The sequence below is a fragment of the Salmo salar genome, chromosome ssa04, assembly GCF_905237065.1.
Source record: "Salmo salar chromosome ssa04, Ssal_v3.1, whole genome shotgun sequence".
Lineage (NCBI taxonomy): Eukaryota > Metazoa > Chordata > Actinopteri > Salmoniformes > Salmonidae > Salmo > Salmo salar.
In genome coordinates this window covers 48,922,564-49,054,381 of record NC_059445.1, presented here as the reverse complement: position 1 = coordinate 49,054,381, position 131,818 = coordinate 48,922,564, and the positions used below count along the sequence as shown (strand labels likewise).

Here is a 131,818-nt window from a genome sequence, read left to right as displayed (position 1 = left end):
GTTTTTCATCGGATGATCATCCAAATTGGCATAATTGTAAGTGTTGGCTATCACTTGTTTTATATATTTATAAGGAAATGTTTACTTTATGAAAACTCGGATTGTTTTGTATTACTGTAACATATGTTCTGTTTTTCAGGCCAGATTTGTGAAAAGCACATGGGTCTTTGGGAAGACCATACGTCATGTCAGCCGATTCATGCAGTACTGCTCTGTTCATGTGTCAGTGCTGTCCCTAGTGTCATTTGCCCTAGACAGACATCAAGTAACTAACTTGCTGTATATGCTTACTTTCTTCTTTTACAAAAGAGCCACATGATTTTCACATGGAAAATCACTACCATGTCGGTAGATTACAATGATATTGTCACATCCTGACCAGTAAAAGGGGTTAATTATTATTAAGTAAAAGTAAAAAAAGTAAAAGGGGTTAATTGTCATTGTAGTTTGGTCAGGGCATGGCAGGGGGTGTTTGTTTTGTGTGTTTCGGGTTTTTTGATTTATGTTCTATATTTTCTATTTCTATGTTTAATTCTAGTTTTCTAATTCTATGTTGTGTTTTTTCAATGACCCCCAATTAGAGGCAGCTGGTTGTCGTTGTCTCTAATTGGAGACCATATTTAAGTGTGTTCGTTTTCACTTGTGTTTGTGGGTGGTTGTTTCCAGTATAGTCTGTGCACCTTACTGGACTGTTTTTCGTCGTCTGTTTATTTTGATTAAGTGTTTTCTTTAATAAATAAGAAGATGAGCACTTTACCCGCTGCGTTTTGGTCCACTCCATACGACGCCTATGACAGATATTCAGTGTTGATGACAAATGATAATGATGGGTGATAGCTCCATGTACTGGAGGGATTACTATGTGTTTTTGGAACACTTCACGTGATAATATTTTGTGATCACAACCTTTCCCATATTCATTCAAATTTTCACCTGAATATTTTTCATGAGATTTCACCGGTAGGATACACACAGTGTTTTTTCAACTTGCATATTTGATACACATTCTGTATGTTTATTTATACAGTAATTATTATTCAACATGTCCTCACTTACCAAAATCAACTATTGTATACTTTAGCAGCGCTTCCCTTCCTCCTGGGATTTGAACTCACAACGGCATTCCGATCTTCCTGCTTCGCCACCATGTCTTTTTCAATGAGCGATTTCACCCGTATTCCTACACTATGGACTTCAAAGTAGATTTCAGCTTTGTTGAAAACACACTCAAAACAAACTATTATATTATACTGATTCAGAAGTACCATTAAACCAAAAGAATAGGCCCAACCAACATTAGGCAACTATACCGAAAACTCTAACATTTCTGAAACAACTAAATGAAATCCATAAGAGAATAGTCATAATAACAGATAACAAAAATAACAGTGCAGATGGCAAACTTTTTGCTAAGTGCAGTGATGTATTATAAGTTATAAATGTGTGGAGGAATGCTATAGACTATGTGGCGCAGCAGAAAGAGCAGTATACCATAAATCCAGAGGTTACAAGTTCAAAACCCAGCTGGGGCTGTTTTAAAATGTTGGTACTAAGTGATCATATTGATTAAAATTACTTTAAAATCCCCATACCATTTCATTCCCTCACAAAAAACACTTTAAAATCGCATTTTCAATGATATAATGACTGATAATGAGTGGAAAACAGTACAAAACAATATATATATATAAAAAATAAAATCTGTGAAATTAAATGTATGCATTCACTACTGTAAGTCGCTCTGGATAAGAGCGTCTGCTAAATGACTAAAATGTAAATGTAAACTCAGCAAAAAAAGAAACATCCTCTCACTGTCAACTTTGTTTATTTTCAGCAAACTTAACATGTGTAAATATTTGTATGAACATAGCAAGATCCAACAACTGAGACCCAAACTGAACAAGTTCTACAGACATGTGACTAACAGAAATGGAATAATGTGTCCCTGAACAAAGGGGGGGGGGGTCAAAATCAAAAGTAACAGTCAGTATCTGGTGTGGCCACCAGCTGCGTTAAGTACTGCAGTGCATCTCCTCCTCATGGACTGCACCAGATTTGCCAGTTCTTGCTGTGAGATGTTACCCCACTCTTCCACCAAGGCACCTGCAAGTTCCCGGACATTTCTGGGGGGAATGACCCTAGCCCTCACCCTCCGATCCAACAGGTCCCAGACGTGCTCAAAGGTAATTGAGTTCCCCTGTCCTCGCTGGCCATGGCAGAACACTGACATTCCTGTCTTGCAGGAAATCACGCACAGAACGAGCAGTATGGCTGGTGCCATTGTCATGCTGGAGGGTCATGTCAGGATGAGCCAGCAGGAAGGGTACCACATGAGGGAGGAAGATGTCTTCCCTGTAACGCACAGCGTTGCAATTGCCTGCAATGACAACAAGGTCAGTCCGATGATGCTGTGACACACCGCCCCAGACCATGACGTACCCTCCACCTCCAAATCGATCCAGCTCCAGAGTACAGGCCTCGGTGTAACGCTCATTCCTTCGACGATAAACACGAATTCGACCATCACCCCTGGTGAGACAAAACCGCGACTCGTCGGTGAAAAGCACTTTTTGCCAGTCTTGTCTGGTCCTGCGACGGTGGGTTTGTGCCCATAGGCGATGTTGTTGCCGGTGATGTCTGGTGAGGACCTGCCTTACAACAGGCCTACAAGCCCTCAGTCCAGCCTCTATCAGCCTATTGCGGACAGTCTGAGCACTGATGGAAGGATTGTGCATTCCTGGTGTAACTCGGGCAGTTGTTGTTGCCATCCTGTACCTGTCCCGCAGGTGTGATGTTCGGATGTACCAATCCTGTGCAGGTGTTGCTACACGTGTTCTGCCACTGCGAGGACAATCAGCTGTCCGTCCTGTTTCCCTGTAGCGCTGTGTTAGGCGTCTCACAGTACGGACTAGAGGTCAACCGATTATGATTTTTCAACGCCGGTACCGATTATTGGAGGACCAAAAAAAAGTTGATACCGATTATTCGGCCGATTCTTTTAACATTTATTTTATTTATTTGTAATAATGACAATTACAACAATACTGAATTAACACTTATTTTAAGTTAATATAATACATCAATAAAATCAATTTAGCCTCAAATAAATAATGAAACATGTTCAATTTGGTTGAAATAATGCAAAAAACAAAGTGTTCTAGAAGAAAGTAAAAGTGCAATATGTGCCATGTAAGAAAGCAAACGTTTAAGTGCCTTGCTCAGAACATGGGAACATATGAAAGCTGGTGGTTCCTTTTAACATGAGTCTTCAATATTCCCAGGTAAGAAGTTTTAGGTTGTAGTTATTATAGGACTATTTCTCTCTATACGATTTGTATTTCATATACCTTTGACTATTGGACGTTCTTATAGGCACTTTAGTATTGCCAGTGTAACAGTATAGCTTCCATCCCTCTCCTCGCTCCTACCTGGGCTCGAACCAGGAACACATCGACAACAGCCACCCTCAAAGCAGCGTTACCCATGTAGAGCAAGGGAAACAACTACTCCAGGTCCCAGAGCGAGTGACGTTTGAAACGCTATTAGCGCGCACCCGCTAACTAGCTAGCCATTTGACATCGGTTACACCAGCCTAATCTTGGGAGTTGACAAGCTTGAAGTTATAAACAGCGCAATGCATTGCGAAGAGCTGCTGGCAAAACGCACAAAAGTGCTGTTTGAATGAATGCTTACGAGCCTGCTGGTGCCTACCACCGCTCAGTCAGACTGCTCTATCAAATCATAGACTTAATTATAATATAATAAACACACAGAAATACGAGCCTTAGGTCATTAATATGGTCGAATCCGGAAACTATCATCTCGAAAATAAAACGTTTTTTTTTCTTTCCCCAGGTGGTAAGAGTAGGCAACAAGACGTCGCCACACTGATCCTTAACACTGGGGCCCCTCAGGGGTGTGTACTTAGTCCGCCCCTGTACTCCCTGTTCACCCACAACTGCGTGGCCTAACAAGACTCAAACACCGCCATTAAGTTTGCTGACGACACAACAGCGGTAGGTCTGATCACCGACAACGATGAGACGGCCTATAGGGAGGAGGTCAGAGAACTGGCAGTGTGGTGCCAGGACAACTACCTCTCCCTCAATGTGATCAAGACAAAGGAGCTGATCGTGGACTACAGGAAAAGGCAGGCTGAACACGCCTCCATTCTCATCAACGGGGTTGTAGTGGAGAGGGTCAAGAGTTTCAAGTTCCTTGGTGTCCACATCACCAACAAACTATAATGGTCCAAACATACCAAGTCAGTCGTGAAGATGGCACGCCAAAACCTTTTCCCCCTCAGGAGACTGAAAAGATTTGGCATGGGCCCCCAGATCCTCAAAAGGTTCTACAGCTGCACCATAGAGAGCATCCTGCCCGGTTGCATGGTATAGCAACTGCTCGGCATCTGACCATAAGACGCTCCAAGCTTCCTGCCATCCAGGACCTATACAGTGGGGGAAAAAAGTATTTGATCCCCTGCTGATTTTGTACGTTTGCCCACTTACAAAGAAATTATCAGTCTATAATTTTAATAGTAGGTTTATTTGAACAGTGAGAGACAGAATAACAACAAAAAAATCCAGACAAACACATCAGAAATGTTATAAATTGATTTGCATTTTAATGAGGGAAATAAGTATTTGACCCCCTCTCAATCAGAAAGATTTCTGGCTCCCAGGTGTCTTTTATACAGGTAATGAGCTGAGATTAGGAGCACACTCTTAAAGGGAGGGCTCCTAACCGCAGCTTGTTACCTGTAAAAAAGACACCTGTCCACAGAAGCAATCAATCAGATTCCAAACTCTCCACCATGGCCAAGACCAAAGAGCTCTCCAAGGATGTTATTTCATCAAGAAAAATATTTTCTTTGATGTGGATAGTAATTACTATTTGGATTGTTATCAAGTGAATACAAATAATCTTATTTTATGGATTTTTTGGGGGCAGAATGTGAATGTATTTACAGTTTTGAGGGTATCATATAGTTTTGCTGAAAGTATTTGCTGTTTTGAAAAGGAATCTACATTTTGAAAATGGATTTACTGTTTGCATTACACTGTTTAAAACATATACATTGTTCAAATAAATGTTTTCAAGCAGCTGAGAAAAACTCATCTTACTCATGCCACCTGGTGAATAATATTGTGAACTACCTCACATTTGAATTTATCATATTTTCACTATGGTAGGGTCATTAAGTCCTACTCCAGTCTCCTTTCACCTCATTTATTTACTTAACAAAAGGCACATGTCAATAGATGGTGTAGGTATGACATGGCACAAGTGTGCGGGGTGGACCTTTGCTCTTTTGTCCTCTTTTGTTCCCACAAGTAAGGGTGAAGGCCCATTTATTTTTATTTAACTAGGCAAGCCAGTTAAGAACAAATTCTTATTTACAATGACAGCCTACCCCAGCCAAACCTTAACAATAATGGGCCAATTGTGTACCGCCCTATGGGACTCCCAATCACAGCCAGTTGTGATACAGCCTGGAATCGAATCAGGGTCTGCAGTAACACCTCTAGCACTGAGATGCAGTGCCTTAGACCACTGCGCCACTGGAGTCAATGACATTTGACCAACTCTTTTAATGGCACTATCCTTGAAATGTACAGTTGTCTAAAAAACACAATTTTGCTTCCAATTAATACATTTTTTTACCCTTAAATGTGTGTACATTACTGTATTTATACTTGAGATAATGGTTTTCAACAGCAAAAGGTTTCAACTCCAAAAATATCACACTTCTGACAAACATTGTTGTCAGAAGTGTGATGGCACCCATTAGGCCATTGGAGTGGCATGTACACGTGAAGGACTTGGTATAGAAAAGCTTGGGGCACATTCTCCCAAAAGAAGAGTAGTGACCTTAACGCAACCTCATCAAGAGGTTCGAACCTCTTGGTGTAATGGTTAAGGTGTTATCTTGGGTTAGCCCAAAATTTGCTACAATATTATGGGTTAAAGAGACAGAATAGTTTGAATATTTTTCATTGGAGCACCAACTAGAAATGTCATATCACAAATTAAGACAGCCTTATTTTTTATCATATAGCATGTTTCTCAATCTGAAATTAGATGGTCTTACTTGGAAGTCAGCTTTGTAGTAGTTTACAATTTGTACTGTAACAAAGAACACAAGATACTGTATATAAGCCATTGATATTAGCATGGTAAACAAATAATTATTTTGGTTGCAAATACAAATTGGTTGTCTCATTGACATGTCTGAAAACATGATATTTAATGTAATGCAAATAGAGAACATCAGAGGGCTGGATCAGCTTGTTTATGAGCATAATATAGCTTTATTTGACCAGACAGGAAATGCATAGTAACTATGTCATAAACATCATTTCAATTTAAAATAAATCAATATCCTGTCTCCTTCAGATGTACAATTATTGTACTTTTTCTTATTTTTGACTGTGGATTGTGATGTCTTCCGATCTATTTCTTGTAACTTGTATGCTATACTTGTTTTGAAAGTAAATTAACATTGCTGGGAAAAAACAATGTTTCATTTCATAACAAAAATATTTGATATTGTTAAACAATGTAGATACCTTGCTAGAATTAAGTTTAGTAGAAATGTCAGTAGTGTGGCATTAGTCCTGCTTTTCAATTTTGCCTTGCAGAAATACAGTAACTGGCCCTGTTTTTTGTTGAAATGTGTCTATGACCATATTCTTTATTATGTACAGTAAATGCGATTACTTACTGTTATCATCTGCTCCTGACAAACTACATCATAACAAAATAACCATGAATCTGAATGTAATTTTTATTTTGTTTATAAAAGTCCAAGACATGTATAAAAAGTAACACTAATATAACTTGATTAATTCAGTAGACAAATTAACACTGTTAGTACAGTACTTATGCAATTAAAATGTATCTTCTGACAACTTTTCAAATATGAATGCATAATTCTTCAGCATAGCATTTGCTGCATGACAAAATAATTGTAACGTACAGTGGCTTATATCACATTAATATTCACATACACTACATATGAAACCAGGTAAAAAATAAAATATAATCCATTCAGAATTAAAAACAAATATTTACACATCCCCACCCGAGAGTTTGAGCAATTTCGTTGTTCCAGGTAGGTTCTAGTTCAGTAGTACGCATACTGATTATGTCAGTCCTCTGGGCTGTGTTGGCAGAAGTGTTAGCATTAACAGTAAAATGTGCATCCTGTGACCTGGCGCTGAGTCTGGCTCTGCGTGGCATATTCACACAGCAGGAGCAGAGTGTCGAGCCGCTGCAGCAGGTAGAACGTGTGGAGCAGGTCTGGTACTGTTAGCAGAGTGCAGGAGGAAAGGTACCGAAAGACGTGATCAAACCCGCACAGGCCTTTGAGCAACTCATGAGGTACGCCCATCTTCAGCGCCACCTGCTGGTAGTTCTGTACTCCTGGGAATGTTGGGTCCAGCTTCAAAGCCAGAGAATCCACCAAGGCCTGTGGCAGCCTGCCTAGATGGACACCTGGACAGAAGATACACAGGCCAATTGGGAAATTATGGCATTAAAAAAAGCAGAGCTATGACACAGTACAGATCCCACTGCCCACCTACAACTGTTTAACCTCCCACCAGAGGTGAACTATTCTGTTATGCCGTTTCTACACTCAACATTTGAGAATGTCTCGTGGACAGTGACAGTGTGCAAATGTATTCTACTATTCTAACTTGCAACAGTAGTTGAGACTCTGACTGAGTTCCAAAATAATTCATACAAATGTATCTGAGAGCCTTCAAAAGGGGTCAGTTGCCCATCCCTGCTGTAAAGGGAAAAATGTTCTCTTCTTGAAAACTTTGCCAGTGGTGCCAAGTATGCAGCTAAGTCTCTTGGTACAATGATTGTCTATTTTTCCATGTGGCTTGTGAAACAGTAAGACAATGTATATTGGACTATACCTCTTGGCCAAGACAAAGAAAAGTTTTAAAACTAGCAAGACTTAATGAAAAACAACTTTTAAAAACTACTCCTGTTAGAAATGGCTACATTAAAATCCGGAATCATCCAGAACAAAATTGTGGTTCTGTGAATATGTATCTCTACTGAATCCCTAGCCACAACAACAACAACAGAACTTCACCTAATACAAATATGTGTATTCTGGTCTTTTGACAATCCCCAATGTTTCATTTTGTTTCTGTTGGATGTGCTCCAGCATTAAAATAGGCTTCAGATAGTCAACTGAAGAATATCCCACCTTGCATGATTCGGATACACTTCTTCAGCAGGCTCAGTGTTTCTTCCATCTACAAATAGAAATATTATGAGTACATTGTTGCTTTGTTCAGGGAAACATCCTCTAGTAAATGAGTGAAGCTGTAAACTTAATTTGGCACATCTAGCTAATTATGTGTGAAATGACAAGTGTGAAAAATATATTTAAAGGCATCCATTATCTTGCCTATACTAAGAGGATATCACAACTCATATTTTATGAGATCAGTGTGCGTGTGCCACACCTTAAAGAGTAAAATTAAAGGTGACATTTGCTTTTAACATTTGCTGTATGAGCATAAAAGACAGCTAAGTCTAGTGGCTGGTTACTCCAACTCTCTACTGCTGAGTATAAGGTCCTCTGTGTGAGAGGAACAGGTGACACAGCCCTGTCTATCCTAAGGGTAATTACCGCATTACTGCTGTAGCAGGGTTGATGATGGCTGCTCCAACAGCTGTCAGTTTGCTCCTCTCGGCAGGCAGATGGACTCCTCAGTTGTCTTCCTCCTGACCCGTCTCCGGAGGGGCCATCCTTAATCTCGGATATCGCAGTAATCCCCAGGCTCACAGAGCTACAGTCTGGGTCTGTGGCACTGTGGAGGGCTGCAGTGCTGTGGAAGTCTAGCTCAGTGCACTCCACTGGTACATGCCGATGGGGAGGGCTATCCTGCAGCTCAGAAGCATTGTAACCTTCACTGCTCTGCAGGGGCAGGAAAAAGGACCCTGCCTCAGACTCCCCACTGTCTACTGGACCCACAGGGGTCTCCATTGTGAGTGAGACATCACTGCTGATTGAGGATGGCTCAGAGGATATCTGAGAGACAAACCCAGAGGAGCAGTTACTGCAGGTGGAGTTACGCACCAGTGGCTGGGTCTCCAGCAGGTCGATTTGGTCCTGAGTTTTAAGGTCAGGGTTTAGTAGAATGAACCCCAGAGGGACACTCATGTCCACCTTGGACTGCAGTCTGGCCAACGTGTCTGCAGTGGTGGTAGAGTTATCACATGCACCTGTAAGACACGTCATCAGATGGTTACATTAGTACCCCAACAAACCCCAAATGAACCGTGCATTCGCAAATTTACTATAATATGAGTCAATTAGGGAATGTTTAACCCGTTGCACTAATGGAAGTTAGCCTATATGGATGAAATAATATGCCATTTAGCAGACAGTTTTATCCAAAGTGACTGACAGTCATACGTGCATACATTCTACATATGGGTGGTCCACAGAATCAGTGGTGTAAAGTACTTAAGTAAAAAATACTTTAACTTCTTTGGGATAGGGGGCAGTATTTTCACGGCCGGATAAAAAACATACCCGATTTAATCTGGTTACTACTCCTGCCCAGAAACTAGAATATGCATATAATTAGTAGATTTGGATAGAAAACACTAAAGTTTCTGAAACTGTTTGAATGGTGTCTGTGAGTATAACAGAACTCATATGGCAGGCCAAAACCTGAGAAGATTCCATACAGGAAGTGCCCTGTCTGACAATTTGTTGTCCTTCTGTTGCATCTCTATCGACATTACAGCATCTGTGCTGTAACGTGACACTTTCTAAGGCTTCCATTGGCTCTCTAAAGCCGCCAAAAAGTGGAATGGGTGTCTGCTGTCTCTGGGCAAAGTACAGCAGCAGAGTTTGTAAGTGGTCAGCCTGGGGACAGTGAGACAGATGCGCGTTCACGAGACTTCTCATTTTTTTTCTTTCAGCCTTTGAATGAATACAACGTTACCGGTTGGAATATTATCGCTATTTTACGAGAAAAATAGCATAAAAATTAATTTTAAACAGCGTTTGACATGCTTCTAAGTACGTTAATGGAATATTTTGAATTTTTTTGTCACGAAATGCACCCGCGCGTTACCCTTCGGATAGTGACCTGAACGCACGAACAAAACGGAGGTATTTGGATATAACTATGGATTATTTTGAACCAAAACAACATTTGTTGTTGAAGTAGAAGTCCTGGGTGTGCATTCTGACGAAGAACAGCAAAGGTAATCCAATTTTTCTAATAGTAATTCTGAGTTTAGTGAGTCCCAAACTTGGTGGGTGTCAAATTAGCTAGCCTGTGATGGCTGAGCTATGTACTCAGAATATTGCAAAATGTGCTTTTGCCGAAAAGCTATTTTAAAATCTGACATAGCGTTTGCATGAAGGAGTTCTGTATCTATAATTCTTAAAATAATGATGTATTTTGTCAACGTTTATCATGAGTAATTTAGTAAATTCACCGGAAGTTTTCGGTGGCTATATTAGTTCTGAACATCACATGCTAATGTAAAAAGCTGTTTTTTGATATAAATATGAACTTGATTGAACAAAACATGCATGTATTGTATAACATAATGTCCTAGGAGTGTCATCTAATGAAGATCAAAGGTTAGTGCTGCATTTAGCTGTGGTTTGGGTTTATGTGACATATATGCTTGCTTGGAAAATGGCTCTGTGATTATTTGTGTCTATGTACTCTCCTAACATAATCTAATGTTTTGCTTTCGCTGTAAAGCCTTTTTGAAATCGGACAATGTGGTTAGATTAACGAGAGTCTTATCTTTAAAATGGTGTAAAATAGTTGATTGTTTGAGAAAATTGAATTGTGGTATTTTAGTTGGTTTTGTATTTCGCGCCGTGCGATGCCATTGGCTGTTGGCTAGGGGTTCCGCAGGCGGAACGTCTGTCCTCAACAGGTTAACCCTTTCCACTCACAGCCCTTGTCATCCCGTATATGTGTTGAATATGGCAGATTTTGTCATTGATAAGCGCCTAAATTGGAATGCAGTGGCTGTACAGTAACATGCTATACATGACGTCAGACCTCAGGTTCTCCACTTCACAGCGCTGTGTGGGATCTTCTGTTAAAATAATTTAAATTTGGCTTTATGGGTCCCTTGTAGCTCAGTTGGTAGAGCATGGCGCTTGTAACGCCAAGGTAGTGGGTTTGATTCCGGGCAGTGGTGGAAAAAGTACCCAATTAGTAAAGTAAAGCACAAATACCAAAAAAAAAAAAACGACTTAAGTAGTACTTTAAAGCCCTTATTCATCATGTGTTATGTCTGTTGTAGCAATATATACACAAAACATTATGAACATCTGCTCTTTCCATGACATACAGTAGACTGACCAGGTGAAAGCTATGATCCATTATTGGTGTCACTTGTTAAATCAACTTTAATCAATGTAGCTGAAGGGGAGGAGACAAGTTGAAGAAGGATTTTTAAGCCTTGAGACAATTAAGACATGGATTGTTTATGTGTGCCATTCAAAGGGTGAATGGGCAAGACAAAATATTGAAGTGCCATTGAACGGGGTATGGCAGTAGGTGCCAGGTGCACCGGTTTGAGTCAAGAACTGCAACGCTACTGGGTTTTTCCTGTTCAACAGTTTCCCGTGTGTATCAAGAATGGTCCACTACCCAAAGGACATCCAGCCAACTTGACACAACTGAAGGTATTCCTAATGTTTGGTATACTCAGTGTAAATAATGTGCTGTTCAATACATCATGGTGGGTGCTGTTCTACTCTTATAGTTACCCGAGTCCTGGCTTTGCTGCTCCAGATTCAGCGTGACCACGTTCACTGGGGATGCTGCACACTCCATGTCACTCTGACTTGTGCTTTGAGGAGCCAGGCATCCTTTCAGAGAGAGAATATCATTCATGAGCTAGACGAGGCACAGTTTGAGGATTACCTGTACCCTGCATGTTACTATAAAAGCGATTCTAACAAACACATTGACAGAACCCACATTATTGCAGCTTCATCAGGAGTTGTGTGAACATCTCATGCAACAAACACTTCATTAAAGGAGATATTTGTGTGCAGATCATGAGATACCTTTAAATATTTTCTTTAGTAAGGTATGTCTGAAGTATATAAACAAGGCAGCGGAGAGGAAGATTGTCATGGTAACCAGGGCAAAAGAAATGGTGGTGATGACAGCAGCATTCTGGGCTGGGCCTTCTGGGCTCCAGACTTTTCCCACATCAACTCTTCTGCTTCCTGCAAAATAGAAGGATTGAGGTCGGTGCTGTGCAAGGTTGAGCACATGCTTACACACACAGCATTTATTTTATGTTTTACATTTCTGACTTTGATCCATTGGCAAATAATGACAGTAGCACTATTCTATTAATAGAATATTACAACAGTGTTGTAATTCTTGAATATCTCGTAACCCAAACAATGCATTCTCTACGGCAACAAATCTCAAAATAAAAACATGGGTAATTATGTTTCCAGTACATGGAGGAAATTTTGAAATATAACAGTAGGCCACACAACTGACTCATACAATAATGAGCGGTTCTGAAGTGTTTTTTCTTTCTCAGAGTCCTGGGCCAAGCTTTTCTGAGACTTACGGCTACACTGCTGCTCAGTGGTGGAGGAGGGACCACACGGCATGCATTCCAATTCCTGCAAGCCATCCATCCGTGTCTTACTGTAGAATCTGCAATTAGATCAAATTAAAGCAGAAAGAAAAGTTGGAAATAGTTGTATTTCAAGTAAACAAGCTAATAAAACTCAAAGTCCACATGTTCTGGATGGAAAGCTTTTATGACTTAAAAGCACAGCTACGTCTTAAGTAAAGATCTGTAGATACTATACGTAAGAATGCAATTAGATCATGTACAGGTACAAACCCTGGCAAGCACTCCCCACAGATAGCATTGCTCTTAGAGGTGCACAGTGACTTCTGGTGCCTGTTTATGCGTTTACACGACTGGCAGAATTTGCAGTTGTGGTAACCCCGGTCCTCTTTATAAGTCTTGACACTACAGGGGATGCAAGAAGCCGACCATCCACTTCCATAACCACAGTCCTGGCGGGAAATAAGAATCAAAATATACAGTGCACATTAGACCTGTTTACAGCTAAGGATTTCACTGAAGTAAATTTGTTAAGGAGACAGTTGCAAAACAGAAATATAAATTAATATGATGATTAGAGGTCTAGATTACAAAGTACATGACAGTTTCCGCTTCCAATGACCACATGGGGTTATTTTAGGTCATGGGTAAACCTCCATTGGTAAGATCTTCCCAGCTAGCAAATTTGGTTCCTTGGAAGTTGTGGGAACGTATGATTTCAGTTTCACATTGGTTGAGGTAAAATTAAATGTTTTTAAACGCCCCGAGACCAGAAGTGAACATTTAGCCTGTTCTGGGAATGTTTATTTTGAAGTTTTGAGAGTGTTTTACTCTGGTTCTTTGAACGTTTTATTAACGCTCTGAGAACAGAAATTCTAGGTTATTTTGAGTTATTTTTTTTATTCCTCAACTTTCACTGAATGTTTCAATAAACTTTTAATAACACTGCTATCTTATTTTGGGTACACTTTAACTGTAAGCACAGATAGGACACATGCAAATTAATTTCTTTAGGCATTAATCATGCAAACACATGTCTTTTTTTATTATGACAAGGCATCAGTGAGATTCAAACCTATAATCTTCTCTTCTCTATCCATGGAATTAGTCTTAGGCAACACCAGGATGGAGATAGCAAGCCATGTTTTTTTACCCTTACAAAGCTGTTCATTTTAGTCTATTCAAACAGACCCCATTTCTGAGGAAACAAGCACTCATTAAGATCAGGTGTGGCCAATTTGTGGGCGCGGCCAACACACCTTTACAATCTTAAAATAGAGGATAGAGAGTTTTGTTGATGCTGAGAATGGAATGTAAATGTTTTTAAATAACATTCTTAGAATGTTCTCTGAACAGTCTGTAATACCTACATGTTTCAAGCAGACCACCATAGTCCCTGTGCCCAAGAACAGCAAGGTAACCTGTCTGAATTACTATTGCCCTGTAGCACTCACATCTGTAGCCATGAAATACTTTGAAAGACTGGTCATGGCTCACATTAACACTATCATCCCAGACACACTAGACCCACTCCAATTCGCATACCACCCCAACAGATCCACAAATGACGTAACCTCTATTACACTCCACACTACCCTTTCCCACCTGGACAAAAAGGAACACCTACGTGAGAATGCTGTTCATTGACTACAGATCAGCATTCAACACCATAGCGCCATCAAAGCTCATCAATAAACTAAGAACCCTGGGACTAAACACCTCCCTCTGCAACTAGATCCTGGTTTTCCAGACGGGCCACCCCCAGGTGGGAGGGTAGGCAACAATACATCCGCCACGCTGACCCTCAACGCAGGGGCCCCTCAGTGGTGTGTGCTTAGTCCCCTCCTGTACTCTCTGTTCACCCACAACTGCGTGACCGCGCATAACTCCAACACCATCATTAAGTTTGCCGACGACACAACGGTGGTAGGCCTTATCACCTACGATGATCAGACAGCCTATAGGAAGGAGGTCAGACACCTGGCAGTGTGGTGCCAGGACAAAAACTTCTCCCTCAATATTACCAAGACAAAGGAGCTAATCGTGGACTACAGGAAACGGAGGGCTGTGCACGCCCCCATTCACATCAACAGGGCTGAAGTGTAGCAGGTCGAGAGCTTCAAGTTCCTCGGTGTCTACATCACTAAGGATCTATCATGATCCAAACACAACAACATAGTCGTGAAGAGGGCACGACAACGCCTCTTACCCCTCAGGAGGCTGAAAAGATGACTCCTTGTATATAGCCTCATTATTGTTGTTTTATTGTGTTACTGTTTTTTGTATAATTATTTTTGCTAATCTTTTCTTTCTTTTTAACTCTGCATTGTTGAGAAAGGGCTCATAAGTAAGCATTTCACGGTAAAGTCTACACCTGTTGTATTCGGTGCATGTGACAAATAAAATACGATTTGAACATTGCTAAACTTTTTCTTGTGGTTTTTATAGAAAGTTTTCTTAACGTTCTTGGAACAATTTGAGAACATGACTTTAAATGGAACCGTGAGGAAATCTGTAAGAAATGTTACGCTAAAGTACTGCAATTCCCACAGAAGAACATTGTTCCGTAACTTTCTCTGAACTATGAGACCATTCCCAATGTCAAACCTGTTGGAGAACGTTTCTAGAACATTAGCAAAATTGAAATTAAATGTAACCATGTTTGAACTTTTAGGAAACGTTCTGTTAAAGTAATGAAATACCAAGTAAATCTAGTTTTGTTGTCAAATTTCTTAATGTGCTGAGAATGTTCCAAAGCCAAGCAACTATCCTACACCATTTCCAGAAAGTTGTGGGAAGGTTGTATGCAACAACAACAAAAAAATACATAGGAGAACCATTCTCTCACCAAGCTCTAAGAAACATATGATTCTCAGAATGTTATCTTGTAGCTGGGTTAGCAGGCCTGCCAAGTGGACTTGTAAACTTGGAACAAAGTTCTCTTTCCAGTGGGATTATTTTAGAGTGAGAGATTGCCACAGACAAACCAAACTCTTTGTGGTTTCATAGTAATGTTAATTACAAATCCCAGTTCTGCAGTAATTTCTGTTGTTGCTCAGATGAGCTGATAGGCTACTGGACATGGCTGCAGTGGAAAGGAGATGAATCAGTGTCTGTGTAGCCAGCACCAGGCCTATCTATATTTTGACCTTTGTAAAAATCCAGTAATTTCTCTTTCAATATTCCTGTATAGTTTTATAATACCCACCTCTGACAGCTCTTGTCCTGGTCCACATTGAAGACAAGGGTGGCAGTCCCCATTCAAGTAGTACTGGGTTTCAGAACAATCCATGACAGCAATGTAACTAAAATAAAAATATGTATAATAGCTCAGTAGTTAGCCCATTTTGAAATCTTTATAATGAACAGTGATTAAAATGGAAACAAAATGAATATAATGCTGTTTCTCAGCCACTGCATTGAATATTGAATCAAATATATTGCTTGTGCACATGTTGAACCAATATCCTATCACTTGATGTCACTAAAGAACACAAAAAATGTAGACACAACACAACAAGAGGATATACTGTTACAGGCAAAGGATTTCTAAATCTTAAATCAGATAGAGATGATGGAGGGGTAAAAACCTAAATAATAATATTGAGAAAAAATACATGCTGAGGTTTTAGCATAACTTGTCCTCTACTTTAACTTACAACACTGCTACTAATATTGACGAAGAATTACTAAAATGTTTTATGAAATACCACAAAGCAAAAACACCACGGTTGGACAACTCAGACATTAGCAACTGGAAAGATGATTCATGACCAGCAGTGCGCACCGCATTACGAGCCAATAAGAATTTCCCACCCTGAGTATCACATCAAATGATTCAAAGTCAAAAAAAATATTACCTCAATCCATAAGTTTGGCGAAGATACTTAAGGGCACCTTTTTCTATCGTTTTCACGGGTCTATACTTGTGCACGCTATCGATAGTCTTTGCAGTGCCACTTCATCCGATCTGGACATGCCCTGACATGCCTCACGGGCTGCGCGTCTGGTTTCCAAAACCAGGATCAGTGCGCACTAATTAGGTAACTTCTGAAATTGTGCTTGCAATTATCGGATAAGGAATATGGCCCAGTACTTTTGTTATAGTGGTCCTGGATATTGGCTAATTACAGAGAATAAACACATGGTAGTAGACTGATTGTCTGTCTGCCTACAGTAGCCTATTTTTCTGTGTAGCCTCCATGTCTATGCCTGCCTGTTATGTCTGTCTGTGTAATAGCAATGTAATAAACTGCAATGTAGTAGGCCTATACTAATATGTGTAATAGATATGATTTCTGTAGGCTAGTAGTTTAAGAGCTGGCTCTGTGTAATCACTTATTTTACGCCTTCTACTTTAGTTTACTGTGTATTTAAATAATCAAAAATAATTCAATTAAATTGTTTTTGTGACAACAATTAATACATTTGCATTTTTATCTCTATTAGAGAATTATGGCAATTTTTTATTTTATTTTGATCTTGTTGTCACAGAACGAAAACTAAACCTACCATTTTTAAAAGAGGTTAAGATGTACTTTTCAGTAGGATCAAAACTGTTGTGACATACCCTTTCCTCATACATTTACAACAAAACACACCAGCATGTAGGCCAATTTGGGACAAAGTGTTTTACCTTTATCCAGAGTAGCCTAAACCTCTGTCAATGTTTGATACTTCTCTCAGTAGTGTACTTTCAATATGTGCCATCTCCATTGTTTACTACTACATTCTTCCATGCTGTGCCAGGCTGACCTGATTACTGCTTGTAACATATTATCTTTTTCCAAGCAAAGCACTGTTCAGGCTACATACTTATCATCACAAAGGACAGGGAGTTATCAAACATTAGAGTGTGGGTTGATTCATATTACATCAGCTTTCACACAGTTTTCATAAATCCCTCAAACTAACCTTTGGGGTACAGAGAATACATCAATATCCTCCTATTGTAAGAGGGAATCAACATGCTCAATCCTCTCATTTTACCTGTAGACTAAATCCTTTATTTTAAAGGTGCCAGACAATGTTGAAGTGACTCATATCACATACTGTAGCCCAGTTGATGTTTATCAGTTGTGGAGGGCAATGTGGAGAGGAGCAGAGCAGGTCAGAGTGGTGATGGAGGTGAACTGTGTTGGTGTAATGAGTAATCTTTACTTTAGACCTGAAGACTCCCGTCATCTCCTTAGAGCAGCAACTAGGCAGCGCAGTCAGCTAACACAACATTATGTAAGTCAAGTAGATAACCTTCTTTAAATATCGGGTCAGTTACACCACAGCTGCTAAAGAGTTTGGGTTCAATAGACATGACAAAATGTTTGTCTAAAAAGCCAACAAATTCCATTGTTTGACATAGACATGTCTGATTGTTGAATATGCCTTGCATAATCTTTCGTTTTTAGACATATCTTTTCAAGAAAGTTATGGGAAGCAAAGTTTTGTTTGTTGCCGATATGTATGTTTTAGCTGAAATTTAGTGTGTGAATGTATGCAACTTGTTTGATTATGTAAGTGATGTTACTTTCTACCACTGTATCCTACTATGGAAAGCAGCTCTTACCACTGTTTCAGAGTGTCTGCAATGTCTCCCTTTAACCCAGCCGGGAGACTGGCTCATTCACTGTGCTTCTCTTATTCTGAAGAAGCATTCAGACCAGCTAATAAATGGAGTGGCAGACTTTGTATAGTGTGGAATGTTATTTTGTAGCTAATTAGTTTATTTTGGTTTTCAAATATTGCTGTTGTTAATAATAAGCATTTTTCTTCCCAACTTCAACAATGTTTAAAATAATTTGACTCAAGATTTTAGTGGGGAAAACATTTTCTAAACACACAATTTTCTTTTGGTGTCAGGAAATACTTTAAGACAATATTTCTACAACCCAGACTGTCACCCAGTGCTCACCAACAAGTTTATGTCTAGTCTACTGTCATGTGGTGTTAAGAATGGATTATTTTATTTTGTTTCCCGCCAAAGGACATTCTTTTTGAATATATAAGTAAGTCGATTTCAAAGGACCATTCAAACCTGCTAACATGTTTTGTCTTAAGTGGTTTCAAGAGTGTAAACAGATCATTACATTACCGTAATTTCCGGACTATTAAGCGCACCTGAATATAAGCCGCACCCACTGAATTATTATTATTTATTTTTTTTGAACATAAATAAGCCGCACATGTCTATAAGCCGCAGGTGCCTACCGGTACATTGAAACAAATGAACTTTACACAGGCTTTAACGAAACACGGCTTGTAACAAAAATAAATAGGCTTTAACGAAACACGGCTTGTAACAAAAATAAATAGGCTTTAACGAAACACGGCTTGTAACAAAAACTTAGCAGTAAGCTTTAGTTGTCTTTTTGCACTGAGTCAATTCCTCACGCTGCTGTTTCCAACGTCTTATCATCGACTCATTAAGACCAAACTCCCGTGCAGCAACTCTATTTCCTTTTCCAACAGCCAGATCAATCGCCTTCAACTTGAAAGCTGCATCATATGTATTTCTCCGTGTCTTTGCCATGATGAGGGTGACAAAATGACTACCGTAATCAGAATGATGGGAAGTTTGAGAGCGCTCGATTTAATCTAAACAGTAAACAAAAAAGTTGTTTGACCTTAACCCGTTCGGCAATTTCATTGGTCTAATGAAAGCTTCATGCCGCCAAAAAACTGAGCACGTCACAGAATGTGTTTTTTTGTAGAAAAGAAATTTGAAAGCGGGAAAAATCCATATATTAGCCACATCATTGTTTAAGCCGCGAGGTTCAAAGCTGGGAAAAAAGTTGCGGCTATATCATCCCATATATTCCGAAGCCTAAACATCTTTCAGAAAATTACCCACAAAATGATTTAAGTTTATACAAGTAAGATAGGATGTGCTATTGTCTGATATACAGTATCAGTCAAAAGTTTGGACACACCTACTCATTCAAGGGTTTTTCTTTATTTTACCATTTTCTACATTGTAGAATAATAGTGAAGACTTTAAAACTATGAAATAACACATATGGAATCATGTTGTAACCAAAAAAGTGTTAAACAAATCAAAATATATTTTATATTTGATATTCTTCAAAGTAGCCAGTCCGTTAAGAACAAATTCTTATTTACAATGACGGCGGACACAGGCCAAACCTGGGCGACGCTGGGCCAATTGTGCGCCGCCCTATGGGACTCCCAATCACGGCCGGTTGTGATACAGCCTGGAATCGAATCAGGGTGTCTGTAGTGACACCTCAAGCAGTGAGATGCAGTGCCTTAGATCGCTGCGGCACTCGGGAGCTTCATGAAGTAGTCACCTGGAATGCATTTCAATTAACCGCTGTGCCTTGTTAAACGTTAATTTGTGGAATTTCTTTCCTGCTTAATGCGTTTGAGTCAATCAGTTGTGTTGTGTCAAGGTAAGGGTGGTATACAGAAGATAGCCCTATTTGATAAAAGACCAAGTCCATATTATGGCAAGAACAGCTCAAATAAACAAAGAGAAATGACAGTCCATCATTACTTTAAGACATGAAGGTCAGTCAATGCAGAACATTTCAAGAACTTTGAAAGTTTCTTCTGGTGCAGTCGCAAAATCCATCAAGCGCAATGATTTTACTGGCTCTCGTGAGGACCGCCACAAGAAAGGAAGACCCAGAGTTACCTCTGCTGCAGAGGATAAGTTCATTAGAGTTACCAGCCTCAGAAATTGCAGCCCAAGTAAATGCTTCACAGAGTTCAAGTAACAGACACATCTCAACATCAACTGTTCAGAGGAGACTGAATCAGGCCTTCATGTTCAAATTGCTGCAAAGAAACCACAACTAAAGGACACCAATAATAAGGAGACTTACTTGGACCAAGAAACACGAGCAATGGACATTAGACCAGTGGAAATCTGTCCTTTGGTCTGATGAGTCAAAATGTGAGATTTTTGGTTCCAACCGCCTTGTCTTTGTGAGACTAGGTGAACAGATGATCTCCGCATGTGTGGTTCCCACCATGAAGCATGGAGGAGGAGGTGTGATGGTTTTGGGGTGTTTTGCTGGTGAAACTGTTATTGATTTATTTAGAATTCAAGGCACAGTTAACCAGTATGGCTACCACAGCATTCTGCACCGATACGCCATCCCATCTGGTTTGCTCAACCTAATTAATCCTCAACCTAATTGAGATGGTTTGGGATGAGTTGGACCGCAGAGTGAAGGAAAAGCAGCCAACAAGTGCTCAGCATATGTTTGAACTCCTTCAAGACTGTTGCAAATGCATTCCAGGTGAAGCTGGTTGAGAGAAAGCCAAGTGTGCAAAGCTGTCATCAAGGCAAATGGTGGCTACTTTGAAGAATCTAAAATATATTTGGATTTGTTTAACACTTTTCTGGTTACTACATGATTCCATATGTTTTATTTCATAGTTTTGATGCCTTCACTATTATTCTACAATGTAAACAAAGTAAACAAAAACCCTTGAATGAGTAGGTATGTCCAAACTTTTGACTAGTACTGTACTTGTCCATCCTTATTACTTTAACAAAGAAAAGATGCCTTTGTTGTCTTCGTTTTGGTTGAATGAAGGGCCTTTTAGTGTCTGGACTGTCAGCAGACAGTGCATAATAAAGGGCACCAGTGTCTTTGAAATGTACTATAACAAGACATACAGGAATTTAACGTTACCCCTGGGTGGATTTATACTCCTTGGTTGCAGCATGCCTGTCACTGCAGAGTTAGTGGTTAATGTTGTACAAATCCATTAAATATATTGTCTACTTCATTTCTGCTTTTACCACATCAAATCTCTGAGATACTGTATGTGACTGACTGTAGATCATCCACTGGCACAGTGAACACTAACCAGAAGCTGTTGATAAATTCTCGTGTTCCATCTGACTGCATCTCCTTTATTCTCATAGGCCCATTGCAGACAATGATTGGCACAAGTGTATTTACACAAAAGGTCCACAGTTCTTACAAACCAGACATGTTTGACGTGGCTTGGCAGGAATGGCCAAAAGTTCAGTGGAATATCAGACTTCTTCTCTTTTGAAAGGAGTGGATGGTGGATGGCTACCGTACCGATGATGTTAATATTTAATCTGTGGGTAGCCTCAGAGTATGGCACAACACAACCACAGATTGACACCAGAAAATGCAGGGGGCCCCACTTGGAAAAATGATATTCCCTAGTTAATGTTGTGTGTTCATATTCAGTCAATTTTAGGTCCTGCAGGCTGTCTTGACACATAATAATGTCATGAAAGCACATTCTAATAGTGTAAGAGGTCCTTAGTTGACACTAAAATGTTGTATTCTATACCCATTTGAAGATTTAAAAAAGTTATTAATTTGTTTGATAAAATTACAGATTTTCTCAGGTGACCCCATTTCAATTTCAAGCGACCCCATGTTTGGAAACCACTGCTTACAGGAAGGGTGGCAGTAAGCCACTGGTTACCAATAGCTCAATGCACTGCCCTTTAACATTTCACAAACACAAGTTACCTCTGTTGCTGGCGCTGGTGACATGCATTACCAGAACCAAACTGAAGAGTTCTCAGTAGCCTCCATCATGGGTTGGTGGAGTATATTTTGCCTAAAACAATGGAATTACACTGTTCCTGCTTATAACAGGCTGAACTGAGCAAAATCGTTGACGTTCAGCAGAATCCTGCTTATCTTTTAAGAAGTTTATGAAGCCAAGCTTTTAATGATATCAGACAACAAATCCCAAATCCCAACGTCCCTTCGCCAAAAGCTACCTGCCAGGTGTTATGCAACATACAATCACAATCCTTTATGAGAGCAGTCACCAGAAATGTGCATTTGTTTATGAAAAGAAACAACAGAAATTGAGTAGGAAATGACATGTGAGTAATGGATAGTAAAGTGAATAGTTTTGGGGAAAAAAAGAGTAAGGTATCTCAAAATCATCAGCTCATGAACTGTAAATATTTGGTAATCTCGTAGTAAAAATAGATTGATTAAAATGTTTATCTATATTCAAACATACTAGTGGCTTGTTGACATTTTGTAAATATGTACAAAACCAGCATCACAGACAGATGTTGGCTTAGAAATTCTACCACATAGTTGGAAAATCCCAAACTAGGTGGAGCTTATTAAAAAGGAGTAGAGTATGGAAGCCTCGTAGTCTTATTACTCACAAATATTAGAATAGAAACAGGGGAAGAAAATACATTTAACGTGAGCTTTCTTCTGTCCTCTTTTTCAATGGTTATGTCTAAATAGCCTACAGGCATTTGGCCAACATCCTCTGTGGATCAGGTTGGATAATGTGGAATGCTGTACATGTATTACAGTATAACTCTGGTTAAGTCCAGTTAACTCTGAATATCTAGCTGTCACTTACTGTTTGTTTTATCTTTGATATTTCATAATATGTGAAGCCCTGATATTTTCCAGTAAACCTATTTCAGTGGTACGACTGTATGGAAAAACAATTTATTACTCTGTTCTCTGTTTGTAACCTTGAATTTTGAAAATAAAAAAAAAGACCGTAATGCTTTAGCCTTGGCATTTCTCCTCTTGGAAACCTTGCCTTTTTCCTCTCTCCCGCTCCCACACATTCACTCCTTTCCCTTCACCCCGTTTCAGCTGGCCAGCCTTACAGTGAAGAACAAAAATCACTGACACATGAGAAAATACATTACTCTTTTTCCTGTCAGATACATCATACTGAGCTAAATTGAGAGAAGTGAGATGAATCCATAAATACATTTAAAGGGTACAGAGAGAAGGCATTTCCGTTGACACACTGTTTTTGATTAAATGTGTGAGTAACAATGTCTTTATAGCCTATTAGTGTAGGGATCCACAGAAATCTAGATACTTCGCTGGAGCTGACATTCTAACCAGTGCATAAGTATGCCAGCGGAGCAAGACAAAGTGCAATTTAAATTCACTTTTTTACTACAGACAGTAACATATTTTGGATTGGGGAATAGAAAAGCGGTCAGTCTCAATGAGCATTTTTAGAAAGGAGGAAACCAGAGTGCTGTCACCTTATCTTCAACATGTGAATTGTGCTCCATAGTTCCCATGTTCCACTTGGATAGTTTCAAATATAAAACAACCACTGAAGCGGTGAAGTTTCTAGAAATGTATTTTGCCAATGAGAAAATGGTCACATGAGGTAAAAAGCACCAGTGATTTCTTTATGGAAATTACCACATGGTAATCCCTAAATACTATGATGTCAGAATTACCACATTCAGGTCCCTAAATACTATGTCAGAATTACCACATTCAGCATTCAGGTCCCCCCCCCACACACACACACACACACTTTCAAACTCACCACATACGGTGCTACTATTATCTATCCTGTTAACTAGTCACTTTACCACAGTATGTACTGTACAGTGCCTTTAGAAAGTATTCTTACCCTTTGACTTATTCCACATTTTGTTGTGTCACAGCCTGAATTCAAAATGTATTAAAATACAACAATATGTAATTTACGTACACTACCGTTCAAAAGTTTGGGGTCACTTAGAAATGTCCTTGTTTTTGAAAGAAAAGCAAAATGTTGTCCATTAAAATAACATCAAATGTATCAGAAATACTGTGTAGACATTGTTAATGTAGCCTTCATTTTTAATGGAATATCTACATAGGCGTACATAGACCCATTATCAGCAACCATCACTCCTGTGTTACAATGGCACGTTGTGTTAGCTAATCCAAGTTTATCATTTTAAAAGGCTAATTGATCCTTATGTTAGCACAGCTGAAAACTGTTGTGCTGATTAAAGAAGTAATACAACTGGCCTTTAAACTAGCTAAGTATCTGGAACATCAGCATTTGTTGGTTTGATTACAGGATCAAAATGGCCAGAAACAAATAACTTTCTACTGAAACTCATCAGTCTATTCTTGTTCTGAGAAAAATCTTTTGCAGTATTACTTTAGTGCCATGTTGCAAACAGGATGCATGCTTTGGAATATTTGTATTCTGTACAAGCTTCCTTCTTTTCACGCTGCCAACTAAGTTAGTATTGTGGAGTACCTACAATGTTGTTGAGCCATCCTCAGCTTTCTCCTGTCACAGCCATTATACTCTCTAACTGTTTTAAAGTCACCATTGGCTTTATGGGGAAATCACTGTATTGACTGGGTGTATTGATACACCATCCAAAGTGTAATTGATAACTTCAACAATGCTCAAAGGGATATTCAATGTCTATCAATAGGTGCCCTTCTTTGCAAGGCATGAAAACCTCCCTGGTCTTTGTGGTTGAATCTGTGTTTCAAATTCACTGCTCGACTGAGGACCTTACAGATGTTGTATGTGTGGGATGCATAGATGAGGAAGTCATAACAAAATCATGTTCAATACTATTATTGTACACAGAGTGAGTCCATGCAACGTATGTGACTTGTTACGCTCATTTTTACTCCTGAACATTTTTAGACTTGCCATAACATAAGGGGTTGGATACTTATTGACACAAGACATTTCAGCTTTTTTGAAAATCATTATTCCACTTTGACATTATGGGGTATTATGTGTAGGCCAGTGACAAAACAGTGACAAAACAGTCTAAATGTAATCCATTTTAAATTCAGGCTGTAACACAACAAAATGTAGAAAAAGTCCAGTCACTGTAGCTTCCTCAATTACCTCGTACCCCTGCATACCGACTCGGTACTTGTACGCCTGTGTATAACCATGTAATCTTTACTCTTTATTGTTGTCCGTTATTCACTGCGCATTTTTTCCTCGTGTAACTATTTCTTGATTTTTTTCATCTTTATCTTTAACTCTGCATTGTTGGAAAATGACCATAAAGTAAGCATTTCATTGTTAGTCTACGCCTGTTATTTATGAAGCATGTGACAAATAACATTTTATTTGATATTAACTTAACTTCAATGGTCTGTTTCATCTGGGTACTTAAGGGTGAGTATTTGTGGCAAAGTAGCCTATTATAAGTGAATCAAGAAATGGATGAACACCTTTGTCTCCAGTTAAGAGCAATAAATAACAGTTCCCTCCAGAAAAAGGCATTCATTTAGGTGTTAGAGTGACTGAATATTTAGGAAAATAAAGGTCAAAATGAAAAGTAAAATTTAAGTGAATGTGGGTGTCAAAATAGTGTCAAGTAGGTAGCTAGTGGGCCATTCCACCAATATAGTGCCTTTTGGGTAGAGTAATTTGGTAAAAAATAAATATATATTTATTTCACTTAATTTTTACATTTTGTCATAAAGAGCACATTCAACTTCACAAAAACACCTTTTCCTATTTCAAAAGGTTAAATGGAAGCTTGTTGAGTATAACAGCGAGGGACGATTGAATGCAAGCTTCACAATTTTATTTTTATTTTATTTATTTCACCTTTATTTAACCAGGTAGGCAAGTTGAGAACAAGTTCTCATTTACAATTGCGACCTGGCCAAGATAAAGCAAAGCAGTTCGACAACATACAAAAACACAGAGTTACACATGGAGTAAAACAACATACAATCAATGATGCAGTAGAAAAAAAAATAAGACTATATACAATGTGAGCAAATGATGTGAGATAAGGGAGGTAAAGGCAAAAAAAATGCCATGGTGGCAAATTAAATAAAGTATAGCAAGAAAAACACTGGAATGGTAGATTTGTAGTTTGAAGAAAGTTCAGAGATAAAATATAAATAATATGATGCAAAGGAGCAAAATAAATTAAATAAATAAATACAGTAGGGGAAGAGGTAGTATTTTGGGCTAAATTATAGATGGGCTATGTACAGGTGCAGTGATCTGTGAGCTGCTCTGACAGCTGGTGCTTAAAGCTAGTGAGGGAGATAAGTGTTTCCAGTTTCAGAGATTTTTGTAGTTCGTTCCAGTCATTGGCAGCAGAGAACTGGAAGGAGAGACGACCAAAGGAGGAGTTGGCTTTAGGGGTGACCAGAGAGATATACCTGCTGGAGCGTGTGCTACAGGTGGGTGCTGCTATGGTGACCAGTGAGCGGAGATAAGGGGGGGACTTTACCTAGCAGGGTCTTGTAGATGACCTGGAGCCAATGTGTTTGGCGACGATTATGAAGCGAAGGCCAGCCAACGAGAGCGTACAGGTCGCAGTGGTGGGTAGTATATGGGGCTTTGGTGACAAAACGGATGGCACTGTGATAGACTGCATCCAGCTTGTTGAGTAGGGTATTGGAAGCTATTTTGTAAATGACATCGCCGAAGTCGAGGATTGGTAGGATGGTCAGTTTTACGAGGGTATGTTTGGCAGCATGAGTGAAGGATGCTTTGTTGCGAAATAGGAAGCCAATTCGAGATTTCACTTTGGATTGGAGATGATTGATGTGAGTCTGGAAGGAGAGTTTACAGTCTAACCAGACACCTAGGTATTTGTAGTTGTCCACAAATTCTAAGTTAGAACCGTCCAGAGAAGTGATGCTGGACAGGCGGGCAGGTGCAGGCAGCGATCGGTTGAAGAGCATGCATTTAGTTTTACTTGTGTTTAGGAGCAGTTGGAGACCACGGAAGGAGAGTTGAATGGCATTGAAGCTCGTCTGGAGGGTTGTTAACACAGTGTCCAAAGAAGGGCCAGAAGTGTACAGAATGGTGTCGTCTGCGTAGAGGTGGATCAGAGATTCACCAGCAGCAAGAGCGACATCATTTATGTATACAGAGAAAAGAGTTGGCCCAAGAATTGAACCCTGTGGTACCCCCATAGAGACTGCCAGAGGTCCAGACAGTAGGCCCTCCGATTTGACACACTGAACTCTGTCAGAGAAGTAGTTGGTGAACCAGGCGACGCAATCGTTTGAGAAACCAAGGCTACTGAGTCTGCCGATGAGGATGTGGTGATTAACAGAGTCAAAAGCTTTGGCCAGGTCAATGAATACGGCAGCACAGTATTGTTTCTTATCGATGGCGGTTACGATGTCATTTAGGACCTTGAGCGTGGCTGAGGTGCACCCATGACCAGCTCTGAAACCAGATTGCATAGCGGAGAGGGTGCGGTGGGATTAGAAATGGTCGGTAATCTGTTTGTTGACTTGGCTTTCGAAGACCTTAGAAAGGCAGGGTAGGATGGATATAGGTCTGTAGCAATTTGGGTCAAGAGTGTCACCTCCTTTGAAGAGGGGGATGACAGCAGCTGCTTTCCAATCTATGGGAATCTCAGACGACACGAAAGAGAGGTTGAACAGGCTAGTAATAGGGGTTGCAATAATTTCGGCAGATAATTTTAGAAAGAAAGGGTCCAGATTGTCAAGCCCAGCTGATTTGTAGGGGTCCAGATTTTGCAGCTCTTTCAGAACATCAGCTGAATGGATTTGGGAGAAGGAGAAATGGGGGAGGCTTGGGCGAGTAGCTGTGGGGGGTGCAGTGCTGTTGAATGCAGTAGGGGTAGTTAGGTGGAAAGCATGGCCAGCCGTAGAAAAATGCTTATTGAAATTCTCAATTATAGTGGGCTTATCGGTGGTGACAGAGTTTCCTATCCTCAGTGCAGTGGGCAGTTGGGAGGAGGTGTTCTTATTCTCCATGGACTTTACAATGTCCCAGAACTTTTTAGAGTTGGAGTTGCACGAAGCGAATTTCTGTTTGAAAAAGCTAGCCTTGGCGTTTCTAACTGCCTGTGTGTATTGGTTTCTAACTTCCCTAAAAAGTTGCATATCACGGGGGCAGTTCGATGCTAATGCAGAACGCCACAGGATATTTTTGTGTTGGTTAAGGGCAGTCAGGTCTGGGGAGAACCAAGGGCTATATCTGTTCCTGGTTCTAAATTTCTTGAAAAGGGCATGCTTATTTAAGATGGAGAGGAAGGCATTTAAAAAAAATAACCAGGCATCCTCTACTGACGGGATGAGGTCAATATCCTTCCAGGATACCAGGGCCAGGTCGAATAGAAAGGCTTGCTCGTTGAAATGTTTCAGGGAGCGTTTGACAGTGATGAGTGGAGGTCGTTTGACCGCTGACCCATTACGGGTGCAGGCAATGAGGCAGTGATCGCTGAGATCTTGGTTGAAAACAGCAGAGGTGTATTTAGAGGGCACGTTGGTTAGGATGATATCTATGAGGGTGCCAGTGTTTGCGGCTTTGGGGTTGTACCTGGTGGGTTCATTAATAATTTGTGTGAGATTGAGGGCATCAAGCTTGGATTGTAGGATGGCTGGGGTGTTAAGCATGTCCCAGTTTAGGTCACCTAGTAGCACGAGCTCTGAAGATAGATGGGGGGCAATCAGTTCACATATGGTGTCCAGAGCACAACTAGGGGCCGAGGGGGGTCTATAGCAGGCGGCAACGGTGAGAGACTTGTTTTTGGATAGGTGGATTTTTAAAAGTAGAAGTTCAAATTGTTTGGGTACAGACCTGGATAGCAGGACAGAACTCTGCAGGCTATCTCTGCAGTAGATTGCAACACCGCCCCCTTTGGTCGTTCTATCTTGTCTGAAAACGTTGTAGTTAGGGATGAAGATTTCAGAGTTTTTGGTGGACTTCCTAAGCCAAGATTCAGACACAGCTAGGACATCCGGGTTGGCGGAGTGTGCTAAAGCAGTGAATAAAACAAACTTAGGGAGGAGGCTTCTAATGTTAACATGCATGAAACCAAGGTTATTACGGTTACAGAAGTCATCAAAAGAGAGCGCCTGGGGAGTAGGAGTGGAGCCAGGCACTGCAGGGCCTGGATTCACCTCTACATCCCCAGAGGAGCAGAGAAGAATAAGTATGAGGGTACGGCTAAAAGCTATAAGAATTGGTCGTCTGTGACGTCCAGAATAGAGAGAAAAAGGAGCAGGTTTCTGGGGGCGATAAAATAGCTTCAAGGTATAATGTACAGACAAAGGTATGGTGGGATGTGAGTACAGAGGAGGTAAACCTAGGCATTTAGTGATTATGAGAGAGATATTGTCTCTAGAAACATCATTGAAACCAGAAGATGTCATAGCATGTGTGGGTGGAGGAACTGAGAGGTTGGATAAGGTATAATGAGCAGGGCTAGAGGCTCTACAGTGAAATAAGCCAATAAACACTAACCAGAACAGCAATGGAGAATGCATATTGACATTAAGGAGAGGCATGCTTAGCCGAGTGATCAAAGGGTCCAGTGAGATTCAGACAGCTAGCCGGGCCATAGGTAGCAAGCTGGTGGAAGATGGGAGGGAGGTCTGTTTTTAGCCACCTCGTGCGTTTCCGTCTGTGGGTTAGTGGGGTTCCGTGTGGAAGGGGGACCAGTCCAAGTTGGCAAAATAGTTAGTTATAGTGGCCCAAGAAAAGTGTCCGATAGACCTATTCAGATCGCAGCCGAAAAGACAGCTAACGATTAGCGGGCCGCAGATGGGCGATCAGGTTACGTCGCGACGGAGGGGCCAGTTGGATAACTCCCTCGGGCAGATAACGTCGGTGGTCCAGTCGTGAAGACCCGATGGGGCTCCGCATCGGCAGTAAAACGGGTCAGGATAGGTGAGTTGTAGCCCAGGAGACACTTCAGCTGGCTAGCTCAGGAATAGCCCAGGAGTGGCTGACGGAACTCTTCAGCTGGCTAGCTCCGTAATAATGTGTGTTAATTCCGTGACCGACGTTGCCAATAGTCACTCAGGTAGCAGCTAGTTAGCTGCAAGATCCAGGTGTAAATGTCCAGAGCCTGCGGTAGAAATCGGGGAAAGGAGAGAGAATAGGTCCGGTGTGCTCTGGTCTGAGTCGCGCTGTACAAAAACTGGCGATAGCTTTTCGAGCTAATGGATAGCTGAGGACAGCTAACCATGGCTAGCTGAACTTCAACGTTAGCCAGTGAAAATGGCTAAACACTTGCTAGCTTCTGTTGTGGAATTCAGATGAGGTAAATAATACTTTCTTTTTTTAAATTGGTGAGGCGGGTTGCAGGAGAGTGCTTTGAGGTTGAGTTTTTAGAATTAAAAAAATATATATATAAAAAGATAAGTGAAGAAAAAAAATAATATGTAAATATATATATACACGGGACACGACAAGAGGAGGGTAGAGGACGTCTGAACTGCTACGCCATCTTGGAAAGATTAATTGTTAAAACATTTCTGATTTATCTATCTATTGGTAACAGGATTGACATGTTGTGCTTGACCCGTTTAGTTTTCCACCACAAAACACCAGACAATGGCCAAAAATATTAGAAGTAGCTCACCTGCTTTTATCCTATAATTTGACTCAGATGTTCAATGTTCCTTTTGGAAAAAATAATTTAAAAAGGAATAGTTTCACCATATTAAAACGAGACTTCAGTTAATGTAACAGGGTAGACAAATGTAAATGAATCACTAATCCTCAGAAATGACTTTGTCGAAGCAACAAAGTAACTAGGGCTTTACAATGATGGTGAAAACTTGAGGAAGTTGTTGGGTTAATGTTTAAAATCTTCCTACAAGTCGTAAAACACTCCCTAACACTTTATCGAGTCTTAATTCATATTAAACATCAGATTTATTGACTTTTCCATGTGGTCTATATTAAAGGGTACTTCCTTTAATATAATAGGCTTTTAAAATGAGATATTTAGTGCACAATTTCAACTTAACATTTTAAAGGGACACAAAAGACACTCTATTCGTGGAACAGCCCTAGTGTAAATCTGGCCATTTTGTTCCCTATTCTAAGTTGGTAAAAACGAATGTACTAATGCTCTAAGTGTGTACTAAGTATAAATAGAAATAGCTTGATTAGCAACAGAACTTGTGGCTCTGGTGCTGCAATGATCGAATTACAGATATGTCAAACCAATGTCTTGTCACCTGCTTCTTGATTGTACATCTTAGCCATTCACTTTTCAGTTGTGTGGTACAAGAGGAAGAAGGTTGTTGCCTCCAGAGGGTTTCCTTTTAAAAACAGAATTAAAAGTAAACCTAATATATTATCCAGCATGCTACTGGCAGCCTAATGAGCACAGACCTCAGTCACACATATTTGCTAGGAAACTGGACTGTCCCCATGGAGATGTGGTCAGAGAGTAAATAGGAGGAGGTGAGAGATGGGGGGGGTCCAAAATAGGGGAGGGTTGTGTAAAATAGGGGATGGTTGTCAAACTACCACACAAAAACATTCAAAGCTGCGTACATTTTTTATATGAATTGACAAGAACAAATAGGAATTGCTGATAGGCATTAGAGAGGACAGGAGCATCATTGCTCTTATATAAGAACAGTTGTTTAGGGACAATACAATTATCCTACATAGACTAGCCTACAACACCACAATGCAATGAATAATTGCATTATTGTTTTCAAGTGAGTACAACATTCTACTATTTGCGCTGTGAAAACAGCGCAAAAGCCCAGTGATTTGAATGTTTCATTCGATTTGGATCAGTTGTGGGTCTACTCTCAACAGTTTATAAGACCTAGGAAGGCACAGTAGCCTCTGATACTGAATACGCTGTCTGTTGCAGATCATCATTCTCCCAAGTCGTGGTATAATAATGTGGCCACATATGCTCCTGACAGGCCCAGTTATTCAAGAAAGATTAACACATGCTCTGCCTCCTCTCCAATCCGAACGGCTATTCCTCGGGCACCTAGAATCGAACGCTTCAATATAGCCTAAATATTTATCATTTATCTAATTAATTACTTTTTATATGTGGCATAAACACAGTCACAGTGCTTTAATCTGATTAGGCTAATTCAGTGCTTTACCTGGACTGAAATAGGTTTTGGTACTCATTTTGGGTGCCGGTACTGTTTATATTTAGGGGCAGGAGCTCCACAATACATTTTAGCTAATATTCTATAAGAGGAACAAGAGCTCAAGCAGTAGAACATTTGAAGTGCAGGTACTCAGCTCAGGTGAGCTCCTGCCCAAGTTAAGCACTGGGCTACTTCAAAAGTCACCTGTAGTAATGCGCAATATTCATCCCAAAATATAATTCCAGCATCCTCAAATTGGCTTGACATTAACCAGGTTTCCCCTCCAACCTTTTTATGCAAGTAAAGTAGCCTACATGTCTGATAAAAAATGTCACCACATCATGGGAAAGCATGCAGTTTATTCAGCTACAGATTAAATAAGTTGTGCACAGTGATGAGGTTGTGTAACGCCCTGGCCATAGAGGGTTTTTTGTTCTTTATTTTGGTTAGGCCAGGGTGTTACATTAGGTGGGCGTTCTATTTCCTTTTTCTATGTTTTTGTATTTCTTTGTTTTGGGCCGTGTGTGGCTCCCAATCAGGCACAGCTGAAGCTCGTTGTTGCTGATTGGGAGTCACACATAAGGAGCATGTTTTTCCTTTGGATTTTGTGGGTAATTGTTTCTGTTTAGATATTTTCCTAACAGGACTGTTTTGCTGTCGTGTTTTTGTTCAATTTTGTAGTGTTCTCTTTTGTTCTATTAAATTCCAAGATGAAAACTAACTCCGCTGCACCTTGGTCTACTCTCTCTTCAGACAGCCCTGACAGGTTGATGCTCCTTTCAAGCAATATCGAGGGTCTAATTCTGGTGACGCGATGATCGATGCTAGGCTGCCATTTGACAAATAAAAATACTCTTGCAGTTTTGTCCATAATAATCTTATCATGTAGTATCTGCAAGATGTTGGCTAGAGCACACGTGGCAATACCAGAGTGGGCATATTCGCTATACCTATGCAAAAAAAAAAAAAAAAAAGTGACAAAACCATCAGTAGGCCTAGAGTTGAAAATGTGATGGAAACCCATTTAATTTGTTTATTTTATTTGTTACATGGGAATAACCTCAAGTTAGTTTTATGTGTACTATGTATTTACGCACAGACTTTTATCTGCTACAAGTCAATTTGATGGAAACGACTCCGATGGGAAAACGTCCCATGGTTTCCCCTAGCTGGTAATTGCCAGGTGGCTGATAATTCTTTTTAAAGCAATGAAATTAAATTGTAGCGGGCCAAATTGTCCAGGAAAGGCTGTCTATCATAGCCTACACCCCAACTTTGCACTTCAGAACCATTCTCTCAAGTCTTGCATGCAGGTGTGCCTTGCATGCAGGTGTGCCTGCTTAGAAGAGCAACAGAGGAGCCTTGGCCAAGGTTGCCGTTGATTGTGATGATGGAGGCATTTTTCATTAAAGAAAAACAAAAGTTAGAGAAAAATAGTATGCTTATAATGAAAAGCCTGCAAGGGGAATTTAATATAAGTTTTAATATTGTAGTGGACTAAAATGAGAAGAATACAGGCTACCTTATTTAGTTTAAGATACTCTAGGTTACAAGTAGGTCTATCGAAAATAAACAACATTAGCCTATTTCTGTCATTTGTTGGGTATGGTAGGCACTTGCCTTTACTGGTAATTGCTGCAATATAGCCTGTATAAAACTTTTGAAGGTTTAAACCAGTTCATAACTGCTTTGTTTCATTCTGTTGAGGCATTTTCTTTGGCCAAATTAAGTTCCTGTGAGGACAGACACTGGGAGATGAGAAACAAGTACGGAGTGAATATTTAATAAATAACCGACATGAAACAAAACAAGGACAGTGTCGCGTTCTGACCTGTAAAGGTGTTATTTGTTAGTGTTTAGTTTGGTCAGGATGTGGCAGGGTGTATTTGTTTTATGTGGTTCAGGGTGGTTGTGTGTATGTGTCCATGTAGAGAGGGGTATTTGATTTATTAGTCCAGGGTTTTGGTTATTGTTCTATGTTAGTTTATTTCTATGTTCTGTCTAGTCATTTGTATTTCTATGTTTAGTTAATTGGTGTTGGGGCCTTCAGTTGGAGGCAGCTGTCTATCGTTGCCTCTCATTGAAGGTCCTATAATTAGGGGTGTGTTTGTATTGTGGATTGTGGGTAGTTGAATTCTGTTTTGTGCTTGTCACATGACAGAACTGTTAGTGTCGTTTCTGTTAATTGTATATGTGTTTATTTTGTTTCTCCTTCTTATATATTAAAAAGAGAAGATGAGTATACACTTCCCTGTTGCGTCTTGGTCCTCCACACACGACAATCGTTACAGAACTACCCACCACAACCGGACCAAGCAACAGAAGAGGAAGCAGCCAAGGAAGCAGGAGGACTACAGGGAATCGTGGTCATGGGAGGAAATCCTGGCGGGAGAAGGTCCGTGGCGAAGGAACGGTGAGGACCGGGAGAAGTACGTTGGCACGAGGCTAGCAAGGAAGCCTGAGAGGCAGCCCCAATAAATGTTTTTGGGGGGCACACGGGGTGGGTGGCTGGGCAAAGGATGCCCCTGAAGCCAACACCTCGTGCTTATTATGGGGAGCACATGGAGTGGAGAGCGCCGAAGTACGAAGAGGTACGCAAGATCTCGCCCATGCGCATGCACAGTCCGGTGCGTGTGATCTCAGCCCCAAGCAAAGGCCGTGCTAGAGTGGGCATCCAGCCTGGAAGGAGGATGCCAGCCCAATAAGTCTGGCCACCGGTACGCCTCCGAAGTCCAGGCTACAGGACACCTCCTCTACGCACGGCGACCATCAGGCCCCTGCATAGCCCAGTCCGCCCTGTACCAGCACCCCGAATGTACAGGGCTACTACTGCCATCCAGCCAGGATGGGTTGTGCAGAAGGTGAGCTCGAGACTTCCAGTACTCACCCAAGGCCCGGTGTATCCTATTCCTGCGCCACGCACAAGCCTACAGGTGCGTGTATCCAGTCTGGCTCTTCCGAAGCCAGCACCGCGCACCAGGCATCCCGAGCAGCAGCCTAGTCCAGCTCGACCTATCCCTGCTCCCCGCACAAGCCTACAGGTGCGTGTCTCTAGTCTGACTCCCCCGAAGCCAGCACCACGCACCAGGCTCCCAGTGCGGCAGCCTAGTCCAACTCGTCCTACTCTTGCCCCTAGCACTAGCCCTGAGGTACGTGGGCCTAGTCCGGCCTCCCCTACGCCAGCCCCACGTACCAGGCCTTCAGTGCATGCGCCTCGCCCAGATGGCACAGCGACAGCGTCTCGCCCAGAGTGCCCAGCGCCTAACCCAGAGTGCCCGACGACAGTGCCTCAGCCCGAGTGTCCGGCACCTATGCCCGAGAGAGAGTCGCCCTCCAGTCCGACGCAGCCAGAGTCGCCCGTAGCGAGGATCCGTCCCGCTCCAGAGCCACCTCCGTAGGGACTAGTATGCGGGAAGGCGGGAGCGTTGCAGAGGCATCATCGGTGACGGTGGCCGCCCTCCCTTCCCTCTCATATAAGCTGGGAATTTGGGGGGGGTACTGTCACGTTCTGACATGTAAAGGTGTTATTTGTTAGTGTTTAGTTTGGTCAGGACGTGGCAGGGGGTATTTGTTTTATGTGGTTCAGGGTGGTTGTGTGTGTGTGTGTATGTGTCCATGTAGAGAGGGGTATTTGATTTATTAGGGACCTTCAGTTGGAGGCAGTTGTCTATCGTTGCCTCTGATTGAAGGTCCTATAACTAGGGGTGTGTTTGTATTGTGGATTGTGGGTAGTTGTATTCTGTTTTGTGCTTGTCACCTGACAGAACTGTTAGTGTTGTTTCTGTTAATTGTATACGTGTTTATTTTGTTTCTCCTTCTTATATATTAAAAAGAGAAGATGAGTATACACTTCCCTGTTGCGTCTTGGTCCTCCACACACGACAATCGTTTAAGACAGCGTCTGGATTGGGGGAACAAAACGACATTAAATGCTAACACCGGGATCAAACTGAGGAATGGACAGATAAAGAGGAGGCAATTAATTAAGTGATGGAGTCCAGGTGAGTCCAATGAAGCGCTGATGCGTGTAACGACGGTGACAAGTGTGCGTAATGATGGGCAGCCTGGCAGGGGGAGCAGGAGTGATAGTTCCAACTGTAATACTGTGTTTGCCTCCTCATATTTTCCCTATAAACAATGGCTTGACATACTTTTGATATTACCCTAATAACGTTTAGAAGGTTTGGTGTGGGTATTGTTAAGCATAAGCTACTGCAAGCCAATGACATGAAGGTAGTGTGCACAGGTGCTCCAACTGACTTCGACAGTTGAACTTGAGGTGAGGAAGAATGTTTCAGAAATACCAGAGTTGCCCTAGCCCTCACCCTCCAATCCAACAGGTCCCAGATGTGCTCAATGGGATTGAGAGCCGGTCTCTTCGCTGGCCATGGCAGAACACTGACATTCCTGTCTTGCAGGAAATCACGCACAGAATGAGCAGTATGGCTGGTGGCATTGTCATGCTGGAGAGTCATGTCAGTATGAGCCTGCAGTAAGGGTACCACATGAGGGAGGAGGATGTCTTCCCTGTAACGCATAGCGTTGCGATTGCCTACAATGACAACAAGCTCAGTCAGATGATGCTGTGACACACTGCACCAGACCATGACGTACCCTCCACCTCCAAATCGATCCCGCTCCAGAGTACAGGCCTCGATGTAACACTCATTCCTTCGATGATGAACACGAATCCGACCATCACCCCTGGTGAGACAAAACTGCGACTCATCAGGGAAGAGCACTTTTTGCCAGTCCTATCTGGTCAAGCGACGGTGGGTTTGTGCCCATAGGCGACGTTGTTGCCGGTAGTGTCTGGTGAAGACCTGCCTTACAACAGGCCTACAAGCCCTCAGTACAGCCTCTCTCAGCCTATTGCGGACAGTCTGAACACTGATGGAAGGATTGTGCGTTCCTGGTGTAATTCGGACAGTTGTTGCCATCCTGTACCTGTCCCGCAGGTGTGATGTTCGGATGTACCGATCCTGTGCAGGTGTTGTTACACGTGGTTTGCCACTGCGAGGACGATCAGCTGTTCGTCCTGCCTCCCTGTAGCGCTGTCTTGGGCATCTCACAGTATGTACATTGCAATTTATTGCCCTGGCCACATCTGCAGTCCTCATGCCTCCTTGCTGCATGCCTAAGGCACATTCACGCAGATGAGCAGGGACCCTGGGCATCTTCTTTTGGTGTTTTTCAGAGTCAGTAGAAAGGCCTCTTTAGTGTCCAAAGTTTTCCTAACTGTGACCTTAATTGCCTGCCGTCTGTAAGCTGTTAGTGTTGTAACGACCGTTCCACAGGTGCATGTTCATTAATTGTTTATGGTTCATTGAACAAGCATGGAAAACAGTGTTTAAACCCTTTACAATGAAGACTTGAGAAGTTAATTAGATTTTTACGAATTCTCTTTGAAAGACAGGGTCCTGAAAAAGAGATGTTTCTTTTTTTTGCTGAGATATATATACACATATACAGTTGAAGTCGGAAGTTTACATACACTTCGGTTGGAGTCATTAAAACTCGTATTTTCAACCACTCCACAAATTTCTTGTTAACAAACTATAGTTTTGGCAAGTCGGTTAGGACATCTACTTTGTGCATGACACAAGTCATTTGTCCAACAATTGTTTACAGACAGATTATTTCACTGTATCACAATTCCAGTGGGTCAGAAGTTTACTTACAGTAAGTTGACTCTGCCTTTAAACAGCTTAAAAAATACCAGAAAATGATGTCATGGCTTTAGAAGCTTCTGATAGGCTAATTTACATAATTTGAGTCAATTGGAGGTGTACCTATGGATGTATTTCAAGGCCTACCTTCAAACTCAGTGCCTCTTTGCTTGAAATCATGGGAAAATCAAAATAAATCAGCCAAGACCTCAGAAAACAGAAAATTGTAGACCTCAAGAAGTCTGGTTCATCCTTGGGAGCAATTTCCAAACGCCTGAAGTACCACGTTCATCTGTACAAACAATAGTATGCAAGTATAAACACCATGGGACTACATAGCCGTCATACCGTTCAGGAAGGAGATGCGTTCTATCTCCTAAAGATGAACTTACTTTGGTGCGAAAAGTGCAAATCAATCCCAGAACAACAGCAAAGGTCCTTGTGAAGATGCTGGAGGAAACAGGTACAAAAGTATCTATATCCACAGTAAAACGAGTCCTATATCGACTTAACCTGAAAGGCCGCTCAGCAAGGAAGAAGCCACTGCTCAAAAACCGCCATGGGATAGATCGGCTCTGAAATGGGCAGATATGTACAATTGAAATTATATCAAATAGCATTGCTTACATAATTTGTTGCTTGCAACACAAATATAAATGCAACATGTAAAGTGTTGGTACCATGTTTCATGAGCTGAAATAAAAGATCCCAGAAATGCAAGCTTATTTTGTTCAAATTTGGTGCACAAATGTGTTTACATCCCCTCCTTTGCCAAAGATAATCCATCCACCTGACAGGTGTGGCATATCAAGAAGCTGATTAAACAGCATGATCATTACACAGGTGCACCTTGTGCTGGGGACAATAAAAGGCCACTCTAAAAAGTGCAGATATGTCTCAAGTTTTGAGGGAGCATGCAGTTGGCATGCTGACTGCAGGAATGTCCACCAGAGCTGCCAGAGAGTTGAATGTTAATTTCTCTACCAATATCGTCTTAGAGAATTTGGCAGTACGTCCAACCAGCCTCACAACTGCAGATCACGTGTAACCACGCTAGCCCAGGACCTCCACATCTGGCTTCTTCACCTGGTCTGAGACCAGCCACTCAGACAGCTGATAAAACGGTGGGTTTGCGCAACCGAAGAATTTCTGCACAAACTGTCAGAAACCGTCTCAGGGAAGCGCATCTGCGTGCTTGTCATTCTCACCAGGGTCTTGACCTGACGGCAGATCGGCATCGTAACCGACTTCAGTGGGCAAATGTTCACCTTCGATTGCTACTGGCAAGCTGGAGAAGTGTGATTTTCACAGATGAATCGCGATTTCAACTGTACTGGGCAGATGGCAGTTTGCTGATGTCAACAATGTGAACAGAGTGCCCCATGGTGGTGGTGGGTTATGATATTGTTAGGCAGAAGGTAAGGTAGGCAGAAGGTAATGCAATTACAATTGCATTTTATCGATGGCAATTTGAATGACAGAGATACTGTGACGAGATCCTGAGGCCCGTTGTCGTGCCATTCATCCGCCGCCATCGCCTCGTGTTTCAGCATGATAATGCACAGCCCCATGTCACAAGGATCTGTACACAATTCCTGAAAATGTCCCAGTTCTTCCATGGCCTGGATACTCAGACATGTCACCCATTGAGCATGTTTGGGATGCTCTGAATCGACGTGTACGAAAGTGTGTTCCAGTTCCCGCCAATATCCAGCAACTTCCCACAGCCATTGAAGAGGAGTGGGACACATTTCCACAGGCCACAATCAACAGCCTGATTAACTTTATGCGAAGGAGATGTGTCTCTCTGCATGAGGCAAATGGTGGTCAAATGGTGGACTGGTTTTCTGAGCCACAGCCCTACCTTTTTTAAAAAGGTATCCGTGACCAACAGATACATATCTGTATTCCCAGTCATGTGAAATCGATAGAAATTAATTTATTTTGATATACTGATTTCCTTATATGAACTGTAACTCAGCAAAATCTTAGAAATGATTGCATGTTGTGTTTATTTTTGTTTAGTGTACATGATGCCACCTTTACACTTACAGGGTAGGTACGGGTATGAAGGCTGTAAAATGAAGCTGTTTCTTTTACTAGGTAAATACCAAATACTTTCAAGTTTATTGCAGTGCAATATAATAAAGTAATCTACTTTTTTAAAGTGGAAACATTTCACAATTAAGACAAGCAGACAACTCAGAGAGAAGTGTATTGAATGAAAATCAACCAGAGGTAAGTAAAAACACATTTGTTTTCATGCACACTCATAATCATACAAGCTAGCACAACTGCATAAATTTTATTTGGAAAACCAACTTCCTGGTTACACACCATTAATTTAAATGGAGTGCTAATCCAATCATAAATAACGATCTTCTAATTCTAGTAAAAGTAAAAATGTTGACTAAATGACAACATGTAAATGTTCATATCATGATAATCAATGTGTACTCACAAATGACGCTATAAAGAGAATGATGTCTATGGATTGTGGTGAGCTTGTACATCTTCAGGGAGTGCGTAATCCGCCTCTACCATCATTCATATTAGCAAACGTGCAATCATTGGATAATAAAATGGTGGAGCTCTGATCAAGACTATCCTACCAACGGGACATTAAAAACTGTAATATCTTATGTTTCACGGAGTCGTGGCTGAACGACAACATGGATAACATACAGCTGCCTCTGCTAAGACAAGGGGTGGCGGTCTGTGTCTATTTGTAAATAACAGCTGGTGCACGAAATCCAATATTAAGGACGTCTCAAGGTTTTGCTCGCCTGAGGTAGAGTATCTCATGATAAGCTGTAGACCACACGATTTACCAAGAGAGTTTTCATCTATAATATTTGTAGCTGTCTACATACCACCAGAAACCATTGCTGGCACTAAGACCGCACACACTCAACAAGTTGTATAAGGCCATAAGCAAACAAGAAAATGCTCATCCAGAGGCGATACTCCTATTGGCCGGGGACACATCCTAGTGGCCGGGGACTTTAATGCAGGGAAACTTAAATCCGTTTTACCTCATTTCTACCAGCATGTTATATGTGCAACCAGAAGAAAAAAACTCTAGACCACCTTTACTCCACAAACCAAGATGTGTACAAAGCTCTCCCTCACCCTCCATTTGGCAAATCTGACCATAACTCTATCCTCCTGATTCCTGCTTACAAGCAAAAACTAAAGCAGGAAGTACCAGTGACTCGCTCAATACGGAAGTGGTCAGATGACACAGATGCTAAGCTACAGAACTGTTTTGCTAGCACAGACTGAAATACAGACTGAAATTCTCCCGATGGCATTGATGAGTACAACACAGTCACAGGCTTCATCAATAAGTGCATCGATGACGTCGTCCCTACAGTGACCGTATGTACATACCCCGATCAGAACCCATGGATTACAGGCAACATCCACACTGAGCTAAAGAGTAGAGCTACCGCTTTCAAGGAGCAGGATTCTAACCAATTTATATTTTAAAAAAATCTAAATGGCATGCTACAGACACTTTTTTAGCAATTTTACTTGGTTTTGAGAAATTTACCCCACTCGTGATACACTTCGACATTGCTCGTTCTGCAGTATGGTGGCTGCAGATGAAGGATAGCCATGACCTGCCCAGTGACTCAAGCCTACCAGACGAGCTAAATTACTTCTATGCTCCCTTAGAGGCAAACAATACTAAAGCATGCATGAGAACATCATCAGTTCCTGGACGACTGAGGTCCCGCTCTCCGTAGCCGATGTGAGCAAGACCTTTAAACAGGTCAACATTCACAAGGCCGCAGTGCCAGATGGATGGACATGTACTCCGAGCATGCGCTGACCAACTGGCAAGTGTCTTTAATGACATTTTCAACCTGTCCCTGACCCGAGTCTGTAATACCAACATTTCTCAAGCAGACCACCATAGTCCCTGTGCCCAAGAACACTAAGGTAACCTGCCTAAATGACTACCGACCCGAAGCACTCACGTCTGTCGCCATGAAGTGCATTAAAAGGCTGGTCATGGCTCAAATCAACACCATTATCCCAGAAATCCTAGACCCACTCCAATTTGCATACTGCCCCAACAGATCCACAGATGATGCAATCTCTATTGCACTCCACACTGCCCTTTCCCACCTGGACAAAAGGAACACCTATGTGAGAATGCTATTCATTGACTACAGCTCAGCGTTCAGCACCATAGCGCCCACAAAGCTAAGTACCCTGGGACTAAACACCTCCCTCTGCAACTGGATCCTGGACTTCCTGACGGGCCGCCCCTAGGTGGTAAGGGTAGGTAACAACACATCTGCCGCACTGATCCTCAACACGGGGGACCCTCAGGAGTGCGTATTCAGTCCCCTCCTGTACTCCGTGTTCACCCATGACTGCATGGCCAGGCACGACTCCAACACCGTCCTTAAGTTTTCCGACGACACAACAGTGGTAGGCCTGATCACCGACAACGATGAGGCAGCCTATAGGGACGAGGTCAGAGACCTGGCAGTGTGGTGCCAGAATAGCAACCTCTCCCTCAACATGATCAAGACAAACGAGATGATTGTGGACTCCAGGAAAAGGAGGACCGAGCACGACCCCATTCTGATTGTCGGGCGGTAGTGAAGCAGGTTGAGAGCTTCAAGTTCCTTGATGTCCATATCACCAACAAACTATCATAGTCCAAATACACCAAGACAGTTGTGAAGAGGGCACGACAATGCCTATTCTCCCTCAGAAGACTGAAAATATTTGGCATAGGTCCTAAAATCCTCAAAAAGTTCTACAGCTGCACCATCGAGAGCATCGGGACACACTACCATCCTTTTGACCACAAGACACTACAGAGGGGTAGTATGTACGGCCCAGTACATCACTGGGCCAAGCTTCCTGCCATTCAGGAACTCAATACCAGGCGGTGTCAAAGGAAGGCCCTAAAAATTGCCAAAGTCTCCAGCCATCCTAGTCATAGACTGCAAGTGGTACCGGAGCTCCAAGTCTAAGTTCAAAAGGGTTCTTAACAGCTTCTACTCCCAAAACCAAAAGACCAGTATTCACGCTAACCTGTTCCAACTGACAGGATGTAGAAGAGCGGGTGCCAACTAGACCGCAGTTAGACAGACACACACACAGAGAGTCAGAGAGAGAGCGAAAGAGAGAGAGAGCGAGAGCGCGAGCGAGACTGAGCCAATAAACTAACTGGCTAGTGTCTCCCATCAAACTAGATAATCTTCCAAAAACACTCCAAAAAGGCCAGTAACCTGAAACAGAGAAGGTTTTGTTTTCATAGATTCCAGCCACCTTAGTCATAGACTGCAAGCGGTACCGGAGTGCCAAGTCTAGGTCCAAAAGGGTTCTTAACAGCTTCTACTCCCAAGCCATAAGACTCCTGAACAGCTAATCAAATGGCTACCCGGACTATTTGCAGCCCCCACCCCCCCATTTTTACGCTGCTGCTACTCCGTTATTATCTATGCATTGTCACTTTACCTCAACCTACATACTTTACCTCAATTACCTCGACTAACCTGTATCCCCGCACATTGACTCTGTACCGGTACCCTCTGTATATGGCCTCGCTACTGTTATTTTATTGTTGCTCTTTAATAATTTGTTATTTTTCTGTTTACATTTTACTTTTTAATTTTTATTTATTTTAGTAAGTACTTAACACTTATTTTTCTAAAAACGGCATTGTTGGTTAAGGGCTTGTAAGTAAGCATTTCACTGTAAGGGGAAATTGTGACAAATTCCATGTCCTTGTTGGATAACAAGTAAACAACTCCCCTATCACAACATGATCAACATAAATGCATCTCTACCCCAATATAAACATGGTGTTTTTTGGCTGTCTACCATACAAGTCCCAACAGCCACTTCTTTTCTATTTTTCTTCATCATATAATGAAAAAATATATATATTTTATGATTTAGAAAATAAAGTAGCCACCTAAAAATCGGAATTTTTGAAAACAGAGGGAAAATCTCTTACATCTCTATACGGCAAAACGTTCAGTCAAAACAAAATGTACGCCAGGTCTACTCACTGGTGATACACAGAACACAAACATCTTATTGACTGCCCACCATTGAAAGACAGTCCACCACCAAGTTATCGTTACCATGAACGTGTCTGATTTCAAGGGGAAACTCCTGCAATATAAGACTCCAGTGAAGGAGTCACCTATTTGTGGAGCTTGTATTTTGCAGGAAAATGAGAGGGTTATGAGCAGTATAGACCACTAGAGGGGTAGAGACCCAACACATACACCTCAAAGTGCTATAGAGCCCATATTAAAGAAAGCCTTTCTTTCTCGATGGTGGAGTTGTGTTTATGATAGGAGGCCAACTTCTTCGAAAAGTACCCAACTGGATGTTCGAGCACCTGCTCCTCTTGATACCATTTGAAAGGAAACACTTTGAAGTTTGTGGAAATGTGAAATTAATGTAGGAGAATAGAACATATTAGATCTGGTAAAGATAATACAAACCAAAAAACATACGTTTTCTCAAAACAAATGTTTGCATCATCTTTGAAATGCAAGAGAAAGGCCAGACATTGATGTAGGATTCTAGGTGTAATTTATGGTGGCAGTGTGTGCAAAGTTTCAGACTGATCCAGTGAAGAATTACATCACTACACAATATTTTGTATCAAATCTGCCAGGAGTTTGGTCAAATGTGCAGAAATTGTCAATTTATACGTTTTCAAGTACATAACTATAAAGAACATACAAAAATGCTATGGTAATAAAACATTAAAGTTTACACTCTCCCAGGAATGTCATACATGATGGATCATTAGCTTTCCTACAGAACATACACTAACCATACACACATCTAGATGGCCAGGTGGGTTGGGTGTGGAGCCAGACACAGCAGTGGGGTCAAACTGTAGAACCCAGTTCCTACATTTGAATATAAAAATGGATTTTATCAAACAAAACTAAGCTACATTTTATCTCTGGGACCCGCAGGATGACAAATCAGAGCAAGAATACTGAATGTAAGTACATTATTTACCTTCAGATGTGAATATATCAAACCAGTTACCGTGATAAGTGTTTTGTTGTTGTGCACTATCCTCAAACAACAGCATGGTATTTTTTCACTGTAATAGCTACTGTAAATTGGACACTGCAGTTAGATGAACAATAATTTAAGCTTTCTGCCCATATAAGACATGTCTATGTCCTGGAAAATTGGCTGTTTACAACGTCATTCTAGTCACATTATCGCATATTGAGCAACAACTGTCCTGGTCATCTGTCCAATGTCATCTATGTACTGTACAAAGAGAACGGACGACGGAAATTGATGCACCGGTGCAGAGACTAAGAGTCTTTGTCTTCTGCTTCTTGAAAGTCAGGGCTCCAACGGAAATCATTTTGGGACTGGTCAAATATGTAAGCAGGGCAACAACCTGGGCAAAGTTTTTGCAAAATGCCTAGTAGGGTGAATTGCCTTTGAAGGCCATCCCAAAGAATCGGTTCAGCTCCTGGCGAGAAGTTGCACAAGAAGGTTATTGATGGCCTCTACTTTTGTCAGGACCGGTCTGACTTTTCCTTTCTCCCCCACTTTCCAGAGATGCTTCAATGTTGCTTGGCCGATTTCACTAATTGACAGGTTAACTGTCATGTTGGAAGAAGCAAATAGTTCAAACAGACTTCTAATGTTCTGGAGATGTCCTTGCCAGGTGGCGCTAAATACCACCACATCGTCCAAATACGCGTGTAGACCATGTAGTATGATGTGCATGAGCTTTTGAAATGTGGATCTGGCATTTCGTAAACCGAACGGAAGACGAAGGTAGGAAAACAAACCGTCAGGACTGACAAAAGCAGACAGCTCTTTGGCGTGCTCAGAGGGACCTGCCAATATCCCTTCAGCAGATCGAACTCGCTAATGTACTTAGCAGCACCAACATATCAGCACCAACATGGCTCACACAACTGTCGACCCTGGGCAAAGGGTACAAGTTTGACTTAGTAACGGCATCGAGTGTGCGAAAATCAGAACAAAATGCAAATACCCATCTGGCTTAGGTAATAATATACAGGGCAAACTCCACGGACTGTTGCCTTGTTGTGCAATGCCATGCTCAAGCATGAACTCGCAGAGTTTGCTCGATAGGCATGCTGTTCCCATGCGAATTCAAGATGGCTTTATGATTCTTTCACAATTTGCAGAACTGTTGTCTGTATCCCTCTGGGCCCAAACCCAAAGGATTGCAGCTTTAACAGTGTCATAATCTGAACTCTGATCATGAGACAAAGCAGAATACACTTTCTGAGCTTTTCCCACTAGAACACTTTGGAGGAACAGTGACCAGATATTTTGTGTCAATTTTAGGGACGTGGCAATCCGCTCAAGCAGAGCAAAATACATGTCCACCTCCTTTTCATTGAAAGGTAGTACAAGCCGGCTTTTCGACCAAGGTCGAACTCTGTTGAGGGTGCATCATGGCCGGAGTGCTTCCAGTTCTAGTGCTGCTTTGGTGGCCTCTAGTTTTACTGTTTTAAATTAAACTAATGGCCAGATCAAGCTCTAATTTCTGTTGCTCCAATCTGTTCCCACACTCTTTCCTTATGCTTGAGTTCTAATTTCTGTTATCATTTTGCATTTAGTTTTACCTCCCGCAGTTGCAGGTCTACGGGACTCACCCCACTGCCCGTAGCAACCTTTTCATCAGCCTCACTCTTTGACAGGATTCCCTTCACCAAAACAGTCTCAAGCAACTCTATTGCTTTTGACTGGGAAGGTGCAATACTGATGTCAAAGTGCTTAGCAATGTGGATCAGATTTGCCTTGGTACATCAGTCTAGTACTTCCCAATTGGGTTTTTCTTTAAATGCTTTCACTTCAAAGTCCATGGCTTTATTTACTCTGCAACTTTCCACTGCTTCGAAGTGACTTGAGCAACTAGCAAATGAGCCACTGACAACCAAAACAAAACAGCTAGGGTTTTAAAATGGGTTATTAAAGGCATCCATGGAGGGGTTCTACTGAATGCTGGCCAAGCAACTCCAGTTGGGTCTTAAAAGATCCACACCATGGATACCCACTGAATTTGCCTGATATCAGACAACATTAAAAAAAAAAAAAAATTTAGGATAGGGAGTGAAAACAAAAGTGAAGAAATCTCAAACAAGGGAAAACACAAATGTAAAGGCTCTGTTCAACAACCTAAAACAGAAACGCTAAACAGAGGTGTAGCTTTTTCAACATCTCTTTTTTCAACAGAAGCACAAGGCCAGCAGCCCTTAAATATCAGCTGTGCCTGCACAGGTGAAATACCTTCTGACTAACGAGGACAACAGGTGCAACACCTCCTGATCAACAAGGGTAAATCCAATCAATACGCCATACCCAAAGAGAACCAACCTTGAAATCAAAAACGAATAACCTTTTAATTCTATGAGCAATACATTTGACCCATATTTGCGCATCACGACATTGAAGGCTTTTTAAGAGATTGGGTCTTTGTACTCTCCCTCGGCTCCTGCTTCACATTCTTAAAATAAAGTGGAGGTCCTAACTGACGTAAGACAGGGAACTTTTACTAGGATTAAATGGCAGGAATTGCGAAAAACTGAGTTTAAATGTATTTGGCTAAGGTGTATGTAAACTTCCGACTTCAACTGTACATACATCACAACTTTATTTTAAGAATGTGAAATGTCAGAATTATAGTAGAGAAAATGATTTATTTCAGCTTTTATTTCTTTCATCACATTCCCAGTGGGTCAGAAGTTTACATACACTCAATTAGTATTCGGTAGCATTGCCTTTAAATTCTTGAACTTGGGTCAAACGTTTTGGGTAGCCTTACATTTACATTTACATTTAAGTCATTTAGCAGACGCTCTTATCCAGAGCGACTTACAAATTGGTGCATTCACCTTATGATATCCAGTGGAACAACCACTTTACAATAGTGCATCTAAATCTTTTAAGGGGGGTTAGAAGGATTACTTTATCCTATCCTAGGTATTCCTTAAAGAGGTGGGGTTTCAGGTGTCTCCGGAAGGTGGTGATTGACTCCGCTGTCCTGGCGTCGTGAGGGAGCTTGTTCCACCATTGGGGTGCCAGAGCAGCGAACAGTTTTGACTGGGCTGAGCGGGAACTGTGCTTCCTCAGAGGTAGGGGGGCCAGCAGGCCAGAGGTGGATGAACGCAGTGCCCTTGTTTGGGTGTAGGGCCTGATCAGAGCCTGAAGGTATGGAGGTGCCGTTCCCTTCACAGCTCCGTAGGCAATCACCATGGTCTTGTAGCGGATGCGAGCTTCAACTGGAAGCCAGTGGAGAGAGCGGAGGAGCGGGGTGACGTGAGAGAACTTGGGAAGGTTGAACACCAGACGGGCTGCGGCGTTCTGGATGAGTTGTAGGGGTTTAATGGCACAGGCAGGGAGCCCAGCCAACAGCGAGTTGCAGTAATCCAGACGGGAGATGACAAGTGCCTGGATTAGGACCTGCGCCGCTTCCTGTGTGAGGCAGGGTCGTACTCTGCGAATGTTGTAGAGCATGAACCTACAGGATCGGGTCACCGCCTTGATGTTAGTGGAGAACGACAGGGTGTTGTCCAGGATCACGCCAAGGTTCTTAGCACTCTGGGAGGAGGACACAAGGGAGTTGTCAACCGTGATGGCGAGATCATGGAACGGGCAGTCCTTCCCCGGGAGGAAGAGCAGCTCCGTCTTGCCGAGGTTCAGCTTGAGGTGGTGATCCGTCATCCACACTGATATGTCTGACAGACATGCAGAGATGCGATTCGCCGCCTGGTTATCAGAAGGGGGAAAGGAGAAGATTAATTGTGTGTCGTCTGCATAGCAATGATAGGAGAGACCATGTGAGGATATGACAGAGCCAAGTGACTTGGTGTATAGCGAGAATAGGAGAGGGCCTAGAACAGAGCCCTGGGGGACACCAGTGGTGAGAGCGCATGGTGCAGAGACAGATTCTCGCCACGCCACCTGGTAGGAGCGACCTGTCAGGTAGGATGCAATCCAAGCGTGGGCCGCGCCGGAGATGCCCAACCCGGAGAGGGTGGAGAGGAGGATCTGATGGTTCACAGTATCAAAGGCAGCAGATAGGTCTAGAAGGATGGAGCAGAGGAGAGAGAGTTAGCTTTAGCAGTGCGGAGAGCCTCCGTGACACAGAGAAGAGCAGTCTCAGTTGAATGCCCAGTCTTGAAACCTGACTGATTAGGATCAAGAAGGTCATTCTGAGAGAGATAGCAGGAGAGCTGGCCAAGGACGGCACGTTCAAGAGTTTTGGAGAGAAAAGAAAGAAGGGATACTGGTCTGTAGTTGTTGACATCGGAGGGATCGAGTGTAGGTTTTTTCAGAAGGGGTGCAACTCTCGCTCTCTTGAAGACGGAAGGGACGTAGCCAGCAGTCAAGGATGAGTTGATGAGCGAGGTGAGAAGGTCTACGGAAATGGTCTGGAGAAGAGAGGAGGGGATAGGGTCAAGTGGGCAGGTTGTTGGGCGGCCGGCCGTCACAAGACGCGAGATTTCATCTGGAGAGAGAGGGGAGAAAGAGGTCAAAGCACAAGGTAGGGCAGTGTGAGCAGGACCAGCGGTGTCGTTTGACTTAGCAAACGAGGATCGGATATCGTCAACCTTCTTTTCAAAATGGTTGACGAAGTCATCCGCAGAGAGGGAGGAGGGGGGGGATTCAGGAGGGAGGAGAAGGTAGCAAAGAGATTCCTAGGGTTAGAGGCAGATGCTTGGAATTTAGAGTGGTAGAAAGTGGCTTTAGCAGCAGAGACAGAAGAGGAGAATGTAGAGAGGAGGGAGTGAAAGGATGCCAGGTCCGCAGGGAGGCGAGTTTTCCTCCATTTCCGCTCGGCTGCCCGGAGCCCTGTTCTGTGAGCTCGTAGTGAGTCATCGAGCCACGGAGCAGGAGGGGAGGACCGAGCCGGCCTGGAGGATAGGGGACAGAGAAAATCAAAGGATGCAGAAAGGGAGGAGAGGAGGGTTGAGGAGGCAGAATCAGGAGATAGGTTGGAGAAGGTTTGAGCAGAGGGAAGAGATGATAGGATGGAAGAGGAGAGAGTAGCGGGAGAGAGAGAGCGAAGGTTGGGACGGCGCAATACCATCCGAGTAGGGGCAGAGTGAGAAGTGTTGGATGAGAGCAAGAGGGAAAAGGATACAAGGTAGTGGTCGGAGATTTGGAGGGGAGTTGCAATGAGATTAGTGGAAGAACAGCATCTAGTAAAGATGAGGTCAAGCGTATTGCCTGCCTTGTGAGTAGGGGGGAAGGTGAGAGGGTGAGGTCAAAAGAGGAGAGGAGTGGAAAGAAGGAGGCAGAGAGGAATGAGTCAAAGGTAGACGTGGGGAGGTTAAAGTCACCCAGAACTGTGAGAGGTGAGCCATCTTCAGGAAAGGAACTTATCAAGGCGTCAAGCTCATTGATGAACTCTCCAAGGGAACCTGGAGGGCGATAAATGATAAGGATGTTAAGCTTGAAAGGGCTGGTAACTGTGACAGCATGGAATTCAAATGAGGAGATAGACAGATGGGTCAGGGGAGAAAGAGAGAATGTCCACTTGGGAGAGATGAGGATTCCAGTGCCACCACCCCGCTGGCTCGATGCTCTAGGGGTATGCGAGAACACGTGGGCAGACGAAGAGAGAGCAGTAGGAGTAGCAGTGTTATCTGTGGTAATCCATGTTTCCGTCAGCGCCAGGAAGTCTAGGGACTGGAGGGTAGCATAGGCTGAGATGAACTCAGCCTTGTTGGCTGCAGACCGGCAGTTCCAGAGGCTGCCGGAGACCTGGAACTCCACGTGGGTCGTGCGCGCTGGGACCACCAGGTTAGAGTGGCAGCGGCCACGCGGTGTGAAGCGTTTGTATGGCCTGTGCAGAGGGGAGAGAACAGGGATAGACAGACACATAGTTGACAAGCTACAGAAGTGTTGTTTATTGTATTATTGTCTCTTGTGTCTTTAGAGAACTGTTTCACTTTGATATCCTTTTTCTTCTGTCCTGATTTTCTCTTTCTTTTCTTCTGTTAACTAGATATTCTTTGTTGTTCTTCGTTAGCTAGCTAGCTTCTTCCAAAAGAGTCCCTAGCAACTGCTTAGCAACTGGTAAACAATTCAGCTAGCTAAGATAACTACAATTTTATGAAAAATAGGCTTTTGAAAAATAACTATCTTCTTTGTTTGTTGCTTGTTTTTTCTCCTCTTCAGTCTTGCAGTTTTCTTTTGCTTTTTCCGATGTACTTCACTCTAAAAACCATGAAAATTTCAATATTTGTAGGAGCTCATTTTTCAGCTGCTGCTGCTCAAATTGGAGTTCCGGAACAGCCTTCTACAAGCTTCCCACAAAATTCCTCCTGACAGAGCTGGTGTAACTGAGTCAGGTTTGTAGGCCTCCTTGCTCGCACACACTTTTTCAGTTCTGCCCACAAAATAGAAGTCAGGGCTTTGTGATGACCACTCCAATACCTTGACTTTGTTGTTAGCCACAACTTTGGAAGTATGCTTAAGGTCATTGTCCATTTGGAAGACCCATTTGCGACCAAGCTTTAACTTCCTGACTGATGTCTTGAGATGTTGCTTCAATATATCCACATAATTTTCCACTCTCATGATGCCATCTATTTTGTGAAGTGCACCAGTCCCTCCTGCAGCAAAGCACCGCACAACATGATGCTGCCACCCCCGTGCTTCACGGTTGGGATGGTGTTCTTCAGCTTGCAAGCGTCCCCCTTTTTCCTCCAAACATAACAATGGTCATTATGGCCAAACAGTTCTGTTTTTGTTTCATCAGACTAGAGGACACTTCTCCAAAAAGTGCCATCTTTGTCCCCATGTGCAGTTGCAAACTGTAGTCAGGCTTTTTTATGGCGGTATTGAAGCAGTGGCTTCTTCCTTGCTGAGCAGACTTTCAGGTTATGTCAATATATGACTTAGGTTGGAGTCATTGAAACTTGTTTTTCAACCACCCCACAAATTAATTTTTAACAAACTATAGTTTTGGCAAGTTGGTTAGGACATCTACTTTGTGCATGACACAAGTCATTTTTCCAACAATTGTTTACCAGACAGATTATTTCACTTATAATTCACTGTATCAGAATTCCAGTGGGTCAGAAGTTTACATACACTAAGATGACTGTGCCTTTAAAGAGCTTAGAAAATAACATAAAATGATGTCATGGCTTTAGAAGCTTTGATAGGCTAATTAACATCATTTGAGTCAATTGGAGGTGTACCTGTGAATGTATTTCAATGCATACCTTCAAACTCAGTGCCTCTTTGCTTGACATCATGGGAAAATCAAAATAAATCAGCCAAGACCTCTGAAAAGAATTTGTAGACCTCCACATGACTGGTTCATCCTTGGGAGCATTTTCCAAACGCCTGAAGATACCACTTTCATCTGTACAAACAATAGTACACAAGTATAAACACCATGGACCCACGCAGCTGTCATACCGCTCAGGAAGGAGACGCGTTCTGTCTCCTAGAGATGAATGTACTTTGTTGCGAAAAGTGCTAATCAATCCCAGAACAACAGCAAAGGACCTTGTGAAGATGCTGGAGGAAACGGGTACAAAAGTACCTATTTCCACAGTAAAACGAGTCCTATATCGACATAACCTGAAAGGCCGCTCAGCAAGGAAGAAGCCACTGCTCCAAAACCGTCATAAAGAAACCAGATTACGGTTTGCAACTGCACATGGGGACAAAGATGGTACTTTTTGGAGAAATGTTCCCTGGTCTGATGAAACAAAAACAGAACTATTTGGCCATAATGACTATCGTTATGTTTGGAGGAAAAAGGGGGGATGCTTGCAAGCTGAAGAACACCATCCCAACCGTGAAGCAAGGGGGTGGCAGCATCATGTTGTGGTGGTGCTTTGCTGCAGGAGGGACTGGTGCACTTCACAAAATAGATGGCATCATGAGGTAGGAAAATGATGTGGATATATTGAAGCAACATCTCAAGACATCAGTCAGGAAGTTAAAGCTTGGTCGCAAATGGGTCTTCCAAATGGACAATGACCCCAAGCATACTTCCAAAGTTGTGGCAAAATGGCTTAAGGACAACAAAGTCAAGGTATTGGAGTGGTCATCACAAAGCACTGACCTCAATCCCATTGAACATTTGAGGGAAGAACTGAAAAAGTGTGCGCGATCAAGGAGGCCTAAAATCCGTACTCAGCTACACCAGCTCTGTCAGGAGGAATGGGCCAAAATTTACCCAACTTATTGTGGGAAGCTTGTGGAAGGCTACCCGAAACGTTTGACCCAAGTTTAACAATTTAAAGGCAATGCTACCAAATACTAATTGAGTGTATGTAAACTTCTGATCCACTGGGAATGTGATGAAATAAATAAATCATTCTCTCGACTATAATTCTGACATTTCACATTCTTAAAATAAAGTGGTGATCCTACCTGACCTAAGACATGGAATTTTTACTAGGATTAAATATCAGGAATTGAAAAACTGAGTTTAAATGTATTTGGCTAAGGTGTATGTAAACTTCCGACTTCAACTGTATATCACGCTAGTGTAAATTGCTAAATAGTAATTACTTTGCCACTATTGGCCTATTTATTGCCTTACCTCCTTACATCATTTGCACACACTGTATACAGATTTTTCTATTGTGTTAATGACTGTACTTTTGTTTATCCCTTGTGTAACTCTGTTCTTGTTGCTTTTGTCGCACTGCTTTGCTTTATCTTGGCCAGGTCGCAGTTGTAAATGAGAACTTGTTCTCAACTGGCCTACCTGGTTAAATAAAGGTGAAATAAAAATAAATAAAAAATACAGGTGGGATCCATCATTCTTAAATGGAAGAAGTTTGGAACGAACAAGACTCTTCCTAGAGCTGGCCGCACAGCCAAACTGAGCAATCGGGGGAGAAGGGCCTTGGTCAGGGAGGTGACCAAGAACCCGATGGTCACTCTGACAGAGCTCCAGAGTTCTTCTGAGGAGATGGAAGAACCTCTCCCAGGGACTGGGAGACTAGTCAGGATTGAGGGAAATATGAACGGAGCAAATTACAGAGAGATCCTTGATGATAACCTGCTCCAGAGCGCTCAGGACCTCAGACTAGGGCGAAGGTTCACCTTCCAACAGGACAACGACCCTAAGCACACAGCCAAGACAACGCAGGAGTGGCTTTGGGACAAGTCTCAATGTCCTTGAGTGGCCCAGCCAGAGCACGGACTTGAAACCGATCTAACATCTCTGGAGAGATGTTAAAATAACTGTGCAGCAACGTTCCCCTGCCAACCTGACAGAGTTTGAGAGGATCTGCAGAGTACAGGTGTGCCAAGCTTGTAGCGTCATACCCAAGAAGGCTCAAGGCTGTAATCATTGCCAAAGGTGTTCAACAAAGTACTGAGTAAAGGGTCTGAATACTTATGTAAATGTAATATTTCTATTTTTGTTGTCATTATGGGATATTGTGTGTAGATTTATGAGAATAAAAAAACAAAATAATTTTAGAATAAGGCTGTAACGTAACTGTCATGGTTGTTATAAGGAGCGGACCAAGATGCAGCGTTTGTGTTCCACATATTTATCATATTCGTGAAACGTAATGCAAATACAGAAAACTTGAAATACCAAAACAACAAACCGTGACGCAGAGAGGGAAAAAAACACACTACTCAAAGGATAATCACCCACAAACAACATGCAGAAACACCCCTACTAAATATGACCTCCAATTAGAGGAAACGAGGACCAGCTGCCTCCAATTGAAGGTCAACTCAATAAACCCCAACCTAGAAATAGACAAACTAGAACTACAACATAGAAATAGAAAACATAGAACAAAAACACCCCCTGTCACGCCCTGACCACTCTACTATAGAAAATAACAACTTATATTGGTCAGGACGTGACAATAACAAAATGTGTAAAAAGTCAAGGGGTCTGAATCCTTTACGAATGCACTGTAGGGCCTACTGAATATGGTGGCTTCAGAAAGTATTCACACCCCTTGAATGTTTCCACATTTTGTTGTGTTACAGCCTGAATTTAAAATGGATTAAAATTAGATTGTTTGCCGTATTCAACCCCTTTGTTATGGCAAGCCTAAATACGTTTAGAAGTAAAAATGTGCTTAACAAGTCACATAATAAGTTGCATAGACTTACTGTGTGCAACAATAGTGTTTAACATGATTTTTGAATTATCATACTTCATCTCTGTATCCCACACATACAATTATCTGTAAGGTCTCTCAGTCGAGCAGTGAATTTCAAACACAGATTCAACCACAAAGACCAGGGAGGTTTTCCAATGCCTCACAAAGAAGGGCACCTATTTGTAGATGGGTAAAATAAAAAAAGCACACATTGAATATCCCTTTGAGCATGGTGAAGTTACTAATCATACTTTGGATGGTCACCCAGTCACTACAAAGTCACCCAGTCACTACAAAGATACAGGCGTCCTTCCTAACGCAGTTGCCGGAGAGGAAGGAAACCGCTCAGAGATTTCACCATGAGGCCAATGGGGATTTTAAAACAGTTACAGAGTTTAATGGCTGTGATAGGAGAAAACGGAGGATGGATCAACAACATTGTAGTTACTCCACAATACTAACCTAATTGACAGAGTGAAAAGAAGGAAGCCTGTTCAGAATACAAATATTCCAAAACCTGCATCCTGTTTACAATAATAATAATAATATTATAAATAATAATATTGTAATAATAATAATACAAATAATAATGTGCAAATATTTTACAATTAAGGTTTGCAAAGCTCTTGAAACGTACCCAGAAAGACTCACAGCTGTAATCGCTGCCAAAGGTGATTCTAACATGTATTCACTCAGGGGTCTGAATACTTATCTAATAAAGATATATTAGTGTTTTAGTAGATTATATATATATTTTTTTTACATATGTTATAATTTTTCTTCCACTATTTATATAGTTTAAAAAAATGACAATTAAATCAATTTTAATCCCACTTTGTAACACAAAAATATTTTGAAAAAGTAAAGGGTTGTGTATACTTTCTTAAGGAACTGCATGTATTGGTTAGTGGCTGCTGACAGTTGTCGAGGGCATAAGCAATAGTCCAATTGCTAAAAGGCAGGATTTTTTTCTAGCTACCAATTGCATCATTTGTATTACATTTGTCAACCAACCACTGAACTAATGGCTACAAAATATATTTAATTAAATAATCATTTTAAAATCATGATGGTCAGGGACGGAAGAGATTATAATCACCAATATTCCTTTTTAGAGATAATTTGTGTTTACCTAAATCTTTGTGTTAAATTGCTTGGACAACTCAACAAATGACAGAGCACACCTTTCCTCTTAGCATGCTGAGTATTGCAATAGAACAGACTATTACAGGTGGAACCTATCAAACCAATATGCTACCAGATTTGGATTCTCTTCAACTTGTATTATCTCCAAGTATGACCAATTTCCGTAAAACACATATGTAGTTCTGCTATTTGTAACATTGTTGTTTCAATGATGAGTCAGTTTAGGTAAATAATTAGATCTGATGGCAAAAAAAATAACCAAATCCCATGGTTTTTAACATGAGGTCCACCCAATAGAATGTTCCATTGTTGTTTGATACAGTAATTTTCAATGAGCATGTGAACATTCCAACTTGTCTCAACATTCCTTTATCAGCCTGCGAACATTCTATTGCATAGACTCCCATACAACAATATATATAAAAGTGTGAAAAACAAAAAATGCTACTCTTTTGGAGTGGCTATCATATATCATATTTAATCAAGAGCTTGTGGGGAATAATTTAATACCATCAAACCTTTGTCATCAGAAAGTGGCCAAATATTTCTGCTGGCCCATGGACTAATGTGGTATATCATTATATGTGTTCTATGGGCGTAATAGAAGTATTTACTCCCAAACCATCCTCTCTTGCCTGGAGGTGCTGAATGTTGTATCTATTAGGCCTACACTATCAATGAAATGAACCTGTGCAAGAATGTTCTTTTAATATTTGTTGTGTGTGTGCTCATTTTCTCTTTACATGTGTTTTTTTATAAGTTAGATGAAATTTACGTAGTTATTACATTACATAATCAAAGGGTGTTCATATAGGTAAACCATTATGATGTTTGATAAGGAATTATTAAATGTTTTGTTATACAACAATCTATGTTTTAGGAAAGACATATTGGCCCATGCACTCTGCATTTAGGAAAAACTTTGAGGGAGCATGTTGGACCAGTTATGTTCCAGTTGGATGGATTCTTATCCCAGGTGGCACTAATGCTATTGCTCTTGTTGCTCTTGTGAGTGAGACTTCACCTGCTACTGCCTAAGGAGAGTGGTTGAAAGTTGTTTTGGATAACTGTGTCAGCGATGTAAGCCTGTGGTGGTGGCAGTTGTAAACGCCATGTATTTTTAGTAGCTACAAGCATTGCATGATGAGCAGTGATGTATCATCATGCATAATGGCAAAATTAGACCTGTGCTCTGCCACTGTATGTCCACTACACTGACTCAGCCAACTCTATCTAACCTTTTTATTATAGGCTACTGTGGGTTGGTCCCGATTTCAACCTTATCTAAGTAAGTAATTGCATGATTTTCATATTTAATATTCACATTGACTGTCTAGCCTACTCCTATCGATATATTTTGAATTACTTTATGTATGCCTACTGGCCTTAATCCAAGGAATGTATTATTTCGTCACTAGGGAATGTTGCCAAACTCACAGTCTGACGGCAAAAAGGAACTCAAGGACTTTGGAAGCGAACTTCGTCCATACACAAACTTGCAGCAAACCAAACATTCTTAAAACCAAGCATTCAACTGTTCTATCGGGGTGTTCAGTTGTTTGATGACTTTTGTAGGTGCTTCACTCGTTTGTAGGCTATACACTTTAAATTAATATTAAACGTTAGCATAGGCCAACTAGCGGAGTTTCATAGGTGAAACAGGCATCGCTTCTCTCCGGAAACGCATTTGCCCTATTGGACACAGACCATTTTTTATCATTGCACACTCTCTCAAGAGGAAGAAAAAACACGATAGAACTCATCGACAGAACTCATCACTTCAGGCAGTTTCATTTTCGCCTTCATGGATGGTGAGCGCAAATCTGTCATGGAGGATATTTCTGCTGGCTATAGGTCAAAATGTATGGATCCGTGAGCAAAATGTTAAACAAATGTTTTATTTATGAAATAACGACATATTCGTTTTCATAAACGTTTTTATCTAAATTGGGTAAATAATGTGTGGTTTAGGCTACAAACTTCTGACAAAAAACAGTTAAATTACGCAATAGGGCAATCCTCCTATTTTTTAGGCTCAGTCTTATTCTTGCCTCATTGTTTTGTTAACTGGAATAGGGCTATGACTTTAAATTCTTATTAATGTGGCCTACTTGATAAATTCCGTTTTCTTAAACATTTTTTCAACTCTGACGGCCTATCAGCGTAAACGCCGTTTTTTGGACTATGGAGATTCCAGTTGGATTAGGAGGAGTTTGTGACTCCCCAAACATAGTTTTTCGCGGACCTTTCCAAAACGTTTTACACAACGTGAAAGCTACACTGCCTAGTAACACTCCTATCACCGAAACCTTGGACTTTTCTAGTTCGTACAGTTTCATGCAGAATAAACACCCCTGGGAGATGCGCCAAACTAACCGGCAATCACCCCGAAAAGAAATATCGTCAGGGACGGCTCGCAATTCTGACATTGAAGTGAGGGAAGATGACAGCATTAGTTTTTCCAGAACACTCGAATCGGATGCAAGTCGTATCCATTTTGCCAAAAGCTCAACAGGAAACAAAACCGGGGTTGCCTCTGTGAACGAATCAGACTATCCAAACGCGAAGGGATACGGATCCTGTCGCTCTGGACCGTTAGCCTGCAACACTAAACAACAGTGCTGTCAACCAGCTGTGCCCCATCACGGAGTGGTGTTAAGTCCTAACAGTTACGCCCGTGTGGCGAACAGTTGTTCCAATTCTGCCTGCACCACCATATCAGAAACGGCGAGGGAGCTCTGCAACGCTGTCTCTGTGTCGCTGGGATTGACCATGGACTTGAATGAGATGAATGACCTGGGACCTAATTACGCACCATCCAGTGCAAATGACCAAAGTCAAGGCAACTATTTGTTTCAGGTGCCTCTATTGAATTGTTCTGGAGCTGAAGAAAACGTCTCCATTACAGAATACAAATGTCCAAGTGAGCGCAATGCCAGGCCACTACAAAGTGATAAACGAGTTGAGATGTTTAAAAGTTCCCCAGCAAATGACCTTACAGAAGAAGTGGCGACAATGGAGCACCTTAGCTCCAGACATCCATCCACAGATGAACAGGAATTTATACTGAATGAAAAGAGTGATGACCCGACTTCAAAAGAAACAGAGAATTCTCTGAATACAAGAGCACGCTCTGCATCTTGTCATTTTGACCCACTGTTGCCAGCACACTTGGCACACTTCAGTCAAACTGACCCAGACAGAATTTCGTCTCATGTCATCCCAGCACATGTCTGTGAAACTGGAGAAACAATGGAGGACAAATATGCTGACTACTTACAACAACAGTACAGTGTCAAGATAAAATATGAGGCCATTAGTAATGAACCTGCCGGAACATCATGGGGCTATCAGTACAACAGGTATAATGACAATGACAACACACAATATGGACCGAGGCAGGGTATGAATCCATACAGTGCGGGACCAGACTCCTCGTTCATTTGTAACCCTTATGAATATGAGCGGGGTGGTGGTCTGGTGCGCAGAGAGCGGCCAACTTCTGAGCAGTGGTACCCGGGCGGGATGCTAGGGAGGATGCCCTATCCCAACTCCCCGTACTTAAAGAATGAGGTCGGTGACTGGCTGGATGTCTCTTACACAGATGCCAGGTAAGAAGGTTATTAAAACTCACAAATTCACAGACACTTTACATTACAGTGCCCTTATTAAGGGGTAATTAACCTACATGTTTAAATGCAGTGTAACAAAGCAATCTTTCACCTGTCACGTTTTACAATGTTATGGGCTGCATAATTCTTCATTCCCTCTTCCAACAGACTATCACAATGTACTTACTCTATAGTAGACTACTGTTATATTTATGATGTATTTGATCAAAAACAAAATCAACGACCCCATTGTCAAATGGTTATATTGCAAATGATATAGTGCTGTATTGTATTATCTTCATGAATGTACAACATCAGTAGTAACAATGACTTCTGCATGAGTTAGACCACTATTGATCCTGAAAACGATAGCTGTGAATGGTGATGAAGGAACAGGAAAAACACCACATTTTACCAGTTCAGATTTTTTAAACATAGAGGAATTGCAAAGTTTCACCTCCATATCTTCATGATCACACTCCAGTCAGCTTTGGGGTTTCCCATTGATGCACATGTCTTTCTCTCAGGGACTTTTTAGACAAGGCAAACAAGGTGATTTGTTAGGCACTTGCTCATTGTCATTACAGCAAATAAAGATGTTATCAGCCTACTTTGTAGCCTACTTTGAGCATCTATAGTTATAAGCTCTGAATAGTGTATGCCCAGAGTGCTTGTCTGTTTTGCTTTTTTAAACAGGATGTTCTAGGCTTCATAAGAACTTACGTAAATGATGTTGTGTGTATATCTTTTCCCTCTGATTTAATTGGACACAAAGCCACAAGCCACATGATTTAAGTATTTGTTGTGTACAGATCCATGGAACAATTCGCAACAGTAAAATAATACATTTGTTAGGCTACTTTGAAAATGAACTGTTTCCAACATAAATTTGGTCAACCTGCATGTAGAATGTGCAACTAATATCATGCAAAATCTCTGCAAAGCAAGCATTGCATTTGTAGTGTCTATATTACACTGAGTACAGTCCTTGAGCAAATGTTAGTTGTCTTAATGTTTTACTCACAGTGGTTTGATGCTTGGTGTAGTTGTAGTAGGATGGATAAAATGACGTGAAAGAGAGCCCTTATTGGACCAAGCATGGTCTGAAGTTCCGTGATCAGGATCATTGCGCAATACTAGAATCCCAATGTTTACTATTCAATATCTGGTTTTACATATTGTTTAAGTTTGAGAAGCAGGAATCTGAAATGACCAGAAAACAGAAATTTTACTTCCTTTCTGAGCAAATTCTTTAGCAAATATCTGAGCAAATGTTGCTAAACATTCATGTTGCTCTCACCTGGAGGTTGACACACTCATTTAACTCCCTGCTCTTTATTTCTGAGGAAAGGTTGCTAAATGAGAGCTGTAACTGTATAGTGTAATAATTTTCATTCAACAGTACTGTATGTGCTCAGAAATTTGCCCAGAGAGGTAGTCAAATCAATCTCAACTTTAAAGGGGAACTGTAATGTTTCAAGAACTTATGATGTAGCCTAAGGAGTAAGAGGAAGACATTATATATAGACAAGATGCTCTGTGAAGATTGACTTCGAAGGGTCAGTAACAATTCAATGAACAGACGTTCTTATCTTACAAGACACCACATACCCTAACACTGAATGGAGGGAGAATCTGTTATCGGTCACAATGTTTTTTATTTCACTCCAAAAATAGCTACCAATGTTCTCAACTCCCATATATTCAGAACAAGAAATGCTATAAAATCATGTTTACAGTATAAACTGTTTACTAACATGATCATATGAGACGTGGGCCTCTATTAATTTAAATTCAGGAAATATCTAAAACAAATTTCTTCCTTCCTGCCCTGTGAGAAATCTTTCTCTAAATCAGACTGATTTGCAGTTCAAATGTGATTACGCAATATACAGTAATCACATAATAATACAGTTGGACACATTCATTCCTTCTGTAAAGCTTGTTAAAGTAAAATACTAATTGTATGTACCATTTTTAAGCATGATAAATTATCATGAAGATATTAAGACATAATTTTTAGATGTGGGTTGAGAGACATGTCTCTGTCTGCAACTTCAAACTCAGCAGTACAGCAATTATGTTCAAGCAGAAGACAAATAAGCATCTCTATAATATCTGTTAAAGGGAGAATTATTTCTCCATTTCAAGATAATAGTGCATCTTTGGTGCCCTTACTTGTTGATTAATTTGCCCTGTAGTTTTCTAATTTGCGATTTGCATTTACAAGATGTTTCTAAGATATTGAAGTGGTATTGGAATTATAATCAAACAATTGCATGTATTGTAATGGGTAGCAATAGCATCAGATTTGCAGGTTTGCGTGTATTCCTCATTTCCACATTGTCAGAAATATGTACGTTTAGGACTACTTTGATTAATGACATGAGATAGAGATAGTTCTACATAAGGTAACTATGGTGATGTACTTTACTGTCCGCTTGACAGCAGCCCAACATTATTCATACACATGGCCTTATTTTAGAATCCCTTTGTCTTTCTTGGAGAGCTCATCTGTATACGTTTTAACATGGTCTAATAGGCCCATTATAACTCATCCCTAGCTTGAGTTCCCATGTGAATTTCATTGTTTATTGAATTACCCCCCATAGACAAAATAGTATTGTCTCTGTCAGAAAATGCTTCACAGTGTGCCATTGACACTTACATTGTTCTGAGCTGCAGTATAACAGCAGTAACTACAATTCAACCAAACATAGACCTAACACATCACATTGAGTGGTTTTAAGAGTGGTATTTTTGTCCATATAAACAGTACCCCCCCCCTTCTGGTGTACATTGTGTGTATACGTTCCTAGAAATATAGCCAGCTTATTACTGTGAAGGTACAACCAGGCCATGCATTTTCAATTACACATGATGTTCTTGTGTGCGGGCGGCAGGTAGCCTAGCGGTTAAGAGCGTTGGGCCAGTAACCGAATGCGCGCTGGTTTGAATCACCAGGCCGGGAAGATGTAAAAATCTGTCATTCTGTCCATGAGCGAGGCAGTTAACCCCCAACAACAACTGCTGCCCGGGCGCCAATGATGTCGATTAAGGCAGCCCTCCGCACCTCTCTGAGTCAGAGGGGTTAGGTTAAATGCAGAAGACACATTTCGGTTGAATGCATTCAGTTGCGCAACTGATTTGGTATCCCCCTTTCCCCATTGTAATAGCTTCCTTGGTTGGATGATTTTATAAGCAATGTACTGTATGATCCAAGGGTATATATTCTTTTAATAGACTGGAACTACACTATATTTACAAGTATGTGGACACCCCTTCAAATTAGTGGATTCAGCTATTTCAACCACACCCATTGCTGACAGGTGTATAAAATCGAGCACATAGCCATGCAATCTCCATAGACAAACATTGGCAGTAGAATGGCCTTACTGAAGAGCTCAATGACTTTCAACTTGTCATCGTCATAGGATGCCACCTTTCCAACAAGTCAGTTTGTCAAGTTTCTGCCCTGCTAGGTCTGCTCCGGTCAAATGTAAAAGCTGTTATTGTGAAGTGGAAACGTCTAGGAGCAACAACGGCTCAGCCGCAAAGTGGTAGTCCACACAAACTCACAGAATGGGACCGTCGAGTGCTGAAGCGCGTAGCGTGTAAAAAAAACGTATGTCCTCAGTTGCAGCACTCACTGACGAGCTACAAACTGCCTCTGAAGCACGGTCAGCACAAGAACTGTTCGTCGGGAGCTTCATTTAATGGGTTTCCATTGCCGAGCAGCCGCACACAAGCCTAAGATCACCACGCGCAATGCCAAGCATCGGCTAGAGTGGCGTAAAGCTCCCCGGAGCAGTGGAAACGTTCTCTGAAGTGATGAAGCACACTTCACCATCTGGCAGTCCGAATCTGTGTTTGGCGGATGCCAGGAGAACGCTACCTGCCCCAATGCGTAGTGCCAACTGTAAAGTTTGGTGGAGGAGGAATAATGGTCTGGGGCTGTTTTTAATGGTTCGGGCTAGACCCCTTACTTCCAGTGAAGGGAAATCTTAATGCTACAGCATACAATGACATTCTAGACGATTCTGTGCTTCCAACTTTGTGGCAACAGTTTGGGGAAGGCCCTTTCCTGTTTCAGCATGACAATGCCCACGTGCACAAAGCGAGGTCCATACAGAAATGATTTGTCGAGATAGGTGTGGAAGAACTTGACTGGCCTGCAAAGAGCCCTGACCTCAACCCCATCGAACACCTTTGGGATGAATTGGAATGTCGACTGTGAGCCAGGCCTAATCGCCAAACATCAGTGCCCCGACCTCACTAATGCTCTTGTGGCTAAATCAAGTCCCCTCAGTAATGTTCCAACGTCTAGTAGAAAGCCTTCCCAGAAGAGTGGAGGCTGTTATAGCAGCAAAGGGGCGACCAACTCCTTATTAATGCCCATCATTTTGAAATGAGATGTTCCACGAGCAGGTGTCCACATACTTTTGGTCAAATAGTGTTTCACCAACCATGTTACATAGATGTACTAGAGGGTACAGTGCCTATAAAAAGTCTACACCGCTCTTGGATTTCTTCGCATTTTGTTACAAAGTAGGATTAAAATTGATTTCATTGTAATTTTTTGTCAACATTCTACACAAAATATACTAATGTCAAAGTGGAAGAAACGTACAAAAATTTGTTTAAGATTAATTAAAAAATAAACACTAATATACCTTGATTACAGCTTTGAGTCTTCATCAGTAAGTCTCATTAGAGCTTTGCATACCCGTATTGTGCAATATTTGCCCATTATTCTTTTCCCAATTTTTCAAGCTCTGTCAGGGTTTTGGGGATAATGACTAGACTGCAATTTACAAATCTTGCAATATATTTTCAAGCAGATTTAAGTCTAAACTGTAACTTGGCCACTCAGGAACATTCACTCTCTTCTTGGTAAGCAACTCCAGTGTCGATTTGGCTTTGTGTTGTAGGTTATTATCAAATCAAACTTTCGGTTCGGTTGGCCATTTTGATTAATTGTTCTGCAGTCTTATGGCTTCGGCGTCAGTCTATGACTTTGGTGACTGGAGTCTTTGACAATTTTTGGGCCTTCCTCTGACACCGCCTAGTATATAGGTCCTGGATGTCAGGAAGCTTGGCCCCAGTGATGTACTGGGCCGTACGCATTACCCTTTATAGCGCCTTACGGTTGCCATTAGCAGTTGCCATACCAGGCAGTGATGCAACCGGTCAGGATGCTCTCAACGGTGCAGCTGTAGAACTTTGAGGATCTGGGGACTCATGCCAAGTCTTTTCAGTCTCCTGAAGGGGAAAAGGAGTTGTCGTGCGCTCTTCACAACTGTCTTGGTGTGTTTGGACCATGATAGTTTGTTGGTGATGTGGACACCAAGGAACTTGAAACTCTCCACCCGCTCCACTTCAGCGCCGTAGATGTTAATTGGGGCCTGTTCGGCCTTCCTTTCCCTATAGTCCACAATCAGCTCCTGCAGAAATTGCTGTTTGATCCTGCTGAAAGAGGAATTCCTCTCCCAGTGTCTGGTGTAAAGCGGACTGAATCAGGTTAGGATTCCTCTAGCATTTTGCCTGTACTTAGCTCCAGTCCGTTTCTTTTCATCCTGAAAAACCCCTCAGTCTTTGCAGATGTCAAGCATACCATTACCATGATGGAGCCACCACCATGCTGAAAATAAGGAGGCACTTACTCTGTGAGGTGTTGTGTTGGATTTGCCCCAAACATAAGGCTTGGCATTGAAGCCAAAAAGTGTATTTCTCTGCCGATTTTTTTGTTTGTTGCAATATTAGTTTAGTGCCTTGTTGCATGTTTTGGAATTTTTTTATTCTGCATATTTGTATTCATCTTTTCACTCTGTCATTTAGGCCATTATTGTGGAGTCACGACAATGTTGTTGATCCACCCATCACAGCCATTGAACTCTGTCGCTGTTTTAAAATCACCTATTGCCTCATGGTGACATCTTTAAGCAGTCTCCGTCCTGTCCTTTAGCTCCGTTCAGAAGGAAGACTGCATCTCTGATGTTTCTGGGTGGTTTGATACATCGTCCATCCATATACATCATCCACAGCATCATTTTTTACTTGACCATGCTTAAAGAGATATTCAATGTCTGATTTGTTGTTTTTACCCATCTACCAATCACTGTCCTTCTTTATGTGGCTTTAAAAAGCTCCCTGGTCTTTTTAGTTGAATCTGTGCTTGAAATGCAATACTTGACTGAGGGACCTTACAGATATTTTATGTACAGTACGTGGAACAGAGGAAGGGGCAGTCATTCAATATAAGTTGATATATAACAAAATATCCTTTGTTAAGCCAAATTTGACTTCTGAAATCTTTTAGGCTTGCCTCAACAAAGGGGATGAATACTTATGCAGCGACTATATGGTAGTTATTTAATTTGTATATATTTTGTTTCACTTTGACATTAGAGTATTTTGTGTGGATCAATGACACAAAAATTACAATTAAATCTATTTCAATCCCACTTTGTAACACAACAAAATGTTAAAAAAGTTAAAGATATAGACTTTCTATAGGCACTGTAAATGTTCAAATTGGCCAGTAATAAGATATATAATGTATATTCTCAATTGAGAATATATACTGTAGTTCCAAAAAGGTCAGTACAGTGAGTAAATAGGAACATGGAAGTGTTGAAAAACAAGATAGACCTCAAAAAGGCTTGTTAGGCAAAGGGTCAATTAAGTTGTCCATTTCTGTTGCAGAAATTATGCTCTGTTTGGTGTGAAAATAGATGTTTGCCTTACTCAGCAGTCACTGGCACCTAACACTTGTATTTTTGGGCTGCTACTTACCTTAAGCTGTCATCACCATGCCTATTTGTATATTTTTCACTATTAATAAAGATGAAGTTGTTCTACATTTTCCACATTATAGCAGCCAACCGTGTTTCCACCCAATATCACACAGGCAGTATAATTCTTTACACTGTATGTCTCAGGTTTAAAATAACAATACAAATGGTTACCACCACATTACATTGACCATATTTACTTAACATTTCAGGGTGAGGGTTTGAGTTTGTAGTTATATTGAAAAATAACTACAACACCTGTTCTTTCCATGACATAGACTGACCAGGTGAGTCCAGGTGAAGCTATGATCCCTTATTTATGTCACCTGTTAAATCCACTTCAATGAATATAGATGAAGGGGAGAAGACAGGTGGGAGGCTTTGGAGTCAACAATGCTTTTGACACCTTGTAGAGTCCATGCCCAGACGAATTGAGGCTGTTCTGAGGGCAAAATGTGGGGTGCAACTCAATATGTGTTCTTAATGTTTTGTACACTCAGTGCATAATTCCTACATTCACTATTCAAAACTAAGAACAAAACTATTCAAAATCATTATGGCATTGTTTTTATACACTCCAATACAAGCGAGTGGCGGCCTGCAATGCAATGGGCTTTTTTGTCTGTGAAAGGTTGTTTTGAATATGTTTAGTCATTTGAGATGGGTGTCTGTTTTCCTACCCTTGTTTGTGTGTGTGTGGGGTGGGGGGTGGGGTGCTCTTTTTGAGAACAAAGGGCTGGATGACCTAATGGTCAGTAGGCCACTGCTGATGGCGATGACCTAACCATCCGATCCACTCATGGTGAATTTACCTGAGATTCTAAATTACTCTCCAAATTGCACCTTAAGCGTGCAAGTGCTGTGCTAATGACAATTCATATGTCAGTCACACACCACCCACAGTGTATTATCTGGATTCCACAGTCTGAAATGTCTAAGTGTTATGATGCAAGATTTATATCAGATCTGGAACTTACAAACCATATGGCTATTACAGTAGCTCCAATTGGCTTATAGGCTACATTCTTCATATCAGCCTTCCTCTACTCCAGCCAATAAGCTTACATAAAATACAGAATAGCTTATTTTGCTCATGTTGAGTAGTCATTCACCTATGCTACATTTCATCGGGGGAAATGTTAGATGTCTGGGTTAGATGGGGTGGGTACAAAGAACATCTGCAAGAATATACTGCTTTGATTCAGTGGAATTCTGTGGGTACATGGCAGGTCTGTGACAGAGTGAACAGTAATTTCTGAAGGAATACAATACAATATAAAAGTTGGACTTTTTGTTTGGTTTCTTGTTTGTTATCCTCAATGATTTTAACAATACAATTTATATGTGGAGATTTTTCTGAGTTGTCAAAATTGTCAGAACCAGTCTGGGTGAAAGGAATTCCACTTTTCTAATCTTTTCCGTTCTGCCTTGCCATGCCATGCCCCAGTTTACATTCATATTCTTACGCCATGTTGACATCCACAGGATATGCCATCAACGTATTAAGGTTCAGAAGTATTATCATCATCACATATCCTCATTTTGGATTTCCAACATTTCCAATTATTTCCTTAAAGGTTTATAGCTAAAGTGGATAAGAGCAGCATAGAGTAACATTTATATCCTTGCATTGATTGCATTAATAATTTCATCACACATTTGAAGTACCTACATTTATTACTGATTTATGATTAACCAGATCAGTCAATCTCAATATCTATGGATTAATTAACCAGTATTACCCCTAGTTTTGTCAATGATCACGAAGGGGTGTGTGTGGCTAATTTCCAGGAAAACTAATTTCATGCAATCCTATGCATTTTGCTGTGGCTAATTCTATGTTCTTATGCTCAAATAGTATAACAAAACCAATCGGGACCCCAATCAGGGCCCCTGGGCATGTGCCCTGTGTGCCACGTCAGTAATCCAGCCATGACAAAAATACTCTTAAATACATTATTTTTAGAATGTTCAATTCTCCCTTAGTTTCTAGCTTTTATTTGGGTGAGTTCTAGTTCTCAAAGATTATATTATTTAAAAATATATAGTTGGTGGTGCGTGAATATATGGGAAACACTGAATTACTTCAATCTCCCAGTAACATCAGACCAGGTCACCAGAACAGAATTATACTCATCATATTAAGGCACTGAAACTGAGCTTTGTGCTTTATTCTCTAACAGCTGGCCTTTCTGGCCCTAGATTCTGCCGAAGAGCCAGTGGGCATTTAGCCTACTGCTGATACTGTAGAGAGGACTGTTTTGCTGCTTGGTTATAAGATTTGTCCTTGTGTTTTTTACATAGAGCCTTGACACCTAACGCTATACGTCATTGAGGTATAGTTATGTCTGTACACACTGTCCAATCTCTTCCTGTGCTAACAGCTGCAGTAGAGCACCCCTCTTGCCCCCCTTGGCCCTGGCACTGCTGTTCACACCTTTCCCACACTCTCAAGTCATCACACCCTCTGCCCAGCTCTAATCAGATAAATTCTTACCCAGTCTGGTTCACCCGATGAGGATCTCACTCAGAAACTGTGAATCTGAGGGAGAAAAGTGAAAATGCTTAAATAATCTGGATCTGTGAATCAAATGAACTTTCACTATTTCTAAAGAACCACACAAATAGGGTATACACTTGATGGCAGTAGTATTGCACATAAGGCCTCAATGTGAGGAGTCGTATAGAATGCCAGCCAGAGGCAATCGCGTTTAATTTTGATCAGGGACCATGGTCCAGATTGGGTGTCAGCTTTTGTGTGGGGTGTTAAGTGTCAGTGGCGTATGCACTGAGATACCAAACATTAGGAACACTTTCTTAATATTGAGTTGCACCCCCCCCCTTTTGCCCTCAGAACAGCCTCAATTTGTTGGGGCATGGACTTTACAAGGTATCAGAAGCATTCCATAGGGATGCTGACCCATGTTGACTCCAATGCTTCCCACAGTTGTGTCAAGTTGGCTGGATGTCCTTTGGGTGGTGGACCATTCTTGATACACATGAGAAAGTTGAGTGTGAATCAATCAAACCTGTGCGCTTGGCACCTACTACCATACCCAGTTCAAAGACGCTTAAATATTTTGTTTTGCCCATTCACCCTCTGAATGGCACACATACACAATCCATGTCTCAATTGTCTCAAGGCTTAAAATCTTTCTTTAACCTGTCTCCTCCCCTTCATCTACACTGATTGAAGTGGATTTAACAAGTGACATAAATAAGGGATCATAGCTTTCACCTGTATTCACCTAGTCAATCTATGTCATGGAATGTATGTGTTTTGTACAGTCAGTGTATATCACCATGTTTATTTTTAGCAAAAGAACAACTTGCTTAAGCGACGTGCCCTTCATAATGTTAGCAATTGTTCTGTGCTTGTCAATTTGTCATATCATGACAATCAACCTCTGCTGTTACACTATTGTAGTTTTGATTCATTTGAATATTCCATTAGTCCATTCTCAATGGTTTCACCCCTGAAGGAAACATTACAGGCTTCAAGCATTGGGTTATGGTCACTTCTGTTAAAATGTCAGGAAACAGCTTATCAGAGTGTATGTAGTGGCAAAAGAGAGAAGCAGAGGGTAATAGGAACACGTACTTATTGAATGATGCTGTTGAGTAATTCTGTACTGTTTGTGTGTTTGTTTGTGATGTTTCTAAAAGCCTTTAATATGTTCCTAAAGGTTTGACGGTGGCAGAGACCACATGTTCCCCATGGAGTTCTTCTTCCCGCCCCAGAGGACCTGTCTGATCTGTGCAGATGAAGCATCTGGCTGCCACTATGGAGCGCTAACCTGTGGCAGCTGCAAAGTGTTCTTCAAGAGAGCTGCAGAAGGTAAGACTTGATAAAGTAATATGCCATTGCACCTCTCCACACAGAAGAAAGAGCAGAGCATCAATGGTGGAAATGGGGTCCATAAACCAGATCCACCTCTCATGCTTTTTGGAAATAATGTATTAGATATAATGATGCCATAAGAAAAATTGTTCTTAATCTCTATGTATTTCAAAGGAAAATACCCAAGGTCCATAGTATTGACATGGTTTATTTGGAATAGGTCAAAACCAATCTATGTACATTTTTTACAAAATTGCCAGAAGTTACATTCATCCTAGTCTTCCCATCTGGGAAATCCTCATATGGAAAGTCATTACATTTTTTCAGTGAATCAACCTGTGAGTCATATGACATATGAAATCCTGTTTCTGAGAAAAGCTCATGATTATGAGCAGGGATGGGCACAGCTAATCGAATATTCAGATATCTGCCCTGACATCGGTATACTACTTTTCCCACTTCAAATGCAATTACAGTCACGCACATAACATAGTTTCTACAAGACCTGACACATATCAATAAAAAACAATCACCAGAAACTCCCAGCGCATACATGGGTTGGTTGTTTAGCAACAAAACCGACGTTTGCGCAACTGCGGGGCAAAACAGACAGGGTTGGCTTAGATTGTTGACAACATGTAAATTACACTGAACAAAAATATGAACGCAACATGTAAAGTGTTGGTTCCATGTTCCATGAGCTGAAGTAAAAGATCCCAGAAATGTTCCATATGCACAAAAAGCTTATTTCTCTCAAATTTGGTGCACAAATTTGTTTAGGTCCCTTTTAGTGAGCATTTCTCCATTGCCAAAATAATCCATCCATCTGACAGGTGTGGCATATCAAGAAGCTGATTAAATAGCATGATCATTACTAGGGTTGCACATTTTGGGGAATATTCAGAGGTGGAAACTTTCAGTGGGAATATATGGGAATTAATGGAAATATTTGCAAATGAATATGAATACCATTTAAATGTAGATGTTTTATGCATTGGATATATTTACCATATCATATGGAGACAGAAACATAAACCTTTTACCTTATCATAAGTAGACATAATTGCAAATTATTAAATCCCTCCAATAGAATAAAAAAAACTATTTAATTACGAATTGAACTTTAATTAAATGAGTTTATTCTTCACATGGGATGATTTCACTGAACAACAAAAGAAAGGGAATATTGAATGATCCCCAATGATCTCTCGCATCTCCCAAAAACGTTTTCAACATACATCTGTAAAATGATAGTCTAGAAACTGAAGTTTTGGTTGTCTTTCTCTCAGGCTTCCATGTCTTCTCCCTGGACCTCCTTAATGTCCACTTCTTGAACATCAGACTCTGAGGCCTCATCTTCACTGTCACTTTCCAACCTTGTTGTGGATGGCTCGTTGTCAGGCTCAAAAAGCGATCCACAAAGTCCCTTCCACCAGGTGGTTGATGAGATATGTTGGCCCGACTGCCATATTGCATCTCCATCACAAAGCACTTGCTTGGAATTATACTTCGCCAGACTGCCAAGAACCTTGCCCTCATCCAGGCCAAGGTGACGAGACACAGTAGTGATGACACCATAGGGCTTGTTGATCTCTGCACCAGACAGGGTGCTCTTGCCAGCATACTTGGGGTCCAACATGTACGCTGTGGCGTGTATGGGCTTCAGACAGAAGTCTTCATGCTTTTTGATGTATTTTAGAACTGCAGTTTCCTCTGCTTGGAGCAACAGTGAAGTGGACAGGGCAGTACGGATTTCTTCTCTTACATTTGCAAGCAGTCTGAACATCAGACAGGATGGCATTGTCTCCCTCAATCCGTGCAATGGCTACTGCTATAGGTTTCAGGCTGCTTACCACTCTCTCCCAAAATACATCATCCAGGAGGATCCTCTTGATGGGGCTGTCTATATCGGCAGACTGTGATTTGGCCATTTCTTGGAGAGACTCCTTCCCCTCCAGGAGACTGTCAAACATGATGACAACACCACCCCAACGGGTGTTGCTGGGCAGCTTCAATGTGGTGCTCTTATTCTTCTCACTTTGCTTGGTGAGGTAGAGTTCTGCTATAACTTGATGACCCTTCACATACCTAACCATTTCCTTGCCTCTCTTGTAGAGTGTATCCATTGTTTTCAGTGCCATGGTGTCCTTGAGGAGCAGATTCAATGCATGAGCAGCACAGCCAATGGGTGTGATGTGAGGGTAGGACTCCTCCACTTTAGACCAAGCAGCCTTCATGTTCGCAGCATTGTCTGTCATCAGTGCAAATACCGTCTGTGGTCCAAGGTGATTGATGACTGCCTTCAGCTCATCTGCAATGTAGAGACCGGTGTGTCTGTTGTCCCTTGTGTCTGTGCTCTTGTAGAATACTGGTTGAGGGGTTGAGATGTAGTAAATTATTCCTTGCCCACGAACATTCAACCACCCATCAGAGATGATTGCAATACAGTCTGCTTTCTCTATGATTTGCTTGACCTTCACTTGAACTCTGTTGAACTCTGCATCCAGCAAATGAGTAGATACAGTTGCATACACAGCTCGAGCAAGACATTCATCAGCATTTCTCTGACTACGTTCCTCCATTGAGTCAAAAAAACTTCTGATTCCAGGAGGACCATGAGCTGTTGCTATCGATAAGCTGTCTGATTCATAAATACAGATAAATAGTTAAGCAGTTAGATTAAACAACCCTTTAGTAAGGTAAATGTTATAAAATTAAACATGTATGGAAACAGGGGAATTAACACTCTTCAGTTAGCAGGCTCAAGCAAGCTAAAACCCACATGGTAGCAAAAACTAACTAGCAGAAATTGTTAACAAGTTAGAAATTATTTAAACACACTTTGCTGTAGGCTACTATTTACTAGTTAACAAAAAAATAATGTATGTCAGATAAAATATATTCACCCCACCCAGTATTGTAATCAAAACTTACCAGAAAGCATGTAGTCCTTGGCTCAGACAGTGTGGGCTCAATAGCATCTCATTAGTGTGCAAGATCTTGAGAATCGGCTGTACATGTGATGGAAGAGTGCACTTCACATGTGATGGAAGAATGCACTGTGCATGCAGAGGGTTGCAATTCCATTGAATTGGGGATAGTTTAACCAAAATATGCACATCGCGCACTGCTCCCGAGCATACTACTCGCCAATGTCCAGTCTCTTGACAAGGTAGATGAAATCCAAGAAAGGGTTGCCTTCCAGAGAGACATCAGAGATTGGAACGTTCTTTGTTTCACGGATACATGGCTCACTCGGGATACGTCATCAGAGTCGGTACAGCCACCTGGCTTCTTCACGCATCGCGCCGACAGAAACAAACATCTCTCTAGTAAGAAGAAGGGCGGGGGTGTATGCCTTATGATTAACGAGATGTGGTATGATCAAAACAACATACAGGAACTCAAGTCCTTTTGTTCACCTGACCTAGAATTCCTTACAATCAAATGCCGACCGCATTATCTACCAAGAGAATTCTCTTCGATCATAATCACAGTAGTGTATATCCCGCCCCAAGCAGACACATCGACGGTCCTGAAAGAATTTCATTTGACTCTATGTAAACTGGAAACCACATACCCTGAGGCTGCATTTATTGTTGCTGGGGATTTTAACAAGGCTAATCTGAAAACAAGGCTCCCTAAATGTTATCAGCATATCAAATGCGTGACCCGTGCTGGCAAAACCCTGGATCATTGTTATTCTAACTTCCGCGACGCATATAAAGCCCTCCCCCGCCGCCCTTTCGGAAAAGCTGACCACGACTCCATTTTGTTGCTCCCAGCCTATAGACAGAAACTAAAACAGGAAGCGCCTGTGCTCAGGTCTGTTCAATGCTGGTCCGACCAATCGGATTCCACGCTTCAAGATTGCTTCGTTCACGTGGACTGGGATATGTTCTGCATAGCGTCGGACAATAAAATTGATGAATACGCTGATTCGGTGAGCGAGTTTATTAGCAAATGCATCATTGATGTTGTACCACAGCGTTTAATAAAACATTCCCCAGCCAGAAACCGTGGATTGATGGCGGCATTTGCGCAAAACTGAAAGTGAGAACCACTGCTTTTAATCAGGGCAAGGTGACCGGAAACATGACCGAATACAAACAGTGTAGCTATTCCCTCCGCAAGGCAATCAAACAAGTATAGAGACAAAGTAGAGTCGCAATTCAACGGCTCAGACACGAGAGGTATGTGGCAGGGTCTACAGTCAATCATGGACTACAAAAAGAAAACCAGCCCCGTCGTAGACCATGATGTCTTGCTCCCAGACAAACTAAACAACTTCCTTGCTCGCTTTGAGGACAACACAGTACCACTGACACGGCCCGCTACCAAAACCTGCGGGCTCTCCTTCACTGCAGCCAACGTGAGTAAAACATTTAAACGTGTTAACCCTCGCAAGGCTGCTGGCCCAGACGGCATCCCCAGTCGCGTCCTCAGAGCATGCGCAGACCAGCTGGCTGGTGTGTTTACGGACATATTCAATCAATCCTTATCCCAGTCTGCTGTTCCCACATGCTTCAAGAGGGCCACCATTGTTTCTGTTCCCAAGAAAGCGAAGGTAACTGAGCTAAATGACTATCGCCCCGGAGCACTCACTTCCGTCATCATGAAGTGCTTTGAGAGACTAGTCAAGGACCATATCACCTCCACCCTACCTGACACCCTAGACCCAGTCCAATTTGCTTACCGCCCCAATAGGTCCACAGACGACACAATCGCAATCGCAATCACACTGCACATTGCCCTAACCCATCTGGACAAGAGGAATACCTATGTAAGAATGCTGTTCATCGACTACAGCTCAGCATTTACCACCATAGTACCCTCCAAACTCGTCATTAAGCTTGAGACCTTGGGTCTCGACCCCGCCCTGTGCAACTGGGTCTTGGACTTCCTGACGGGCCGCCCCCAGGTGGTGAGGGTAGGTAACAACATCTCCCCGCTGATCCTCAACACTGGGGCCCCACAAGGGTGCGTTCTCAGCCCTCTCCTGTACTCCCTGTTCACCCATGACTGTGTGGCCATGCACGCCTCCAACTCAATCATCAACTTTTCAGACGACACTACAGTGGTAGGCTTGATTACCAACAACGACGAGACGGCCTACAGGGAGGAGGTGAGGGCCCTCGGAATGTGGTGTCAGGAAAATAACCTCACACTCAATGTCAACAAAACAAAGGAGATGATCGTGGACTTCAGGAAACAGCAGAGGGAGCAGCCCCATCCACATCGACGGGACAGTAGTGGAGAAGGTGGAAAGTTTTAAGTTCCTTGGCGTACACATCACAGACAAACTGAAATGGTCCACCCACACAGACAGCGTGGTGAAGAAGGCGCAGCAGCGCCTCTTCAACCTCAGGAGGCTGAAGAAATTTGGCTTCTCACCAAAAACACTCAAACTTTTACAGATGCACAATCGAGAGCATCCTGTCGGGCTGTATCACCGCCTGGTACGGCAACTGCTCCGCCCACAACCGTAAGGCTCTCCAGAGGGTAGTGAGGTCTGCACAATGCATCACCGGGGGCAAACTACCTGCCCTCCAGGACACATACACCACCCGATGTCACAGGAAGGCCAAAAAGATCATCAAGGACAACAACCACCCGAGCCACTGCGTGTTCACCCCGCTATCATCCAGAAGGCGAGAACAGTACAGGTGCATCAAAGCGGGGACCGAGAGACTGAAAAACAGCTTCTATCTCAAGGCTATCAGACTTTTAAACAGCCATCACTAACATTGAGTGGCTGCTGCCAACATACTGACTCATCTCTAGCCACTTTAATAATAAAAAAAATTATGTAATAAATGTATCACTAGCCACTTTAAACAATGGCACTTTATATAATGTTTACATACCCTACATTACTCATCTCATATGTATATACTGTACTCTATACCATCTACTGCATCTTGCCTATGCCGTTCGGCCATCGCTCATTCATATATTTTTATGTACATATTCTTATTCATTCCTTTACACTTGTATGTATAAGGTAGTTCTTGTGAAATTGTTAGGTTAGATTACTTGTTAGATATTACTGCATGGTCGGAACTAGACGCACAAGCATTTCGCTACACTCGCATTAACATCTGCTAACCATGTGTATGTGACAAATAAAATTTGATTTGAAGATCTAGAATTGAATGTGTATCCCACAAAAAAGGTTCACTGTTATAAGCTAACTTTTTTGATGAATTTAAGCAAAATCCCACCAAATTTCCCCATTAGAAATTTCAGAAAATAAAAAAAAAGCTTCTGGCAATAAAAGGTCACTCTAAAATGTTTTGTCACACAACACAACACAATGCCACAGTGTGCAGTTGGCATGCTGACTGCAGGAATGTCCACCAGAGCTGTTGCCAGATAATTCAATATTAATTTCTCTACTATAAGCCTCCTCCAATGTTGTTTTAGAGATGGCAGTACGTCCAACCGGCCTCACAACCGCAGACCACGTGTATGGCGTTGTGTGTGTGTGGCGTTGCAGACCACGACGATGGCAATTTGTCGATGGCAATTTGAATGCGCAGAGATACTGTGACAAGATCCTGAGGCCCATTGTCATCCCATTCATCCGCCACCATCACCTCATGTTTCAGCATGATAATGCACGGCCCCATGTCACAATGATCTATACACAATTCCTGGAAGCTGAAAATGTCCCAGCTCGTCCATGGCCTGCATACTCACCAGACATGTCGCACATTGAGCATGTTTGGGATGCTCTGGATTGATGTGTACAACAGCGTGTTCCAATTCCCGCCAATATCCAGTAACTTCGCACAGGCATTGAGGAGGAGTGGTACATCATTCCACAGGCCATAATCAACAGCCTTATCAACTGCGAAGGAGATTATCTCAGCTCACTGGTCACCATAGCAACACCCACCCATAGCACGCGCTCCAGCAGGTATATTTCACTGGTCATCCCCAAAGCCAACACTTCCTTTGGCCGCCTTTCCTTCCAGTTCTCTGCTGCCAATGACTGGAACGAATTGCAAAAATCACTGAAGCTAGAGTCTTATATCTCTCTCTCTAACTTTAAGCATCAGCTGTCAGAGCAGCTTTCCGATCAGTGAACCTGTACACAGCCAATCTGTAAATAGCACACCCAACTACCTCATCCCCATTTGTTACTTATCCTCTTGCTCTTTTGCACCCCAGTATCTCTACTTGCACATCATCTGCACATCTATCACTCCAGTGTTAATGCTAAATTGTAATTATTTTGCCTCTATGGCCTATTTATTGCCTTACCTCCCTACTCTTCTACATTTGCACACACTGTACATAGATTTTTCTATTGTGTTATTGACTGTCACGGCTGTCTGAAGAAGTAGACCAAGGCGCAGCGTGTTGAGTGCTCATATTTAATTTTAATCGAGACACTTTGAACAAAACAAGAAAATGACAGCCAAACAGTTCTGTCAGGTATAACAAAACACTAAACAGAAATTAACTACCCACAAGGACACGTGGGAAAAAGGGCTACCTAAGTATGGCTCTCAATCAGCGACAACGAAGTACAGCTGTCCCTGATTGAGAGCCATACCAGGCCAAAACAAAGAAATACAAAACATAGAAAATAGAACATAGAACATAGAATGCCCACCCAAATCACACCCTGACCAAACCTAAATAGAGACATAAAAAGGCTCTCTCAGGTCAGGGCGTGACATTGACTGTACGTTTGTTTATGTGTAACTTGTGTTGTTGTTTTTGTCGCACTGCTTATCTTGGCCAGGTCGCAGTTGTAAATGAGAACTTGGCCTACCTGGATAAATAAAGGGGGAAAAAAATATTTAAAAAATGTGTCACGCTGCATGAGGCAAATGGTGGTCACACCAGATACTGACTGGTTTTCTGATCCTGCCCCTAATTTTTTTAAGGTATCTGTGACCAACAGATGCATATCTGTATTCCAAGTCATGTGAAATCCATAGCTTAGGGCCTAATAAATTCATTTCAATTGACTGATTTCATTATATGAACCTTAACTATTTGAAATAGTTGCATTCATATTTTTGTTCAGTATATAGTCTCCAAATGATTATTGAAAACATCAATACATTTGCACAATGAGCACTGGTTTTCTCTCAATTACATCGTTACAGTTATTGGTTAACTAGCTAGTGTATTTTTTGCCATATTAGCATTGACATGAAATCAGTCAAAACAAGACATGGTATCAAGAACAAGATAAAACTATCTGAAACGAGCCACCTACGATTCCCCACATGGCAGCTTCTTGTTGCTAGCTATCTGACCGTTCACAATCTTAACAAAGCACAGCTTCTGGCCACAAAGCACGGCTTCCGACATTGTCAGCCAACCCGTCTAATAGCATTGGCTTAATCGGCTTAATTTACCAATCAATCATCTCCAACAACATCTTCCCCCTAACCCTTCCCGTACGTGCCTTGTGTACCTCTGTTTACGGAGCCTCGCAGTTGTGTGATTCGCTAAAATTAAAGATGACGAATATAGAATTCTGTGGTCACTCCCACTAAGGCCAACTTTTAATTGTTGATAACCAAGACTTATATGTGCTGTGCGCAGTAGCCTGGGGACGAGGTTAACACAAACATTACGAGCTACCAAGGCAAGCTAATCAGGCCTTTACTGACAATTAGATCTCATTAAAACCTCTTAAACTGATGCCCTCTGGTGGCATTTTCTAAACGATGCATAATATATTTTGGTTTCGAAAAACTATAACTCCTCCGAACACATGCTTCGTACTGTTAGAAAGGTAAGAACTGTGACCGAGATACAGCAGGCCAAAACCCCCTGAAATATGTTTTTTTATTTTTGTCCCCCAATGGGGACAATTGGGGCATAACACATTTAAATGTCTAGGTTTTAAATAAAATATGTCACCAATTACAGTTAAAAGGATAAAAGGATTTTTTTTAAATGACAATTTTTTTCTCCAGATCTTTTACCTAATGGTGGTGCTCTAAACATGTGCAAATTCCCATAGGAACACAGCCATTTTAAAAGCGCAGGGCTTGTGCTACTTGTCATGCATTCATTTTTCATCTTACAGGAATTATGTAAAGTATATATGAGGAGAAAGCTGATGTCTACCTATCCATTAATGTAAATATATTTCCTGTCTCATTTCGAGTTTGTCCACTACATAGTATTAGGACGCATTTTGACCACTTAAAACAAGTTGCGTCTAGTTTTGGTAGTGAGTCACTGTGCCAAAATGGCTAAATGCCCTAAGCAATCAGAGCTTTAAAGTTTTGTTTTGTATTTTTTTGTAAGACAGACTGGGTGGAGTGGGGGGGAAGTACTGGGTCCAAAACAACCACTCAGTAATTAACTAACAGGTTAATTACTGTTTCAAAATTATTTTGATGTCACACTGTTTCAGATGCAATATATTTTCTCTTTAATTGACCATAATCTGTAATGAAAATAACATAAAATACCAGCTATAAATTCTGCCTTCCAACTCCTAGTGTAGGTATTAATTTGTTTGGTTTAGTATTTTCCTTTCACTATTGAAATGTGAGCGGAAGCCCCATAAATGCCATCAAACCATGCCCTGTAAAACTACAGATTTGATTCATTCCAGGTGCTACTCTAAGAGCATATCAATTGACTCTTCAACGAAAGAGCTTTTATAGTCTAAGCTCCTGCTTTTTATGATCACCACACTGGACATGACAAAACATATGACTGTTCCGGTCAGGGGTTGGAACCAAAATTATTTTCCAATCGTTTCGTTCTGAACAGAAATAAAAAAATTTTTTTCCCACTGTTCCGACCAGCAAAATAAAATTCTGAGCCGATTCAAACCCCCAAAAAGTACCAATATTATTATTTATTTCCATTCCTTTTTATGCCTCTGAAATATATATATATTTTTAAACATTTAGCTCTACATTAAATTATTTCACAAATCAGTGTGGATAGAGGAGCTTGCTGTTGAGTGGGTAAGCAATTTAATCTGTATAGGAAAGTAATTAAGGGAAAATTGTATTTAGCCGTAACAGCATGGATTAATCATAATGAAAGAAACACACACACCTTGCTGCCAGTCACAGTGTAGGGCACAAGATGCAACTGAAATTTTGAGGGTGAGGAGAGAGCGAGAGAGGATGGAGGAAGCTTGCCTTGAAGTACTGGGCATCTTGTTATGACATGCATTATCTGAATTAGGCCGACAGAATTGGAGGAACTTTGAATGTCTTTGAACTTCCGAGTTGGTTTAACATTGGACCAGAGAAAACGTTACCTAGCTAGCTAGTTAATAAGCTTCTGTATGCAGAGCTGCACTAGAATTAAAAATACGTCTTACCTTTTTGTTAGTATCATTAACTAGCATTGAAAAAGTCAATCCATTCTTCTCTAATGAAACATTTAATTTCGGAATTACGCTTGTAACGTTGTCAGTAGGCTACAGTACACCCCCCCCACACACACACACACACACACACTCACACTCACACTCACTGTAAAAGATTTCCAGCTGGCAGGCAGATGCTGGAATAACTTCCTGACCGACAGAGTGAGGGCTTTGCATAGGCGCTTTGTTGTGGGACTGGAAAACAATGCCCGGAACGTAAAAGAACGTTATTAACCGGTTCTCATGCTTTTAAAATAACAGTTCCGGAACAGTATAGATCACTTTCATTTTTGGTTCGGGTTCTGTTCCTCAAAAAATGTTGTTATTTTACGGTTTTCGGTTCTGTTTTCTGAACCGGTTCCAACCATTGGTTTCGGTGGTAATCATTTATGACTTACAACCATGTTACAACCATGATGTAACTTTCCTCCTCATTCAAAATAGAATTTCGTATTCGTATTCGTATTTCTTATCTCTGTTTGTCTTTGTTAGGTAAACAGAAATACCTGTGTGCCAGCAGAAACGACTGCACCATCGATAAGCTGAGAAGGAAGAACTGCCCATCATGTCGACTGAGGAAGTGTTTTGAAGCTGGGATGACCCTCGGAGGTAAATACAACTATCATGTCAATTTATTAAGTCAATGAGAAATATAAAGTACTTAGCGATCCATCCGCCCACCCACTGATCGATTATCATGGACAAAAGTTTGTGTATGTGCATTTACATACATTGAGTGTACAAAACATTAACAATACCTTCCTAATATTGAGTTGCAACTAGGGCTGTTACGGTGACTATTACCGCCACACCGGCAGTCACGAGTAATGACCGCAGTCAAATTCCATCTGACCGTTTAGTAATGGTAACTAGGCTTCTCCAAGCTCTGATGCTGCTGATGGTCATTAGTAGCCTACCAAACTTGCTAACTGCCTGGTACTCAGGACTTTATTGTCCCTCTAAATCACTCTGACATCAATGCAAATGTATCAAAAATCTAATCAAACACTTCTTGAGAGCCCATGAGCTCATGTTGCACAACATTTCTATAGGCTATGCAATTCTGTGAGAAAACAGAGTTTTGATGACCTCTATTAAAAAGAGGAGGATCCAATCAGCTTTCTATAGGCTAGGCCTACTATATTTATTTCTCAACTTTCCTAATATTAAGCACATTGCTTCGCTTTACAACAGGAGTAAAGCCTACCTGCTGGCATGAAAATGAGCCATGGGAAAAGCGTCCTCCATTTGCTATTTAAGTGCATAGATGACATGAATGTTTTTCCCTCCCCCGTTCTGAGACAGTTGCATGATAATGGTCCATTATAAATCAAAACTAATTTCACACATATATTATTTAGTATATGTAAAGACAAGATTAAATCAAAAATAGTCTGATGGGTAACTATAGTAGCCTATCACCTGTGAATGATATTTCACTTGTGAATGATGCCCAGCTTGTGTGCAATAGAGCAAGAAACAGTGCATGCTTAATTTCTGCAACTTTTTTCAAATCATAGTCCCACACCTCATGTAGCCTAGCCCATAGGCCTATATGTTTTGATAAAGTTTGCATGTGGTCTTCCCTGTGGCTCAGTTGGTAGAGCATGGTGTGTGCAACGCCAGGGTTGTGGGTTTGATTCCCACAGGGGGACACTACAAAAAAAAAAAAAATCATGAAATGTATGCATTCACTGAATGTAAGTCGCTCTGGATAAGAGCATCTACTAAAATGTAATGTATCACAACTAAAGTGTCCAAATAACTTCTTAAAATTAAGCACATTAATCTGCTTTACAACATGTGTAGAGCCTAACTGGCATACATAGGTGGTGTGTGAGTTTCAAGTATGGGGAAGATCATTTTCACCATAAAAATGCACTTTTATAATAAAGCATTACATGCATAATCGCATTTGTGGTCACTTTTGAGAATGGTGTTTTCCCGCTAATTGATTGCATTTTGGAACATTCACGCTTATAGCCTATGGCCGTGTGCATATTGCTGTGCTTACAATGTGAAGAAATAGCCTAATAGTTTATCAACATTTTAAGATAAACATTCTGATCTGTTGCATCAGCCTCATTGCTTAAAAAAAAGTAAACAATATTTTTGCAAAAATAAAGAATTACATTTTTTCTCTGATTACGATCTTGTCTCATCGCTGCAACTCCCCAACGGGCTCGGGAGAGGTGAAGGTTGAGTCATGCGTCCTCCAAAACATGACCTGCCAAGCCGCACTTCTTAACACCCGCTCGCTTAACCCGGAAGCCAGCTGTACCAACGTGTTGGAGGAAACACCATTCCACTGACGACCGCAGTCAGCCTGCAGATGCCCGGCCCACCACAAGGAGTCGCTAGAGCGCGATGAACCAAGTAAAACCCCCCCGGCCAAACCCGGACAACGCTGTGCCAATTGTGCGCCGCCATATTGTACTCCCGGTCACGGCTGGTTGTGACACAGATTGGAATCAAACCCCAGGCTGTAGTGATGCCACAACACTGCAATGCAGTGTTTTAGACCGCTGCGCCACTCGGGAGGCCCAGCCTCATTACTTTTTAAAGGTTATTTGATGCGAGTGGTTGTATTAATTTAGGATCTATCGCATCCCACAACTTATTTATCGCACAGAAGGACAAGGTGACCAATAGAATAGGTCAACTTTTTACTATGGGGGATAGTAGATTGACATAGGCTAGTGCTTTTTCTGTTCGTTAAGCCTACTCATCTTGTTGGCTGACAAAAAGTAAATGTGGACAGTTCTTATAACATCTTAAATATGAGCCTCGAATTTCAATAAGAAGGACGTGCGCAGTTGAGTCCCCAATGTGTCTGTCTTTACTTGTAGCCTTCTTCAGAGCTGAGATAGATGCCTCTGAGAAGAGCCCAATCACATGATGGGCATTGGCTAATAAGAATTGCGATATCTGTGAGAGGCATGTGAGTGAGAGGTGCTTCGGAACGCGCAGCTGGGAGAAGGGAATTATAATTATTGTAATCAGTCCAAGGGCACAATGGCCACTGGCTGCAAAAGGCATGGATTTTAGGGGATGCCGCCGGGAAATTAGAGGCTTTTATCAAGTGCTTGTCAAATTGTGAATGAGAGACTGATGAAGTGTGTGCAGCCTGTGCAAGAAACAAAGCAGAGCTCATGCCTTTCGTGCAACTTTTTTCAAATCATCATTAGTTGCATCATGCAGCATCATGTTTGTATCACAACTAAAGTTGCATAAATAACTCTAAATTAAGCATATAGCGGGACCTGTTTCTTTGTTAACCACTCAACACAGAATAGCCGCATGTGGACACTCCCTCAGAAATCGTTTGGAGAAAACATCCTTTCTATTTCATTCAGCTATGTTAAATTGAATAGTTCATACTATAAAATAATATAAAATAATGCCACGGAATTCTAAGCAAATCTTGTCTACTAAATGAACTAGTATAGCCCATAGCCATATGGCATAGCCAGATCAGGGCCTAACATAAGGACAGCTCAGAGTATGCTTTTCTGTTCTTCTGAAAAATACTACATTTTCTTCATATCATGTTTCTCAATTTGTTGGGGGCATAGACTCTACAAGGTGTCAAAAGCTTTCCACAGGGATGCTGGCCCATGTTGACTCCAATGCTTCCCACAGTTGTGTCAAGTTGGCTGGATGTCCTTTGGGTGGTGGACCATTCTTGATACACACGGGAAACTGTTGAGCGTGAAAAACACAGCAGCGGTGCAATTCTTGACACACTCAAACTGGTGCGCCTGGCACCTTCTGCTATACCCGGTTAAAATGTACTGAAATATTTTGTCTTGCTCTTTCACCCTCTGAATGGCACATATTCACAATCCATATCTCAATTGTCTCAAGGCTTAAAAATTCTTCTTTAACCTGTCTCCTCCCCTTCATCTACACTGATTGAAGTGGATTTACCAAGTGACATTAATAAGGGATCATAGCTTTCACCTGGATTCACCTGTTCAGTCTATGTCATGGAAAGAGCAGGTGTCCTTAATGTGTTGTACACTCGGTGTATATACAGCATGAGCACATTTCTCATTTTAGGGCATACAACTGAACTACAGGGTTAAATTCAGCATGGATGATTTTTCTGCAATGCTCCCTTTCAGTCTAAGTACCTGATTTCTTGTGAATGTTGCAACCAGTACTACACATCTTAGCCAGCTCTCTTGAATCGCTGCATCACAAAGGGAAATACTACTGCTAATCAAGCCTCTGACTGTGCCACCAGGCAATTTAGACCTATTTCATTCACTTTCCCTTACAGTCACCCAGAGCTGTTTGTCGTATTAGGTCTCAAAGATGGACATGTGCTGGACAAATTTCCGTTCTTGTGTTCAATTTTCACTCCCTTCCATTTTCTCATTCTGTTAACGGTGAAAATTGCACAGAGAAGCACAAAGCTGACATGAGACATGTGAATTAAAGGAGCAGAAATGCTGGTAATTTAGCCACCAGACGCTGACAAGCCCATGGGGGAAAATGCGATGTGATGCTGTGATTGTCAGGGAAAGGCACCTCTATTCCAGTTGCAGTTAGAAAGTGCTTTCCTTCCCCTCAAGCGCTCCTCTCATAGATTTTTTATGTGCACGGGTAAGTTTGTGACAGTAATTTGAAAGCTCAGACGAGGGCTTCAAATGTGAAAGATTCTTCTCTGATTACGGACTAATGCATTGGTTGAATTTGTTTTACTGCAAAATGGAAGAGACTAGTTAAGTATCATTGCATGGAGGTTCTTTTGGAATGCAGAATTCCGTATTACGTAATTACTCTCAAAACTGTAATTACTTCTCCAAATAGAACATTGATATGGCAGTTAATTTTACAGATCCACTGAAGCTATTTAATTTAGCAGAGGTATATTGAAAGAGAAAAAGCATTGAAAATATAATCTGGGTGACATTTTCCTGCTCCTAACCTTCCCATTTGCAGCTAAAAAAAGATGTATATGGTTACAGGATAGGCTTTCTATGTCGGCTGAGGCCTAGTAATCAACCCTGGGATTAAATGTGTTGTGTCTAGTAGGGTACAGTAACAGTTGAAGGCAATTACACCAACTCCTGTAATATTAGAGGTGCTTCCTGTTTCCCGATTCCCACCCTCCTTTCTCTTGCTAAAAAAAGAATGATGATTTGAGACTTGAACCTTTTCCCAAATTCCATTTGAGCTTTAAACGTCCTCTCTGCATTTGCCTTTGTGCAGGGCAAATCCCATGATTAATTAAATGTTTTTGAGGAGTTCCTACAGTGCATTCGGAAAGTATTCAGACCCTTTAACTTTTTCAACATTTTGTTATGTTACAGCCTTATTCTAAAATGGATAAAACATTTAAAAAGTATCATCAATCTACACACATACCTCATAATGACAAAGCGAAAAAGGTCTTTAGAAATTTTGGACAAAGAAAATATTTATTTACATAAGTATTCAGACCCTTTGCTATGAGACTCGAAATTGAGCTCAGGTGCATCCTGTTTCCATTGACCCTCCATGAGATGTTTCTACAACTTGATTGGACACCTGTGGTAAATTCAATTGATTTGACCTTATTTGGAAAGGCACACACCTGTCTATATAAGGTCCCACAGTTGACGGTGAATGTCAGAGGAGCCATGAGCTCGTAGGAATTGTCCGTAAGCTCAGAGACAGGATTGTGTTGTGGCACAGATCTGGGGAACGGTACCAAAAAATGTCTTCAGCATTGAAGGTCCCCAAGAACACAGTGGCCTCCATCATTCTTAAATGGAAGAAGTTTGGAACCACCAAGACTCTTCCTAGAGTTGGCCGGTCACGCTGACAGAGCTCTAGAGTTCCTCTGTGGAGAATAGAGAACCTTCCAGAAGGACAACCATCTCTGCAGCATTCCACCAATCAGGCGTTTATGGTAGAGTGGCCAGGCAGAAGCCACTCCTCTGTAAAAGGCACATGACAGCCCGCTTGGAGTTTGCTAAAAGGCACCTAAAGGACTCTTAGACCATGAGAAACAAGATTCTCTGGTCTGATGAAACCAAGATTGAATTATTTGGCCTGAATGCCAAGCGTCACGTCTGGAGAGACCTGAAAATAGCTGTGCAGCGACGCTCCCCATCCAACCTGACAGAGCTTGAAAGGATCTGCAGAGAAGAATGGGAGAAAGTCCCCAAATACAGGTGTGCCAAGCTTGTAGCGACATACCCAAGAAGACTCGAGGCTGTAATTGCTTCCAAAGGTTCTTCAACAAAGTACTGATAAAGGGTCTGAATACTTATGTAAATGTGATATTTCAGTTTTTATTTGTAATATATTTTCATACATTTCTAAAAAACTGTTTTAGCTTTGTCATTATGGGGTATTACGTGTAGATTGATTAAGGAAGAAATCAATTTAATACATTTTAGAATAAGCCTGTAACGTAACAAAATCAGGGAAAAGTCAAAGGGTTTGAATACTTTCCGAATGCACTGTATACCCACTCCCTGACAAAACTTTGTGCAGGAAAGTAACAAGCAAGTGCAAAAGATTTTAACTGTCTGCTAGCATATAATAGTTCCCCATTATCTTCATGAAAATGTGTAAAGATATAAACTGTACTGTTAGACAATTCAGATCATAGTAATGTTAAGACATGAAAACCGAACAATAACTACTTGCTAGCATGCCTAAACCTAAGCCATTCCAGTTGTTAGTTACTCAAGTTTGTTTATGATATATTTAGTTTAATCGGGATCAATTCCATCTAAATTATCTTATTTTATGCATAATGTAGTTATATTTTGTGTTATGTAACATTGTTATATTTAATTCACGTACACTTGTTGGCCAAGCACAAGTTGTACTCTATGGAAACAGATGAATATACTGCAACCACCATACAATAAATGATTCAAACCTCATTCAAACCAGGAAGAGCTCAATTTGACTTTTTTTTGCTACACCTACAAATCAGAAATCATTCCAAATACCATGTGTACATATCTTAATTAATAGATATCCCCTGCTCGTCTGAGTCATTCCGTAAAGATTTCGGAAATCAGTATACTGTATATTTTTATCTTTCCTCTAAATTAGGACTAAGTTATTTGCAGAGAAAATTAACTAATGTCATGTCTTGTATGGATGCCTCTGTTTGCATTGGCATCAGTTTGAAGGGGGCGTGGATCTTAAGGGCAGCTCAACCTGACCTACTTACTATTGTATGTGTTATCCAAAGATCAGTGCCAAGATACCACAATTTTTAATATATTTGGAAATGCTTTAATTATTTTTCTTTATCTAAATTACAGGAAGGTTTACTTATTACATCTGAAATAGAATGTCATGATTTACCATCATATTAAGATTCAGCTACTGAGGCACTGTTCATTACTCAGATTGAGAAATAAATTAACAATAATACTGGGATCCAAGGGTGAACTGATTGTTCACTCTACATTTCCTTGAGATAATTCTATTTAGGAAATAGTATTATTGAATGTCCACCACCAAATGTATTGCCACTTTAATTTGTAGTCCCCTCTGCACGATGCATTGTTGTCACGTAGCACTATGAAAAGCACTATGAAAGCATGCATAGTGCATGGGACCATAATTAATTTGTGGTCATGATAAGATAGCTATAAAGATGAAGTTACTAGGCCACTCTACACTTACAGGTATTAATGGTATATTTTTTTATTTTGGTCAAAGTTCTGCAGTCCCGTCCATAATAAAGTACATCTGTGCACCTGTTCTAGAAGAGATCATTGGTGACCCCATAATTCAGGTGATCCATTCTGCACCATCAGGATTTTACTTCCAGGTTACCAGGATGTTAATTGCATACACCTGTATGGTTTCTATTTAGATAAGAATGACAGTATCTCTGTAAAGCCAGATGGAACTTTTCAACTTATATATACCGGTAAAACGTTTTAGAACACTTACTGATTCAAGGGTATTTCTTTCTTTTACTATTTTCTACATTGCAGAATAATAGTGAAGACATCAAAACCATGAAATAACACATATGGAATCATGTGGTAACCAAAAAAAAGTGTTAAACAAATCAACATACAGTATATTTTATATCTGAGATTCTTCAAATAGCCACCCTTTGCCTTGATGAAAGCTTTGCACCCTCTTGGCATTCTCTCAACCAGCTTCACCTGGAATGCTTTTCCAGAAGTCTTGAAGGAGTTCCCACATATGCTGAGCACTTGTTGATTGCTTTTCCTTCACTCTGTGGTCCGACTCATCCCAAACCATCTCAATTGGGTTGAGGTTGGGGGATTGTGGAGGCCAAGTCATCTGATGCAGCACTCCATCATTGTCCTTCTTGGTAAAATAGCCCTTACACAGCCTGGAGGTGTGTTGGGTCATTGTCCTGTTGAAAAACCAATGATAGTCCCACTAAGCCCAAACCAGATGGGATGGTGTATCGCTGCAGAATGCTGTGGTAGCCATGCTGGTTAAGTGTGCCTTGAATTGTAACTAAATCACAGACAGTGTCACGCGCAAAGCACCCCCACACCTCCTCCTCCATGCTTTACGGTGGGACCAAATGATACATTCCCACTGGTCTAATGTCCATTGCTCGTGTTTCTTGGCCCAAACAAGTATTTTCTTCTTAATTGGTGTCCTTTAGTAGTGGTTTCTTTGCAGCAATTTGACCATGAAGGCTTGATTCACACAGTCTCTTCTGAACAGTTGATGTTGATATGTGTCTGTTACTTGAACTCTGTGAAGCATTTATTTGGGCTGCAATTTCTGAGGCTGGTAACTCTAATGAATTTATCCTTTGCAGCCCGAGGTAACTCTGGGTCTTCCATTTCTGTGGCGGTCCTCATGAGAGCCAATTTCATCATAGCGCTTGATAATTTTTGCAACTGCACTTGAAGAAACTTTCAAAGTTCTTGAAATGTTCCGGATTGACGGACCTTCTTAAAGTAATGATGGACTGTCTTTTCGCTTTGCTTATTTGAGCTGTTCTTGCCTTAATATGGACTTGGTCTTTTACCAAATAGGGCTATCTTCTGTATACCCCCCCTACCTTGTCACAACACAACTGATTGGCTCAAATGCATTAAGGAAAGAAATTCCACAAAATAACTTTTAGGAAGTAACACCTGTTAATTGAAATGCGTTCCAGGTGACTACCTCATGAAGCTGTCATCTAGGAAAAGGATGGCTATTTGAATTTGGAATTTCAAATATAAAATATATATATTGATTTGTTTAACACTTTTTTGGTTACTACATGATTCCATATGTGTTATTTCATAGTTTTGATGTCTTCACTATTATTCTGCAATGTAGAAAATAGTAAAAGAAAGAAATACCCTTGAATGAGTAGGTGTGTCCAAACTTTCTAAAACTTTTGACCGGTAGTGTATATGTTTTATTGTCACATACAGGAGTTCCAGTGTGCAGGAAATGCTTTCACTCACCATTTAGAATTTTAAATGCTGATTTTCCTCTTTGCGGTATACCCCCGGCAAACAACTTTTCCAAAAACAGCATAACACATTACAAAGTAAACTATAGCAATTCTCACGCTAAAACATTGAAATAATTGGTTTGCTATGTTGAAGTACATCCATACTAATACTGTAACAATACAGTAAATGAGTGCTACATTTGTAAGCTGCTAATATTACATTTTACATTTACACAATATTGTCATCAAGGTGTATCCCTGTGACATGGTGTGCCCACTGTGTCTGCCTGACCTTACCAAATGGCCTGCTCTGCCCACTGTTGCCATGGTCATTGATTCGCTAGCCAAGGTTCCAGCCTCCCTCTCACATTGCTCACCTAGTTACAGTTGAAGTTTGCATACACCTTAGCCAAAACATTTAAACTCATTGCCTTTTAAATTGTTTAACTTGGGTCAAACGTTTTGGGTAGCATTTCTCACAAGCTTCCCACAATAAGTTGGGTGAATTTTGGTCCATTCCTCCCGACAAAGCTGGTGTAACTGAGTCAGGTTTGTAGGCCTCCTTGCTCGCACACGCTTTTTCAGTTCTGCCCACAAATGTTCTATAGGATTGAGGTCAGGGCTTTGTGATGGCCACTCCAATACCTTGACTTTGTTGTCCTTGAGCCATTTTGCCACAACTTTGGAAGTATGCTTGGGGTCATTGTCCATTTGGAAGACCCATTTGCAACCAAGCTAAAACTTCCTGACTGATGTCTTGAGATGTTGCTTCAATATATCCACATAATTTTCCTCTCTCATGATGCCATCTATTTTGTGAAGTGCACCAGTCCTTCCTGCTGCAAAGCACCCCCGCAACATGATGCTGCCACCCCCGTGCTTCATGGTTGGGATGGTGTTCTTTGGCTTGCAAGCCTCCCCCTTTTCCCTCCAAACATAACGATGGTCATTATGGCCAAACAGTTCTATTTTTGTTTCATCAGACCAGAGGACATTTATCCATGTGCAGTTGCAAACCGTAGTCTGGCTTTTTTATGGAATTTTGGCGCAGTGGCTTCTTCCTTGCTGAGCGGCCTTTCAGGTAATGTAGATATAGGGCTCATTTTACTGTGGATATAGATACTTTTGTACCTGTTTGTATGCTGTTTCCTCCAGCATCACAAGGTCCTTTGCTGTTGTTCTGGGATTGATTTGCACTTTTCGCACCAGAGTACGTTCATCTCTAGGAGACAGAATGCGTCTCCTTCTTGAGTGGTATGATGGCTGCGTGGTCCCATGGTGTTTATACTTGCGTACTATTGTTTGTACAGATGAACATGGTACCTTCAGGCATTTGGAAATTACTCTCAAGGATGAACCAGACTTGTGGAGGTCTAAAAAAAAATCGGAGTTCTTGGCTGATTTCTTTTGATTTTCCCATGATGTCAAGCAAAGAGGCAGTGAGTTTGAAGGTAGGCCTTGAAATGCATCCACAGGTACACCTCCAATTGACTCAAATGATGTCAATTAGCCTATCAGAAGCTTCTAAAGCCATGACATCATTTTATGGAATTTTCCAAGCTGTTTAAAGGCACAGTCAACTTAGTGTATGTAAACTTCTGACCCACTGGAATTGTGATACAGTGAATTATAAGTGAAAAAACAGGTGTTCACATGTATATCATTACTGGATTGGTCTATTCTGGGCCTGGGCTCATAAAAGCAATATGCCAAGCTAGAATTGAAATTGTTCTCAGAGCCTTGACCCAGTAGTGATAGTGATGGCCAAGCCTGTTGAGGCACACACTGAGCAATATTATAATTGTTGCTAATTTATTCTAATTCATGACAAATATGTCTGATACTGTTATTACTATTACTGTGCACGTTTTAAGCATAACGCCCCTCGTTAATGCCACAAACACAAAGCCTGAGAAGATGAAGCCTCAAGTTCCCATGATTGTATCCAGGTTGGAGCTACTATGCATGCGCCACATGTTGAGGGACATCAATAGTCCATCCTTCAGGGGCTTCTTAAGCCTGGGATCTGTGGAGAAGCAGAGTGAAGATCCCATTTATAAGTAAATCCCTTATCCTGAACTAAACTTCTGACCCGAGAAGTAACTATGCACAGGAAAACTATTCTCACCTTAGACTTCAACAAAACTTTGTAAAAGCAGCGAGAATGTATCCTACCATTCAGTTAGGGTATTTGAAATGCCTATAGGTTATTGATCAGATAGTTAGGAAGCAACTATTTGCATTTCTCTGTCACTCACACTCCTACACAGGTGCCAAGCATATAGAGACAGCTGAAATAACAGTGTGAACCTAGAGCTCAGCAACTTCAGAGTGTTGGTGTTATCTGGCAGAAATAATTAGATTGAGTGAATGGTGGGTTATATACTTGTCTGGTCTGTGACTGTAGTTATAGGATTGTTGGTTAGGGCACAGATTGTTTGTGATAATTATTTCACTCGGATTCACTTAGTTAGGGCAGGAGATGTATCACGTCAGTAGGCTACAATTCAAAGGCATGGATAAGATTTGTTCAGTTTCTCAGTGGAGGGCGTCAACAGTCAAACATCTGCCAGAAGCTGAAAGGAAAGCCTCCCATCTCCATCCTCCCTGGGATATAAAGTTGTAGTTTTATTGTTAGTTAAGAAATAATATTTAGAGACGTTGCCTAACCCATCTGTATCTTTAGAAGTTCACTTCGGATTGTATCCAAATGACTAACAGTTTAGGTGCTTGTTGTTGATTGTGGGTACACTACTGTACCGTATGCATACACAACTTATTGCGCCAATTAAAGCAGAGTTCTGTACATCAGAGAGAGGTCTTCTTTTTATTCAACATGATTTAGGTCAAGAACATAACATGATTAGATTTTGATGAGTAAGAGATACACTGGCGTTTCATTTATCCCATGCTTCTCTACCAGATGAGGCCCATCTGGTCAAATGTATTTTTAATGGGATTTTATTTTGGCAGTACCTATTAGAAGACCACGCTGTTCGAGCCTGTTAGTCTCTTAGTCTATTCCTGTTGTATTTCACAAAATGATTGCAAAACTGGAATTGTTGTTTACATGGAAACATTCTCCACTTCCATAGTAACCTGAAATGAGATTAGATAATGGCAGATGATTAAAATCAGAATGTGGAACGTAAACAACTAATAATCCAGACCTTCATTTTCACATTTCAGTAAAGAATGCTGTTTTGCCACAGAACCTTCCTGATACTAGCTTTGTTGGATCAAGGCCCTGAATTGAAATGGACCATAACCCCATCGCAGCTGCAGTACCACACGATAACATCACTCACATTTAAGAAATTCTAAGCTCTCTTATATCATAATTAAACTAAAAAGTAGGCTTTTCACTATAGCTTACAGTGTGACATCTTATTACAGTCTCCCCTGTCAAGAGTATGCTCTCCCTTGGTACGTCGTACTTTGTTATGTTTAAACTTGAATTATTCTCATGGTTTCCCGTCCTCTACCACGTGATTCATTGTTTAGATTTGAAGGTTTGACAGCTGTGTAAGCGTACAACTTCCTTATTTTTGAAAATATTGTTTCAACTTCCTTATTTTTTAAAATATTGTTTAATAAGATTAAGTGATAATAACCAAGCATTGTGTTTGTTTGGTCTGAAATGGCCCCCCTATTCTCTACGCCTCCAGCGTCTTTGGTATTGTTTTTGTTTTGTTGATGAAACGGAGAGGAGCCTCAAACAGTGTTGTAAAATACGTTCTATATGGAAGAGTATTAGGGCTAAGCAGAAAATAAATAAATGCTGATGCACTTAGATTATTCTTTTTTTGTATGGATAATATTTCAAAATATCAACATTTCAAGAATAAAGTCACTTTATTTCGAAAGTCAAAATTGTGAGAATAAAATTGCACTAATGTTTCAAGATTAAAGTAGGAGATCTGGTTTATTGCATGCTTCCCTGGCTCCCTGTTGCTGTGTGCCACCATTGAGTTAGATGACCTGGTGAAACTATACTTTAGAATTGGCTTTAGTAACAAGGAAATCCTTGCTCTTTTAACACAAAATTACCATATTATTATAAGTATTAGGATCTTGAAGATGTTGTGCTGCATATTGGGTCTGTTCAGAAGGAGGAACAACACGGATTTGGATGAGGTATTGGCCAAAGTGAAATTAACAGAATTGAACAGACACATATTAGGAATTGTATCATTCTTCTTCCTCAGACCTCACCCCTCACCTCGTCAAGTTTTAACCCTGCATAAGTCAAGTGTCACCCCTGCTCCTCTTCAACCCTCACCTATTCAAATATCAACCCTGCACTAGTCAAGTGTCACCCCTCGACCTCAACCCTCACCCCTCCATTCAGGGCCAGCTCTAGCCTTTTCGGGGCCCTAATTGAGATTTGGTTGGAACCCAAAACGTATTGTTTTAAAGTTAATTTCCTGCAATTCTACACATTTTGCCATGGGGTGGAGAGAAATTGTTGAAGTTTTAAAGCTAGCGGCCGCTTCTGTCGCTTATGACTGGAGCTGGCCCTACCTCCTCTAGTCAAGTATCAATCCTGCACCCTCCTCCTCAACACTCACCCTTGCATTTGTCAGGTATCACCCCTCTGCGTCATCTCTCTCATCTGTGCATCAGTCCGTTCTCACTCTTGCATTTCACCACATTCTTTCTTTATTTTTAAGTTATACTGAACAAAAATATAAATGCAACATGTAAAGTGTTGGTCCCATGTTTTATGAGCTGAAAAAAAAGATCCAGAAATGTTCCATACGGACAAAAAGCTGATTTCTCTAAAATATTGTGCATAACTTTGTTTACAGCCCTGTTAGTGAGCATTTCTCCTTTGCCAAGATAATTCATCCACCTGACAGGTGTGGCATATCAAGAAGATGATTAAACAGCATGATCATTACACAGGTTCACCGTGTGCAGGGGACAATAAAAGGCCACTCTAAAATGTGCAGTTTTGTCACACAACGCAATGCCACAGATGTCTCAAGTTTGAAAGAGCATGCAATTGGCATGCTGACTGCAGGAAGGTCCACCAGAGCTGTTGCCAGAGAATTGAATGTTCATTTCTCTACCATAACCCTCCTACAACGTCGTTGTAGAGAATTTGGCAGTACGTCCAACCGGCCTCACAACCTCAGACCAAGTTTACATGACATTTTAGTCACTTACAGTAGTGAATGCATACATTTCATGCATTTTTTTTTGGTTGTACTGGCCCCCCGTGGGAATCTAACCCACAACCCTGGCACACACACCATGCTGGCGTTGCAAACACCATGCTCTACCAACTGAGCCACAGGGAAGACCACGTGTAACCACGCCAGCCCAGGACCTCCAAGTCCAGCTTCTTCAACTACAGGATCGTCTGAGATCAGCCACCCGGACAGCTGATGAAACTAAGGAGTACTTCTGTTTGTAATAAAGCCCCTTTGTGGGAAAAAAAATCATTCTCATTGGCTGGGGCTGGCTCCCCAGTGGGTGGGCCTATGCACTCCCAGGCCCACCCATGACTGCACCCCTGCCCAGTCACGTGAAATCTATAGATAAGGGCCTACTGAATTTATTTTCAATTGACTGACTCCCTTATAAGGGAAAGGGGTTATCTAGTCAGTTGTACAACTGAATGTATTCAACTGAAGTGTGTCTTCTGCATTTAACCCAACCCCTCTGAATCAGAGAGGTGCGGGGGGCTGCTTTAATTGACATTTATATGAACTGTAACTCAGTAAAATCGTTGACATTGTTACATGTTGTATTTATATTTTTGTTCAGTGTACAATGAGCATGTCTATTGGCCAAAATACATGTTAAGTCAAACAGTCAGCAAGCAATTACACAAATCAAATGTTATTGGTCACATACACATATTTAGCTAATTTTATTGCAGGTATAGCGACAATATCTTAGGATATTGTTATTTTATTTACAGGCTAGCTAGCATGTGTTGGATTTGCCCCAAAACATTAGGCCCAACATTTTATTCCTTTGCCATGTTTAGAAGGATTACTTTATCCTATCCCAGGTATTCCTTAAAGGACATCTACTTTGTGCTTGACACAAGTAATTGTTCCAACAATTGTTTACAGACAGATTATTTCACTTACAATTCACTGTATCACAATTCCAGTGGGTCAGAAGTTTACATACACTAAGTTGACTGTGCCTTTAAACAGCTTGGAAAATTCCATAAAATTATGTCATGGCTTTAGAAGCTTCTGATAGGCTAATTGACATAATTTGAGTCAATTGGAGGTGTACCTGTGGATGCATTTCAAGGCCTACCTTCAAACTCGGTGCCTCTTTGCTTGACATCATGGGAAAATCAAAAGAAATCAGCCAAGAACTCAGATTTCTTTTTTAGACCTCCACAAGTCTGGTTCGTCCTTGGGAGTAATTTCCAAACGCCTGAAGGTACCACGTTCATCTGTACAAACAATAGTACGCAAGAATAAACATCATGGGTGTCACGGTTGTCGTAAGGATTTGACCAAAATGCAGCGGGAATATGTATCCTCATCTTCTTTTTATTTTGAAGAAGGAGAAACAAATAAATACAAAAAAAGAACAAAACGAAACAGTCCTGTCAGGTGCACAAACACTAAACAAGGAACAACTACCCACCAAATCCCATTGAAAACACACCCCTCTTAAATAGGACCTTCAATTAGAAGCAACGAGGAGCAGCTGCTTCCAATTGAAGGTCAACCCCATAAACTAAACATAGAAATAGAAAGACTAGAACGAACATAGAAATATACTAACATAGAACATTAACCACAAACCCCGAAACACATAAAAGAAACACCCTTCTTACATAAGAACATAGCCCAACAAAGCCCAAAACACTCTAAACAAACACCCCCTGCCACGTCCTGACCAAACTACAAACCCCTTTACTGGTCAGGATGTGACAATGGGACCACGCAGCCGTCATACCGCTCAGGAAGGAGACGCGTTCTGTCTCCTAGAGATGAACTTACTTTGGTGTGAAAAGTGCAAATCAATCCCAGAACAACAGCAAAGGACCTTGTGAAGATGCTGGAGGAAACAGGTACAAAAGTATCTATATCCACAGTAAAATGAGTGCTACATCAACATAACCTGAAAGGCTGCTCAGCAAGGAAGAAGCCACTGCTCAAAAACCATCATAAAAAAGCCAGACTACGGTTTGCAACTGCACATGGGGACAAAGATGGTACTTTTTGGAGAAATGTCCTCTGGTCTGATGAAACAAAAATAGAACTGTTTGGCTATAATTACCATCGTTATGTTTGGAGGAAAAAGGGAGAAGCTTGCAAGCCGAAGAACACCATCCCAACCATGAAGCACGGGGGTGGCAGCATCATGTTGTGGGGGTGCTTTGCAGCAGGAGGGACTGGTGCACTTCATAAAATAGATGGCATTATGAGAGAGGAAAATTATGTGGATATATTGAAGCAACATCTCAAGACATCAGTCAGGAAGTTAAAGCTTGGTTGCAAATGGGTCTTCCAAATAGACAATAACCCCAAGCATACTTCCAAAGTTGTGGCAAAATGGCTTAAGAACACAAAACAAAGTCAAGGTATTGGAGTGGCCATCACAAAGCCTTGACCTCAATCCCATAGAAAATATGTGGGCAGAACTGAAAAATAGTGTGCGAGCAAGGAGGCCTACAAACCTGACTCAGTTACACCAGCTCTGTCAGGAGGAATGGGCCAAAATTCACCCAACTTATTGTGGGAAGCTTGTGGAAGGCTACCCGAAACGTTTGACCCAAGTTAAACAATTTAAAGGCAATGCTACCATATACTAATTGAGTGTATGTAAACTTCTGACCCACTGGGAATGTGACAAAAGAAATAAAAGCTGAAATAAATCATTCACTCTAGTTTTATTCTGACATTTCACATTCTTAAAATAATGTGGTGACCCTAACTGACCTAAAACAGGGAATTTGTACTTGGATTAAATGTCAGGAATTGTGAAAAACTGTGTTCAAATGTATTTGGCTAAGGTGTATGTAAACTTCTGACTGTATATGCTTTGATTGAAACAGAATACAAGAAAGGCTAATAGTTTGTTAACATCCCAATCTCCCAACCTCATAATTATTTACCAAGCCATTTCTGGCTATCAATCAAGTTAGAGTAGCTTGTCTAAGGGAAGGGGAAATGGGATACCTAGTTAGTTGCTCAACTGAATGCATTTAACCGAAATGTGTCTTCCGCAATTAACCCAACCCCTCTAAATCAGAGAGGTGCGGGAGCCTGCCTTAATTGACATCCAGGTCATCTGCGACCGGAGAGCAGTTGTTGTTAGGTTAACTGCCTTGCTCAAGGCCAGATGGTAGATTTTTCATTTCAGTTACTGTCCCAATGCTCTTCAAGGAAAAGTTCACCCATCTTTTAGTACAAAATACGGAAATCATCCCCGTATGATGCGTTTTGAAGTGTCATCATACAGGAATGATTTCTGTATTTTGAAAGTCATATATCTTGAAAAGTTGATTGCTGACAAGCAGAACATTTTGTGACTATGTCAACAATGGACTAATGAAACAAATACCAAAAGATTGTTTTTGGGTAGAATTTTCCTTTAACCGCTAGGTTACTTGCCGCCACTAACTTTCTTAGTGCCTGCTTGCAATGTTGCTAGACTTTAGAAAAACAATCAATTACTAAATGCCCAAAGCGCAGTCAGGCCTATTTGATTCATTCATAATATCATCAAAAAGCATTGCTCCTCCTTCACTACAACTAGAACGGTCTGACTACAAAATATATAATGTTGGGCGCATTAAGAGATGCTATGTTTTCTGTTCTTTTCTTGATTTTGATACAACGTATTGGAAGATTTTTGGTCCCCTTGATGGCCTAGGTCCTATAGTCACGGTTTGCCACTGAGCTCAAGATTGGGGGAAAAGCTGTTTCAGGGGTTTACAAAATGCTAAATTCTCCAACCTACGTACAGGAGACACAGCCGCACTCCCGAACCATCCCCCTCAATCCTCACATACTTTGTGCCCACTCTAAAATTATGGGATGCTTCTGTACCTCATATTGATTTATATATACACTAGATGACTACCAGGGGACAATATTTTGAAACCACCGTCACTCCATCTTGGCACCATTGTAGAAAATATTTTGTAAGCTATAGAAATGCATTTATTAATGTCATTTGTTTTTACCACATTTATTATATTACAGACACTTTAATGCATACTTGATATTTAATGCAAATGATATTATGTGAGCTAAACATAAACATTTAAAAAATATAGAATTTTTTCCCCCATAAAGTATAATATTTTGAAAGTTCTAGTGATACTGTTCCCACTACAACAACAAAAATACTTAAATACATGTAATTTTGTCCTTTAAAATGTTAATTGAAATACTGTAAAATTCCATTCATTCGTAAAGAGGACTCCTTCTTCTGGGGAGTGCCAATATGGCCGACCGATGGCTTCAAAGCCTCTCATTGGCCAATGCATAGCATCAGCAATCCAGGGTTTATATATAAACTCAGCAAAAAAAGAAACGTCCCTTTTTCAGGACCCTGTCTTTCAAAGATAATTCGTAAAAATCCAAATAACTTCACAGATCTTCACTGTAAAGGGTTTAAACACGGTTTCCCATGCTTGTCAATGAACCATAAACCTGTGGAACGGTCGTTAAGACACTAACAGCTTACAGACGGTAGGCAATTAAGGTCACCATTATGAAAACTTAGGACACTAAAGAGGCCTTTCTGCTGACTCTGAAAAACACCAAAAGAAAGATGCCCAGGGTCCCTGCTCATCTGCGTGAATGTGCCTTAGGCATGCTGCAAGGAGGCATGAGGACTGCAGATGTGGCCAGGGCAATAAATTGCAATGTCCGTACTGTGAGACGCCTAAGACAGCGCTACAGGGAGACAGAACGGACAGCTGATTGTCCTTGCAGTGGCAGACCACGTGTAACAACACCTGCACAGGATCAGTACATCCAAACATCACACCTGTGGGACAGGTACAAGATGGCAACAACAACTGCCCGAGTTACACCAGGAATGCACAATCCCACCATCGGTGCTCAATCTGTCTGCAAAAGGCTGAGAGAGGCTGGACTGAGGGCTTGTAGGCCTGTTGTAAGGCAGGTCCTCACCAGACATCACCAGCAAAAGCGTCACCCATGGGCACAAACCCACCGTCGGTGGACCAGACAGGACTGGCAAAAAGTGCTCTTCAATGCCGAGTTGCGGTTTTGTCTCACCAGGGTGATGGTCGGAGTCGCGTTTATCGTCGAAGGAATGTGCGTTACATCGAGGCCTGTACTCTGGAGCAGGATCGATTTGGAGGTGGATGGTCCGTCATGGTCTGGTGTGGTGTGTCACAGCATCATCGGACTGAGCTTGTTGTCATTGCAGGCAATCTCAACGCTGTGCGTTACAGGGAAGACATAATCCTCCCTCATGTGGTACCCTTCTTGCAGGCTCATCCTGACATGACCCTCCAGCATGACAATGCCACCAGTCATACTGGTAGTTCTGTGTGTGATTTCTTGCAAGACAGGAATGTCAGTGTTCTGCCATGGCCAGCGAAGAGCCCGGCTCTCAATCCCATTGATAATGTCTGGGACCTGTTGGATCGGAGGGTAAGGGCTAGGGCCTTTCCCCCAGAAATGTCCGGGAACTTGCAGGTGCCTTGGTGGAAGAGCGGGGTAACATCTCGCAAGAACTGGCATATCTGGTGCAGTCCATGAGGAGGAGATGTACTGCAGTACTTAATGCAGCTGGTGGCCACACCAGATACAGACTGTTACTTTTGATATTGACCCCCCCTTTGTTCAGGGACACATTATTCAATTTCTGTTAGTCACATGTCTGTGGAACTTGTTCAGTTTATGTCTCAGTTGTTGAATCTAGCTTTGTTCATAGAAATATTTATACATGTTAAGTTTGCTGAAAATAAACGCAGTTGACAGTGAGAAGACTTTTCTTTTTTTGCTGAGTTTAGATCATTGGTACCTCCACGTGTTGTTGTTGTTGGCGCTGAGCATGTACAGTGCATTTGTATATTATTCAGACCCCTTGATTTTTCACCCTTATTCTAAAATGGATTACATTTTTTTTCCTCATCAATCTACACACAATACCCCATAATGACAAAGCAACAACAGGTTTTTAGATATTCTTGCAAATGTATTAAAAATAAAATACAGAAATACCTTATTTACATAACACTGAACCCAAACCGGCTGCGTGCGTGCGCCATCGTGCGCCATCGTGTATAAATTTATTTTGTCCCCCCACACCAAACGCGATCACGACACGCAGGTTAAAATATCAAAACAAACTCTGAACCAATTATATTAATTTGGGGACAGGTCGAAAAGCATTAAACATTTATGGCAATTTAACTAGCTAGCTTGCACTTGCTAGCTAATTTGTCCTATTTAGCTAGCTTGCTGTTGCTAGCTAATTTGTCCTGGGATATAAACATTGAGTTGTTATTTTACCTGAAATGCACAAGGTCCTCTACTCCACCAATTAATCCACACATAAAATGGTCAACTGAATTGTTTCTAGTCATCTCTCATCCTTCCAGGCCTTTTCTTCTCTTGACTTTATATTGCGATTGGCAACTTTCATAAATTAGGTGCATTACCGTCACTGACCTCGTTCGTCTTCAGTCACCCACGTGGGTATAACCAATGAGGAGATGGCACGTGGGTACCTGCTTCTATAAACCAATGAGGAGATGGGAGAGGCAGTACTTGCAGCTCAGCTCTATTTTAGCCCTTTGCAACGCAGACGCTCATTGGCGCACGTGAGCAGTGTGGGTGCAATAATTGAATAGTATAGATTTCTAAATGTATTTTACAAAGCTCACGCACGCGACGCAAGCTGTGTAGTCAGCCTGTAAGTATTCCGACCATTTGCTAAATTGAGCTCAGGTGAATCCTGTTTCCATTGATCATCCTTCAGATGTTTCTACAACTGGATTGGAGTCCACCTGTGGTAAATTCAATTGATTGGACATGATATGGAAAGGCACACACCTGTCTATCAGGTCCAACAGTTGACAGTGCATGTCAGAGCAAAGACCAAGCCGTGAGCTCGAAGGAATTGTCCGTAGAGCTCTGAGACAGGATTGTGTTGAGGCACAGGTGTGGGGAAGGGCATCAAAGCATATCTGCAGCATTGAAGGTCCCCAAGAACACAGTGGCCTCCATCATTCTTAAATGGAAGAAGTTTGGAACCATCAAGACTCTTCCTAGAGCTGGCCGCCCAGCCAAACTGAACAATCGGGGGAGAAGGGCCTTGGTCAGGGAGGGGATCAAGAACCTGATGGTCACTCTGCCAAAGCTCCAGAGTTCCTCTGTGGAGATGGAAGAACCTTCCAGAAGGACAACCATCTCTGCAGCACTACACCAATCAGGCCTTTATGGTAGAGTGGCCAGACCGAAGCCAATCCTCAGTAAAAGGCACATAACAGCCCGCTTGGACTTTAGGTGCTTTTGGCAAAGGACTCAGACCATGAGAAATAAGATTCACTTGTCTGATGAAACCAAGATTGAACTCTTTAGCCTGAATGCCAAGCATCACGTCTGAAAGAAACCTGGCACCATCTCTACGGTGAAGCATGGTGTTGGCAGCATCATACTGTGGGGATGTTTTTCAGCGGCAGAGACTGGGAGACTAGTCAGGATCGAGGGAAAGATGAACGGAACAAAGTCAAGAGAGATCCTTGATGAAGACCTGCTCCAGAGCACTCAGGACCTCAATCTGGGGTGGTGAAGGTTCACCTTCCAACAGGACAAAGACCCTAAGCACACAGACAAGATAACACAGGAGGGGCTTCGGGACAATCTCTGAATGTCATTGAGTGGCCCAGCCAGAGCCCAGACTTGAACCCAATCAAACATCTCTGCAGAGACCCAAAAATAGCTGTGCAGCGATGCACCCCATCCAACCTGACAGAGCTTGAGAGGATCTGCAGAGAAGAATGGGAAAAACTACCCAAATACAGTTGTGCCAAGCTTGCAGAGTCATACCCAAGAAGACTCGAGGCTGTAATCACTGCCAACGGTGCTTCAACAAAGTACTGAGTACTTATGTAAATATGATATTTCAGTTTTTTACATTTGCAAATATGTCTAAAGACCTGTTTTTGCTCTGTCATTATGGGGTATTTTGTGTAGATTGATGAGGAAATACAACTATTTAATCAATTTTAGAATAAAGCTGTAACGCAATAAAATGTGGAAAACGTCAAGGGGTCTGAATACTTTCCGAATGCACTGTATTTGGACCAATTGAAAATCTAATTATTTTGAATAAATTAGTGCAAGGGTGAGGGATGAGAAGGAGAAGTGAGGCTTAACTAGAGTAGGGGGGTAAACTGACCAATGCAGGGGTGACGAGGGTTGAAGAGGAGGGTTGACGCTTAACTAGTCCAAGGTTGATACTTGACTAAGTGAGGTCTGAGGAGGAGGAATGACGGAGTTCCTAATATGTATTCACATTTTTGCCAAAAACATTATCCAAGTACCATCACCGTTTATTTATTTTTCTCTTCACTTGTCTCCTAATACTATTCTGTAGTTCTATTCCACATGCAATCCATGGGAAAATACTGTTCGTTTTTTGCAGTAATTTCTTTATTGTTGTAATATCTCAAACAGATGTGGCAATTTCACCAATTAAGGATTCTTCATTGGTGAAACTGCTTTAAAAATAAACTGTAGAAAAATAAAAATAAGAAAAAGTGCTTTTTGGTATTTTGAGAATGCCTTGGTGTGCACTTATTATAGCCAGATGTACTACTTGGGTCAGATTGTAAAGATAAAACTAGCCTCCACATCGTATCCACCCACGGCACTAGCTACATCTATAACAACTTGATGCACATGTTTCCAACATAGTTTCAAGGAACCTGCTTCTGTTGATCAAATTCAAAATGTTGCTACTGTAGCTTCATATTAAGCTGATTTGATGAAAGATTGCTGACATCTAGTTCATCAGGCCTGCTCACCTTACTGCTCCAGCATTACAGAATAGAGCCCATTTCTTGTGGCTGGGTTGAGGAAGCTCTAGCTGTTTACCGTTGGAGAAAGTGCACACTAACAGTGTTGTGCTCAAGCTGAAGTAATGTGACCTCGTTTTTCACCAACTTTTACTGAACTGATTTAATCTGAGAAAGCTGGAAACCAATGAACTCAACATGCAATATGAGTCTTAATTTGTCCCCCATATAAAGCGCAAGGAAATGTTTTGCATTGTGAAACTGTTTTGTGTTGAAGCAGACTGGTTATATTGCATCTTGATAAGATAACGTTTTAGTCAGGCTCCTACTCATTTGACTTTTTAAAATGTCCCCCATTTTTGCTCTCGAAACAGCCTGTTGAAAACATGCCGAACTTTTGGTCTTTTTGACCCTTCCAAAGTGGAAGTTTGTTTTGGCATGTTAGCATGTTTTTACTGACAACACAGTGACTAATCTTGGCACCTTGGAACAGTATTGCCATTATTTTGGTGAATTACCAATGTAATTTTTATTAAAATTACATAATTTAAATTGTGAGTGTATTTGTTAGTATGTGTTGATGTTATACGTGTATTCTTGTGTGTTTCTGAGCCGCATGTATTCAGCTGTATATGAGAATATACAGTTGAAGTCGGAAGTTTACATACACTTAGGTTGGAGTCATTAAAACCCGTTTTTCAACCACTCCACAAATTTCTTGTTAACAAACTATAGTTTTGAAGGTACCACGTTAATCTATACAAACAATAGTACAGAACTATAAACACCATGGGACCACGCAGCCGTCATACCGCTCAGGAAGGTGACGCATTCTGTCTCCTAGAGATGAACTTACTTTGGTGTGAAAAGTGCAAATCAATCCCAGAACAACAGCAAAGGACCTTGTGAAGATGCTGGAGGAAACAGGTACAAAAGTTTCTATATCCACAGTAAAATGAGTCCTATATCGACATAACCTGAAAGGCCGCTCAGCAAGGAAGAAGCCACTGCTCAAAAACCGCCATAAAAAAGCCAGACTACGGTTTGCAACTGCACATGGGGACAAAGATGGTACTTTTTGGAGAAATGTCCTCTGGTCTGATGAAACAAAAACAGAACTGTTTGGCCATAATGACCATCGTTATGTTTGGAGGAAAAAGGGGGAGGCTTGCAAGCCGAAGAACACCATCCCAACCGTGAAGCACGGGGGTGGCAGCATCATGTTGTGGGGGTGCTTTGCTGCAGGAGGGACTGGTGCACTTCACAAAATAGATGGCATCATGAGGTAGGAAAATTATGTGGATATATTGAAGCAACATCTCAAGACATCAGTCAGGAAGTTAAAGCTTGGTCGCAAATGGGTCGTCCAAATGGACAATAACCCCAAGCTTACTTCCAAAGCTGTGGCAAAATGGCTTAAGAACACAAAACAAAGTCAAGGTATTGGAGTGGCCATCACAAAGCCTTGACCTCAATCCCATAGAAAATATGTGGGCAGAACTGAAAAATAGTGTGCGAGCAAGGAGGCCTACAAACCTGACTCAGTTACACCAGCTCTGTCAGGAGGAATGGGCAAATATCCACACAACTTATTGTGGGAAGCTTGTGGAAGGCTACCCGAAACGTTTGACCCAAGTTAAACAATTTAAAGGCAATGCTACCAAATATGAATTGAGTGTATGTAAACTTCTGACCCACTGGGAATGTGATGAAAGAAATAAAAGCTGAAATAAATAATTCTCTCAACTATTTTTTGACATTTCCCATTCTTAAAATAAAGTGGTGATCTTAACTGACCTAATACAGATAATTTTTACTCTGATTACATGTCAGGAATTGTGAACAACTGAGTTTAAATGTATTTGTCTAAGGTGTATGTAAACTTCCGACTTTAACTGTATTTTGCTAAATTCCCTCACATTTATGTACAGTTGTATCGTGCATTTGGCAAGTGTTAACAGCTGCACCAGATATTACACTATTCTTCCACCATTACTCATCCATGTTCCATTTCTTGACCTTATGTAGCACGTAAACTGAAGAAGATTGGACAGCTGAAGAGCCCGGAGGAGGATCTGCCCACCCAAGGCCCCACTGATGCCATCCAGTGTATCTCTCCCCAGTCCGGCCTGACTTTCCATTCCCAGCTGGTGTTCCTCAACATCTTGGAGTCCATCGAGCCAGAGGTGGTTAATGCGGGACATGATCATTGCCAGCCGGACTCAGCTGCAGTGCTGCTCACCAGCCTCAACGAACTTGGGGAGCGCCAACTCGTCAAAGTGGTCAAGTGGGCCAAAGGCATGCCAGGTACAGTACTGGAATAGAAGAATCATACAAAACATATTTCCATGTGGTCCTTGAAGATGTCCATGTGATCCGTAGAAGATGTCATAATTTGATTTATAACAAGTTTGCAATGGCATTGCAGCAATTTGGAGGTAGTGAAGGCATTAAGAATTCATCACAGACATGTTTTGATAATAATCCATTTCCATGTGGTTTTTCATTTTCTTCTCAGGTTTTCGGAATCTGCATGTGGATGACCAGATGACAGTAATCCAGCATTCATGGATGGGGGTGATGGTTTTCGGCTTGGGATGGAGGTCCTACAAAAATGTCAATGCCAGAATGCTCTACTTCGCCCCAGACCTTGTTTTCAATGAGTATGTGCAGCTATGTGATACTGAATTCAATTATTTCTGTGAAATTATCTTATTACCCCCAGGGCCACAACTCAATGTTGTCCCATTATGTTGGTGGAGATTTCCTCCAGTGGCTTCTGTCTGTCATAAGTACGGCAGATGCCAATTTTGTTCCCTCTATGTCTGTCTTGCTCCTTGTCCCTGTCGCTCTCATTTTCTCTCGCTCTTTCTCTCTCTCTACTTGCCTCTCACTCGCTCTGTCTCTCTCTCACCGATATGTCTAGAATTCCATGTGCACACAGGCTTACAAGCCTGGCTTTCAGTAACATTTATATTTAATTTCCTTATTTGGTGTTCTTTAGTCACATGATAAGTCCTGAGGAAGATTCGATTTTTTCAGCATTACATCACCTATGGTGCAGGTTTTAAGAGAAGTAGTGAAATTTAGTTCAAATCTGAATATTACGGAGTACGAAAGTATCGTAAGTGACTAAGGTAGTTCAATGGTATTTAAAGTGTCATTACTAGGGTTGCATAATTCTGGGAACTTTCAATAAATTCTCTAGTTTTCCCAAAATCAAGGTTGTAGGATTCCCAGAATTAGGAGGGAATAAGCAGGAAATCTGGAACCCTCCAACCAGGATTTCTGGAAAACCAGGGCATTTATTGAAACTTCCCAGGATTTTGCCACAATAGCCATTACTGAGGAATATGTACAGATACAACAGTGCAGAAAATTGTGGAGATATTATTACCCTGCCATGAGGTAAATTAAATATTTTATTATTGGTAATATACTGTAAATGTTACAACTAAAGCACCCTTATTATCATGAGCTAGGTTTCCATCCTATTGGTGATAGATTTTCATTCAAATATTCTAAAATCCGCATTAAAACAATATGCGCATTTTCCCACCAGAGATGTGTTTCCATCAGATTGACTTGTTGCAGATAAAAGTCTGTGCGTGATGACGTAGTGCACATAAAAATACCTTTTGCAGTTAAATGTCCCATGTACCAAATAAAAAATACCAACGCATTTTCAACTCTATTCATGGTTTTCTAACAAAAATGTTTGTATTATATAGCGTGTGCCCATTATGGTATTGGCACGTGCACTCTAATCAACAGCGCACGTACAGGATATTTTACATGAGATTATTATGGACAAAAGAGTGAGATTATTTTTATTTGTCAAACGGCAGCCAAGCGTTGATGGTCATGACTCCCAAGTTTAATTCGAAATGATGTTATTATATCAATATTTGCAGATAAAAGCGTTTCCACCGACATTTATCGCATAATTAATTTTACTGACACAAAAAGATCCCACCTTGTCTAGCGTATTGAGTTTTGTCGACATTTCGAAAGTTTACCAATATGTACTTTACTCACATAAAAAGGTTGGATAGAAACCTGGTTAGTGATCCATGTAGCTAAGTAAGTATATTAACGTCTATTACTGTGAACTATGTCTGCAAATTATTTATACATTAGATGTACAATGTCATCATAGAAAATCATGTAATCAGGTCACATTTTCAGTTTGTTTGAAAATAATCCTGGGTAACAGCAGCAATCAGTACCAATCACTGTGATCCTGTATTATCAGACCACACTCAACCCAGCAGGCAAAGCTAGTGAAATGACATCATTACAAACAGATTTCATCCAGCTTTGCCCGCTGGGCAGTAGGTCAAAGGTTACATATGAGCATATAACGATGGCCATAAAGAGGGAAGATTACAATTGTAATGATTGCAACAGTTTCACATAAGGGTCTCACTCTCTTACCCTCTCACCTATTTGCCCCCTCTATCTATTTCTCTCACAACAACACACTCACAGATTATCCCTCTCTTAATATATTCCCGATAAACTCCCCAACCCCGCTCTGATTTTACATTGGCTCATTCTCTTTATACTGTATCTCACCCTGACCCCCACTGCCCCACTCCCTCCTCTCTTCCAATAATGGCGCCGGATGGGATGGCTGCCGTTTTACGGGCTCCTAACTAACTGTGCTATTTTTGACATTTTTATTCCGCATTGTTTATAACAAATTTTGTACATAATGTTGCTGCTACCGTCTCTTATGACCGAAAAGAGCTTCTGGATATCAGAACAGTGATTTCTCACCTCGAACTGGATGAAGACTTTTCTTTAATGAGTCCGAACGCAAAGGATATACTGCTTTGTCGCAACACGGCACAAATCCCCGTCATCAGCGTGAAGAAAAGATGGAGGAAAAGGGGGAGGAGGGTGGGGTGCCTTGTAAGAATTTGCAGACGTGTAGTTAAACAACCACTACCCTACGTATTATTTGCCAACGTGCAATCATTGGAAAACAAACTGGATTATCTACGATTAAGGCTATCCTACCAACGGGACATTAAAAACGGTAATCTTATGTTTCACCGAGACGCGGCTGAACGATGACACGGATAATATAGACCTGGCTGGCTTCACCTTGCATCGTCAGGACAGAGCAGCTACGTCTGGTAAGACGAGTGGTGGGGGTGTGTGTCTATTTGTCAATAACTGCTGGTGCGTGATGCCTAATATTAAAGACGTCTCGAGGTATTGCTGACCTGAGGTAGAATACCTCATGATAAGCTGTAGACCACACTGTCTACCAAGAGAGTTCTTATCTATGTTATTAGTAGCTGTCTATTTACTACCACAAACCGATGCTGGCACTAAGACCGCACTCAATGAGCTGTATAAGACCATAAGCAAACCAGAAAATGCTCATCCAGAAATGGCGCTCCTAGTGGCCGGGGACTTTAATGCAGGCAAACTTAAATCTGTTTTACATCATTTCTGCCAGCATGTCACATGTGCAACCAGAAGAAGAAAAAAAACTCTAGACCACCTTTACTCCACACACAGAGATGCATACAAAGCTCTCCCCCGCCTTCCATTTGGCAAATCTGACCATAAGTCTATCCTCCTGATTCCTGCTTAAAAGCAAAAACTAAAGCAGGAAGTACCAGTGACTCGCTCAATGCAGAAGTGGTTAGATAACACGGATGCTACGCTACAGGACTGTTTTGCTAGCACAGACTGGAATATGTTCTGGGATTCATCCATTGGCATTGAGGAGTATACCACCTCAGTCACCAGCTTCATCAATAAGTGCATTGACGACGTTGTCACCACAGTGACCGTACGTACATATCCCAACCAGAAGGCATGGATTACAGGCTAAATCCGCACCGAGCTAAAGGCTATAGCTGCTGTTTCAAGGAGCGGGATACTAATCCGGATGCTTATGAGGCATCCCGCTATGCCCTCAGATGGACCATCAAACAGGCAAAGCGTCAACACAGGACTAATATTTAATCCAACTACACCGGCTCTGATGCTCATCAGATGTAGCAGGGCTTAAAAAAACAATTACAGTCTACAAAGGGAAACCCAGCTGCGAGCTGCCCAGTGACGCAAGCCTACCAGATGACCTAAATGCCTTTTATGCTCGCTTCGAGGCAAGCAACACTGAAGCATGCATGAGAGCACCAGCTGTTCCGGACGACTCTGTGATCATGCTCTCCATAGCCGATGTGAGCAAGACCTTTAAACAGGGCAACATTCACAAAGCATCGGGGCCAGACGGATTACCAGGATGTGTACTCAAAGCAGGCGCAGACCAACTAGCAAGTGTCTTCACTGACATTTCCCTGACCGAGTCTATAATACCTACATGTTTCAAACAGACCAACATAGAAAGCAAAGGTAATCTGCTTAAATGATTACCGCCCCGTAGCACTCACGTCGGTAGCCATGAAGTGCATGGAAAGGCTGGTCATGGCTCACATCAACACCATCATGCTCTTTCCCACCTGGACAAAAGGAACACCTATGTGAGAATGCTGTTCATTGACTACAGCTCAGCGTTCAACACCATAGTGCCCACAAAGCTCATCACTGAGCTAAGGACCCTGGGACTAAACACCTCCCACTGTAACTGGATCCTGGACTTCCTGACGGGCCGCCCCCAGGTGGTAAGGGTAGGCAATAACACATTTTCCACGCTGATCCTCAACACTGGGGCCCCTCAGGGGTGCATGCTTAGCCTCCTCCTGTACTCCCTGTTCACCCACGACTGCGTGGCCAAGCATGACTCCAACTCCATCATTAAGTTTGCTGACGACACAACAGTGTTAGGCCTGATCATGGACAATGATGAGACAGCCTATAGGGAGGAGGTCAGAGACCTGGCAGTGTGGTGCCAGGACAACAACCTCTTCCTCAATTTGAGCAAGACAAAGGATCTGATCGTGGACTATAGGAAAAGGAGGGCCACACACGCCCCCATTAACATCAAAGGGGCTGAAGTGGAGCGGGTCGAGAGTTTCAAGTTCCTTAGTGTCCACATCACCAACAAACTATCATGGTCCAAACACACCAAGACAGTTGTGAACAGGGAACGACAACACCTTTCCCCCCTCAGTAGACTGAAAAGATTTGGAATGGGTACCCAGATCCTCAAAAAGTTCTACAGCTGCACCATTGAGAGCATCCTGACCGGTTGCAACAACGCCTGGTATGGCAACTGCTCGGCATCTGACCGTAAGGCGCTACAGAGGGTAGTGCGTATGGTCCAGTACATCACTTGGGCCAAGCTTCCTGACATCCAGGACCTATATACTAGGTGGTGTCAGAGGAAGGCCCAACAAATTGTCAAAGACTCCAGTCACCCAAGTCATAGACTGTTCTCTCTGCTACCGCATGGTAAGCAGTACCAGAGCGCCAAGTCTAGGACCAAAAGGCTCCTTAACAGCTTCTACCCCCAAGCCATAAGACTGCTGAACAATTAATCAAATGGCCAGCCGGACTATTTACATTGACCCCCCCCCATTTATTATCTTTACATAGTCACTTTACAAATTACCTCGACTAACCTGTACACATACCGGTACCCTCTGTATATAGCCTCGTTATTGTTATGTCATTTTCTTGTCTTACTTTTAGATTATTTAGATTTTTTTTTTGTTTAGTTTATTTAGTAAATATTTTCATAACTCTATTTCTTGAACTGCATTGTTGGTTAAGGGCTTGTAAGTAAGCATTTCACGGTAAGGTCTACCTACACCTGTTGTATTCGGCGCATGTGACAAATACAATTTGATTTGATTTGATTCTCTCTCGTCCCCAGCCATCGGATGCACATCTCCAGCATGTTCGAGCACTGTATACGGATGAGACACCTCTCCCAGCAGTTTGTCCTGCTGCAAGTCACTCAGGAAGAGTTCCTCTGCATGAAGGCCCTGCTCCTCTTCAGCATAAGTGAGTGTTGCTGCCCAGTCCAATGTTGACAGGTCCATTAAAATAATGTAGAGAGCCTCACATTGTGTATTTCCTTTTTTCATTAAATTGATTTGCAAGTAATGTCCTAGTCTAAGCCATTTTCATAATACTGTCAAAATGATCCAGTACAATCAGAGATAGCTTTGATTTATAAAACCAAACAGTGTATTATCAATAGTTGAGCAACAGAAATGCAATATTGTGGACAAAACAACAATAACATCGCTTGTCTCCTTTGCAGTTCCAGTCGATGGTCTTAAGAGTCAGAAGTACTTTGATGAATTGCGGCTGACCTACATCAATGAACTTGATCGTGTCATTAACTATGGAAGGAAGTCCAACTGTTCTCAGAGGTTCTATCAGCTCACCCGTCTCATGGATTCCCTCCAACCGGTGAGAGACAATGTGTATCTTCAATAACTGTATTTGATTTACTCTGTTATCATAGAATGTATCAAGCTAAGAGCCTTAATGACAATCTTAAATTACAGTACCAAGATTTAATGACATATTTTATCTAAGTGATAAAAGTCTAACTTTGTCATGTTTAACTAAATAAAAACTGAGAATGTGACAGAATTGTAATGGAGTGGGTAACAGGTGTGCTATCTCACCTTATTCGCTGAGTGCTCTGCCATATATGACAATGACTTCAAATGAAATCCCAAGTTCAAGAACATTGGGAAACGACGCCATTCCTCTTTTTGAGACGTCACCTCATTTCACGTTTTCGGCAGTTATGCCTTCATCAGAGCATCAAGAGATGTGCCAAAGCCAAAGTGCCTAGGTGATAATTACAATTGCCCATACCTGTGTGAGGGCAGTGCATACTGGTATTCAAAACATTAGTCAACAAACAATTGTTACAATATATATATAGAAATACATATGCACAAATACACAGATCAGCACAATAAACTCAACAAATAGCATTTAGGTATTCATGATGATGTAGGAAATTTGAGATATTTTCTTGCAATTAATTACTTCCTAGTGCACAATAAAGACTACAATAAAGACTACAAAAATAGATGCTTTGGGGTATAAAAAATTAACGTCTGGATAGAAAGATTGCGACTGAATGTAGGAAAATATACATGAGCATACAAGTGACAGCGCGGCCATATAGTCTAAAAGAATAATCTGAATAAGAACTCATTGTTTAGACCAGGGTTTCCCAAACTTGTTCAATCACAATCTTTCTATCCAGATGTTTATTTTCTATACCCCAATGCATCTATTTTTGTAAGCTTTATTGTGCATTAGGAAGTAACTAATTGCGCCAACATATCTCAAATTTCCTACGCCATCATGAATACCTAAATGCTATTTGTCGAGTTTATTGTGCTGATCTGTGTATTTGTATATGTATTTCTATATATAGTAACAATTGCTTGAATACCACTATGTACCACCCTCACACAGGCAATTGTAGTTATCACTTATGCATTTGCATAGAAACTATGGCTTTGGCATATCTCTTGATGCTCTGTTGTAGACACAACTGCCGGAACACGTTAGCCTGCCCGGACAAAAATATAAAGGTGAAATGAGGTGACGTCTTAAATATTTTGGAGCGGCGCCGTTTCCAAATGTTAATTTGAAGTGACAGAATTGTAACTTTGTATTGTCTCTGTCCATCTCTCCAACAACCAGATCGTGAGGAAACTCCAGCAGTTTACATTTGATCTGTTTATCCAGGCCCAGTCTCTGCCCACCAAGGTCAGCTTTCCAGAGATGATTGCCGAGATAATCTCAGTGCATGTGCCAAAGATCCTGGCAGGCTTGGCCAAACCAATCCTTTTCCACAAGTAGCAAGTAGCAGGATTTGCCATCATCCTGAGAAAATCTGATCAGATCTAAGCTGACTCTATATCCCGACAGAGCCTTGGCTCAGTAGGGTTTCCCTGCCATTGTTGTCTCTCTCTCAGCTCCTTTTCTTTTTTATCGAATAGCTCAACGTACCATTTTTAAATCATTACATCATTACGGTAGTTTAGCTGCTTATCAGACATAATTGAGCTCATTTTCTCATATAGGCAGCAAGGTTTTAGCATTTATCTTAAGAGTTGCAAGGTGTCACCTTGTTGACGGCCCTATCTGTTCTGTATTTCAAGAACAAATATCACACAAGACCAGTGGGGTTATGTCAAATGTAAGAAACAGAAGAATACCATTTGTTGACTGAATGAAAATAAAAATAATAAAACTAAATAATAAAACTAACAAATGCAGAAATTGTTAAACATATCTATGCATATCTTTACTTTTGGAACTTTCATGAGATTCTGCTATGTTCATTTAAAAAACAACTACCAAAAGGAATGTGGAATTAGTCGTTTACAGCATACTCACATACATACACAATAGTCTATCTGTATTTACTAGCTAAATTGCATATATATATATATATATATATATATATATATATATATATATATATGTATATATATACAACGCATACATCACTACATTTATTGTACAGTACTTACAACTTTCTTGCTAGTTATTTAGTCAGTGAACAAACAATACATTCTAATGGTACCGTCATAATTTCATCTGATTATGGGAAATGCTGTAATAATTCACCCAAATGTGACTTACTAATTATAGACACACAGAGTGAGACAATTGCAAATAATAACTTTTCAGATATATTTAGTGGCAGTGGGTCTTTAAAAGTATACTATAAAGATATAGTATGAAACCTGCTACAACTTGGCTGCACATTTTGTCTCTTCATATAGTTTCAGGTGGCCAAATTAGTTGGTCAAACGAAGCATACCCATAATCTCTCAATGCTGAAAATGCTCTTATAAGGTTTAACATGGCCTGAATACTTGCATTATTTAGTTCAACATCAGGATGTATGGAGGTTCATGCTCCATGTGTTTGTAGATGTTAGAACGCTTCAATCTTTATTGAAAACAATGCATGCCAGGTGTACATTTTGCAAGTTCAGTGCAGCTATGATAGTTATTGTGTTCAGAGTAATCTCCAATCTGCCATTCTACCTGTAAAAGCATGTTGACATTTCATTAGTTTAGATTGAGTCAAGTCAAATATTGCCGCTTTTTTCACATTATTTCTTATTAAGACATCGTCTTTTCTTGATGATTCTTTCTGGTTTTGCAGTTAAGTGCCAAACAGGGACATTGTATTCTCTGCACTAGCAAAACATTCTGACATTACACCATTATTATACCAAAACAAGTCTTTTTATACAGTAATCTGTACTTTTGCTTGTTTCAAAAAGCAGTAAAAAACAACAAAAACAATCAAGAAAAGCTCTGTTATAAGATCCATAACATGCAAACAATGTTTAAACTAAGTGAGTGTGGTCTTTTTGTTCAGATACCTCAACAAAAATGGCAACAGGTGCTAAACTATGGGATTCAATGATAGCACGGTATAGTCCCTGACTTTGCTTTTATATGCCAACTGTATCTTAAATTACTACATCAAATCAAACCGTTTCATATTTTAGACTAGGTGAAATGCATTATCATATTTAGAATGTAGTTTAAATGCCTTTAAAATGCTGAAATCTTCATGCAAATATCTGGAAAACAGCAAAACTCCAGAAAGATCACATGTTCATGGCCTCGACATCTGATTGAACAAATGGTGGTTCAACATTGGCTGAACCAGTAATGTTAAATGGAGTTTGCTGTGAAGCATCTTGATGCTCTAAATACTGTAGGCTGTGGAAAGAATGGGTTGTCAGAATACACTTTACGTTTGACAGCCACAAGCGCTATGCAATTACTTGCAGGTGTTTACCCATTTATAACAACCCCATAGCTGCTTAATTAGAATATATGACTCCAGACTGAAACCTAGGCCAAGTTGAAAGTGCTTTATAGAAGAAAAGTGACTGTTAATATTTGTCCCTAAATAGACCACATCAAACCTACAACAGGTTGCACTTACTGTAATCAATTAGTGTTACAATACACATGCTTCTCAGATTTTAAGCAGTGATTGCTTGCACCTTTCTTTGCCTGACGCCATAAAAATGTCCAGGGATGAATCAAAAGATAATTTGACAGCAGTAGTTTTTGTTGTTGTTTTATCACCATAAATGGCAATAACATGCATCCTTCACAACAATTGCACTCATTCTCAGACACATGCATGTGACGCATGCAAAAATGGAAGCGTTAGAACTCCAGTCTACCCTGGGCATGCAGAAAACCAGTCAATTATAGTGCTGTTATATATTTCTTCAATAGCTTGTGCATAAAAATCCAAGTCAACTGTATACATTGTGACTTAAATCCTTTAACGCATATTACCATTAGTCAATTGAGACCATAATCAAATGCATTTATACAAATGTAAGTTCAAGTTGTTGTTGTTCTTGTGTTGTGAGGAACTTTACTTGTTGACCACCATAATTCTTATAAATGTACTGCAATAATATGGATCTCAAGTCAATGAAACCACATTGCAATATTCAAGCAGTAGCACAAATCTAAACATACCTTTTCCGTTATAAACAAAATGGCAAAATGGTTTTGGTAGAAACAGCAGGTAGTGCTTTCAGTTTTCAGACACGTGTGCATGACAGCAGTTGTGTAGACAAGGATACTGCATAAATATTGCTAGGGCAGATTTAATTGCATTCGGCCCTAGGTTACAATTGCCCATCTGAAAACATCTGATATTTTCTCGTCGTAGAGACATTGGCTATGCCTACATAAAAGCAATAAAAAAATTAATTTGAATATTGATAAGAAAATGTTTTAATACATCAGATGACAATTTGTAAAAGCCATGGGCACATACTTAACATTTGTATTGTCGTATTCCTTTGTTAATCCTTTGTTAAATATACTCGTTACAGGGTTTTCCTCAAAAGAAAATCCCAAATCTGACACCTTAAATCAGAAAAAAATATTTCTATGAGTAGTAATTCAATATCAAAGCCATAGATTTGCCTTAAAAAGCATAGAGATTTTGTACCATATATTATTTTAGATTAAGTGTAAATTATTAAATTGTCTGTAAAGTAAAATGATCAGCAGTTGTGTCTACCATACTGAGGCCACATTACTTAACTTGAATTCTGAGGTAAATGACGAGGTAAATTAGTTGGTAAAATTGTTTCTGATTTAAGGAAATTATCACAAAGATAAAGCTATTTCTCTTCATACACCCAGTAGTCATGCTATGACTGCTTTGTTTACCATATAAAACATTTTCAACATGCTTTTTAGATTGACTTGGAGAACAGGATTGCACTGCCAAGCAATAATAAATTTGCCATAATAAACTTTACTTTAAATGTACCATGGTAGACCAACATTGAATCATAATGACAAAATGTATTAAAAAAAATCCAGTTCCTAGAATTGATGTTTTCATACTGTTGTTATTAGTGGTAATGCTGGTATGTAAAATGTTATATATAAGTAAATTACATCACAAGTATATTAAAATATCAAAATGGACACAGCTGTATGTATTTATAAACCATATTAGCCTGGTTTTGTGTAAATGGTACAATGACTTTGTGTACATGTAACTGATTAAAAAAAATCTTGGGAAATCAATTGTTAATGCTTTTTAACTACCTTCTGTAGTATTGACGATGTACTCTATGTGTTTTGTGAGATTATTTTTTTTAACTGCAAACTTGCATAACTTTTTAAAGATATTTGAGGCAATTCTGACCATCAAAATGGTGTTACCTAATATTTGAAAGTTTGTAGTATTTCTACAATTTATCATGTGAAGTGACTACTCGTGAATGTGTCATTATTTAAGAATGCCCCCCACTCCACCCATAGTCTGTAAATTGATTGTTCATTTTCAGCTATTGATATGAATTGTGTCAGATAAGTCCTAGTGTAAATTGGGTTTTGTTTGTTTGTGTTCCTTTGCATATTATTAAAAATGATAAAAAATGTAGTGTGTGTGAACTTTATTTACATACTGAAGTTATTTTATGTTAACTTTCCTACAAATCTTGTGTGCACCAGCTAGCTATCTACTCAGTTTATTTTGGGGGATGAAGTAAAAATATGAGCTAATGGAAACAGCTGATTCAGACCATCCCCACTACAGAACCACTATGAAAATTCTGGTTAAAATCCCGCCTACACTTCAAGCACTAACTTGATTCATCAAAATAATTAGTGATGCTGCTCTTCACCAGAAGATTTTTGTTCCCCTATCTCAGATTAAGCAAATATCGCCAACAGATGTCAACATTTATGTTTATGTTCTGTCATGACAAATTAGCTATTGACCAGCACCCGCCCGCATTATTTTTTTTTTTTACCCAGCCTCACCAATAAACACTTCATGTGCAGTAATTAGCCTAAACATTTCTCAGAAAGACATTTTGGTCATTCTTGATTTTTTATTTAAGTGCATTTAGGTACATCTTCCCATACTAAATCAACTAGAATGGCAGCTTAATGATTTCAAATGTTTAACCATTATGATAACATTGTGCCACCAGTAGTAACATCAATGATGGTAACATCAATGACACATTTTTGGTAATTGAGGACTTTCTTAAATTGAGTAACACCAGTAGCTAGGTTTCCATCCAATTGGTAACAGATTTTCATGTGAAAATTCCAAAATCCTCATTAAGAAAATATGCACTAAATCGACTTGTTGCGGATAAAAAGCACAGTGTGATGACATAGTGCACACAAAATGAACTTGTACACTTATATTGTCATGTACCAAATAAAAATCTAAAGTTCAATGTGTTTCGATCGCATTTTCAACTCTACCGATAGTTGTATCATTAAATAGCTAATTTGCCTACTCTAGTCTTGGCACATGCGCTCTAGCCAACAGCTCGCAGATACAGTGCGGTTAGGCTGTGTGGGTAGGCTAGTCTACATGATGAGATTATAATGGATAAGAGCGAGAATATTTTTATTTGTCAAACAACAGTCAAGCATCGATCATCATGTCACCAGAATAAAACAATCGATATTTATTGGAAATGAGCATCAAGCTCATCACCGTGCACTTTCCCCACCTTGTGAAGTTCAACATAATTTATTTAATCTATAGCCTAATAAACTGAATGGTTTCCCGAGTTGTAGTGGGAGGACCACACGCAATATCATTGCGTGACTCCAAGTTGATTTCCCAAGTTATTATATCAATATTTGCTCGTAAAGGCGTTTCCCCCCCATTTCTCGCATAATTTATTTTACCTATCCCACCATATAGAATGAACAAATTATCTGTCTGCATTTATACAATTTTACCGAAAGTTGTTGTTTCCATCACAGCTGTTATTATTTTTTATATATATATTATGACTTTACATGGTATGAAATACTAAAAAAAGTGGTTAGCTAATAACTTTCTTTAATATACACTGAGTATACAAAACACTAAGAACAACTGCTCTTTCCATGACAGACTGACCAGGTGAATCCAGGTGAAAGCTATGATCCCTTATTGCTGTCACTTGTTAAATCCACTTCAATCAGTGTAGATGAAGGGGAGGAGACAGGTTAAAAAAGTTTTTTTAAGCCTTGAGACAATTGTGACATGGATGTTGTATGTGTGCCATTCAAAGGGTGAATGGGCAAAACAAAAACAGGGTATGGTATGGATGCCTTTTAACAGGGTATGGTAGTACGTGCCAGGCGCACCGGTTTGTTTTTCACGCTCAACAGTTTCTTGTGTGTATCAAGAATGGTCAACCACAGAAAAGGACATCCAGCCAACTTGAAACAACTGTGGGAAGCATTGGAGTCATCATGGGCCAGCATCCCTGTGGTGGGGTGGAGGGGGTATATTCAGTGTATACCCCACACCAGATAAAAGTTTAGCACTGGAGGGAATGCTCAAGGTCAGTATATCTTTGTAATAAGTGATTGATTTTCAAGGCAGTAACACCAATGACATCAAACTTGTGTACAAATATTATATTTGTAAATATATATACAGTACCAGTCAAAACTTTGGACACACCTACACGTTATAGGGTTTTTATTTACTTTTACTATTTTCTATGTTGTTGTATAATAGCGAAGACATCAAAACTATGAAATAACACACATGGAATCAAGTAGTAACCCACTTTTTTTTTTACAAATAAAAATATATTTTATATTCTTCAAAGTAGCCACCCTTTGCCTTGATGACAGCTTTGTACACTCTTGGCATTCTCTCAATCAGCTTCATGAATAATTATTTTCCAACAGTCTTGAAGGAGTTCCCACATAGCACTTGTTGGCTGCTTTTCCTTCATTCTTCGGTCCAACTCATCTCAAACCATCTCAATTGGGTTGAGATCGGGTGATTGCGGAGGCCAGGTCATCTGATGCAGCACTCTCCTTGGTCCCTTACACAGCCTGGAGGTGTTTTTGGGGTCATTGTCCTGTTGAAAAACAAATGATAGTCTCACTAAGCGCAAACCAGATTGGATGGTGTATCGCTCCAAATGCTGTGGTAGCCATGCTGGTTAAGTGTGCCTTGAATTCTAAATATATCACTGAGTGTCACCAGCAAAGCACCCCCACACCATCACACCTCCTCCTCCATGCTTCATGTGGGAATCACACATGCAGAATGCTTTTCCAACAGTCCGGTCTAACGTCTAATGTCCACCGGTCTAATGTCCATTCCTTGTGTTTCAAGTCTCTTCTTAATATTGGTGTCCTTTAGTAGTGGTTTATTTGTAGCAATTCGACCATGGAGGCCTGATTCATGCAGTATCCTCTGAACAGTTGATGTTGAGATATGTCTGTTACTTTAACTCTGTGAAGCATTTATTTGGGCTGCAATCTGAGGTGCAGTTAACTCTAATGAATTTATCCTCTGCAGCAGAGGTAACTCTGGGTCTTCCTTCCTGTGGCGGTCCTCATGAGAGCCAGTTTCATCATAGCGCTTGATGGTTTTTGCGACTGCACTTGAAGAAACTTTCAAAGTTCTTGAAATTTTCCGGATAGACTGACCTTCATGTCTTAAAGTAATGATTGACTGTTGTTTCTCTTTGCTTATTTGAGCTGTTCTTGCCATAATATGGACTTGGTATTTTAACAAATAGGGCTATCTTCTGTATACCAACCCTACCTTGTCAAAATACAATTGATTGGCTCAAACGCATTACGAAGGAAAGAAATGTCACAAAATAACAAGGCACACCTTGTGAAGGGGTGCGTAACTGGTGGCAGTGAAGTCAGACGCAGGAGAGCAGAACTAGGTAATAGCCGGAGCAGTTTAATATCAAAACCAACGGCACAAAGAAATAACCAATATGGGTACAAAACCAGACGCGCACCAGTAAACAAGTGCACAAGCACTTACAACAAACAATTCCGCACAAAGACATGGGGGGGAACAGAGGGATAAATACACAACACTTAATGAGGGAAATGAGAACCAGGTCTGTAGGAAAACAAGACAAAACAAATGGAAAAAGAAAAATGGATCGACGATGGCTAGAAGACCACCGAACCCCGCCCGAACAAGGAGAGGAACCGACTTCGGTGGAAGTCGTGACACACCTGTTAATTGAAATGCATTCCAGGTGTCCACCACATGAAGTTGGTTGAGAGAATGCCAAGAGTATGCAAAGCTGTCATCATGGCAAAAAAATATAAATATAAAATATATTTTGATTTGTTTAACACTTTTTTAGTTACTACATGATTCCATATGTGTTATTTCATCATGTTGATGTCTTCACTATTATTCTACTATGGTGAAAGAAATCCTGGAATGAGTAGGTGTGTCTAAACTTTGACTGGTACTGTATATACAGTGCATTTGTAACGTGTTCAGACCCCTTGACTTTTTTCACATTTTGTTAGGTTACAGCTTTATTCAAAAGGTTTGTTTTTTCTAACAACATACAATATTTTTCCCACTTTTGCTTCATTAAATAGTACCCACAACATCTCAACGTCAACAGTGAAGAGACGACTCCGGGATGCTGGCCTTCTAGGCAGAGTTGCAAAGAAAAAGCCATTTCTCAGACTGGCCAATAAAGAGAAAAGATTAAAATGGGCAAAAGAACACAGACACTGGACAGTGGAACTCTGCCTAGAAGGCCAGCATCCCTGAGTCGCCTCTTCACTGTTGACATTGAGACTGGTGTTTTGCGGGTACTATTTAATGAAGCTGCCAGTTGAGGACTTGTGAGCACTAGCGGTTCTGGGGGTTGGGGGGCAGTGCCCCTGTGACAACAATTTTGGACCCCCTTGTGGCCCCCCTAAATGTGGAGTATGAATTCATTTTTACATAACAAATTTTAGCTATCGTTCTTTTTTTACATCCATTATTAGACAGTGGCAACTATGATGATTATGAACATGGTCTTTTGCCATTTTGAAAACGATATGACAACAATAACGTCTAATGTAACTGGCCCCTCTAACAGTACAACTGGCCCCAGCTTGCCCCCCAGTTGAAATGGTCTAGAACCGCCACTGCTTGTGAGGTGTCTGTTTCTCAAACTAGACACTCTAATGTACTTGTCCTCTTGCTCAGTTGTGCACGGGTGCCTCCCACTCCTCTTTCTATTCTGATTAGAGCAAGTTTGCGCTGTTCTGTGGAGGGAGTAGTACACAGCATCGTACAAGATCTTCAGTTTCTTGGCAATTTCTCACATGGAATAAATAGCCTTCATTTCTCAGAACAAGAATAGACTGACGAGTTTCAGAAGAATGTTCTTTGTTTCTCGCCATTTTGAGCCTGTATTCACCCTGAGGAAGGCACAGGAAGGCTCATGTTTTTTGAGCCTGTAATCAACCCCACAAATGCTGATGTTCCAGATACCCAACAAGTCTAAAGAAGGCCAATGTTATTTCTTCTTTAATCAGAACAACAGTTTTCAGCTGTGCTAACATAATTGCAAAAGGGTTTTCTAATGATCAATTAGCCTTTTAAAATTATAAACTTGGATTAGCTAACTCAATGTCACACAAATTATCAATGAACCTACCAGGTACAACACCAAATCTGTAAACACGGGCACCCTCAGATATCATCCTAACTAACTCGCCCTCCAAATACACCTCTGCTGTTTTCAACCAAGATCTCAGCGATCCCTGCCTCATTGCCTGCATCCGTAATGGGTCTGCGGTCAAACGACCACCCCTCATCATTGTCAAACACTCCCTAAAACACTTCAGCGACCAGGCCTTTCTAATCGACCTGGCCGGGGTATCCTGGAATGACATTGACCTCATCCCATCAGTAGAGGATGCCTGGTTATTCTTTAAAAGTGCCTTCCTCACCATCTTAAACAAGCATGCTCCATTCAAAATATGTAGAACCAGGAATAGATACAGCCCTTGGTTCACTCCGAACCTGTCTGCCCTTGACCAGCACAAAAACATCCTGTGGCGTTCTGCATTAGCATCGAATAGCCCCCGTGATATGCAACTTTTCAGGGAAGTTAGGAACCAATATACACAGGCAGTTAGGAAAGCTAAGGCTAGCTTTTTCAAACAGAAATTTGCATCCTGCAGTACAAACTCAAAAAGGTTCTGGGACACTGTAAAGTCCATGGAGAATAAGAGCACCTCCTCCCAGCTGCCCACTGCACTGAGGCTAGGAAACACTGTCGCTACTGATAAATCCACAATAATTGAGAATTTCAATAAGCATTTCTCTACGGCTGGTCATGCTTTCCACTTGGCTACCCCTACCCCGATCAACAGCCCTGTGCTCCCCACAGCAACTCGCCCAAGCCTCCCCCACTTTTCCACCCAAATCCAGATAGCTGATGTTCAAAAAGAGCTGCAAAATCTGGACCCATACAAATCAGCCGGGCTAGACAATCTGGACCCTCTCTTTCTAAAATTATCTGCCGAAATTGTTGCAACCCCTATTACTAGCCTGTTCAACCTCTCTTTCGTATTGTCTGAGATTCCCATAGATTGGAAAGCTGCCACGGTCATCCCCCTCTTCAAAGGGGGAGACACTCTAGACCCTAACTGCTACAGACCTATATCTATTCTACCATGCCTTTCTAAGGTCCTTGAAAGCCAAGTTAACAAACAGATTACCAACCATTTTGAATCTCACCGTACCTTCTCCGCTATGCAATCTGGTTTCAGAGCTGGTCAGGGGTGCACCTCAGCCACACTCAAGGTCTTAAACAATATCATAACTGCCATCGATAAGAGACATTACTGTGCAGCTGTATTCATCGACCTGGCTAAGGCTTTCGACTCTGTCAATCATCACATTCTTATTGGCAGACTCAACAGCCTTGGTTTCTCAAATGATTGCCTCGCCTGGTTCACCAACTACTTCTCCGATAGAGTTCAGTATGTCAAATTGGAGGGCCTGTTGTCCAGACCTCTGGCAGTCTCTATGGGGTTGCCACAGGGTTCAATTCTCAGGCCGAATCGCTTCTCTGTATACATCAATGATGTCGCTCTCGCTGCTGGTGATTCTTTGATCCACCTCTACGCAGACGACACCATTCTGTATACCTCTGGCCCTTCTTTGGACACTGTGTTACCTAACCTCCAGATGAGCTTCAATGCCATACAACTCTCCTTCCGTGGCCTCCAACTGCTCTTAAATGCAAGTAAAACTAAATGCATGCTCTTCAACCGTTCGCTACCCACACCTGCCCGCCTGTCCAGCATCACTACTCTGGACGGTTCTGACATAGAATATGTGGAAAACTGCAAATACCTAGGTGTCTGGTTAGACTGTAAACTCTCCTTCCAGACTCACATTAAACATCTCCAATCCAAAGTTAAATCTAGAATCGGCTTCCTATTTCGCAACAAAGCATCCTTCACTCATGCTGCCAAACATACCCTCGTATGTTTGGCAGCATGACTGACCATCCTACCGATCCTCGACTTCGGCGATGTCATTTACAAAATATCCTCCAACACTCTACTCAACAAATTGGATGCAGTCTATCACATTTTGTCACCAAAGCCCCATATACTACCCACCACTGCGACCTGTATGCTCTCGTTGGCTGGCCCTCGCTTCATACTCGTCGCCAAACCAACTGGCTCCAGGTCATCTACAAGTCTCTGCTAGGTAAAGCCCCACCTTATCTCAGCTCACTGGTCACCATAGCAGCACCCACCCGTAGCACGCGCTCCAGCAGGTATATCTCACTGGTCACCCCCAAAGCCAATTCTTCCTTTGGCCGCCTCTCTTTCCAGTTCTCTGCTGCCAATGACTGGAACGAACTGCAAAGATCTCTGAAGCTGGAGACTCTTACCTCCCTCACTAGCTTTAAGCACCAGCTGTCAGAGCAGCTCACAGATCACTGCACCTGTACATACCTCATCTGTAAATAGCCCATCCAATCTACCTCATCCCCATACTGTATTTATTTATTCATCTTGCTCCTTTGCACCCCAGTATCTCTACTTGCACATTCATCTTCTGCACACCCTACCATTCCAGTGTTTAACTGCTATATTGTAATTACTTTGCCACCATGGCCTATTTATTGCCTTACCTCTCTTATCCTACCTCATTTGCACATGCTGTATATAGATTTTTCCACTGTATTATTGATTGTATGTTTGCTGATAATGGGCCTCTGCACGCCTATGTAGATATTCCATAAAAAATCTGCCGTTTCCAGCTACAATAGTAATTTACAACATTAACAATGCCTACACTGTATTTCTGATCAATTTGATGTTATTTTAATGTACAATTTTTTTAGCTTTTCTTTCAAAAACAAGGACATTACATTGTTAATGTTGTAAATTACTATTGTAGCTGGAAACGGCTGATTTTTTATGGAATATCTACATAGGCGTGCAGAGGCCCATTATCAGCAAACATACAATCAATAATAATAATAATAATAATATATATATATATATATATATATATATATATATATATAACAAAAGTATTTCATATATTGTATAGTTAAATAAAAACAAAGGCTATAAATATATATATATATATATATATATTTTTATAGCCTTTGTTTTTATTTAACTATACAATATATTAAATACTTTTGTTTACTTTCCAGCATTCAAAATAATAGATATCTCTTAACCCCAAAAACATGTTGTAGTAGCTAATAATGTAATAACCGCCAATAATGTAATAGCTGCACATAATGTAATAACTTTTGCATTTATAATGTAATAAATGGTGCTAATGTAATACATTGCCAATAATGTAATAAATATGCTGAACAGAATAATATTTTTGTGCATAATGTAAGAATTATTTTTATGCGTTGATTATTACATTATGAAGTGGGTAAAAAAAAATCATCAATTGTGTCATCACTTTAACCAATATTGTAATAACAACCAATTAAACATGTAAAACTAAATGGACTATTTATTTTCATGCATATCAAGTGTAATGCTTCAGTAATAGCTGACTACACACCAAACAACATTCCTGAATCCTAGCTCTGAAGTTTACTTTCACAGTAATATCAAGACTTTCAATTGACACAATTGACTCCCCAATAAACACCCAACAGCCCCTAACCCCCCCCCAATCAAATGCAAAAACTCCTAAGATGCTGTTCACTGTTAAAATAATGTTGAAACAATCCAAGACACTTTCAACAATTGTTTTTATGAAAAATATTTTATTTAATCAAACATTGCTCAACACTTAACAATCACAGTTATATTCAACAAATGTGGCACTATTTTAACTTGTGCTCAAATCTTTAATGAACCAACCTATTAATCTTATAAAACACTTAACCAAACTTTTCTCCACAATTATAACAATTAACTAAGATCGTTATCCATGGGGATTTGGAAAAACAAAAATTAACAAAAAGGTTAGCCATCTGGGGATACGCCTCTCTGACGGTCACAGGGATGGTGTTGGTAGTGTTGGTGGGGACACTTAATGCGGTGTGGGTGGGGCTGCGCGATGCCTCACCACAGCCTGCAGCAAGCACTGCCGAATAACTATTTTTCTACTATATGGAGACAGCAGCCTGGTCAATCCTGGGATAAGGAGTGAGAATTTGGAATATCACTGCAAGGTGTGTCTTTTTTTCATGACGACACTGGATATTTGCAATGTCAAACAAGTCTGCTTTGACAATGGATGCAAATACAAAGTGTTCCTCAAGTGTCAAGTGTGAGATACTGCATTCCATTAAAGAAAGAGTGTGATTTTAGGTTGTTATTACATCATTTGTTTACGTTATTACACTATATCTACTTTACCATGTAATAATCAACGTTATTACATTATTACATCATTACATCAACGTTAAAACGTTATTACATTATGCGTTCAGCATATTTAGCACATTATTTATGACAAGAGCAGCATTTATAATATTATACATGCAAAAGTTATTACATTTTTAGCAGCTATTACATTATTGGCAGTTATTACATTATCAGTTGCTACATGTCACTACAACTCTACTCAACTCTACTCACTCTACTCACTACAACTCTACCAATGTCCAGGGGTATTGTCGGATGGGGCCACAGTGTCGCCCGACCCCTCCTGTCTCAGTCTCCAGTATTTATGCTGCAGTAGTTTATGTGTCGGGGGGGCTAGGGTCAGTTTGTTATATCTGGAGTATTTCTCCTGTCTTATCCGGTGTTCTGTGTGAATTTAAGTATGCTCTCTCTAATTCTGTCTCTTTCTTTCTTTCTCTCTCTCTCGGAGGACCTGAGCCCTAGGACCATGCCTCAGGACTACCTGGCCTGATGGCTCCTTGCTGTCCCCAGTCCACCTGGCCGTGCTGCTGCTCCAGTTCCAACTGTTCTGCCTGCGGCTATGGAACCCTGACCTGTTCACCGGACGTGCTACCTGTCCCAGACCTGCTGTTTTCAACTCTCTAGAGACAGCAGGAGCAGTAGAGATACTCTGAATGATCGGCTATGAAAAGCCAACTGACATTTACTCCTGCTTACCTGTTGCACCCTCAACAACCACTGTGATTATTATTATTTGACCCTGCTGGTCATCTATGAACATTTGAACATCTTGGCCATGTTCTGTTATAATCTCCACCCAGCACAGCCAGAAGAGGACTGGCCACCCCTCATAGCCTGGTTCCTCTCTAGGTTTCTTCCTAGGTTTTGGCCTGTCTAGTGAGTTTTTCCTAGCCACCGTGCTTCTACACCTGCATTGTTTGCTGTTTGGGGTTTTAGGCTGGGTTTCTGTACAGCACTTTGAGATATCAGCTGATGTAAGAAGGGTTTTATAAATAAATTTGATTTGATTACTACTGGGACAAGCCAATTTGATTCTCCTAAGTACTTGAAACAATGCACTAAGTTTTGCAATATTAACCACTTACATTATGTTTTATCGTTGATAAACAGTTCAATATAAACAAAAACATGTATGATGTGTAACTATTTGTCATTTTAAAGTGTTTTTCACAGTTGCAAAGCTAAGGGACACAAATGCCACCACAATTCAAGAATGACCCATATCAAATTCAATACAAATCAAATTAAATTGTATTTGTCACAAGCACCGAATACAACAATGCTTACTTACAAGCCCTTAACCAACAATGCAGTTAAAGAAATAGAGTTAAGAAAATATGTACTAAATAAACTAAAGTAAAAAATTCAAATCAAATAATGAGGCTATATACAGGCGGTACTGGTACCGAGTCATTGTGCGGGGGTACAGGATGGTCGAGGTAATTTGTCCCCTTAGGGCAATTACTAAATAAGGGTATCTTCTAATTGGCAAAAACATAATAGAATCCAATCTATCTTCTTAATTCTTTCTTGATAAGACCAAAGAGCATTTAACAGGTTATTATGAGTATGCTTTATAGGCCCAGTGCAGTCAAACATATGATTTTCCTGTGTTTAATATATATTTCCACACTATAAAGGTTGGAATACGTCAGGGAAAAATTACATACTTACCTGATTTGTTTGATATTAATAGTAAACGGTTATATATTTAACTAAGAGTAAGACTGGCCTGCTAATGCTGAGTTTTTATGGTGTCCACTCTAGCTTCCTGCAGTTAGCCTGGGCTTCTGGTTAAGGAAATGCGTTTTGCTAGGGATAACTTGAGCTGACAATGACTTGGTGATAAAAATCTAAAAGCTGGCATTCTATAGACAAGATGTGGTGTGTGTGACCCGAGATAGAGATAGCCTGGAAGAGTTTAGATCAATGTCTCATTTACATTTTTACATTTTAGTCATTTAGCAGACGCTCTTATCCAGAGCGTAGTGAATGCATACATTTCATACATTTTTTTCTCCGTACTGGTCTCATCTTCCTAGCATCTGGGAAACTAAGCCAGGTTGGAAGTAAAACAACATCCATTGCAGATAACCAGGAGATGGACCAAGGTGGCTTATGGGAACAGTAGAAATGACCGACTGAGCATTTAGGGCCTATATAAGAGCTCTGTTTTTTCATTATCAGTTAAGCTCTCTGCAACACAACCTAGAGTGTGCGGTCGACGGTTTCATTATTGCAATAATTAATCGATGTTGAATAAAGATGATTGAATAATTGTCCAAGTCTCTCTCAGTACTGAAATTTCCACTACAAATAATACTGTGAAATTGTGAAATTGTGATAATGCCCTTTTAGTGTAAGAGCTGTTTGAAAAGACCGCCTAAACATTCAGCCTCTTTTGGTGGGATGGAGTTTTGGGCTGCCTGGTGACATCAGAAGGTGGTAAATCAGTTAACAGACATATAAGAAAGAGAGTTCCAAACCTATCTGCCAATAACGGCTAGTTTTCAGTTTTCCCTTCCCCACTCAGACCACTCCCAGACAGTCCTAGCAAAGTTTTTTCTTGAGAAATGTACCTTCGCTAAGAAGATATTTTTGTTTATTTTTCACCTTTTTAATTGAAAACAAACACAAGTAAGGTTTATTTTATTTAACTAGGCAAGTCAGTTAAGAACAAATTATTATTTACAATGACGGCCAAACCCTAACTTGGACAACGCTGGGTCAATTGTGCGCCTCCCCATGTGACTTCCAATCACAGCCGGTTGTGATACACCCTGGAATCGAACCAGAGTCTGTAGTGACGCCTCTAGCACTGAGATGCAGTGCCTTAGATGGCTGCACCACTCAGGAGACCATAATTGTTACCCAGAAATTATTTGATATTGAGATAATTACAGTTGCATTGGATCTTTAAAAACAGAAGCTGGCTCTCCTGGATTCCTAAGGAACTGATTCCCCGACATTCTGAAAACTGAGAGGAATCTTGGTTGATACAATCCTGCCCTTTAAATAATTACTTTTCTTTCACCACTTTTTAAGGTGAACACGACTTATCAGTATTGATAACAGACTCAACCTGTTTTTTGTTTTTTCCCAAGTTGAGAACTTCAGAAGGCCAAGTATATTTTGGAATGTGTGTGACTTTTAACCATATGATATATTGAAAATATGTTGTTGGAAGGACCTGGCTTATGGCCAGTTGATATTTGAGACTGATGATATTCACGTGTTCAGTACAATATCTAAGATAATGAATGGCCTTATGCAGGCTACAGTACCAAGCTGTACTGCTACATGTATCATTGCCACTGTTCATCTAAATCTCCCAAATCTCTGTTTTTTTATACAGTATTATCTTGCCCTGGATCTGAGTTATAGTTGTTTTTTTGTGTTATAGGGATTTGGATATGACCACACTCGTCCCTTTTGCTCCACTTATTGCTCCATTCTGATTCCACTTTTCATTGTTATTGAGACAGAGTGGAAAGTAAAACAATTTTTTACTTTATTTTTCAATGTTTTCCTTAACCATGCTGATACATGGGAAATGTTTCTTGAAAGACTCTTACAGAATGCATATAAGGGATAAAGAAAAGGAAAATGTAAACATTAGATAAGAAATGCCAGGACATTGAAGAGCATATTGGTTTTATACAAATCATACAATTTTCATACAAAAACAAATGAATACAGTTGTTGTTCCTGTAAGAACAAATTACAGACAGGGTCAAGCAGGTCAGACACATACAAGAAAATGTATATGTTTCATGGTTCAAATGTTCACAGAAATAAAATGGGAGTTGACACTCAATTTAAAGATGAAAAACCTCTGGGAACTCTAATGACAAGATCTTAACTGCGCTGTCAATCTTTCACAAAATATTCTAAGACAGAAATCATTGAAGACAACAAAATAAAATGCTCATCACCTTCCACACAACCCAGGATTCTTAACAATTCCCTTCACTGCTTAAAAGATGTATTAAAATGTCATTTTCACAACATTCCACAAATGAAACATTCATTAATGAATCAATTAAATTAAATCAATAAAGGCAAGTTATCCGAATGTAGATAGAAAATATATATTTTTTAAAGGACCCACGTTAAGTGCAAAAAAGGTGGTTATAAACATGTTAGATAAAATAGTTTCCTTCATAGTAAGTGTTGCTAAAGTTATAGTGCTAAAGTTCAGGTAGGTAAATTACAGTCCTCACATCTGTGATACATTGACATTTTAATACCTACTAGCTTTGCATAAACCTCCCCTCATAATATAATGCATTCTTAAAAATGACACTGTAATCTCCATTGTGAATTAATTTGCAAGTCTTTGAAATGCAAACCGGTATAACAGTTGCTGGTACTATGTAGGTTGTGTACCCACACTGGGTACACTGCACACTACCTGCCAATGTAATTACTATGTACAGTTGAAGTCGGAAGTTTACATACACTTAGGTTGGAGTCATTAAAACTCATTTTTCAACCACTCCACAAATTTCTTGTTAACAAACT

The 131,818-nt window shown here is 40.9% G+C and overlaps 2 protein-coding genes across 3 annotated transcripts; one reads left to right on the top strand and one right to left on the bottom strand.

Moving 5' to 3' along the window:
- Positions 1 to 6,776: 6,776 nt before the first annotated feature.
- On the bottom strand, positions 6,777 to 16,812 carry LOC106603311 (tumor necrosis factor receptor superfamily member 19). The gene is made up of 9 exons (XM_014196829.2): positions 16,485 to 16,812; positions 15,833 to 15,929; positions 12,898 to 13,076; positions 12,616 to 12,704; positions 12,092 to 12,256; positions 11,789 to 11,890; positions 8,660 to 9,255; positions 8,231 to 8,279; positions 6,777 to 7,500 (listed from the first exon to the last, which is right to left on the bottom strand). The coding sequence occupies exons 2-9, from the start codon at positions 15,914 to 15,916 to the stop codon at positions 7,190 to 7,192; spliced, it is 1,575 nt and encodes a 524-aa protein (XP_014052304.2). The 5' UTR covers positions 15,917 to 15,929; positions 16,485 to 16,812; the 3' UTR covers positions 6,777 to 7,189.
- Positions 16,813 to 57,586: 40,774 nt separating this feature from the next.
- LOC100136428 (androgen receptor) lies at positions 57,587 to 118,052 on the top strand. Of its 2 annotated transcripts, none has more exons than XM_014196827.2 (8): positions 57,587 to 59,768; positions 70,249 to 70,400; positions 81,268 to 81,384; positions 106,212 to 106,490; positions 106,702 to 106,846; positions 111,985 to 112,115; positions 112,378 to 112,529; positions 113,793 to 118,052. In XM_014196827.2, the coding sequence occupies exons 1-8, from the start codon at positions 58,342 to 58,344 to the stop codon at positions 113,949 to 113,951; spliced, it is 2,562 nt and encodes an 853-aa protein (XP_014052302.2). In that variant the 5' UTR covers positions 57,587 to 58,341; the 3' UTR covers positions 113,952 to 118,052. The 2 variants fall into 2 exon arrangements, with proteins under 2 accessions (XP_014052302.2, XP_014052303.1); XM_014196828.2 differs by having other exon boundaries at positions 57,589 to 57,968.
- The last annotated feature ends 13,766 nt before the right edge of the window (positions 118,053 to 131,818 follow it).

Coding starts and splice junctions, on each gene's coding strand:
- LOC100136428 (XM_014196827.2), top strand. CDS start 58,342: ATGGAGATTCCAGTTGGATTAGGAGGAGTTTGTGACTCCCCAAACATA. Junction 59,769..70,248: donor GTCTCTTACACAGATGCCAG/GTAAGAAGGTTA, acceptor ATGTTCCTAAAG/GTTTGACGGTGGCAGAGACC. Junction 70,401..81,267: donor CTTCAAGAGAGCTGCAGAAG/GTAAGACTTGAT, acceptor TGTCTTTGTTAG/GTAAACAGAAATACCTGTGT.
- LOC106603311 (XM_014196829.2), bottom strand. CDS start 15,916: ATGGATTGTTCTGAAACCCAGTACTACTTGAATGGGGACTGCCACCCT. Junction 12,257..12,615: donor CACTGAGCAGCAGTGTAGCC/GTAAGTCTCAGA, acceptor TCTATTTTGCAG/GAAGCAGAAGAGTTGATGTG. Junction 7,501..8,230: donor GTGTATCCGAATCATGCAAG/GTGGGATATTCT, acceptor TCTTCTGTCCAG/GTGTCCATCTAGGCAGGCTG.